Source organism: Mixophyes fleayi, chromosome 11, assembly GCF_038048845.1.
Source record: "Mixophyes fleayi isolate aMixFle1 chromosome 11, aMixFle1.hap1, whole genome shotgun sequence".
Classification (NCBI taxonomy): Eukaryota; Metazoa; Chordata; class Amphibia; order Anura; family Limnodynastidae; genus Mixophyes; species Mixophyes fleayi.
In genome coordinates this window covers 6,117,394-6,261,572 of record NC_134412.1, presented here as the reverse complement: position 1 = coordinate 6,261,572, position 144,179 = coordinate 6,117,394, and the positions used below count along the sequence as shown (strand labels likewise).

At 39.1% G+C, this 144,179-nt stretch overlaps 1 protein-coding gene across 1 annotated transcript; it reads left to right on the top strand.

Annotated features, from left to right (window-relative positions):
* The first annotated feature begins 42,605 nt into the window (after positions 1–42,605).
* On the top strand, positions 42,606–97,163 carry LOC142107441 (IgGFc-binding protein-like). Its single transcript, XM_075190875.1, has 29 exons — positions 42,606–42,939; positions 43,696–43,912; positions 44,353–44,873; positions 49,945–50,285; positions 53,150–53,242; positions 54,618–55,191; positions 57,544–58,139; positions 60,958–61,528; positions 61,618–62,207; positions 64,710–65,277; positions 65,798–65,997; positions 67,040–67,181; positions 69,176–69,507; positions 71,331–71,423; positions 72,877–73,450; positions 75,790–76,385; positions 77,154–77,724; positions 77,814–78,409; positions 81,366–81,702; positions 82,452–82,651; positions 86,071–86,463; positions 86,573–87,143; positions 87,286–87,884; positions 89,328–89,889; positions 90,560–91,155; positions 91,608–92,178; positions 93,041–93,240; positions 95,662–96,030; positions 96,873–97,163. Exons 1-29 carry the CDS (start codon positions 42,606–42,608, stop codon positions 97,161–97,163), a joined length of 12,198 nt encoding a protein of 4,065 aa, XP_075046976.1.
* Positions 97,164–144,179: the final 47,016 nt, after the last annotated feature.

The following is a 144,179-nucleotide window of genomic DNA, read 5'->3' as shown; positions in this document are numbered from 1 at the left end:
GCTTTCCCAAGACACCCAGTGGTGATGCAGATGAGTCTGCACAACATTTTGACATGTGGTGTGGTCTCTTCTGTAAAATGAACTACAAATTCCATGAGGAAGGCCATTACCGGAAATTACATCAAAGTACACAGACTTCTGTGATTGTGGATTCCAGCGGGGATGAATTAGTATTGTTTGAGGATGATGTATACATTGATGAGGGTGAATATGATGACAGTGTAGATTGCAGGTGCTGAGATGTAGCTTAGGGAAAGGAGCTAGCTGATGCTGGTACGTTTGGTAATATTTTGGGTAGAATGGCATGTTGGCAATTTTATGTTTTTATATAGTAAACTTTCACCTTTATTGGAGAGGTGTTTTTTCTTTAAAAAGGTACAAGCTTTGTATTTACATTTTTGTTTCCCTGACTTAAAACCACTATGCACTTGAAGTATCATCATGACTGAGACTGGAGAGTAACAAGAACAATGCCTCCCCTCCTGTTTCTGTATGAGCCTTGGCACAGTATAATGTCACTGGAGACTTTTAAGAACACTGACAGCCCTAATATTTCTATTTCAGCAATAACAATTAGCAATGGAGATCTCCTCTTTGTGTGTTACCTATAGAGCACAGTACAATGTGACTGCAGATTTAAAAGACCAAGACTACCAGCCCTATTATTTTGTATTTCAGCAATGACAATTAGCAATGGAGCTCTCCTGAATGCCACTGGAGATTTTGAAGAACACTGCTGCCCCTCCTCTTTCTTTTCTACCTTTGACACTGCCCAACTGCACTAGAGACTGCCAAGAACTGTGCTACCTCTTCTGTGTCCCTCTGTGAAATGGCGCTGGATCGCCATGGAGGGCAGTACTTATAGAATGCAAAACTCGTGTGATTCAACAAAGTTACAATGACGTTTTGCCTCGCTTTCAATTCTGAGGGCACGCGAAAGTAACGAGGAGTCTCGGCTCGGCACTCGGGTCTGCCAAGTTCTGGTGTGTTCGATTCTCAACTCTACTATTGTTAGGGCCCATACACCTGAGCATAATTTCCTTCCGCTTGTGATCCAATGCCTCAAGCATTCCAGATAATAGTGTAAAAGTTGCGATTGCACAATAATTTTTCTTCCTTATTTAAACTCCAAAATATATAAGGATGTAAAAATAAAATCAAAGGTGGAGTTATCCCCAGTGAAGAATTTTCCTATGATAATATTGACGGTTTGCTAGCTATAAATAATTTTTACTATTGTTATTCATAGTTGCCTTCTCTCCCGGAATATCCTGGGGATCCCGAATTTCTAGAAGCTTTCCTGAGAGCAGTGCATCCTACCCACTTCCCCCCCAAATGGCGGCGTTGAGCAGCAGGTGCTGGGCTTCATTACACAATTTACGCGGTCACACCTCCGGACTCTGCAGCAGATCTCCCATCCGGAATCTCTTGGAGTGAAGTACAAAACCGTTAGCAAGTATGTTATTTTTGTTATTAATATTTATGTTCCTTATTTATAAAATGCCAACATATGACGCAGCCTTGTACATTGAGGGGATCATCACACAAACTACATACATATACTGACGTAAAACAAAAGGTAAAATACCTATAATGAGTAAAATTGATACATAAGGTATCGGAACAACAATTGTATTTGCTGTGTGACATTTTGGAGGGGAGGGGGTGTGAGCAGAAGGACCAATAAGAAGCTGCAATTCCAGATTGTGCAACTTCTCATTGGTTCTCTCACTCACACACCTGTTCTGCAGCAAAACAAACATGTTCACACATGTTCACACTAAGTGGAATTGCAGCCTTAACAAGTACTCTGCTTTTACAATTTATATTGTCTGTGTGTTTCTCCACCTATATAGTTTGTGGGACAAGTACAGATACAAAGTGGGTACTGTATTGCCTGGGGGTCAGGAGTATTCGAACACCTATATGACTAATAAAATACAGACAGTGGCTATTGCATTTATTACAGTACGGAATGAAGTAGAGGGTGTGGAGGAATTTGAAAATATGGGCGATTTTCACATTGGAAACAAGCCCTTCACAAATTGTTTGGATTCCGATACATTGGGAAAGAATATTGGGTTAACTAAGGACGATGTCACTTGCACAATATAGCTACGTATCCCACCACAGCGCAGCCCACTTGTATACTGCACACCTTTATCATGTCAATAATCTCGCTCTGCAGACTAAAGACTAATTTTTTGCACTATCTCCATGCTTTATAAACAATGATCTCACTCCTGCCCATAGCTTGAGAAAACTTCCGCTCTTCCGCCAATGCTGCCATCTTGCTCCACCAACCTCAACTCACTTGCACAGACCGAGGCAATCGCAGCTGATTTCGCATTATGTGAATGATCCTATTGGCTTGCACAGAAGTGAAGACTAGTCGGTTGCCTGGGCATTAACACCCATTAGCTCGTGACACGGGTAACCAATAGCACCCACAGACAGTTTCCCATAAAATAAAACCCTGGAAGATTGAGTGCCGCCAGTGGGAATAGCGTTTGGGATATTTTATTGAAATAACATGTTATAGTGACAAACATCTTTAGCTAGTACACGATAATGGAAAGAAGCTGAAAACATTTAAGTGAGTCATCGAAGGTTATCTTGGAGGCTATCTGACCAAAGGGTATATCGTCTAGTTTTTCTCGTCTGACAAGCTTTGTCATTAGATGTATGCACCCAGCAGGTATGAGAATAAGAGCGCTTTAGGCAAAGCTATGATCTTACACACATTCTGTCTAACTGGAATAGTTACATCTATATAACATAATGTATGCCATTAGCCAAACACATACTCTTTAATTAAAATTTTAGAAAGAACGAGAAAAAGTTGGATGTACTTTTTATATTTTTGCGTAAAATGCACACCTCTACTGCGCAGGCGTCCAAAAAATGCATATCCCCAAAACAACTGATGAAAGAAACAGTGCTAAAAATGATTAAGGATCTGTGTAAAATATAAAAAAAAAATCTATTTATAATAAATAATTGATAAATCTAATAAAAATAATAAACATTGGAATATACATAAAATATGTAAATATGGATTCTAATAGATGGCAGATGTCATACTACACGCAATATAATAAAAAACAATACAAACAAAATGTACTCTATATACACACATATAAATGTAATTTGTTTTAATGAATCTGTATACTCACATCAAACTCAATATATAGCATCTGCAAAATGCAGGAAATACAGTCATCATTAATGTTGTAAATATCAGATCGAAATCTACATTGATAGAACCATATAAAACTGAAAAAAACAGTCCCAATGTGAAAGAGATGTATAGAAGTGTACATGAATAGTTAGAGAGAGAGAAAGTTGGTTGCTGATATGCACTAAAAACTCCACTATTTATTAGTGATGGGGATAAATGTAGGGCTAGAGTATTAAAACTTAACTTTTATTGTTTATAATGGTAAAGAATTGTTTAAGATAAAAACAGCAAAATATGTATCAGAATTAAAAATGGAAAATAGATTATCAAATAAAAACTGGTCACTTCTGAAAAAGTCTCAAAATCATTGATTATTGGGGCAATAAATAGATCAGTCTTAAAGTATAATACCCTCAAGTCAATGTGTAGGCTGTCCTGACTTAACTCGATCTCCCTATATACGATAATTTTATAATCCTACTGAGAGAAAAATGTTCTCACAAATGCTTCTGATAACTCTACTATCAAGGTAATTGCATATCCATGAGGAATTCAATTTGTTGTGAGCGTATTATAGGAAGTGCTGACGATCAAATAAAGCTGTGAGCACTGTAACTTATGTATCAGATTGTATCAATGAGAAATTATGTAATAGCGGGGAATTGTATGCCTACGGCAGCTTAAGAATAGTATGCCCTAGGGCAGGTATTAGATAGCAATTCCGAGGTTATTGTTATTGAGACTGATTCAAAACGGATCTGACATTTTTGGTTTGTAGCACCTAGACCTAACGTGGGGTTTAGCTGATATACAGCACATTGACACAATGTATTTTTTTTTTATACATGTTAATAATAAAGTGCATTGTATCGATGTACTTCATCATTAACTCATCAAATTGCGCAGATATTTTCAGATTACAATGAAGTAGCATAATCGGAATTAGAAATCTGATCATATAATTTTTCTCCCCTGTCAGTGTACGGTGATTGGTCAGTTTGGTTAAAGCAATCAAATTAATTAGCTTACTGTTTGTGAGAATGCTTCAGTTAGGTATAAGGAGTATATCACATCTGCACCCATTTGCTTTTATTTAACACAAGTGAACAAGTCAGCAGTGATCCTCTTCCATTCCTCTTTCCCATATAAAGCTCTATGTACTTACCAAAAACTCAGTTGCCCCCAGATCTTGTGCATGTATCCAAAGAGTTTTTGTTAAGGAAGGCTGATAATCATAGTATTGTCTGGAAGAGGTTTTCCTAAGTAATAGGTACCATATATAATATGGGATACACCGAGCACAGGCTTATTTTTCTCTGTTTTGTCTCAAAATATTGCCTTGTGTTGTCATAGCAGCTGTCCATCAAAGAAGAAGAATTGTTGTAAAGAAAAATTATGTAATCAACAGTTATCAATCTTTTCACAATTCATTAGGGATAGAGGATATTCAGAAAATAATATAGACGAAGCATGAGAAAGATTAGAGCCACCTAGGCCCCAAGAAGATAGTGAGGATTTTCATAGGGTCAAATTTTAGATGCATTTTTACAGTATAAAGAATATTGTTAAACATATTAAATAATGCAATGCTACCTACACTATGTCTCACCAATCCTGTGTTTCTTCACCTCACCCTTACCTCTTCCTTGTGACCCCTCAACTTTCTCTTATCTATTATCTGACCACTCTGCCCATCTGCCCCTATCGTCACACAAGGTAACTGCCTCTAGCTCTCCCCACTTCATGCCCTGCTTCTCTCACTATGTCTGTCTATCTAAACCTATCACTGCTCCTATATTTTCCTCTCACTGTGAGGAAACATCTCAGGGGAAAATAACATTGAAAATATATTTTCAGAACCTACTTTTAGGACCACTTGGGTATTTTGCGTGTTTGCCTCTTTGCTGAACTGTGGTCCAACTTATAATTATACAGGGAGTTTCAATATAATAACCCTAAACCAAAATACTTTATAAAAACTCAAATCTTGTCACACCACCACCTGCCCGCTGGCTCAATTCCACATTGTCTCCTTCTCAAGTCTCTTGCTTTCCATCTCCCCCCCCTTCTACATCATTTCTTCTGCATGATTGTTGTATTGAACAGAGCATCCAGTTCAGTCTATTTGCCTGCACCCTAGTCTCATTGGTGAGATAAACTTTTCTAAATGCCTTCCAACCGTAGCCTGTTCTTCTGTTTAATCATTTAAACACATGAACCGGATCTAAGATAAAAAGACACACAAAATAGTATTATTTTCTGAGGCAATCATCATAGTTTGCAGGGAGAAACTCCATATTAGTATTTCTGCTTAAAATATAAAGACATTGTACCCCACTAGTGGGGTGTGATAAAAAAGCTAAGATACTCCTTAGACACTTCTTACAAACTTCAACAATGTAACTGTCCTTCTACTTGTGCAAGGCTCACTTAAAATGTGTGTGTTCTTCCACAGCTTCTGCTCCAACTGTGTTGGTTTCAACATCTGTATCTGAGTTTGGAAACAAAAATAATAGATACAGGTCATTGCTAAACAATCTTTGTGGCTTATGCTTAGGACACAAATGCTACCAAAAAAAGCTCTAAAAATTTGCACGTAAATACAGCGCCGATATCCTGAGTGTTAAGCTACATCGTGCTCTTCACAGTAGCATATACACAAAGGTTACATCAAGCCTACATCAGATACTCTTACACCCAATCACCAAAACAAAAAACATATTTTAAAATCAGTTTTTTCCTGGAAAAAAAATTCACTCACTATCGAGTTTTAGATTTTAAAAATCTCAAAATTACAGCAGTTCTAATCTTTCTTCTTGAAAGTAGCAAAAATTTATATAGAATCCGCAATTAGAAAAAAACAATCCTTTCTCCCGGTGAAAGCCGCCATTTTCACCAGTGTTAAGGCTTAGAAAGCAATAGGCCTTTAGGTGTGTTTCCACCAATTTCCTCATAATGAACTTGGATTTTGGCTGGTATCAAGATCATTTACCATTGACAAAAATATAACTTGATAGCATGAAATAATCTACAGGTCCATCTAGTCTGCGTGTGTGTTTGTTTCAGAAAGTTATTCTTGATTTTTTTTTGTGTGTTTTATTTTAGATGTAAATCTAAACAGTCATATGTTTACCTTATACATTCTTGAATTATTTTTCTGTATGGGTCCTCACCAGAACTGCTGGTGTCAATTCCATGGAACCTTATGAAAATATGTATTATAAAAATATACAGATGTATGTTTTTATTACTCACACACATAAACAAATCCTGTTACTAAGAAAGTCTTTGTGCTAATCTCAATGTAACAGCTGATTTGCAGTTATTTGACCGGTGATTGCTTAGTAAGATACCTTACTGCTACATACTCGGAAAGTTTTCTTAGAAAATGAAAACGCCTGCTATAAAAATAGCCAATCCCTCTCACATAGCCTAATGCTCTGTAAAATGGACCTGGTGAATATATATATATATATATATATATATATATATATATATATATATTATTTTTTTTATTTTTTTTTCCTGTTGAAGTGTTAATGGACGTTAATTGGATTTCATCAGAGTCGAATTAAGGGTGGGGGCCCAACATTTTATTTGGATTGTTTAGTACTTTGTGGTTTTCCTGAGACTAGAGAAATGTTCTTTGCTTTTGTTTGTTTTTTATGCATCTAGAAAGCTCACTTGCTAAACAAGAACAGTCATTTTGGGCTCTCAATCCTCATTGGAGACCCGAGACATGATTTACCAATCCTAGAACAGACATGCCAGCAGAGTGCAGTATCCAGACTAGAGCAAACTGACAGCAGCAGATGTCCTGTTACATAATCAGATAACCATCTGATCCCAATTATTTGGTAATTGGGAGTAGGCAGGAAGATCATCGTTGACATCGAGATATTTTCTTGTATTAAAAAATCCAGAACTCGTTCCTGGCTTGATGAGCGACTTAGCTCCCAATCTGCTCATATGTTGGCCAGCTTTATTGTACATATTACAAGTCTTTGTTGGCTTGCTCCAATACTGTCACTTGAAACATGAGTGACACTTCAAATTGTCTCTGGTTCTCGCTCTACCCATTCTAGGCCCCTCTACTTTCAGAAAGTAGAGGGGACTAGATTTAGAGTATACCATAATTTGGCGACCCAAAGATAGGCTAAAAATATAAATAAAAATGCAGCCTTAAGAGTGTATTTTTATCTTAATATATGCAGCTGCATCAAGATATGCTCTTGCTATTGTTGAAGGAAAGAAATAGGATTTATATATTATGACTGCTAACACACATTTGTGACACACTCTTATAAGAAATACACTCTGCAACTGCTCCTGGATTCAATGAGTTGAAATCTGCACTGGTAGTACACCCCACCACAATATAACCTTACCCCCTCACAAAATGATTGGCATTCAGTGATCAATACTCTCTACTCCATGGTCTTGTGTCTTCCAGTCTGAGCAGCTATCAGCATTGGCTAATAGTTGTTTGCATTCCTGGCCTACACTGAACTGTGATTGGCTGTCAGAATTCTGGACCAAGCGGGAACATCGCTATCAGCACCGCTGATTAAACACTACCATATCTCACACGTAACTTTATGAGGTAGTGCCTTACAATTATACCTTAAAAGAGGCAGCTTTGTTTACTAATGATTTTTTATTACGTAATGTGTTCTGTGTTTGGTGACTTCCTCATAATGACTGACCCCTGCTTGTATTCTGTGTCAGGGACCAGTTTTATGGTTATTGAACGATTTTACAGCAAGATGAGATGATAGCGGGACAGAGAAAGGATGACAAGAGCCAGAAAATTAGAAGTGATTAATGAATATAAGAAGAAAGAAGAGTTCAACTAACAAAACTAGAATAAGGCTGGGTACACACTTTAGGTTTTTCACCCGATTATCACATGACAAACGACTATTCAGCCGATATATCTCAGTGTGTACCCTGCAAGGATAAGCGATTATTGTTCCAAAGCACATCGTATTGTTTAATTTGATTTTATAAAGGGGCTAAAAATCGACTAATGAAGGAACGCTGCTGTTCCGATTCTGCAGTGTGTAAGCACTCAGCACCGGCAGTGTCCATAGATCTCTATTGTGTGTGTGCAGAGTCACCATTTTTTCAGCCGATGGTTATGACAGATGAAGAGCACAGATCTGACGGTAAATCTTGTAAAACGTGTATAGTGTGTACACAGGAATCGGCTGCTGATCGGGACTGTCAGTCGTTGGTAAAATAGTTAACGATATCACATTGGGAGAAATTTTCTGTAATGTGTACCCAGCCCTAGAAATTAAGAATGGGGGAGAAGGCGCAAAATGTATGAGGCAATAGAGAGGGAAGAAGACTAATAGCATAAATCTAACAGAAAGATAAGGAAGAGGAAAACTGAGATTCAGCTGCAGAGGGAAGATAGTGACACAGCTGTATATAAAGATGAGAGATAGACAGGACAGAAGAGCAAAGTAAATAAAGCCACTTTCTGCTTCACTGCTGTCTGCTACCACTGCTCTTACACATTGCTTGTTGAACGCACTGTTTTGGCAAGTATTGTTCTTTTATTTAATTAACTGTAAAAGGAATGGTCTGTGGAGATGGACTTATAATGCCACCTACTGTTTAATGTCAAAAATTCTGGCACCAAAAGTTAGTGATCTTATTCATCATCCCATCACAGTTTTAGTGATGTAAGGAGCGACTTTAACACAGGTATGAGAGAACACCCCTCATCCCCTTTCTGCCTGCTTTCAAGGATTAGGGATTTTTTTCTCTAGTTTCTGTGGCACAAGTGGCTAACGCTCCGGATTGCAATAAATGACTGGTGATGATTCATACACACTTGACATTTATTTAATGGCCCGATAACTACAGTAACTTAGTAGCTAATGAGTCAATAAAAGGGGATCTTATCTTTAGCAAAGATAAAGTGGCTTGAAAGACCGTAACCATGAAATACAACTTGCATGTCATAGGACAATTGCACAATTTCTGTGCATTAGATTAGCATAACAATAACAATTGTATGGCACTCAATAATGACATACAATTATGGCACAATGCAAGAATTAGCAATAGCATTCATGATAATGATAATCAGGTTGAACATGTCACCACGTGATGGGTAGCAGTACTATGTTAAATGTCTCTCTTAGCATACGGGCAGTATGGTGGCTCAGTGGTTAGCACTTCTGCCTCACAGCACTGGGGTCATGAGTTCAATTCCTGACCATGGCCTTATCTGTGTGGAGTTTGTTTGCATGGTTTTCCTCCCACACTCCAACAACATACTGATAGGTTAGTTGGCTGCTATTAAATTAAACCTAGTTTGTGTATGCTAGGGAATTTAGACTGTAAGCTCCACTTGGGCAGGGACTGATGTGAGTTGTCTGTACAGCGCTATGGAATTAGTGGTGCTATATAATTAGCTGATGTTGATATAGCCACTCGAACGTGGTGTTTGGAGTTAATTTGGGTATTTTTGACATTTAGATCTCTAGGCACACACCCTGACTTGTGTCCTAATAGTACTGGTAAGGATATGGAAAAGAGCCAGGATCAGAGGAATTAAGCTTTATTTATGAATTCATGCACTGAGTTGAGAAGGTAGAAGCATATATTACTGTCAGCTCTTGTGATACAAAGATAATGACATACCACTAAGTCTGCATATCAATAAAATGACTAGATATTCATTTAATTAGAAGATGCACATCTCTCAATACATTACCTAGAATGATAAAAGGGTTTTTTTTCTGACACAGGTGATAGGGTATCAATATCCAGGGGATGCTTGCATGAGAGTGGATGTCCTATTTACAATCCAATATAAAGAGTTTAAGTATAAATCACATCAATTCTTCGATGTAGGTTTTAATACAGACATTGTAAGACAGAATACCTGACAAGACAAAGTGAAATGTTTATGTTAGTACTTTCCACAAAGCACGCCCCCCCCCCCTTTGTTTTTAATATAACATTGTTTGGAGCAAAATGTATAAATGTATGTGTTAAATTAATGGCAAAAGGGTAAGAATTTCATTAGAGAAAGAGGCTGTATGCCATACGCTGGATATTATAAAGTTAAAATGTCAAAGAATTATGAGCCGCAAAGCATGGCACTGAAATCTTACATTAGCATCAGGGGCGGGCTGGACCGGGGGGCAGCGGGCACCCGGGGGGCAGCAGGCACCCAGGCCACTCAGTCTAGCGGCTGTTCGGGCCGACTGCCTCCCCCCGTCCCCCACCGTGGATGCAAAAAATGTCTTTATATTCACATGACACGCTATGCGGCCGCCTGTGCGCCCCCTGGGCTGATACCTCCCAGCCCGCGCCTGTTTAGCATGTTGTTACAGCTGTCCTATGAAAATGTAAATATACTAAATATATCAGATGTAATTACCATTGTCTCACTTGCTTTCCTAACTTCTCCATCTTTATACAAACCACTTTAAAGACACCATTTAAGGATCATTAAACATCAACGTTGAACTCTTCAGATATGGACCATGAAGGTAAGATGCATTTTTAAGTGTTTCAATGACATTGCACTGTAGCGGTGGTATATAGTAAAGTGTCACCTCCCTACTCCATTACAGGTAGCTGATACCTCTCCAAAATCTATAAGACAAGGACCTAATGACATCACAAAAACCCAATTGCTGTTTCTGCAGGTAATGGTGAGTCTATGACATCACTGGCCCGGCCCCTGTGCATGAATTAACCAATCCATACTTTGCATTTCCCCACAGCGTGTCTGCAAATCTGTCAGTCACTCTGTGTCTGCTGTGAGGCTCCTAGCATTCAACCTACTGCAGAGAAGTGAAAGAGGATAATGGACTTATTTAGCCAAGCATAAAAATTCCAGTCATTTCATGTGTATTATTCACCTTACTGATACACAACCTTTCATATGTAAATAACAAAGAGTAGTTTTACTTAATCTAACACTGAGTCAATATGTGAAGCCTAAGAACAAAAAAGATAAGGAGCAAACAAGATAGACTAAAGTGATACATGAGTTTAAAAGCCGCACACGAACAAACGCTCCCAGACATACATTAAAAGAAACTCACACACCTCTACTGTACACAGACAGAACAAATACTTCTGAAGAATTATTATATCACGTTTAATAATCATTGTATAAACCTCCCAATCCCAGTTACTGTTGCTGTGCATGCTTTATAAAGTCGGGCACACACTGATACTTGTTCAGGAATGACTTCTAAAGAAACTATTGTCAAGTGTACTTCTCTTTTTTTGGCATCCACCTAATGTTTCAAATAACCTTAAATGCACATTGGTCAAAGCAGATGTGCAACCTGGGTCCATTTTCATGTAGACTTCCTGGACCTAACTCAAACTTCATACTGCAGATTCACTTACTCCATGCACAAAACCTCTTGACAGTCATCGTCAAAATCTCTTAACCTCTACTGAAATAAACACACCTACAACTTCTAGTTTGGCTAAAATAGGTCACACCCATAGTTTCCATTTGGAAATGAAACTGAATTTTAGATATGATCTTCGTTATAGCAGGAGGTAATGAGTTTTTCCAGTATTGGGCTATAGCTGATCTATGAATGTGTCCCAACACATAGCAAACAATCCCTGTGATGCTGAGAGGGTTATAGGTGCAATAAAGCAACTTAAGGGGAAGGAGTTACAAAAATGTTAAGGACATTTTTAAATCAGGTTGAAAACTTTGTGTCATAATGGTTGGATCAAGGAACAGCTCAAAAGAAAATGTGCATAATATTCTCCGTCTGATTGCAATAGTGTCAACAGAATTTAGATGGCAAACGTTTTATATAGCCTATCGGGGGTAAGATATAGCCTGTTTAAGATTTTAACCTGCATCTCCGACTAGTTAAGGCATTTAAACATTTCGATGGGAGGCAACATAAATCTCTTCCCATTGTTTGCTTGTAAATGTCCTATTTAAATCTGTCTCCCATCAAAGTTGAGGGGGAGATTTAGAAGGAGAATTAGATTGTAACAAATACTGGTTCCAAAAGGAGATAGGCCCTTTCCCACTACCCTTAGTGAGTTTGGAAAGGACCGGGTCTGGTAGTGGACAGATGGAGCCATAAGATTTAATAGTACAGGTAATCCAACGCGCAATTTAAATATTTAAATACTTAAATAGATCTGTATCCAGGAGATTATATTTCTGTTGTTAATAATGGAAAGGAATAATAGAGTTTGTACTTAATAGGTTAATAATGATATGATGAACATTTCCTACGCCAGGAGCTGGTAGTGATGTTTGGAATCAATTTTGCAAAAGCCTTTGTGGATTAGTTAAGAGTTTGCAAGATTTTAATTTCTTTGAACCCTGTTGCACTTGCTCACCCTAGATACACCCACTTTGGTGCCACTTACTGAAAACTCTAAATTCCATATGATTTTATGATGAGCATTAACATGTTAATGCTATTTAACAAATAGTCACAACAGCTAATATAAACCGGTTTAATGGTGCGTGTGCGTGTGTGTGTGTGTGATTTACTTTACAAACCAACAGATGTCACTGTGTAACAGAGACTGGTGATAAATATATTTGTCGTGGGGTTGTGTTCTTATTATTCAGTTAACAATTAGACTGGGCAGGAAGGCAAGATCTAATATTGTACTTACAATATACCAAGAAGATAGAGAGGGTTAAGAGTAGAGATGCTCACTGACCCCCATGTTTTGGTTTTGGATCTGGATTACCGTCGTGTTTTGGTTTTGGTTTTGCCAAACCGCCCTTGCGTGTTTTGGTTTTGTTTTGCAATTTGTTAAAAAAAATAAAAAAATTTGGCCTAAAATAACATAATTTAGGTATTATTTTGTACCTACATTATTATTAACCTCACTAACACTAATTTCCATTCATTTCCATTCAATTTTGACCACCTCCTAGGTCACAATATGATTTTCTTACACTTTCAAAGAAAAATTGCTGCAGTTCTTGCCAGTGATAAGAAAAAGGCCATTGTCATGCCTGGGCATAGGACCAAAAATCCAACTCTTAAGTGTGGAATTATTTTTACACAAATCCTGACAACAGTTGTCTAGCCATTTATAGCATTTTTAAAGCCACACTCAGTAGAGTCAGGGACCTTAACCATCTGGGTCTCTCATCCATGTTACGTTATTTTTCAGCGAGTTCTTGGAAAGCTGTTGGGAAACTCAGAAACCTAGGTTAAAAAAAATAACAACAAGCATCTACTTCCCTTCTCTCATCTACATCCCAGCAGCTGCAATCTACCCCCCCCCCCCCGCCAGCACCTTCATCATCAATATCCCCAGAACCAATAATTTACAGTTAAACAATCCTTTGCAAGAGGAAGCAAGTATGAAACCTGTCACCCAGTCGCAAAGCGGATCACAGATGCCCTGGGTACTATGCTGGTATTAGATCTGCGTCCAATGTCCACTATTAATACAGTTGGTTTAAGACATTTAATTGAGGTGTTTTGTCCCTGTTAGCAAATGTCATCACTTTACCATTTTACTAGAAAAGCTATTACCCACCTGTACCTGAAGGTTCCTAAAAATTTAATTATTGGGCTAAAAAATGGCATTCTACCCACTGTACACTTAACCACAGATATGTGGGCAAGCGGAACTGGGCAAAATAAAGATTATATGACTGTGCCAGCACACTGGGTTGGTCATTCGCCTTCACCAGCAGCGGCATGTACCCAAGTACTTCACATTTTTCAGAAGGAGGCTACTCTGTATCAGCAGCTTCACTAAGAGGCATACAGCTGACAATCTGTTACAAAAACTAAGGAATGTCATTGAAACATGGCTAATCCTGCTTGGACTCTCCTGAGGATATGTAATTTCTGATTACGACCCCAATGTTGTTCAAGCATTACAGCGGGGTTGAATTTCATCACATTTCCTGTTTTGCACACACAATCAACTTGATGTTACAGAACTTTTAAAAAATGACATGCAGGAAATTCTGTTTGTGTCCGGAAAAATTTAGGGTCAATTTCTGCTTTCTGCAACAGCATGTAGGAGAATGCAGCAGCTGCAAGAAGACTAGCATTTGAGGGGAATCTACTTTAGTCCAGCGAAGTAGTCACCTGTGAAGTAAGTGCAGACACGGTTAGCTTGAGTCAAGTGATTGCCTTAATAATACATTTTGACAAGGAGCTACAGAAATTTAAGGTGTGAAATAAAACAAAGTAAATGTGCGAACTATATTTTATTTGTCGATTAAATACTTAATTTTCTTTGCAAGGATCACAGACTTATCAACATCTTGTTTGGACGTGGCCTGGACGAGCATGGAGTAGCAAGCACAGTTGCAAGCTCTCCATCCCAGATATCCTGTTGATCTCCATTATAGTGGAATAAAGAAACTTTTGGACCCAAAACTGTGCATCCAAATAGTTGCTGTACATAGTGTACCTGTTTTGATAGTGCTCTTGTCCTGCAGAGAGAGAGGAGTGCGGAGGTGAGTGCCGAGGGAGGCTGTATCGACGGAGAGTTGAATGAATAGCTGGTGCTCTCGGTTCCTGTCTGGCTGTGCGGAGGTGATCCTTTAGTGGCTGTTGTTTTCCCCAATGGTCTCCTGCGGGGTATAGTCTCCATTTTACCGCCAATCTGCTCCGATGCCATTTTACCCAGGACTGGGAGAGAAAGTGCTGAGCCTCTGGGTAAAGGAATACTGCAGGCAGTTTGTGGCAGTTTGTGGCAGTTGATGACTGCTGGGACATAGCGCCTCTGCAATACCACCTACTGGCCTGTGTACAGGTGAACATAGCCTGTGATAGCCATCTGATACAGGTACATTTAAATCCTTGTACAAGTGAGGAGTAACTGAATTGGGCTCTAGACTTATTTGATTATCATTATCAGTGTTGTTGGAGGAGATATACCTTTCTCTGTGAAGATAACTGGCTGCACTGCACTGCTAGCAATACAATCTGAGCTGTACACCTATATGTAATTAAAGCTATACAGGCTACAGGGTTGCATACAAGCTTATAGGATAAATATCATCCCATCTTTCCTGTGAAATTATGGGCAAACATAACCAGTCCACCGCAGCGGGAAAATTGGACCGCTTTGCTCGCTCCTCCACTGCGGCCTTTGGTTCAGGAGATGCATCACATCCCGTTACCCCCCCTTTGTCGGCTCCACTGGCGGACCCTGAAGTTACATTACAGCAGGTCCTGCAGGCAATTGGGGCATCTGAAAAGCATGTTACGGATAAAATAGGAGAGGTGCAGGTGGACCTCTCTCTTCTCCGGCAAGACGTGCAAAAAATCAGGGAGAGAGTGGGTGAAGTGGAGACCCGTGTGTCTACATTGGAGGACACTTCTGCACTAGTTGCGGGCCGGTTGGAGAGTCTGGAGTTGCAAGCCTCCCTGTTTAAACAAAAGCTTACGGATATGGAGGGGCGTTTGCGTCGCAGCAACATTCGGTTGGTTGGATTGCCCGAGAAGGCAAAAGGTGTCTCCCCAGAATCCTTCCTGGAAAAGTGGTTAATCCAACTGTTTGGTACAGATTCATTTACAGCCCAATTCGCGGTGGAGCGGGCCCACCGTATTCCAACTCAAGCAGCCCCTCCTGGAGCCCCCCCACGCACCATCATAGCCAAATTGTTGCACTATCGTGACCGAGATACCATTCTACGCTTGGCTAGGCAGAAAGGTTCAGTGGAATACAATGGTCAGCGAGTAGCAATGTATCCTGACTTCGCTCTGGATGTACAAAAGAAAAAGGCTCAATTCATTCCGGTGAAGAGAAGATTGAGAGATTTACAGATCCCGTATGCCATGATCTTCCCTGCCCGGTTGAGGGTGGTTTTGGAGGGCCGTACATCCTTTTTTGATACTCCCCGAGAGGCTGCAATTTGGTTGGACGCCTAGCTGCTGCTGGACGCTGATGCTGGATGAGTACTTTTCTATGTCTCTCCTCATAGTCCTTTGGACATTGCTGATTTGTCATTGATATTATGCATGGTATTTGCTATACATAATGTAATTTCTCTTCTGTGGTACAAAAAAAAAAAAATGTATTTCGCTCTGGGGTCTGTGATTTTCAAGCTAATGTTGAAAGGTCCACTGTAAAAAAAAATAAAAAATGTAATGGGCTGGAGAGCCCATGGCTTTAAGGCCATTCTTTTCCTCTCTTGTCTCAATTCGCCCCTTTTCCTTCCTTCCTTTTCCTTCATCTATCTTCTGGTATTTTGCGGGTTGGGGGGTGACCTCTTTTGGTAGTGTGCTGGCCTGCTGAATATCTTAAGGTAACTTTAGTTAGGGTTTAAGGTATACTTAAGTTGGGTGGAGTATACAGGGTGGGGTTGTGGGTTTAGTATTAAAGTTATTTAAGTTGTGGGTAGTTTTAATGTTATTGCAAATATATAGACAAGGATTATATGTGCTTATAAGTATATCAATGTATGCTCTGCAGGGGTGTAGGATGCCGGGTAGTGGGATAAGAGGGACTACTATTATATGTATTCTGATAAGGAGCTGAAAATTCTCTCCTGAAATGTGCGGGGCCTAAATAATGCTGTGAAACGTTCTCTTGTACTAAGACAAATTAGAAAAAATGATCCTGATATTGTTTGTCTATTGGAGACTCACTTACATAGTGATAGAATACTCGCCCTTAAAAAAGCATGGGTAGGTAGGGCATACCACTCTACGTACACGACTAATTCTCGAGGGGTCTCTATATTGGTACATAAACGTTTCTGCTTCTCCTTGGAAAAAATTCAAGTGGATGCAGGGGGAAGGTTTGTACTGATGAAGGCTGTCATTAATTGGGTTCTGGTGATTCTGTTAGCTGTATATATACCCCCACCGTATAATGGTGAGATGTTAAGGAAATGTGGAGAATTAATGGCATTGTTCCCAGAGGTTCCAGCCATTTGTATAGGGGATTTTAATAATGTGATAAATGGAGCGGTGGACAGATGGAGAGAGAAAAATGTTGTAGTTGGCAACTCTAAGTCGGCTTTTTCTGCTCTGGTTGAGGAAATGGGGTTAGTAGATGTATGGCGTTTGAGGCACTCAGAAGATGTCCAATTCTCCTGCTTTTTGGGCAGCACAGTGGCCTAGTGGTTAGCACTTCTGCCTCACAGCACTCGGGTCATGAGTTCGATTCCCGACCATGGCCTTATCTGTGAGGAGTTTGTATGTTCTCCCTGTGTTTGCGTGGGTTTCCTCCGGGTGCTCCGGTTTCCTCCCACACTCAAAAAACATACTGGTAGGTTAATTGGCTGCTATCAAAATTGACCCGTGTCTCTCCCTCTTTGTCTGTCTGTGTCTGTGTGTGTGTCTATATTAGGGAATTTAGACTGTAAGCCCCAATGGGGCAGGGACTAATGTAAATGAGTTCTCTGTTCAGCGCTGCGGAATTAGTGGCGCTATATAAATAAATAATGATGATGATTTTCTACATCACATAATGCATTTTCAAGAATTGATCTGGCTCTGCTGTCACACTCTCTGGTACCGCTGGTAAGGAACGTGGAATATAGGGCTAGGGGAATTTCTGACCACTCGCCCCTCTGCCTATCTATTGATTTTGCAATTTTGCAATTGATAGAGGCCAGTCCTTTTGGAAATTAAATCCCCTCTGGCTCTCCTTGATGGGTACAGGAGCGACATTGGTGACACAGTTGGAAGGCTTCTTTGTAGATAATCTGGTGACAGCAAGGCCACCTATAGTTTGGGACGCTTTTAAGGCTTTCCTAAGCGGGACATTAATTGCTGGCATAGCTGAAATTAAAAAGTCGTCCAGACAAAAAGAACAGATATTAGAGAAAAAGTGTAAATCTTTAGAAGCACAATACATTGCGGACAAAACTGAGGTTGCAAGGGGAACATGGCAGTTGGCCAAGAGAGAGTGGGTAGAGTATGTATTTGAGAAATCCAAACGTAAATTTCTGTTTTCTAAGCATGTACGATATGCAGAGGGCAATAGAAATGGTAGCTTCCTGGCTTATCTGACAAGGGCGGAGAGGGCGGATGCGGCAGTACCGGTTATCTGTGATGACAGTATGGTGAAGAGGTATCTGATGCCTGATATTGTTGAGGTATTTCATAAATATTATATTAATACATTTAAGTCACAGGTCAGATATGACATGGATACGTTACAGCGGTATTTGAATGGTATCTCCCTTCCTGTCCTCTCCGATGATAGTAGGGAGTTTTTGGACTCACCCTTTACTCTTGAAGAGATTGATATAGCTATTATGTCATTACCTAATGGTAAAGCCCGTGGAGTAGATGGAATCCCAATTGAATTATATAAAAAACACCGGCCTTTTTTTGTGTCTAGTTTGTTGGATACATTCAGCGAGCTGGGTGAGACTGGCGCTCTTTCCCATTCAATGGCAGAGGCAATAGTGGTGGTGCTGCCTAAGTCAGGGAAAGATTTGTTGTACCCTGAGTCCTACCGCCCGATTTCACTTTTGTCAAATGATGTTAAGATTCTGGCAAAATTACTGGCTTTGAGGTTAAGTAGAGTGGTGCTGGAATTAATTCATCCGGATCAGATGGGATTTATGCCGGGCAAGTCCACGTCTATCAATCTTAGAAGGCTGTATACTCTCCTGCAGGTGCGGTCACCCTCTTCTGAGAGTGAAGTTGTGGTGTCCTTGGACGCAGCCAAGGCGTTTGACTCGGTGGAGTGGCCATACCTGTGGGAGGTACTGTACCGGTTTGGACTGGGCCCGGAATTTATAAAATGGGTTAATCTTTTGTATTCACATCCAGTGGCGCGGGTGTGTGTCAATGGGCATCTTTCTCAACAATTTCAATTAGAGCGGGGTACTAGACAGGGATGCCCGTTGTCGCCGGCCCTGTTTGCATTAGCAATAGAGCCGCTGGCCTGTAAGATCCGGCATGATAGAGAAATTGTGGGACTTAGATCAGAGCACAGAGAGGATAAGGTGGCATTATATGCAGATGATATGCTGCTGTTCCTTTCAGATCACGACACTTCCCTAAAACATTTGCTGCGGGTGGTTAATGGATTTGGGTTTTTTTCCGATCTAAAAATTAATTGGTATAAATCTAGCGTGTTCCCTCTGGAATGGGAGTGTCCCGTGACAATGCTAGAAGGCTTGCAGTTAAAATGGTCATCGAAATTCAAATACTTGGGAATATGGATCTCTAATACCCTCGCTGAATATGTAGAACTTAATTTGCGGCCCCAGATCAAATACATTAAAGAAAAAACTCATGTATGGAAGAAGCTCCCACTTTCTGTCTCCGGTAGGATAAATTTAATTAAGATGATAGTGCAGCCAAAGTTTTTGTATATACTCCAGCAGTCACCTGTATATATTCCACCCTCCATTTTCCGATGCATTGATAGCTATTTGATTTCATTGGTTTGGGGAGGGGGAAGGGCTAAGGTCAAGCTCAGCTCATGGTATAGATCCAGATCTTCTGGTGGATTTGCACTTCCTAACTTGAAACTATATTATTTTGCCTCTCAGTTGGTCCACCTTAGGGCATAGGTTTCGGACCCCGATTACCATGAGCTACATTGGGTGTTGGTACACCAATTTAATTCTAATCACACTCCCTTACAGTCACTGCTGGTGGGGCGGCTTGGTATGCGGGCTCCTCCGCTCCTGATTCAGGCAGTTAAGATTTGGACAATCTGTAATAAAATAATGAAACAAACTGACATTGATCCATGTACTCCTATCTGGGGGGCAAAGAAATTTGAGAAGTTGACTACAGTGAAGAGGGCCAGGGAGTGGTCTCGGTTGGGTGTGGTGTCGGTAGGTCAACTTTATGACACAAATGTATTTAAATCCTTCGAACAGTTGGTTGGGGAATTCTCTGTACCCAGAACAATGTTTTATTCTTACCTTCAATTACGACACGCTCTAGACACACAATTTAAAGGGGAGACATTGGTGTTTGGGGTGGATCCACTGAGGAAACAATTACAGGCCTTGGGTTATAGAGGTCTGATCTCTCGAATGTATTCATGTCTTCTGTATGAATCCACTGCAGATGATTTGGATGGTTTGAGGAATCAGTGGGAAATAGATATTGGCCCTTTATCAGACAAGGAGTGTGGAATGGTTACAGACAGTACTAAAGGTTATACTTCATCATTAAAATTTCAACAAATGCAGGTGTTTATCTTACACAGGGCCTACTTTACCCCTATTAGATAGGCAAAATTTCGCCCAGATGTTACCCCTAACTGTCCGAAATGCAATTCGATCAATGCTAACTTTTGGCACCTTCTATGGGAGTGTTCATGTATACGAATCTTCTGGCAAAGGATCAGGAGATGTATTCAGGTTACTGGAATTTAAGTGTCTCTTAGTTCACCGGTCACTTGTCTCTTTGGGCTCCGATTGAAGGGGAAAGTTAATAAACTGACAAAAATGTACATTTCACAGTTATTGATGTTGGCTAAGGTCTGTATAGCGAGGCTGTGGTTGGCCCCGACGAGTCCCACGGTTAAAAATTGGAAGACACTGGTTAATACTACCATAAGGCACAAGAGATTTGTTTATACTAGAAGACAGGCTCTGAAGAAATTTGAGAATATATGGTACAGATGGTTAGAGTCTCCATTCTATCCTGTGTCATCTAGTACAGATGCTCTATTTACTTAAATGTATGGCTCCCGCAGTTCTTATAATAAGTATCTGAGTCCATGTAATAAACCCTGCATGTGTAACATACTTATGTATAAGCATTTCCGATGTATGATCCTGAATGAATATAGCACATTTATTATTATTGTGCTTTATTGTAATCTTGTAAATTCCGTCATTTAATTCTGATATGTATGCGATTGTTTTTCTTTTCTTTTTGTTGTTTGGTATGTTTATATCTTAAAAAATTTCAATAAAAATGCTGGATTTAAAAAAAAAAAAAATGTGCTAACTATATTTTAATTGTAGATTAAATACTTAATTTGCTTCGCAAGGATCCAAGAGCTATCAACATCTTGTTTGGACATCTTCCCCTTCAGTTTCTCTGGCATCTGCTTGTTGAAAAAAAAATTTGCTTTCTCAAGACACCCAGTGGTGATGCAGATGAGTCTGCACAACATTTTGATATTTGCTCTGCTGTAAAAGATTTGGCCAAAAATCGTGACAGCTCTGCCCTAAAATAAACTACTAATTCCATTTGGAAGGCCATTATCGGCAATTACATCATAGTACACAGACTTGTATGATGAATTAGTATTGTTTGAGGAAGATTAGCACTGAACCCTGCCACCTCTCCTGTTTCTTAATAAGCTATGGTACAATAAAATGTTACTGCAGATTTAGACCAAGACTGTCAGCCCTATTATTTCTATTTCAGCAATTATAATTAGCAATGGAGCAATGGAGCTCTTCTCTTTGGGTGTTACCTATATAACGCAGTAGAATTTGCCTGCAAATTCAACAGACAAGCCTACTTGTCTTCCTCTTCATCAATGACTCTTAGCAATTGAGCACTCGTCTTTGGGTCTATATTACACCCAAACCTTATTAGTGTAAATTAGGAAAAATACAGTTTAATCCCTGCTAGGTCCTAAACCATCCTTTGCATGTTAATAGTAGGATTGGTTGGAGTTATGGGCAAGGTCACACATTTTTTTGTCAAATCCTTCAAACCAGCCCAGATGTCAAACTGTTGTGGTCTGCCACCTGCGTCATCCCTGCTTGTGTTTGGAAAGTGCAAATTGGTGCCAGAACCTCACGTGCCAGAACTGCTGCCACTGGTGCCACACTGCTGCCACTGGTGCAGGACTTACACAATCAACCGCATCCTCATCAGCGCCCTCGTCGACTACCCAAATCTCCCCCTCATTCTCTTCTAATTCCAAAGTGTCATCCTCACTTGGTGTATCACCAGCTATACTCGGGCTGTTCAGGCACACATCAGCAGAACTGCTGAAAGGGCCCTTCTTTATGGGTACATTATCAGAATGCTCACGATTAGACATACCACTGGTGGATGGACTCTCCACAGGGATTGCTATCATTTCTGATTCTGAGCATACATTATCCTCTAATGCCTTACTGTTTTCTTGCAGCTCGGCTTTGACGCGTAACAGTAGTTGTGCACCACTTTTAGACTCCAAATTACTTGGTCTTGCTTGGTCACGAGTGACCGTAAAGAAGAAGGCTCAGTAACATTTTTTGATCTGCCACTAATAGAAAAAGGCGAATGCCTCATTCTTTGTTTGCCACTGCGTGTGTAGAATGGCATGTTGGCAATGTTTTTATTATCGGCAGTTAGCTTTTCCTCAGTTACACTTCTTTTTCGCTTCAACACGGTAAATTTGTTTTTGTTGTGTGTTTTTTTCCCTGATTTAAAAAGACTATATACTTTTACATAGGCTTTACCAGATGACGTACTGGGAACACTACCATCAGGACTGGTGCCAGAACCTGCTTTCTGATTCTGCTCATATGTGGACCACTTTGAATCCATTTTAATGAGCCCAAACCGCTTGTAGTGCAAAATATTGTATAAATACTGCTGCTAAATATGACTTTTGGCAGCCAGAAAAATTAGTGTTTCACACTGCGGAATATGGGACACACCAAAGCACTTGTAGTGCAAATTTTTTTTATAAATACTGCTGCTAAATATGACTTTTGGCAGCCAGAAAAAAATAGTGTTTCACACTGGGGAATATGGGACACCCCAAAGCACTTGTAGTGCAAAAAATTGTATAGATACTGCTGATAAATATCACTTTTGACAGCCAGAAAAATTATTGCTTCATAATGGGGAATATGGGACACCCCAAAGCACTTCTAGTGCAAAATATTGTATAAATACTGCTGCTAAATATGACTTTTGTCAGCCAGAAAAAATATTGTTTCACACTGGGGAATATGGGACACCCCAAAGCACTTGTAGTGCAAAATATTGTATAGATAGATAGATACTGCTGCTAAATATGACTTTTGGCAGCCAGAAACATTATTGTTTCACACTGGGGAATATGGGACACCCTAAAGCACTTGTAGTGCAAAATATTGAAAAAAAAAATGCCTCCTCTATCCTCCTCTCTTCCTGCTCTAACAATTGCTAATAGAATTGGTAATAATAATAGAATTGAATAGAATAGAATTGAAGTAATAATAAAGAATAAGGTGTACAATTATTGCTCTGTCCCTGCTCTAATACAGCCTGTGACCTAACCCTGCTCTCTCCCTAAACATGTCTAAAAAGTATTGCAGTAACGTATCTAAAGGAAATGTGCCCTCCATTATACATATTAAGGGAATAGGGAAGTTGTGGTACAGTAAGTTAGCGCCTGATAAGATGTGAAAAGATTCATTTGGATTAATGCCTATATCTGGGGGGTGAGGGGAAGATATTGATAGTTCCTGATATGTGGAGTGATATTATTGGTTTAAAGTTTTATATGATGCTCTATCTACGTATTAGTTTGTGGTTTTAAGGCATAAAATGCTTGCAGAAGTAATATGAAATTACCATTATTCTATTTTGAATTGAATGGTCTGCATTGCGCATACATAAATAAAGAACATATTCTGAAGAGACTTCGTTTTTTTGGATTAATTCTATAAAAATCCATATCACCGCCCTCCACCTTTTAACATTTTACCAAGAAAACCACTAAGAGTTGGGGAAAAAAATATTATAACTACAAGTCATTGTAATGTATTGTACTGTAGTTGTAAGCCATTCATATGAGCTGTAAAATTAATATAACCAGGATGTGCTGTACTTGAGTAGATCATTCCAATCTTTATTTTTTTTTATAAATATTGCTAAAAAAAGTTAACTGATCTGTACTAATTACTGTACACTATGTAATCTATCAATCTAATATATATGAAACAGAAGGTAATTGCTGTGTAATTGTTGTCTTATTCTCTGTATGGTTTAGTGTTATTTGAATAAAAACATTCTAAAATTATACAACTTTGTCAATGGCACAACTGCAGTAGCAGGGGAATGGAACGGCTATAAGCCCTGTGGCTGTAGGGGTGCACCTTCTGCCAACAGATTGACAGATTGCAAATGTGTCTGTGTAGGGTGTTCTTGTTTTGATTACCAAGTTTCAAAATGCCTCTAGTGTCCAGTGCTGCGGACTATAGGTGTTTAAAAGATGTATGGTTCTGTGTGCAAATTTATTGCGCGGGTGCCAGCATCATATTTCCCCCTCTCCCCGAAAAGTGTGGTGCCATCAACTGCGAAGATGCTAGCAAAGACTGGCACAGTGCCAGAGTCTTTGCTATCTTCTGGGTAGGTGCTGATTCCATATTTTTATTGCTTCCTTGGGATGCAGTCAGGCACTGACTGGTCTGACTCCCCTTATCGCCCCTGAAGAGCTCAAGAAACACGGTGCCTGCCCAGAAAATGGCGCCTCTGTCATTCTTTTGGGTGAAGGGTGGATAGTCCACTTGTCTCATTGGTCCACTGGTGCACTGGACACCCCTCAATCATTGCAAATATGCAATTGCAGCAGACAATATCTCACCTTCTCCAGTGGCAGCTTCTGCTAGTGATCAGGCCTTGGCTGTAGTCATAGTTGCAGATGTATGCTGTACGTGTATAGTGAAAGTTCTATTATTGCTATCCACTTGTTACAGCAAGTGTTGAGTTACACAGGAAGTGTTTTGTTCCACAAGCATGTTCTTTTCAGCATGACTGCCGCTAGTAAGGACACGTCTACACCTCTCCAGCGTTCTGTGGTGACCACTTTACAATAGCCACCAAAAGGAAGCCTGTGATTAGTTAACCCCCTCACAGCTGGAGCTTTTGATAACCCCGTGCTGAGCCACTTTTGGCACTTTTTTTGGTCTGGGTACAATGCAACAAAGAGAATAAGTCAGATCGACAGCAGCCATCTGGCTGCTGCATGTGAAGGCTCACCTGGCCACTGGTGGCCCACGGGACGCTTTTGTCGGCCACTGCTCTAAATGAAAGTAAAACCAGTAGACAATTTAGTCTCGCATGGGAAAAGAATGGATCCCTGGATTAATCATCCCATATTGCCACTAGCTATAGCTACAGATTCCACTTCTTGTAAGAAAGGAATTTAAGATATGTTTAAATTATGTTGGTGAATTTGCCATCACAACCTCAATGGAAAAAAATTCTACAGCTTAACTACCCTTACAGCAGAGAACTCCTTCCGATGCTGATGGTTAAACCTTCCTTCTATTTTCAACTGATTGCCCACTCCCTCTGTATGGTACCTAGTAAAAAAAAAGTTCCATGCCCACTTCCTGCCCATATGTCACATGTCTACCTTACTTAGCCCTGTATCCAGAATCCTGCTCACTAACCCCACACTTACATATTTCTTTAGCCAACTTTATGCTCATATACCTGTATCCTGTGATACCAAGAAAACTGCTGGGTACTGGCAACCTTTCGCACAGGACTGTCTTTGCATGATACAGGAGAGACTCTCGGACCCAGGGAAATATCAGTCTGTTAGGCTGCTGGAAAGTTCTGTGTTGCGTGTCCAACAGGAAAGATAATACTGTGGATACTGTGATTCAGCACGGAAGCAGGGTAACGAGAGAGGGCTGAGGAACCTTGTGAAAAGATAAAATAGAGGAAAACAGATCGAAAAAGACAGCTAACAAATTGGAGTGACAGCAGCAGTGACCAGGAAAATTGATAGAGTGACAAAGGAGCAGTAGTGAACAAAGATGGTGAGAGACAGTGTAAAATAAATCTGAGACAGACATTAAAAATGTGAGAAAGATTTCATTATAAAAAGAGATTGATAAAGCGATAGAAATAGATAACAGAAGAGGATGAGACAGTGAATGAATCCACAGTGAGATATTTACCGTTTGCAAGTGACAATTAAACACAGCAAATAGTTTCACATATTTATCAGAATGTCTATTACTAATTCCTCCCAATTAAGAAGAATAATAAGAAGAAATGTAGTGAACATTTTGCTGACAATTATGTTTAACCACTATGTGATGCGTGTCCAGTGACAGATACCCTTAGCTCACAGTCACACAGAACCCCCATTTTAACTGTAACCTACTGTCACCTCAGAGACATTCTCCATCTTGTGGTTGGCATCCATATTGCGCAGCTAAGTTTATTTCCACAAAGTCAACTAATTGTTCACATAGAAAGGAAAAGAGCAATTGTTTTATCAGATAAGCTGTGTGCAGAACTGTAAAAATGTGTTTAAATCCACTGATAATTTCCATAACTGTTGACAAAACACTGCAAGACAGTGAATATTGAGTTATATTAAGAGTAAAATATATGTGTAGCATTGCTTAGAACTAGAAAATTGTAATTATATGGTATTTCTTGCTAATCATTATTTGGCCAAAAACATTTTATTAATATATTGTTCCTAAAAATAAATTTGATATTACTTAGTTTGTTTTTTTACGGTGTCCTACTTGTATTCGGGACCCGAGTGTTCTGTCCCACTGCTGTGTCATGATTTAAAGAACATTTGGAGACCAGGTACAAACCGCACTGCACTCTAACATCTACTTTTAGGATTGATACATTTGGCCTCCAGGAACAGGATCAACCATGGAATTGCAGGAAGGCAACAGATGAACACATGGTGGTGCGTCAGGAACCCCAGAATGTCACTACAAGTTCAGGCCACAGAGAAGGGTCCAGGCAAGGGCCTTCATCCATGACAATTATGTCACCAATAACAATGCCATACTATTTCAGAGCACCATGGTTACCAACCTCAGGTGGCGCACATGCTGGCTACCAGCATGTTCCAAAAATTCAACTTCAAGTTACAATCCATGCTTAGATTATATCCGCTCAGCAAAGATCAGAAAGTGGAGATACTCATCGAGAAGTTTAAATGGAAGTTAGATCCCAGCCCGCCAGACAACTGGAGACAGACAAAGGCATACTTGAAAAACTAGTCAGCATCTTCGCCTTACAAACTGCGTCAGAATTAAAAAGTTTGTTTTACGCAAGGAACCAGCAGCCCCACAAAGTCAATGAGACAGCTCATCACAATCATTACAGTCACTGTGAAATTTGGCACTGCAGGCTGCAGTAGGTGGCATGTTGGAACATTTGTTATAGCACAGTCTGTTCTACACTGCCTGACCTATTCTTTAATGTCAAACAGCTTTGTTGTATCCAAAAAATCAGGTGCAGTAAAGGATATCCGTCTTGAAAGCATTGTCTTTGTCCTCAAGCTATGAAGCTGGAGATAAATAAATCACTTTTAGTGTGGTTTGCATTAGTGTTTCCAAAATTAGGTCCCTAGTTAAACTTTTTAAATGAATATAGACAAATTACCCTTAAGTATTTGTATTCCCCTTTACATGGTTTGGTATGAAGCTCTTTAAGCACAGTCATCTTTCTCATGTTTTTTGTTCTGAATTTATTTATATTTAAATTTTATATATTTTTTAAAATCTATTTTTGCTATTGAAACAGAAACATAGGTTGTTAGCACTGCCGGCTCACAGTGTTGGGGCCATGGGTTTTAGATTCAACCAGGGCACCATCTGTGTGGTATCCATATTCTCTGTATAATATGGGGGTGCTATACAAAAAAATTATAACATTAGTAACATAGAATTTGACAGAAGAATAGAACCATCTAATTTGTGCTTGTGTGTTGCTGTCCACTTTATTAGTTACACCTTTCTAATACTGGGTCGGATCCCCGGTGCCACAAGAACAGTAGCAGAAGTCCTCATGGCATGGATTCAACAATGTGCTGGAAACACTCCTTAGAGAATCTGGTCCAGGATAGCATCAGACAGTTGCTGCAGATTTGTCATCTGAACATTCATGGATCAAATCTCCCGTTCCACCGCATTCCAAAGGTGCTCAACTGGATTGAGATCTGGTGAAGTGGAGGCCATTGGAGTACACTGAATTCATTTTCATGTTTGCTGAACCAGCTTGAGGGGAAGTGTGGTTTTGTGACATGGCAAGACATTCTGTTGGTAGCCATTAGATGAGTAGACTGTGGCCATAAAGGACTGAACATGGCCAGCAACAATACTCAGGTAGGTGATGCTCAGTTGGTGTTAAAGGGCCTTGTGTGACAAAAAAAAAATGTAAACACTGTTACACCACCACAACTAGCCTGCACCAATGGCAATATAGGATGGAACAGAATCATGTTTAGACCAAATTCTGACTCTACCATGTTCATGTTGCGACAAATTGTGATTCTTTAGACTGGGCAACATTTTTCCAAGTGTCAACTGTCCAGTTTTGGTGAGCTTGTGCATACTATAGCCTCAGCTGCCTGTTCTTAGATGACAGGAGTAGAACTTGGTGAGGATTTCTGCTACTTTAGCCCATCCACTTCAACGTTTGACATGCTGTGCATTCAGATACGCTCTTCTGCATACCACTGCTGTAATGAATGGTTATTTGAGTTACTGTCTCCATTCCCGTCAGCTTGAATCAGTCTGTCCATTCTCCTCTGATGTCCCTCGTTTACAAGGTGTTTTCACCCACAGAAGGGAAACTCACTGGATTTGTTTTTGTTTTGTCCACCATTCACTGTAAAACCAAGAGACTGTTGTACAGTTTTCACTCTGATTAGCCACTGTAAATTGTGAACTTGTAAGTTACCGATCGATTGACTGTTTTAGTTGATACTGCCTTGGCATCTTTGGATAGGCACCTGAATGTGAACGAGACCACAGACAATTATTAATGCAAAAAAAAAATTAACACTGCAAATCCATGGTCACATTTGTAATATCTCTTGATCAGCCATCTCCTACCACTTTTTGGGAGGGCTATTGCTTTTAATCATGCTGTCACAGAATATACTGTACAAAGAATGAACTTTATTAAATTTTAGAATGAACAGCAATCTTTGAGTACCTCACTAGCTGCCTCTGCTTCAGACCTGACTAATTGGTACTTTGAATGTCTCAGTCAACAGTAGTATATCATTGGCAGATGTATCCCTGTCTAATGTATGTACTGTTTTCCTTACTGTACAGCGATTCAGAGCACTGTGGCGCCTTACAAATCTAAGATAATAATGGGTACTGTCCGGCATATCTGTCTCTGTTCGGGTCCGACTCAGTCTGCAATTACGTGTACATGCTCTTGTACTCAAGCCACTTCTCCGCCCTTTGCGAAGCTACAACTAAAGAAACGGAACTATGAAATCTCCATATAGAGTTAGGTATACGCTTTATTATGAGCATGCATAGTTCAAATTTGCAGAGTCTACATTAATCAAATGGAAGTGCACCCAACTCAGTTTGAGCCCCGCAATGTCTACAGTGAAACTTGTCTACGATGTGACTGACCACAAGATGTATTTTTACCAGGAACACATTCATCTATTATCAACTATGTAGCAAAAAAAGACAAGGGGCCTGATTCATTAAGTATCTTAAATGAAGAGGTATCTTATTTCAGTCTCCTGGACAAAACCATGTTACAATGCAAGGGGTGCAAACTAGTTTTCTGTTTTGCACATAAGTTAAATACCGACTGTTTTTTCACGTAGCACACAGATACTTGATAGCTAATTTGTACACTGAAATTTAAAGTTGATATTTGAGTGCTACATGCAAAAACAGTCAGTATTTAACTTATGTGCAAAACAGAAAACTAGTTTGCACCCCTTGCATTGTAACATGGGTTTGTCCAGGAGACTGAAATAAGATACCTCTTCATTTAAGATCCTTAATGAATCATGCCCAAGGTTCTTCTAAATCGTAGCTATCAAATAAAAAAATATTTTTCTGCCTGTATTTTTCATGAACAGATCAGTGGCCCTTTGCAGAGTCCTCTCTTCTTCTAGTTTCTCTGTTGTAGATGTTCTGTAAAGCGCTGTGAAGCCTTCTGCGTACGTTGGCACAAATAGTCAAAGAGAAAAAAAAGTGATATAAACATGTATAAATTCAACAGATTAAGCCTCAAACTATATTGGCAAAAGGGCTCCAGCTACAATAAAACATTAGCACAACTGAAGATTGTCCCAAAATTTGACAACATTTTCACTCTGCAAGTAAATGTTGGTGTGTCTACATTTGCTCATCTATAGCTCCATAAGAGTATAGTTAATAGATCATCCTCACACATTGATACAACACTACCAATTTGGAGTAACATAAGCAACACAATGCTTGAGCTTGGTTAAGTGCACAGCTAAGTATCTGTAAATATACAGTAACAGGTGACCGTATTCTGACACTGAGAACCATTGTTCCGCTCTTTGTGATAGCCAAATGCAGCAAACCGAACCCAGAACTTTTCAAGTTAGTGAAATGCTTGACAGAACATAAATAAGGATCAAATATGTTGACCGTTTGCTTTTTGTTTAACTATCAATTGCAAATGAATGATGTTTCTGTTTCATTACAAAGTAAATACTGAGCTATGAAATTTGTTTTATTTCAAATCAAGTGAACACCAGCAGATTTAACACAATGGGCCAATTGTACAATCCTAAATTGGCATTAATAACCCCACTTTTTAATGCAACCATGTTAACTCCATATTAGTAACATTTACAAACGCATTATTATAACCATTATGTAAGCATTTACGTGCAAATAATCAGTCGGAAGCATCATAAAGCTCTACAACATGCATATGCGCCTGGTTCGCCTCAGGTGTAACAAGTGTGTTTTCTTATGCACCTCGATTACAAGGAGAATGCATAATGATAGCATTGAGATAGCATAACCCTGATGTGAGCAGACCCTACAAAAAGTGACCTGATTTTCGAACCAGGTAAGGTCATCTGCATCATACTTGCCTACTCCCAAATCTTACAAAGGCATCCTAAACTCACGGCAGAATAGTCTACCATCCCGGATCCTGCTTCACTTTCTTCTTCAGTGGGTCTGGCCTTTATAATGTGCTTTCGATGCAAATTGTGTCATTATGGCCCTCTGTCCCCTGCAGTACAATTATGCAAATGAAATTTCCATTAAATTGTTTGCCCCATATCTAATACTGAATTCCCCATATCTCATTATTAGCCTGTGCAATAATCTAATATTTCCTATCAACTCCACATTGCATTAAAAGCCATCAGCTGCTACAATACATAAATAGCCCTCATATTACATAAATAGTTTTCAGCTGCCCCCTCATTACATTATTCCCCTCACTAAATAACATTAATAACCCCCCATATTACATTACTACATAACCTTAACAGCCCACAAAATACACTCCCTTCCACATTACTTTAATAAATTAGGGAGGAGGAACAGACCACCCCATATCACCATTGACTGACTGTGCCTAAGAATCCTGACAGACAAGGAGCCAAGTCAAAAGAAGGGAGTTGATCCCCATTGACAGCAGTAAGAAATTTAAGGGTGTCTGGTCCCTTGGAAGGGGACAGTCATCAGTAAGGATCAAAATATCAGGGCCAGAACCCTATAGCCTGTGCTGGCCACATCAGAACATACAAACTCAGCAAAGCTGAAGACATGGTTGAAGCCAAACTCTGAAACACCTCAGCTTTCTAAGCTCAGAGATACCAGGAAGAGCCCCAGTGCTTTTCAGTGCAGGCTGGTAGCCTTTTGGTTGCTAGTATGCACTTTTTCACTGCTCCTTTATAGAGGATTCACCCTGCGAAGAGGATTGGATTGCCCAATTCTTCAGTGGGTGTTATGCATGAAGCAGTTCTGACAGTTAATCTCTAAAATTTGGTTATAGTAAAGTTCTTCTTAGTATGCTGTTGCTATATGAATAAATAGTAATACATAAATTATAATAGAAATACCTGGGGGTTATATATACATGTACATGAGATGCTTAAATGCTCTTTTTTACAACTACAAGAGACCATTTCATTGGATCCCAATACTTCAGTGGATGCAACCGACGTATAGGGAGGGGGGGTTGACTTCAAATAATCCTTCGGTTATTGACAAGTCGTCTTCTGTATATAATCAGCACGGCCTGATGTTAAAATGTGCTGAATATACAAATGTTTGTATGCAAAACACTGGACTTGGTCCATTTGAAATGAATACATAAATGACAAACAAATTATAAGCTCAATTGCTACTAACATTCATTGGAGTTTATTCATTAAAGTAGTTTGATATCAAGGAAAAGGTGGGGAACGGGGAAAATTGTTAGATACACTTTTTTTGGTAATGAATAAAATAAGTTAATTTCAGATTTATGTTCCCCTTCTTAAATGTCATGTATTGTATTACCACACCTCTTTGCTGTTGTGACTGGTTCACTGTGTGTGCTTTGTTACACCTTCCTTTTTTTTTTCCTGTGCTAGATTTGGCTTCGGAGTAACCCGCAAGAGTATATAATGCTCATACTTCCCTTTCTTTTATAGGCATATCACGGGAAGCCTACAGGTAAATCTCTGAGTTTGTACATAGTAGACAAATGTTACCTGGTATGTATTATTGACGATTTTATACTGCTCTCATTGTCAATATAATGACATTTCAGGAAAATAATAATGACTTTTGTACAATTACAGGTACTTTGTTTTTACAAAATTTCAAATGTTTTCAATATCAGGATTAGATGTATGGATAAAAAATATATAGACACATCTTTAAACAGATATGTACATAAAAAAATAATTAATAGTTACCGATTGAGAAATGTATCTTGTTATGTATATAGTATGTTTATATTTTGCTTAATTTATAAATATTCCTTTACAGTATATGTCCCACTTTTAAAAACTATGTAAATTTACTGACAGGAAATACAATTGACAACAGACTGTTCTAAGGATGGCTCACAAGAGAGTACAAAAAAATTGTGTTCGGTTCCAAATCTCCAATGAAGACTTTGTTTTGAATTTAATAATTGTTTTCTTTTTTTCAGTCTAAGTATGTCGATGAAAGAAATATTGTTGCTATGTACATTGTGGTCATTCGTAGGTGGTGAGTACAATTTTTCTTTAACTGTGTGGATAGATTATGTGAGTATACATATGGGGCATGCCTATTGTTACAAAATAGTATTTGAACAAACACCTCTAAAGCTGCAGCGTAGAAGCCGTTTCACCACACTAACAATGTCCAGCCATTAATAGTACTAGTGAGGTATGGTTAAGTTAGAGGTGGACGGATTGTTTATCGAAATGAGCGCCATCTGTAAATTATATGTATGAGGATATTCATTTCCAGTCAAATCCAATCTGTTTCATATATGTATTAATGTATGTATGCTTGGATGTATACTGTATATATGAAGGAATAATAGGAAAAATAATTTGTAGAAGGAAAGAATAAAAAACTAATAAGATCAACTTCATCAAAGGGGGGCAAGTCAGGTCATATAGAAGACTAAGACCAATGATACATTTGTTTATAGCCAATAATAAACAATATTATGGCAAATTCTCGAATCCCAGTTAAAACTTATCTAACACCCCTAAGTTCTGGATTAATTAAGAATGACATAGTTGAGATAATATTGTGAGGTCTGATATAAATAAATCTGATCTGAAGAAACTGAACTTTGGGGAAGGAAATGAGAAGATACTAGAAAAATATGTATAGTATAGGATAACGAATGCATTGTTTAGGGAAAACCTATAGGAGTTCCCTTTATTTATCAAAACCCATATGCATTTCCGTACATAAATACAGATTATACAGATAGAGGGTTTAGAGGAGGGAGGGTTACACCAAAAGAACAATAACCTAAATTATAAGGCCCTATTCAATTACCATCTAAACAGCATGTGAGATTGCTCTGCTAAATAAAGAATTAAACTTTGCCCCCTCCTCTGACTCCAATCTGTTCATTATCTTGGTCATACTGAATTACTACATTAGGAATTTATGCAGGTAAAAAAATGAACCATCAAACAACTAAAATTATTTAAAAAAAAAAAAAAAATGTAGTTTGTCTCATTATTTTGGGTGATCAACATTCAGATTGTCTAAACATATTATATGGGCTTTGGATAGAAAAGAATTGACCATGAGAAAAATACATCTACATCCACAGAAGGGTGAAGTGTTAGAAGTTTAAATTACAACATCTGCCCTGTAAAATATAAAAGAATGCAAATAGAAAGATTTTTAATCATTTAAAATCCCAGAACAAAAAACCTTGAAGGAATTAGCAGATAATTTTAAAAAGATAAAAACTGCAGACAAGGGTGGAGATAAAGTGCTACATAATGTTGATGGTTACATCCAAGAGACAGTCGGAAATTAAAGTTATAAATTAAGCTCATCACCAACCTTCAATTACCAGTCGAAGCAAAAAACTCTACAGCTTTTTCGGAGAAGGTAATTTAGGATCAAATATGACACTTTTTAATTGTTTGAATCCCATCAGTCTAGTTTAACAGTAATAAAAAAAAAAATCAGAAGTCACTTATTAATCCTTCTTGTCAAACTATTCTTTATGTTTAATCACTTATAATTTATCATTTTATGTAGATCATAATTTACAAATTCACTCTGCCTGAGATCACACATAATAGAAACTATTGATATGATCAATAAGAGCACGAAGAGAAGGGGGATACTACTACCTTACATATGATTTGCAGATTTTGTGCACAAATTTTCTGCACGATAAAGGTATTAGTGCAATTTCTAGATCTCTTGAGTGATTGTGGGATCTCCAAAAATCACAGATTAATGGTACTTCAATGGGTACAGGTTTTTCCCCCAAGGTTTGTCAAGCTTTACAGGGGTTTTATGTGGAAGAGTATATATGGTCAGGCCCCTTGTCGGGCAAAACTAAAAATACCCTATTGCATTTACAAAGTAGATACAATTCATCAAAGCGTGTGAGAAATGTTGAGACCTTGTATCAATAGACTGAAAGGAAATGAGTTCTACCACACTGATTATAGGGAATACCCTCATTCATATATTTTCCTTCGATTCCTCTAATTACCTAAGGGGTGCAGCCAGAAACTTGAAAAAAAGAAAGCTAGAAGTTTATTTTCAGAACAGGTGCACTTAATATGTTAAGATCAAACTTGTTATATGTACATCAGAATTAAATAAAATTATATAACTTATTAAATTCTATTAAAATAATAAATAAATAAATAAATTAGTGAAATATATAAGTGCTTGTGATTAAACAAACACTATTTCTAAACTCCTAAATAGCCATGGTTGGATGTATACAAGATGGAGCTAGAAACTATTGTACATTGGAAAATAAAATTAACTTTCCATAAAAAAATTATTAGATATAATGTTGGAAATAGGAAGATAACATAATAGGAAGATAACATAGCTTAAATTCTCCACCATATCCTGTAATATACTTTTAGAGGATATAACAGACTATCATACATCTCCCCACTGTACATGAGTCTTGCCAATACCAATAATAAAGTCTATCTTCTATATAGGTAGGTATGAGGTAATGCCTTTGTTAATTTAAATAATTCCATTGTATATTTCAACTTATCTACTTCATTGAGGCTGATAATGAGTATGCAACTATTTTATACCCAACAACTCACATTTTTAAAAAACAAATCCAGTCAAAGGGGTGTATCTGTCACAGAAATTTACCCTTGGTATGCCAGAACTACATACAAATTCCTGTACTATCTTCCTAACAGTAACAGTTACACTTGCTATGGCGTAATCTTCAATACACCCAGAAATTTGATCAACACATGCCAATACATATTCTAACATCCTACACTTATGAAGTTGGATGAAATCAATCTGAAGAACCTGCAATGGGACTTCAGTTGGTGGCAGGTGATTAGATATTGCCTTTATGGCCTTCCCTGCATTACTCTGTAAATAGATAATATATGGAGCACAATAACTTTGGAGTTTGTATGTCCTCCCAGTATTTGCATGGGTTTCTTCTAAGTGCTCAAACTTCTCCCCATACTCCAAAAACATACTAGTCGGTTAATTGACTGCTATCAAATTGACATTAGTCTCTCTTGGTAGGTGTGTGTATGTTAGGGAATTTAGACTGTAAGCTCCAATGGGTCAGAGACTGATGTGTGTGAGTTCTCTGTACAGCGCTACGGTATTAGTGGCGTTATATAAATAAATGATGATATTAAAGGCATCTTCTCTTTATTGTGGTGACTCAATGAGGAAATCCCATCTGTGACCCTACAATTCGAAGCAAACTTATTGGATATTTTAAAGATTTGTGCACCCACTACAGATACACATCCTGACAGGCATATCAGCGGCTGTCATGACCACTACACAGGTGGCAAGTACATGAACATGCCTTTATTGTACTTGGTCTATGTAAAATGCCACTTTCATCCCTTGTTCCACCTTTCTAAGTGTAGAGAGTAGTAAGTGTAAAATGTATTTGAGTCTACATAAGGACTTAACACTTACACATTTTTCGTGTACATCAGTAATAAGGAAATTAGTATTTTATGGAAATAAAATGGAGTTCTGTCCAAAACTACAGGAGACTTTATGTGCACAATTTACACATATAAGTATCTCTAAACAAATACTGAAAGATGATTGATATAAAATAGTTACTTCCTAACACGAGCCGCGGTGGTACTTACTGCCGCCGCGACTCGCTTCCTTGTCACTCCTGCGTCCTGGCCGTCACCTTGACAAACAGGCCGCGTCCCGGCAGTGAGAAGAAGCCGGGTGCGTGCGCAGAGCCCCCCTTTGCTAGCCTGCGGGCTAAGTGGCAATTAGTATAAGCAGCTGCTGGGTGGTGATTGTGTCAGAGCTAGGCTCTGATTGGCCACATGTAGTATTTAAGGCAGGGAGGGCTTAGCCTACCTGCCGGTTATAGCGTCTGTGTAGTGCACTAGTGCTGACCTGCTCTGTGCTAGCGAGATAATGCAGAACGGTAACTCAGACATCGGAGGGAGTAACTTTGTCTGTAGGACTATTATAAGCAGAAGTTTCTGGCGCGGACGAGTCAATCTATAGGAGGGGAAGTATTTGGGGGCATTAATAGTGTAACCAGGGGGCCTAGATTTGGTAAAACCTGTCCTCTTTATCTTGTAGGTGGAAGGTGATTTTTTTCCATGCTAGCAATGAACTAGACATAGGACTTTAGAGAAGAGACGCGGGGAGGCGCTGCGCTTTTCGAGTATTTGGCTATTAGGCACCTAGCGGCCGCTAGAACATGCGAGGCCAATTTTGCAGAGGGTACGTCAGCGTCTTGTATAGGGTAGTAAAGGAGGAAGGACCAAGGATCCTTCTGGATGGGGAATTGAAGAAGGGAGGAAAGGAGGGCAGCTACTTTATCCCAGAAGGAGGAGATGACAGGGCAAGACCACCAGATATGAAAGAGGGTACCTCTATGACCTTATTCCCGCCAACAGGCAGGGGAGGCATTTGGGTACATTTTAGCTAGTCTATCAGGCATAAGATACCATCTGTAGAGAATCCTGTATGCATTCTCTTTAATTAAGGTCAAGATGGAACTAGAGGCTACATTTGATCTGATGGTCTCCCAGCAGTCCTCCTCTGGGGGGAAACCCAAATCCCTCTCCCAGTCCCTCTCGTGGCTACTCCCAGAGATCAACAATTTGTCTAGAAGTAGATTATAGATTGAAGAAATCATGCCTCTCTGAAGAGGTGAGGAGAGACAGAGGGTCTCAAAGGAGGAGGTCAGTGGAGGTGCGTTGCCCGACCAGAGGGAGAGGACAAAATGCCTGATTTGTAAGTATTGATAGAATGGCGGGTTTAGTCCGGGATATTTGGAGCGAAGAGCGTCAAAAGGCATTAATCCTCCTTGGTCCAAAAGATCGCCGGCAAATCGGACACCCGCGGCAATCCATGTTAGAGAGAAGGACCGAAGTCCGCCGGGGGGAAAGGCCGGGTTGTACCATAAGGGCATGATATTCAAAGAAGTTGGGGGGACAGATAAATGGCTTTTGCAAATCTCCCAGTTCTGGGTGGCAAAAAGCAAGGTAGGGAATCGCTTGATCCGTGCAAGCCTAGATTGTTTAGGTAGGCCCCAAATACTAGAAACGTCTGGTAGAGAGAGGTAGACTGCTTCTATATCCGCCCAGGCATGGGAGGTCGGAGGGGCAAAGGAGGTGACAACAGAGCTGAGATGGGCCGCCCAGTAATAGACCTTCAGATCCGGAAATCCCCTACCTCCGCAATTTGTAGGTTTCTTGAGCTGAGCTAGTCGGACCATGGGAGTCCTGCCCCACCAGACAAATTTAGCTAAGTGTCGTTGCATGGTAGTCAATTCAGAGATAGCAACCCGTACAGGGAGTGTCTGGAATAGATAAAGAAGTGGAGGGAGAACAGACATTTTAATGGCAATGATCCTGCCCAGCCACGAGATAATTAGGGGCATCCAAGAGAGGATATCAGATATAAGTTTGAGGAAGAGAGCCGGGTTATTCTCCTGGTAGAGTGACTCATAGGTGTTGGTAATGTAGATCCCCAGGTACTTTAACTTTTTCTTTTGCCACCGAAAGTGGAATTGGGAGGTGATATCGTGACAATCACGGGGAGGGAGGTTAAGTAGCAGTGCTTCAGATATAGTAATGGTAATTTTGTAACCGGGGAGATCTCCGTAATAGGACATGATAGAGAATAGGTTGGGCATGGATATCCTCGGCTGCAGAAGGGACAAAAGGACGTCGTCTGCAAAAAGAGAAATCTTACTCTCCAGGTCCCCCGTGTGCACACCCCTCACATCCGGGGATGCTCGAATAGTGGCCGCCAGGGGTTCAATAACAAAGGCAAAAATGAGAGGGGAAAGGGGGCATCCCTGGCGTGTACCATTGCTGATCATTATGGAGTCCGAAGGTGAGCCATTGACCACAACCTTTGCAGAGGGAGAAGAATATAAGGCTTGCACTTCAGCCAGGAAATCTCCAGTCAGGCCAAAATGCTTCAACGTATGGGTCATGAACTGCCAGGAGATCCTGTCGAAGGCCTTTTCGGCATCTAGCGCCAAGATAATCGAGGGTTTTTTTCCTAGCATTAAATATATGGATAAGGTCAACGGCTCTCCTCTTGTTATCCCTAGCTTGCCTGCCGGGGATAAAACCAACCTGATCATAATGGATTAGAGAGGGGAGTACAGAGTTAAGTTGGTTGCCGAGAATTTTGGCATAGAGTTTAACATCGTTATTAAGCAGGGATATCAGGCGGTAGCTAGCACAATTATGGACATCCTTTCCCTCTTTATAAATCAGAGAAATCTTTGCTTCCAAGGACTCTTTAGGCCAAGGGGCTCCTTTAAGGATGGAATTAAAAAGGGTGCACAAACGGGGGACTAGCTGAACTGCAAACCTCTTATAGTAAGCTCCCGAGAACTCATCAGGCCCCGGTGCCTTGCCGGCTTTCTGCGCCTTAACAAACCTGTTCAACCTCGTCTGAGGTTATGCACTCACTAAGACGGGTAGCCGCCTGTCAGGATAATTTAGGAAGATGGGCATTTGACAAAAATTCCTCTATACATTCTTTTTGCTTCTGGCGGGCAGCATCATTAGAAGGTTGTGGGAGATTGTATAGTTTTAGATAGTATTTTTGGAAGGCGGAGTAATTCATATACCAGCACCCCGGAAGAGTCTCTAATGGCCAGGAGGTTACGAGCTGAGATTTTGGTACGGAGTTGGGTGGCCAAAATTTTGTCGGCCTTGTCTCCCTTTTCATAAAAACGTTGATTTAACCATTTCAACTTATTGGCTACTTAATGCGATAGCAAAAAGTTAAGTTCACCCCGTATTTTAATAATCTGTTGGAGAATTAAGGGATCTGTGTTGGCCTTATGCTGCGCTTCTAATTGTTGTAGGGAGTTAGTGAGATGAATCGTTTTAGCGAGCCTCTCTTTCCTGGCACTGGAAGCCATGGTTAGAAGATGAGCTCTAATAACAGCCTTATGGGCATTCCATAGGGTTGTGGGTAAGATGTCTGGGGAATCGTTAGTTTCGAAATATTCGGATAGTAGGGATTTGAGATGAGTCACCGTATTACTATCATGAAGCAGAGATTCGTTAATCCTCCACGTAAAGGAGGAGGGGCGCAGTGCTAGTGAGGAAAGGTCCGAGGAAATCGGGGCATGGTCCGACCATGTAATTGGGTGAATGTGGGAATTAAGGAGTTTAAGGGTGAGGTCATGACTGAGCAGGATCATGTCGATTCTGGAGTATGTATTATGTACAGGGGAATAGTAAGAATAGTCCTGGGCAAGGGGGTCAGAAATGAGCCACAAATCGTACAGGTTATGCAGCTTTAAAAAATCCTGTAAGGCCTTAGAGTTCAACCTGTCTCTCCTGTCGGAAAGGGCATTTGGGGAAGTAGATCTATCTAAGGAAGGAGTGAGGAACGCATTAAAGTCCCCTGCGACTATCCGTTCCCCTCTACGGACCCGAGATAGCAAAGTGCCTAGTCGCTTAAAGAATTTATGTTGGTCTTTGTTAGGGGCGTAAATATTGACCGAGGTGCAGGGCAGATTAGGATGAGAAATCTACCCTCCTTATCGCTATGTGTATCCTATAAGTCAAAATGAAGGTGACGCACAAATAGAATAGCCACCCCGCGTCTCTTCTGAGTATAGTTGCATGCATGAAAAGTAATAGGAAAGTGTTTGGACCTGAGATAAGGGTGTAAATGTTTAACAAAGAGGGTCTCCTGAAGGAAAACTAGATCCCCCTTAAGAGCCTGCAGGGATGTATAAAGTTTGCCTAGTTTTTGGGGGGAGTTAAGTCCCTTTACATTGAAGGATGTAAGGCGGAGAGTCATAAGAAAGTTAGGGTCGGAGGTATAAATGAGAGAGACAGGAGCTGAATAGCATGGAGCTTACATTCTGAGGAGATAGGACAACATGACGACCCGGGGGAAAAAGGTGTGGAAGGGATGTTGAGGAACAGAGGAGGACAGGTCGGGTGTGGTGCAGAACACCCGCCTACAGAGCTGGTAGGGAGAGGGGAGCGATACTCTTGGTATCTGGGGACTAGCTGAGAGCAGAAGGCTCTAAGGGGGACGTGACTAGCTGACATAAGTCAGGTGACACGACAGAGGGATGCTGACAGGGGGGGGAGGAGGCGTAGCATGTCTCCAGTGGGCTCATGGGGGAGGGGGTACATGTCCGGAACAGTTCAGTGAAAGATGAAAACAGCAGGCAAGTACAACGGTGCAACTGCAAAACATACCATTGGGGTCCAATTCTCAAGTATAACAATCAGAGAAGAGAAAGAGAGAAAGGCACTCGGTCTTGAGCAAAAGAGAAAACAATAGCATACACTAAAATGCAATGTAGAAATAAAAACAAAAATTGAACGACAATATAAATAGAAGTAAACAGGCCTGCATGCTGATGAAGAAAGAACGGGAAGGCCAGAAGAGGCGGAAAACTTGGAAGGCCTCAGTCTCGATGAACAGCCTATAATAAGGAAAATAGAGAGAAAAAAAAGACACAACCAAACCATAACATCTAAACAGTGCAAACTTTGGTTAGCCAACATCAGGACAGAGCAGGCCTGCTGTATGGTGGGCTCCAGGAGTATATAGGGACGCGCTCTAGAATTGCCTTCACAGGTGAGAAAAACAGAGAGTCACGGCATTAAGAGTCAGGCCTGTGTGAGGCGGACGGACTTCCGGACGCGAACCATTCACTTCTAGGAGCTCTTTGAGGTTGAGGGGTAGCTGAGGCGGACTCTGAGCCAGATGATTGCGAGGCACCAGGGGTAGGCCCTGGGGCAATGCCCAGGCGCTGGAGAAGGACCTGAGATTCGGGGAGGGATCTTGCAGAGACTTGACGTTCTTCATGCCAGAGGAAGAGACGGAAGGGGAAGCCCCATCTGTACCGCATATTACGGGCTCTCAGGATCTGCGTCACTGGGGCTAACTCCCTGCGTCTGGCTAGAGTAACCGGCGAGAGGTCCTAAAAGATCTGCAGAGTATGGCCTTCATACGTGAGAGTGGGCAGCTTTCTGGTGCCTCGTAGGATCATCTCCTTCGTTGTGAAAAAATGCAGGCGCAGGATAACATCTCTAGGTTGGTTTTGGTCGGGCATCCTGGGTTTTAGTGCCCTATGAGCTCTGTCCAGCAGCAGATGTTCCTCCAGGACCTCAGGAGCAAGCTGAGAGAAAAGCTTCTTAAGGTATAGGTCAAGATGCGGAGCTCGACCGACTCAGGTATGCCCTTGATACGTAGATTGTTCCATCTGGCCCGGTTGTCCATGTCCTCCTGATGTTCCTGGACTGAGGCCAGGTCATTACGGATATGCCGGATGTCTTCCTCCATTCCAGTCTGGGAGGTCACAACCGTCTCCAATCTCTTTTCCACCTCATCAGTACGATTCCCAATAGAGGTCACTTCTGCTCGCAGTGAATGAAGAGCAGATTGTACTTCCGAGTGTACAGACGACTTGAGCTCCTTCATTTCTTTAATTAGGGTCATGAAGTCCCGCCTAGTGATAGGAGCCTTGTCGTCTTCTTCATCAGAGTCAGACTCAGTGGAGGTATGTGGAGAGTCCGTTCTCTCAGGGCGGGAGGCCGGAGTCTTCTGCTTGCAAAATACTGAGGAAGGCCTTTAGAGTGGGGTTTCTTGCAATTAGGCATGGTGAAAGAGGAGATAATTAGAGGAGATAAGGCTTGCCAGGCAGCAGATCCGTGGTGCCGTGTGAGAGTAAAATGCAATGAGCGAGCCCACATGGATGAGGAGACTTACAGACACATTGAACAGTACATTAACATAGAGGAAGCTCCTCCCCCTGACAGCATATGGTGGATTTTTAGGTCATTTGGAGCCTGCAGGAACAAAGGGGTTGCGGCTCCTTGTAGATGGTGTGAAGTGCGTCACAAATTAAATCGAAGAAACAATATAGTGAGAGTGCAGTTGTCACTAAAGAAGAGTAGAATTTTGCACAGAGATAAAGTTAGTGACTATGTTGGTAAAGGCTGCAATACTTAGGATTGGACACTTGGGGGCAGTGTTTTGTTAGTTATGTGAGGCTGTAAACACTCCAGCACACAGATTCTTCACTATACTGGGGCCGTATAGCAGTGAACTGTCTTGGGCAGCTATCAAGTGTGGTGAGGAATAAAAGAAAAGATTCAGCTTCTCACCAGCGCAGCAGACCAGAAGAAACGACCACACCGCCCAGGGATGGCCTGACAGGGACCCTCCAGGTAAGTAGCACTCTGGGTGCCTCTGGGCTGGGGTTGCAGAGTTTTCCCCCTTGGTGGATCTTCCTGTCGGAGGGCGCAGGAGCGGGTGGGGGTAGAGGAGTATCTCTCTCAGCAGAGCCTAGGTAAACGTAGGAGTGGGGTTCAGGGTATCGCCGCCGGAGCCCGGTGGTGTGCTCTGTCATTTGGTAGCTCTATATGCGGGACTCTCCCGCCGACGGGACCAGAGGTGCAGGCACTCTTTCCACGCACCGTCCCCATGCACCTGGCAATCTGATCCCCAGTCTGCTGCCCTGTGTAGGCCGCGGGTCTTCCCAGTGGTCCAGACGACTTTTGCGGGGCCTGAATCAATGCCGCTGGGCTTGACGAGTCAGGAGAAACTGGATTAGGCACTTTTATTAGTGGGGGGAGCCCTGTAATTAGCCAGCTAAACCCCCGAATTGGCGGATCTGTGGTGAGTCGCGTCTGCCTAGTATGACCGCCAGGTCATGCCCCCGTCGATGCGTTCTTTAACGCTTTAGGCCTACTATATGATGATCCTGATAGATTGGCTTTGGCCGAGGCTCATCTCTGGGCTCTAAAACAGGGCAGGCGCCCTGCTAAAGAATTCTGTGCCGAATTCAGGCGTTGGTCCACCGACAGTGAATGGAATAATCCTGCGTTACGCAGCCAACTCCGCTTAGGTCTCTCAGAGCAGATCAAGGATGCATTAGTTCAGTATCCTTCGCCAACATCGTTGTAAGATCTCATGCAACTCGCCATTAAAATCCATAAGCGAATCAGGCAGAGGAAGGCGGAGAGAGTGATGCCGTCTGGTTTACTGCCAGTATTTACCTCAGCACCATTGGATCCAGAAGAACCGATGCAATTAGGATCGTATCGTCTCTCAGCAGAGGAAAAGGCCAGAGGGCGGACTCATGGCTTGTGTCTCTACTGTGGTACCAAGGGACATTTCTCTTGTTCCTGCCCCGCCAAGTTGGGAAAAGATTTGGCCTAGGAGATAAAGAGGGGGTTCACCTAGGTCTTTAGATCATCTCCTCTAAAAATGCCTTTTAGATTCCCGCCCACATCACCTGTGGGGCTCATTCTGTTAACATTTCAGCTTTTGTTGATAGCGGTGCCGCCGGGAACTTTCTTGATATGGAATTCACTAAGTCTTCTGGAATTCCTCTCTGCAGTATCAATCCAGTTATCACTGTATGTGGTCTAGATGGAGAATTTCTTTCAGGTGGCAAGGTCCTGTATGAAACCCCACCATTACATCTAACTGTGGGAACTCTCCATTCAGAATTTCTGACCTTCTACATGATTAACTGTCCATCTGTACCAGTGATCTTAGGACATCCCTGGCTGCAACTACATAATCCGGTAATTGATTGGACACAAGGGGAGATTACCCAGTGGAGGTCTCCTTGTTCACAGACTTGTTTGAAGTTGACTCTTCGGATCTTACAGCCTGTTTCACTGCTACTAACTCCGCAATACCAAGAATTCTGGGACGTCTTCTCTAAGAAAGCATTTGACACCTTACCTCCTCATAGGGAATACGATTGTGCCATCAAATTAATTCCGGGCGCTAAATTACCTAAAGGGAGGCTATATTCCCTCTCCAGTCCTGAAACCCGAGCCATGCAGGATTATGTCAAAGAAAACCTTCAGAAAGGCTTCATTAGACCTTTAAAATCCCAAGTGGGAGCTGGTTGCTTCTTTGTTTCCTAGAAAGATGGTGGACTCCGTCCCTGCATAGACTTGAGGGGCCTTAACAAGATCACTGTCAAAAATACGTACCCTCTTCCTCTCATCTCGGTCCTGTTTGACCAACTCAGAGGTGCTACCATCTTCACCAAAATTGACCTTTGTGGGGCATACAATCTCATCCGCATCAGAGAAGGAGATGAGTGGAAAACGGCCTTCAATACTCAGTCCGGCCACTATGAGTATTTAGTTATGCCATTCGGTCTTTGTAACACACCAGCAGTCTTCCAGGATCTTATTAATGATGTTCTTCGGGAGTTCCTTGATCAGTTTGTGGTGGTATACTTGGATGACATTCTGATATACTCGCAGTCCGTGTCGCAACATTGACTCCATGTTCAACAAGTACTCCGTAAATTACGGGATCATCACTTATTTGCCAAGCTGGAGAAATGCAAGTTTGAAGTCCAAAGTGTATCGTTCCTTGAGTATATCATATCTTCATCTGGTTTTTCCTATGGACCCCAAGAAAGTACAAGCTATCCTTGACTGGGTGCAACCTGTTAATCTAAAGGCCGTACAAAGGTTCCTGGGCTTCGCTAATTATTACCGAAGATTTATTCGAAGTTTCTCTGATTTGGTAGCCCCCATTGTTGCCCTCACTAGATAAGGGGCAGATCCGGGCAACTGGTGTCCAGAAGCTATCAGTTCCTTTAAGGCTTTGAAACAGGCATTCATCTCCGCTCCGGTTTTAAGGCATCCTAATCTTTACTTGCCTTTTGTTATAGAAGTTGATGCCTCTGACGTTGGTGCTGGCGCTGTACTCTCTCAAAAGGATCTTGTTAACCAGAGATTGTTTCCTTGCGCATTCTTCTCTTGGAAATTCGCTTCCGCAGAGGCCAACTATGATGTTGGTAATCGAGAACTTTTGGCCATCAAATGGGCTTTTGAAGAATGGTGTCATTGGCTAGAAGGAGCGATCCATGTTATCTCGATCATTACTGACCATAAGAACCTTCAATATATCGAATCAGCGAAACAACTGAACCCAAGGCAAGCCCGTTGGTCATTGTTTTTGACGCGCTTCCGTTTTACTATCAGTTATAGACCAGGTTCTAAGAACACTAAGGCTGATGCCTTGTCTAGAAGTTTTTCCTCCCATCATGCACCAGCTCCCAAACCACTGCCGATTCTACCATCTACAATCATTCATGCCGGTTTAGCCCAGGATCTGACTTCAACTCTTCACAGATTTCAGAAATTGCCCCCCCACTGGAACACCTGCGAACCGCTTATTCGTTCCGGTTCACCTTCAAAAGGCTGTCCTCCCTGAGGCACATGATCATAAAACTGCAGGACACCCAGGTATCTCTAAAACTACTGAGAACCTTTCACGTTCAGTTTGGTGGCCAACTATGTACTCTGATGTCCAAGATTATGTTATGTCCTGTGAAGTCTGTGCCAGGAACAAGACTCCTAGAAATTGTACTTACGGTCAGCTTACGCCCTTGTCTGTCCCTTCTAGACCGTGGACACACTTGTCAATGGATTTCATCGTGGAGCTTCCTGTCTCAGCAGGCTACAATACTATTTGGGTAGTGGTTGAGCGCTTCAGTAAAATGGCCCATTTCATACCGCTAACCAGACTTCCTAGTGCTTAGACTTTGGCCTCACTTTTTGTTCAACACATTTTCCGACTCCATGGTTTACCGGTAGATATTATTTCTGACCGTGGTTCTTAGTTTGTGGCTCAATTCTGGAGATCCTTTTGTTCTCTCGGAACAAATATCAGCCTCTCCTCAGCATACCATCTACAATCCAATGGACAAACGGAGAGGGTCAATCAGTCCCTGGAACAATTTTTACGTTTATATACTTCTGAGTTTCACAACAACTGGTCAGCATTACTACCCTGGGCGGAATTCGCATACAACAATTCCTGCCATTCTTCTACTTGTATGTCACCATTTTATTGTAATCTCGGTTTCCATCCCAGATCTAACTCCTTGGCTATTCTTAATTCTTCTGGGCTCCCAGGCATACATTCTACAGCTACTGCACTGAAGAGCATCTGGAAAAAAAGTCCATGCTGCCTTAAAATGAGCCTCATTTCGATCAAAAAATTTTGCGGACCAACACCGTAGGAGCTGTTCTTTCAAAGTTGGGCAGAAGGTGTGACTCTCTACCCGGCATATCAGGCTCAGGCAACCATGTAAAAAAAACTGGGTCCTAGGTTAATTGGTCCTTTTACCATTATCAAGCAAATGAACCCAGTGGCATTTAGGTTGAAGCTCCTACGCTCCTTGAAGATTTCAAATACGTTCCAAATACGTTCCACTGCTCCTTACTCAAACCTGTAATTTTTTCTAGTAACTTCAGACGTGTCCACCCTCAGAGGCCTCATTCGGTGAATATGGAAGGATATCGAGAATTTGTGGTACACAAAATACTGGATTCCAAGAAAGTCCAGGGGCAAATTCACTTTTTAGTCCAATGGAAGGGCCGCGGTTTGGAAGAACGTGTCTGGATTCCAAGAAACCACCTTCATGCGGACAAACTCATTAAAAAATTCTTCAGGCTATTTCCCAGAAAGCCAGGGTGTCGGGGTTTCCTAACCCCTCCTCAAGGGGGGGTACTGTCCGCGACTCACTTCCTGGTCTCTCCTGCATCCCAGCCGTCACCTTGACGACCGGGACATCACTTCCGGGCAGTCATTTGACACCGCCGCGTCCCGGCAGTGAGAAGAAGCTGGGCGCATGCGCAGAGCCCCCCTTTGCTAGCCTGTGGGCTAAGTGGCAATTAGTATAAGCAGCTGCTGGGCGATGATTGTGTCAGAGCTAGGCTCTGATTAGCCTCCCTGCCGGTTATAGCGTTTCTGTTGGATTGGTGTTGTGACCTTTTGCCTGCTTACTGGATTTTGCCTTCTTGCCTGTGACCCTGATCTTTTGGCCTGTAACCCCGATTCTGCTGACCTGCTCGTGACCCTGACCCTTTGGTGTGTTTCTGACTATTCTTTTCTGCAAGTGACTCCCGACCTCGGCTTGTTCTCTGGATACGCTGTCTGCCATAACTCTCTATTCCTGGGTTCTCCGCAGCCAGTGCCCATCTCACAACCCTCCGTTTGTCTGCAGCCAAATCTGTCCCCACAACTAGGGGCAACAGTGAACACCAGACTTTTGGAGCAGACTCCGGGTTTTGTGGTACTGGCTGCAAGGGGTTCCTAACACTTGCACAATGTATTTCAGCTAAAAATATTTAAGGTATCCATTTGATCAGTGGGAGTCACTGTTTCTAATGCACATCAGATATCTAGATAGCAGCAGCCCTATTGAAGGACACTGCAAGATGGATACGAGTAAAATCACGACAAAATTACATGTGAATTTAGTTTTTGAAAATACAATCTTCAAGTTCTGCTGTTGCTTTGCCCTTCCACAGAATGACACTCCGTACAATATTTGTGAATTTTCATTTCTCAAATTCATAGTCCATATAGTTCATAAATGTAACTGACAATGATGACCTTGTCATTCTGCTTTGTGGTGTGGTTGCTGTCGGACTGGGATCAGTCAAAGTCAACGCAAGGGGACAAAAGGTGCAAAATTTCAGTCAAATGTGGAATGAGACTCTTTTTAGAACAGTTTTGAAAATTTTGTTCATCTCTACTCATTGGCTTAAAAGAGAAAGCGATGCATTTCTAGACTGTACTATATTCATTTTATGTTCAATAAAATAAACGGAAGCATTTAAGTAAATTGTTTGAAACTCACAAACATCTTCTATCAGTTTAGATGGTGATGGTTCAATAATGTGTTGCTGAACAGTTGATATAATGAAGTACATTTTTTGGTTTACAAACTGTACCACTGATAAAATATTTTATTATAATAAGCAATCTGCCTGTAATCCTTTTGGGGGGAAAAAGGACATAACTCATATTCATAATTAAGACTCGCTCTTTGCGGTGCCCTGATGCAAAGGAAACACCGGGCAACCTGCCAGCTACTAATCAATACATTATAGTTATTAAGTTCTTTGAAGTTATACCACACATGGGGGTAAATGTATCATACCCCGGTTTTTGCAACTCGCGGGAGATCGGCGTCTTCCCTTTACAAGGCAGCGCCGCTTTAAATTTAAGCTGCGAAGACGCCGATCTCCCGCGAATTGCAAAAACCGGGGTATCATACATTTACCCCATGGAGTGCAACCACTACTAACCAGTACGGTACAGTTCTGCCATGCTCTGATTAAAGCCAAGTTACTTGGTATTAATTAGTAGCTACATGGCCAAAAACTTTGTCATGTTTTTTTTGTCATGAATATGAATGGGACTATTAAATTGGTAAGAAAGAAGCAGTATGTAGACACAGAACAAACCGCAGTATACACACAAGCATATGTGCAATGTAAGGTCAAATCAGAAAACATAAAAAAAAACAGTATATTCATTAATAAAAATATGGATATGCAAAAAGTTTTAATTTTTGTATTAACATTAAATACATAAATATTTTAATGTGTACAGTACATACAATGCGTGTTATAGTCTATATTACTTGCATAGGTATCTACATCTAAGTAGAGCGCGCAAGCAGGTAAACATCTCATTAGAATACTTGGCCTATATTAAACTGCCCCTTACCTCCCCTGTTCCACCTTAAAATGAACCAATATGTCACTGCCGATTGTTCCACCTGCACTGGAGTCAATAATTTCTAATATGAGGAGTGTTGTTGCTGAGATTAGTGAGATTAGTGAGAAATGCAGAATATAAAATATTGTACTTCTAATATTGTCATTAAGAATATTGCCTTATCACATTGGTTAGAATTTTAACTCCAGAGGGCAAATGTATCCAGCTGAGAGTTTCCGGCAGGTTTGAAAAGTGGAGATGTTGCCTATAGCAACCAGATTCTAGTTATTTATTTAGTGCATTTTTACAAAATGACAGCTAGAATATGATTGGTTGCTATAGGCAACTCCACTTTTCATACCCACCCGAAACTCGCAGCTTGATACATTTACCCACAGGAATTATATGTTCGCTAACTATCTTAATGTTTCTTCCTCAGCTAATTCCATGTTACCTTGTGACTCTGTAAAATGTCGAGCTAGAGAAACATGTCAGATGTCAAGAGGAAAGCCCAAATGTCACCCCCTGTTTAATGCCTATTGCTATGTAACTGGTGACCCCCATTATCGGACTTTCGATGGGAAATACTACGACTTCCAAGGCACCTGTACTTATACCATAGCCAAGAGTTGTGGTAAAGACAGCAGCCTCCCAAAATTCAATATTCAGGCCAAGAATGAGAATCGTGGGAACACTCAAGTTTCCTATGTCAGTTTTGTGACCATCCAGGTGCATGATTTTGTAATATCTCTGGTGAGATATGAATATGGCTTTGTACGGGTAAGTTTTTGCTATTGCAGACACCAATTTATATACAGTTACAATTATTTGCCATATAGAAAAACCTGTCACTGTATGACACCATTTTGTAGCATTGTAGCTTTCTTTCTCAATAGAGTGAACTGTTGGCAGGCACAAACACATAAATGCCATACAAGAGACTAAAAGAAAAATACAGCATAGCTTAGTCTAATAATACATAGATAGATTTAAATGTAAATCCTAGTTTGTATAGACCTTGCAGATGACCATTACAATTTTGCAGATATTGATAGCCATTAGTATAGTTGTTGTAAGGTTTATATCTAATTTTCCATTCACATAACCAAAAAAAATTAATGCATAACTTATGTTCTAGCTACTTAAAGCTCTTTGTTTGCAGTCACGTAATGTTCACAGATCAGCAGACCGTGCTGAATGAGGTGGAGGTAAAAATTTTCACTTGCAACTTCCTCTCTGCTCTCATGAGACACAAGTACACACATGGCAAAGTAACACCCTCCCTCAACACCTATTAGCATAGCATGTGCTCTAGTAGAGCTGTGTCCCAGGGTAAGAAGAGGTATGGTTGGTGAAAAAGAAGCCTAGATGGGACAAACAGTGCAATTGCATGACAGCTTGCATAAGTCTATGTATAACGTTGTTGCAGACTGCTGGCAAGCTAAAACAGGAAGAAATGAACAAACCAAATTGCAGCTGTGAATTGTGAACCACACAACAAAAATGTATGTCGCGGATAAATTAAATTAATCAATGTATTGCATTAGTACACCAACACTAATTAAAACACCATAAAGCATATATTCATATAAACAATGTGATGCCTATTATTTATACACAATTAGTTGCCTAATATTGTAATGTAAATACTACTAAAAAAGGAAAGATATAAATGTTTCCAGATTAGGGTATGTATGTCCTTATAAGTTCATCATTAGATAATACTTAGCATTCCTCCTTAGACAGGACTATATCCCACAAACCTAATTCTGATCCATGGAGTAGAAATGTTTATAGACAAAAATGTATTTGCAAAGAGCCATTCTCAGTGCCATCAAATAAAAAATGATTATGAGTGAGTATGAAGTTAATGGACTCAATAAGAAACTTCCGGGGTTAACTTCCCTTTACAATGCAGCGCCGCTTGAAATTTAATCACGGAAGAGGCTGAACACGCGGGTGTTGAAGCACCCGCAGATTGATACATTTACCCCCTGGTGTCTTTCAAGACCCCACACCCAGTAGACAAAAGTCCTTCTAATCACATCCACACCTTTGTCATGAGGGATGTTCATGTAAAGGGCCTTGACATCTAATGTCAAAAAGGCAAATTCTTCTTGCCAAACAATATCTTTAAGAAGGATCAATAAATGCATCGCGTACCAGATGTGTGATCTCAGCGAGACTACCAGAGGTTGTAGAAAATAATCAAAGTAACTGGACAAATTAGAAGTGTTTTGCTCCCTAGATAATGGTCCTCCCTAGGGGTGTTGAAAAGTGCTTATGGATTTTGGGTAAATGATAGTAGATAGGAGTGACAGGGTGTTAAACTTACAAAAACTTGGGAGGAGGGGCCATGAAGCTGCTACAGGATCACTATAATGAGTCTGAATTTACTTACTAAGTGATATCTGTGTTTGCAGTTGAATCATCCAACTGGATAAACGGTAAACCCACTGATGTGATTTAATATCACATGTTTTCAAAAGACCAATACATCGAATGAGAATCATGGTGCAAGTGGCTTTTTATATTGCTTATCGGCTGAGGATGGCTCTTTACAAATATATTTATGTCTATAAACATTTCTACTCCATTAGTCTGGATCACAATTAGGTTTGTGGGCTATAGTCCTGACTAAGGAGGAATGCTATGTATTATGTAATGATGAACTTTTAAGGACATACATACCCTAATCTGGCTATATCTTACCTTTTTTTAGCAATATTTACATTACAATATTAGGCATCCAATTTTGTATAAATAATAGGCATCAAATTGTTTATCTGAGTATATGTTTTATGGTGTTTTCATTAGTGTTGGTGTACTAATAAAATAAATTGATTGATTTAATTTATCTGTTACTTACATGTTTGTTTTCTGGTTCACAATTCACAGCTTCAACATGGTTTGTACATTTTTTTTATCTCTTGGGGGATTGCAGACTACCGCAGCTGATTGTGTTCTGAACCATAGTCTGTTAAGCGCCAGGAGATAGTGTGTGTTTTTAGTTTATTTATTAAACAGGAAGAAGGCTATTATTCCTGTAAAGGAATACAATAGGGCAAGACAATTAACAAGAGGTCACACAGTAAACTTTATCTAAAAATTAATTGTGCTCATAGTATAAATATATTAAGGTTTTACTTTGCTTCTGATACATTCCCTTTAAAGTTTAGTTGAACATTACATTATAAACCTTTTATTTTTTTAATTGACTAATAAAACCAACATGAGGAAAAAATGGTATGTAGTGATATACTAAGCTATTTTTTCTAATAAGTTTTGTTTTACTCTGGGTATAAAAAAAATATACAAAGATACAAAGACAAACCATTGAAATATAACTAAATAAGGTTGGTCACAAACAACAAGCAAAGCACGTTACTTCATAGTTGTGTACAGTGAGTAAAGACCCAAAATTAGGGAAAACAGAGGTAGAGGATGGACTTACCAAAAAGGACGGTTAAGGGAGGGGACATGAGGGGACGGAGCAGTTAGGGAAGGAAACCAGTACATCACAATTTGCAATTAGCAGGTCGAAGAGGATAATGCTAAAAAATGATTAGAGTTGGATGTAATTTATGTCAAAATCAGACATAAATTGTGTCCAAAAAAAAGCTTGTTTTGTAAATTGTGCCAAGCTCCAAGCAAGGGATGAAGATGTGAGAGAGATAGTTTCTATAAGAGAGAAGAGAATGGACCTCATCCCCAGAGACAGGAGGAAAGGACACATGGTGAGTTGGGGGGGAGTATGGGCCTTATAAGAGGGGAAAAGTGCCAACTTCTAAGGTGAAGTGGGTGGTAAAATCTTTGATGATAACAGATGAGGAGAGATTGAAGGGACAAAGGATTGAGATGAAGGTAGAAAAAACTCAACAGGAACTGAAGGATTGTGTAGAAATAAAAAAAACGACAGAAGTTAGTTTAGAAAGGCAGACAGAGGGCAGAGCTTTAGGATAGAAAGATGAGGATGAATGTAGAAAGTCAGTGTGAGAACAAGATTTCCTAGAGTGATGCTCAGCAATGCCAGCAATATTTTGCATTTAACGTGTCTATTTGTAGTGCCATGCTGGGGTTAGAGAAGCTAAGAGCAGTGTCTGGAGTGGCAGAGTTTAAGGCAGTAGTTAGAGTGCTGTTGTAGAGGGAGACTGCCTGATTGGTGAAAGCAATGAAGTTAAACGGGAGAGTAGTTTGTCAAGTGTAGAAGGAAAGATGGCAGGATCAGATCATGAAGATTACTGGTGAGCGTAGATTTAGATGATAGGAAAGGGGCAGGAGGTGATAAATAGAGAGGTCCTCGAACGCAAAGAAGGATATTAAGGGTCAAGAGAAATTACCTAAAAAGTGTAGCAGGCAACAAGCAGGAAACCCACTAACCTCCAGATTTGGCAGTGTGGTAGAATGAGAGATCCCCATAAGAGAGAGCAGCAGGAGTGGTTGTATCAGGAGAGGAAAGCCAGTTTTCATTGAAAGCAAGGAATTTAAAGGGAGTTGGAAAAGAAAAGATAGTGAAGGGAGGCCAGTTTATTGCAGACCAGGTTGGTACTCCAGACACAGGAGACAGGGGAAAGGGAAGTGGGGAGATGTGCAGGTGGTTGGCAGGACTGCTGGACAGGAAGGTAGGGGTGAGGTTTGGTATTGATGGGGAAATAGCTGGAGCAGAGATTGAGGATATGACAGGGCCAGCATTCAGAGAGATTTCCCCAACAAATAGGAGTATCAGGATGTGGGAGGAAGATATGTTGGAGAGGAGTTATTAAAGGTTTGAGCAGGAGAGAGAGGAAGGAGGGTACAAGACAGGGAACATGACTAACTGAAGAGAGTGTTAGATGGCATATGAAGAACTGAGGGGGGGAGGAAGAGGTCAGTGTGGAATGGATCAGGCAATGTTTCATGTGGTAGAGGGGAGGAGATGTTTTTATCTCGTTACACACCAGGACACACTAGCTTGCAAAAGGATCTCACAAAAGCAGAGAGCACGTGTGCAACTTAAAGTGGACCAGTGTATATACCTGTACTCACTAACATGCCTCAGCATTCATTGCATTCTTTGAAAGTTGTTTTATGCTATAATATGTTCTCATTATTTAACAATATTACTCCTTCCAGCTAAATAATCAACGTCAACGCCTCCCAGTGACACTTAACAATGGTCGGGTTAAGCTCTACCAGGCTGGCATTTTCCTCAGAATTGTGACTGACTTCACCTTATTGGTCTTCTATGACTGGCACTCCTCTCTCTATATATATATTTCCAGCAGCTACTATGAAAATGTATGTGGAATGTGTGGTTACTACAATGAGAATCCTACAGATGACTTTGCTACACCAGATGGCCCTCAGGCAAATAATTTGGCTGATTTTGGCAAAAGTTGGAGAGTGGAGAATGGAGACAAGCTGTGTTGGCACAATTGCAATGGGGAGTGTAAAGTTTGCCCTGAGAATCTTCGGAAAATGTATGCACGTAACACATGGTGTGGAAGAATATCTCAATCAAACAATGGTCCATTCCGTCAGTGCCATTCCAAAATTGACCCGCAAATCTATGTAGACAACTGTGTGTATGATGTATGTCTAAATGGAGGGTCCAAACAAGTGCTGTGCCAAAACCTAGCTACTTATGCCTTATTTTGCCAGGAAAACAATATCCAGATTGAAGAATGGAGACAGCTGACCGGATGTCGTAAGTTTAAGTCTTATCTCTCTCGTGTCTCTGATGTGATATATAAACAGCTTGCTGTGAGCATTATTACTATTTGATTATATCTTGTTCAGTAAGAATGCCAATTATTTAACTTTCCAGATGTTGATAAAACTATTTGCATATTATCTTGTTTGATGTGCTGGCCTATGACTAGGAAGGATGCAAGAGATTTTGTCATGACTTTCCCTGATTGTGCCTGAAACAAGATTCTTAGAGGGAAACTCATTGAATCTCTTATACATAGCGGCACAGTAATATACAGCAGCCGTGGCGCTATCAAAGAAGCGTCTTTGACAGCCCAGCGGCTGCTTTATAGTACAGTGCTGCCAAAACTGAGCTGCTCTCGCTGTTTTATTTTTTTTGGGTGGGGGGGGAAATATCCTACGTGCGCCCCTGTACCACTTCCTATTTCAGATAAGCCATGGTCATCCATCTCAATGAATTTTATTGGGAACATAAGCCATTCTAATGGTTTTACTACCAACCAGGTGTAGTGGACTGTTTTAGTAAGATGACCCATTTTACTGCTCTTCCTTGCATGCGATCCTCAAACAACCTTGCCTCATTGTTCGCCCATAATATTTTGAGGCCAACAGAGGATCTCAAATTATTGTACAATTTGAGGTCATTCTGTTCTACACTTGGCAAAAGTTTTTCTTCAGCATACCTGCCTAAAAACTACAGGCGGATAGAAAGGATCAACCACTTACTGATACAATATCTCAGATGTTATGTCTTTCACCTTCAGAAAAATTAGGCACTTTAATTGAACTGAGGCACTCCCCTGGGCAGAATTTGCCTGTATAAAACACTATTCATGCATCATTTGGTGATTCTCTGTTCTTCTGTGTATGCAGTCAGCATCCTAGGGCCTGTTATATTGCTGATACCCAGGTCACAGAAGGTGTTGTATTCGAGGTAACCATTGTATGACTGAAAAGCATCTGGAAAACAGCTGCTTTCTCTTGTGTTGCCAGACAATCATTTTTTTTATTTTTTACAAAAACCATAGAGGGTGTAAAGACCCCCAAAAGGTGTAAATTTGTACCTAGACAAACCAAGTTGCGATGCTTTATCCAAATGCAATCTCCCCTCCTCCCCCTGCAGTTTAACATTGTTTTGCTAGCATTGCGCCTCTTCTTTCACTTGACCAACTTTTTTCAAATCCCAAAATGCCGGTCTGTAAATGAATCCTCCCATCAGGTAGACAGTAAAGATTAGAAAGCAGAAGCTCAAGTGGAAGTAGCAGGGTAGCGCTGATGAGGTACAGTGGCCTCCATATAAATAAAACTTTAAAAAATAAACTTTACTCATTTAAATAAATTTAAGTTTAAAATACAACTTTTTATACTTTATTTACTATATATATATATTTTAAATAACTTGCACTTGGAAGGCTACTTTTTAATCATAAAAAAAAATAACAAAGGGACCATGCAACCCCCCAAATAATAAAATATAATTTAATATTATTATTATTATTATTATTATTAATTATACTATATAATATTAATCGAGAACATTGGCCAATTTAAATAAAAAAAACCAGCACCATGTATTTTCTTTTTCCCTTTTTTACCACTTCAAAGAAATAGAATACAAAAAAACCAAAAGTATACTGATATTATTGTCAGAAAAATGTAAAGTACATATTTTCAAAACAAATAAGCCAGTGTCTGCCATTTATAGGTATGAATAGTTATGTAACAGTAAGATGAATAATATATTTCAAAGCATTGCACCGTCAGCTTTTTGACCAGCACCTTCATCATATCTCAGTCGGACCCTAAGCTGTGGGAGGGGCTTCGGTGGTCTGCAGTGGAGTGGGGAGTTAATACTTTATAACGGTGGAATGTTAGGTTAACAGACAACATGTTACATTCATGGTCCATATCTGACAATTTCAATGTAGTGGTTTAGTGCGCCTTCAAATCTCCACATATGAGGCCTCTACTCATACATGTGAAAAGTTAGAATTTGGTATTTAATACTAACATCAGTTCTAGATTTTCTAAAGTTCTCAAATGGGAGTTCTAATAATGATCTCTCTCAAAACAGGTTATACAGTGCCGTGTAGAGTAAAACAAATAGTATGTTTTCATTTATCAATTCAAGTAAGGGGCACATGATATAAAATCATAGTAATATAACAGCATGCAGTCGTTATCTAATTGAAGCAATATCAATATAGTACATTTCATCCACCTCTATGACATATACAATCATTTTTGAGATCATATATAAAACTTTCTTCATATCATAAACTCCATGGAAAAAAATGTAAGGACAAGCTCTTTTATTTTTTAACTTTTTTTTTTGTCCCGTTCTCAGGTTTGCTGTGCCCTGCCAACAGTCAGTACAAGCTATGTGGTGACTGTCCTCTGACGTGTAACAATGCAGCCGTACCCTCATCTTGTTCTTCATCGTGTATGGAAACCTGTCAGTGTAACAGTGGGTTTGTGCTTGACGGAGGAAAATGTATACCAAAGGAAAATTGTGGATGCATCTTTGAGGGGAAACTTTATGCCTTAAATGAAAAGTTTTATGGAGACACTAAGTGTGAGAAGCTGTGCACGTGCAACGCCGCCACCAAGACTGTGGACTGCAAAAGTTATCAGTGCAAGCTTAGCGAAATATGTTCAGTGATCGGCGGCATCCAGGACTGTTACCCAATATCCTATGGTACATGCACAGCTTCAGGTGATCCCCATTATACCACCTATGACAATGTTAAATATAACTTCCAGGGGACATGCACCTACCTGTTTTCAGGAGTCTGCAAGAATGCCAGAGATCTGGTGGACTTCCAGATCTATGTTGAGAATGAAAATAGAGGCAACAAATTGGTTTCTTACACCTCTGGATTCAAAATAGATGTGTATGGTATCAGCATAAATATCAGGCGCCAGAAACCGGGCAAGATTAAGGTTAGTTCTTCAACGTTGTCATAGTTTAAAAATTCTATAAATAAAACACTAGATCAAAGTAAAGATTATTAAAACAGCAATCCCACAGCAAAGATTTACATATTTTGTTATTCACTTAGAAAGTTAAATATATTTTATACATGAGTCTGTCCCCATACAAATCATCATTTCCTTTTCAAAATCTCCTCTGGTGCAAAATATGGCTGCCAGTTTAATTCTTTGCATACCATGTAGAGGGAGAAGAATATACTGTACACAGAGCAGGTAGAGCTCAGAGAGGTTTTCCAAAGCTTCACTACTCATGTGCTCTGTGACTGAGGTTGCCATGGTAGTCCATGACACTCTGCATAATTTTAAATCCTTAACTGGGGCTTGAAGAAACAAACCAAGGAAAATGGTAAAAATAATTTACAGCCTGTTATTGTGATGTTGAATAACACATAACACTTTATATCAGAGGTAACATTCAATGTTGTATTTCCAAAGACCAACAGTTTACAAACCACCTGTTCTCTGAAATGTAAAAAAAATGTCTCCTAAAAAGTGACTGGAGAATTGTACCATTAACGTATAATTACTTAGTGAGCTTCTCAGCAGGAATATACACCATTAAGCCACAATATTAAAACCACTGACAAAGAAAATGAATGATATTCCCTTTGTGTCGCCAAAAAATAGCTGTGATCTGTCGAGGCATAGACTCCACAAGACCTCTGAAGATGTCCTGTGGTATGTGGCACCAAGACTTTAGCAGCAGATCCCAAAAGTCCTGTAAATTGTAAGCTGGGACCTATATGCCTTGAACTTATTTTTCCAGCACATCCCACAGATGCTCAATCAGATTGAGATCTGGGGAATTTAGTCCAAATTAACACCTTGAACTCTTTGTCATGTTCCATAAACCATTCCTGAACAATTTTTGCAGTGTGGCAGGGTGCATTATCCTGCTGAAAGAGGTCACTGCCATCAGGGAATACCTTTTCCATGAAGGGTAAACTTGGTCTACATCAATGTTTAGGTAGGTGGTACGTGAATGCCAGGACCCAAGGATTCCCAGCAGAACATTGCCCAGAGTATCACACTGCCTCTGCCGCTTGCCTTCTTCCCATAGTGCATCTTGGTGCCATGACTTCCCCAGGTAAACGATGCACACACACCCGGCCATCCACATAATGTAAAAGAAAATGTGATTCATAAGACCAGACCACCTTCTTCCATTGATCCATGGTCTAGTTCTGGTGCTCACGTGCCCACTATAGGCACTTTCAGTGATGGGGTGTCAACATGGGCACTTTGACCGGTCTGCAGCTACACAGCCTCATACATAGCAAACTGCGATGCACTGTGTGTTCTGACACCTTTCTATCATAGCCAGCATTAATCTTTCAGCAATTTCTACTACAGTAGCTCTTCTGTGGGATTGGACCAGTCAGGCTAGCCTTCGCTCCCCACGCGTATCAATGAGCTTTGGGTGCCCAGGAACAAGTCTGGTGTGAGTCTCTCCCCTGGGACACTTGCTTATCCTTTTGCATGTAAGTCATGCCTCCCAACTGTCCTGATTTAGGTGGAAGATTGCTGATTAGAGGGAATTGTCACACTGTCCCATGTATAAGGACTTTTATTTAGATTCTGGGACATGTTGGAGATATGTTCCACTAAATAATGCCCTTTCATTGCCATGCATACCAGGTATATGCAGCATTAAAGGGGTCATTTTAGGGGATGGGGAAGGAGGTTTGGTTTGACCTGGTGTTTCTGGGGTGATGTGGCACAACTCCAATATGATGCGGCCATACCTCCATGTTAAGGGACAACACAGTATGTCCCAAATAAAAGTGAATAAATGTTGGGAGGTTTGAATAAGTGACACTTAGTAATTACTATTTTATGAGACCAGCAAGTGCTACAGGATTGGAATCTGCAATTAATATTCAAATAGTTGTCAACAGATAGAGGATACTGAAAGTGGCACCTGGTTAGATATGGGACATAGTGGACCAATCAGGTTCCACTTGTAGTTCGTAATTTTAAGGAATGCTACCCAGTTCCACATCCCAAGTCCATTCAGGTGCTGCCTGCTTTTTTTCAAGGGCTGATTTATGATCATGATAGAGGAGGGCAAATGCTTATCAGTAGGCAAGTGGGGTTCTCCATCAACATTTTTCTTAGTAAATAAAACATTAGAGGTAAGCTGTTTAAATGCTGTGCAATTGGTGTAAACACCTACAATTCTACTTGGCTGCATAGGAGGTTTACGGAACAAGCTGTCTGTATTCCTGGAGTAACAACCAGGCAGAGGGGGGGAGTTGCTTTTTTACTGCACTTCGCAACTGACCTCCAATTAGTTTGCTAAATTGGCCATAGCATCAGTCATTCTGTGTTTTTATTTTCACTGCGGCACCCCCACACTGAGTGGCAGCCCGTGATATGGAGAGGTTGCAGCCGTTAGCTTTTTTTGGTATTGGGCCAGGGAATGCGACACTGTGCTAAAATGTCACACCTCAGCGCCCCACTCCAAGAAAATTAGATACTACAATGCCCCATACAAGGTAAGAAGTGAAAGTGACGGGAGCAGTGACAAGGGGAGGAATGGTTACCATCAGGGTACATACACTGACCATTCACGGAGCCCATTACAAAATAACATTGTGATGATAATATGAAAGTGCTTTTATTTAATGAAAAAAAATCGCAATTTAAGTTAAAATTATGGCAGTAGATTGTTTTTTGTAGCAGTGATTGATAACCATTTCATTCATGAAAAACACATCTGAAAAAATCCTGTTTATAATGATTTTTTTTACCATTCTTCTTCCAGTTTAATGGCATTTTTACGAACCTGCCTTTCTATCCTGACAATGATAAGATCTCTATCAACAGACAGGGCTCTAATGTCATACTTCATACAATATTTGGTTTAAGAATAACCTTCAACTGGGATAGTCGAATTTCAGTCACAGTCCCACAAGCATATGCAGGAGCTCTGTGTGGTCTTTGTGGCACTTTTGATGGTAATAAGAAAAATGAATTTGTAATGAAGGATGGCAGTGTTGCTGGAAGTCCAGCAATCTTCGGGAAAAGCTGGAAAGTAAAAGACACACCTGGATGTTCGGATGATGATAATAACACAAGCTGCCCTAAACTGGCAGAGAAGGAACATTTCTACAGAGCTAGTAAAAAGGGATGTGGCATGCTAGTTGACAAAGATGGACCTTTCCATGATTGTCATCAGAAGATAGATCCCGAAGGAAGCTTTCAGGACTGTGTGTTTGACGCTTGCTTCTACAATGACAGAGAGGATATTGTGTGTAAGATCATAGCCAGCTATGTCAGCTCTTGTCAAGCAGCTGGTAAAGTTGTTTACAAATGGAGAACTGACACATTCTGCAGTAAGTATAATATCTTCATATCTTACATCTTGTATCATTTGAAATTATTTTACACTATAGTGCATTAAAGTTCTTTTTCCATTTTGCAGGCCCTAAATGTGATAACAACAGCCACTATGAGTTGTGTGTAACTGGATGTCCTCCAACATGCTTCAGTCTTTCTCCTCCTGCGGGTTGTAACACTTTATGTTCTGAGGGTTGTTTCTGTAATGATGGATTTATTCGTAGTGGAGAAGGTTGTGTACCTGTTAATCAGTGTGGCTGCACTTATGGGGGTGTATATTACAAGTCAGGTGAAAAATTCTTCCCCGATGAGCTGTGCAAACAACAATGTGAATGTACTGAGTCTGGGCAGGTTGAGTGCAAGTCTTTCACCTGCGAAGTCAATACAGAGTGTAAAGTCCTGGAAGGGGTCAGAAAATGTTACCCAATGGGTTCTGCAACTTGCTCTGCAGTGGGTGCTTCCTACTACATGTCATTCGATGGTCAGTCCTTCCAATTTCAAGGAACCTGCACCTACACGCTCACCAAGACGATCACAACTAATTCTAAGTTGGAAGAGTTTGTCATCAATGTAACAAAAGGCCTTTCTGAATTGGTTGCTCTTATCAATCTGGTTTCTATTGAAGTTTATGGATATATCTTAATTCTTCAATATAACGTGAATGATAGAATTAAGGTATGTCTGACATGGAATAATGATTAAGCCCACCTTGTATGTTTACAATAATTATATAACAGTTTACACCTACAATTGTCAATGTTACATCTTCTCCCAAAGTTCACGTTTGTTATTTCACTTTAATGTTCACCTTATTTAATTTAAATTTTAATATAACCGTAAAATTATTAGGATTCTATTTTTGTCTATTAACCTTAGCTAAACCATTCCATAATTTACTTTAAAGATAAGGACAATATTGGATCTACCTTTCTGTATGACTTTTTCTAAAAATTGATCCTAAAACAACCCTGTCCATGTTGCATTGTGTGGCAATAAGGACACATTACAGTACACGGATAGTTATTCTTTAGGTCAGACCTGGACACCCTATCTCTCTACAGTTGTTGTGAAACTACAAGCCCCAGCATCCTTTGCCAGCTGATAGACAGCCACTATCTGTTAGGGTATTCAGTGACTTGTAGTCTCACAACACCTTAAGAGCAACAGATTTTCCAGGGCTACCTTAGGTCTTCCTTTACTCATACTCAGCTTGAAAACTCTGCTATGGTGAATGTAGCATAAATACAGGAAATATTGATGCTGATTAAGTGAGAGTGTTAGGATATTTGTCTTAATCAGCAACTCACTCTATTAAACCCTTAATACCATCAGTTTTTTGCAAATTAACAGTAAGGTATAAATCGTTTTTACACCAGCATTCCACTTTTTCGGCACAATATTTCTTGTTCTGATCTACAGAGCCTTGAAAAGAACTCTGTGTGTTCCAAGTCACCAGTAGCAAATGGCACACAAGCTTTATGTCACAGCCCCTCTATAGGAATTACCTCTGTCACTTCAGTCTCAGGCCTTGTGTGGTAGGCACCTCATTTCCAACATAATATTGACTACTTAAATAATCTTGTTTTGGAGAAAAAGTCAATTTTGTCAATTAAGATCTTATTAAAGGTGAATGCAAAGGGGTGATTTCCTGAGTCACTTGTGGTCAAAACCCTGTTCCACCACAACTTGAAGGACAAGAGACAATTCATTATGGAAACTCAAAAAAAAAGGGGGCAAAAGAATGTATGTATCAGTAAATACAACCCATCTACAACTTCCAGAAACAGAAGTTAAGATATATATATATATATATATATATATATATATATATATATATATATATATAGATAGATATATATATATATATATATATATATATATAGATAGATATATATAATCTCACGCTCTCCTTGACCAACTCCAATCTAGATTTTACTCCCTCTATTTCACCAAAAGTGCCCTCCCTATGTGCACTAACGACCTTATCTTCAATAAATATAAGGGACACTTCTACCATCTTTTCCTTCTCAACGTCTCTGCTGCCTTCGATATGGTTGACCACTCCCTTCTTTTGGAAACTCTCCAATCTATAGGCCTCTGTGACACTGTCCTCACCTGGTTTTTCTCTTTCCTCACCAACTACTCCTTTTCAGTCTCTGCATCTGGCTCCACCTCCCCCCTATTACTGTCAGAGTACCCTAAAGATCAATTCTTGGCCCCTTGCTCTTCTCTCTCTACACCTCCTGCCTTGGTGACCTCATTAACTCATTTATCCTCCAGTTCCACCTGTATGCTGATAATACCCAAATCTACCTTTCTTCGCCTAGCCTCTCCCATTCCTTCATGTCTCGTGTTTCCTACTGTCTCTCGGCCATCTTATTTTGGTGCTTTCTTAAACACAGTGTTTTTTTTACCTCCAGGGCTCCCTCACCTCCCCCCTCTCTATTTTTGTAGATAGCACAACCCTCTTTTTTGTTCCTGAAGTCCACTGCCTATAAGTCATCCTCGACTGCTCCCTCTCCTTCAAACCTCACATTCACTCTTCATTATGCAATCCCTTGTAATCTCTCACCTTGATTACTGTTCTCTCTGGCATTCCCCCGCATTGTCCCTCTCATGTCTATCTGTAATGCAGCTGACTGACTTTTTTCTCCCATCGCTCTATCTCTGCTGTCCCTCTCTGCCAGTGGCTACATTGGCTCATTGTGGCTAAATTTTAACTCCTTACCATCACCTACAAAGCTCTCAACCACCCACCACATCTTCAACCTAATCTCTATCCACACTCCTTGATGCCCCTTCTAGTCTGCCAATGACCATCACCTCACTACCATACTGATTACCTCTTCCAAATTCCACCTCCAAGACTTCACCTGGGCTGCAACTCACCTGTGCAATGACCTCCCATGCCCTATCAGGTTAGCCTCTACTTTCCTAAACTTCAAGCATGCCCTTCCAACTCCTTCACTCCCCAACTTGGTACCACCTTACCAGCCTTCTAAGTAAAATATTATAATAATAATAATAATAATAATAATAATAATAATAATAATATTAGATATACAGTTTATTTTATTTTCTGCATTCAATCTATCAATATGAATTTGTTATATCAATGTTTTTCATTTTATTAATTATAATTGCATATCCACATTGTCTTTCCATTTCAACACCTAGGTCAAGGGCTCTTTCTACAACCTCCCATTAACATTGGAAGGTGGCAAGATCAGAGCTTATCAGCAAGGCAGCAGAGTCATTGTCAGCACAGACTTTGGTCTCAAAGTCAGCTATGATCTTACTTCTAATGTGGTAGTCACAGTACCAGGGAAATACAAGGGACAGTTGGGTGGACTGTGTGGCAATTACAATGGTATAATAACAGATGATTTCAAGCTACGCAACAACAACTTAGCTCCAGATGCCCGCACCTTTGGCGCAGATTGGAAAATTCCTGATGAAGTTTGTAACGATGGATGTGGAAGCGCCAATGATCCATGCCCAGACTGTGATAATAATCAAAAAAATCGTTACATGTCTAATTCTTATTGTGGATTCTTAAAAAATTCCAATTCATTAAGTTCTTGTCAGAAACAAATCAATCCTGACACTTACAGTAGCTGTATATCTGACCTGTGTACCGGTCATGGGGATCTAAGGATCCTATGTCAATATATTCAAAGCTATGTTGCCGAATGCCAAGCAGCTGGGATCACCATTCAACCATGGAGAACTGAAGCATTCTGTCGTAAGTAAGACACAACAATATATTATATACGGTATATAGTTTATTGAATCAATGCCATCAGTGTACAGAGTACTTTACAAGATTAAAAGTAACAGATAAGGGAAGAACAAAATAAGGCAAAGGATTACTCCCACCTTTTAATCTTTAAAAATGTATTTAAATGAATGTACGTGTATCGAAATCATCATATATAATAAACAAATTGGGTAAAACAGACAAAGAGGTGAGAAGGCCCTACTCACAAGCTTACAATCTATTGGGGTCTAAAATTGGGTAATCTGAACATTTCTCAAACAACAGTAAATCATTAATATTCCCTACATGTAACTCTCTTTTGAGCCAGATCTAAGTGTAGATTTTCATCTCACGTCATCAGTCGTGGTCACATGTGGAACTCACAAAAAGCACCAGGGTGAACACGCCCTAAGTAACCACCTTGAGGGGAAAGTATAGAATGTAGGTTAATCATTTGAATTATATTCCGTTCATTTTTTTTGTCGTTTATCATTCTCCAAACTAGCTTTCCTCTGTCCACCCAAAAGTCACTACTCGATTTGCGCTGACGTCTGCTCTACATCCTGTGCCAGTATCAATGACCCAGTTAAATGTCCTGCCAACTGTTCAGAGGGCTGTGCGTGTGATGATGGCTACCTTTTTGATGGAACGAACTGTGTTTCAATAGACAAGTGTGGTTGCTTTGATCGTGGCAGATACTACAAGGTGGGTGTACATGATTGTTTTTATGCCTTTACATACATTCCTGTATTTTGCCACAAATATCTATAATTTTCTATTTCAATAAAAGAGCAATTCTTTGCTATAAGCCAGAGCTACCAATCAGATAACATCTTTTTAGCAGTCTTGTGTAGTCAGACTAAAGTAATATACAGAACATATATTCTAAATGAACAATTTTATATAATATGCCCTATTTTTTAAAGTCACACGTGGTTTTTCAACATAACAAATCTCAAAAAAACTTCCCTAACTTCCCTCCCTTCCCAAAAGTAGTAGGGTCCCTCCCCACTCCACTACCATCCAATGGGAGGAACTGGGAAGAGTGAAAGCGTTCCTATAATAGCACACAACTGGGTGCACCGGTACGCCGATCTTAGCGGCAGAAACATTGACACGTGATAAAAGAGTGGAGATGGCCCAATTTTAAGTACATTTCTTGCTTTGCAGAGCGCCACATGTAATAGTGACAGCCTAGTAGACCCATCCCCCTCATGACCAATTTTAGAAAAAAATGACTGAGCAGTATTTTAGGACTTCTGGGTAATGAGACTTCTTATGAAAGTGGAAATTAACTGTGCAAGACATTTTGTGGTGTAAATTCAGGGTATGTAAATGTGCTCGTGTCAGGGTGGTAAGTATCGCACCAAAACATCAGCCAGGAGATGTTATATATGATATATATTTTGAATTTTGTATTAATTTTATCCAGTTTTGTATCTGGAGTTTTGGTATCCCCCCCACATGCCATATTGCAGACAGAGCAGATTGTTCCATTTTCAGGGTCCAGATTAGTTCCCTGTAACCTACCTCCATCGTCATGCCATACCTGTGCTGCATTCCCTATCAGGGATAAGGCAACACTAAAAGAACACCTGGAACTCACAATCATGGACACAATTTATCAATGAAATGCTGCCCCCAGTGACAGCATTGAAGCTCCATTTGGTTTGCTCAAACTGTATTTTACTCTTCAGTAGTATTCAGTAGCTGTATTCCATTTCAAGTTTTGTTTTTTATTTTACAGCTACAGGAAACTATTCTATCCAATGACTGCACAAATGTCTGTACCTGTAATCCAAAGGGTGTCGTGACTTGTAAAGAAACCAGCTGTGCCAAAGATGAAACATGCCAACTAGTAAATGGTGTTATTACCTGTGTCCGCAAAGGTACAAATTACCATTATATTTCTTCTGTTTGTGCTATGGTGCTGTAGATCATTGTTAATCCACTGTCTGTACTGTTAAGAAAAGAATGACTTAGTTCCCGGCTCTAGAGCTCATTTTCCAACATTAGGTGTAAAATTTGTATTAAACTATATTTCAAATCAATTGGGGTATTTTTAAAAGCTACATAAATATATAAATAATTGATTACACATTTGGGTGTACTTGGAATCAATGTACATTCTTAAGGGTGTACGTGATATAAGGTGGTATGCAGTAGAGGGTAATTGGTAAACTTTAATATAAGGGTCGATGATGTAGTTCTCCATGCAGCGGGCCCCATTATCTCCATTGGCCCCGATGCAACGCACCTGTTGCACCAATGGTAGTTCCGCCACTGCTTCAGAACCAGAAAAAGTATCAAATTCAGAGTCAAACATATTTGTGGTTTTCATCTATAAGATATATAAATAATAGACCTCATTTAGAATTGAGTACAAGTTTGAAGCACAAATGTAGGTGTAAAATGTGGACTGAATTCCCTAGGAGAATTGGACCTGCAAACAAAAAAAATGCACCCCCCCTGGAAAAAAACAGCCCTTTGGTGATAGCACTGGTTCTCATCCAAACACCCCTGGCCACTAGATGTTATGGTGATATGTGTAAAATGTTTGAAATGTATTATTTTAGCAATGCTAGTGCCATCACACCCTAGCAGCCAATTCAATTTCGGTTTGGGTATGCTTATGCTTGTAGAATTACAAATGCCAACATACTAATGGTTGCCCCCAGATATTTGTACTTAAAGGACCATAAGCACCAGCTTGACTTGACATACAGGGCCCGTTCCTTTAATAGAAATAAACACTCACCATTCTCTTGCTGTCCTCTTTATTGCACTCCAAAATCTTTTGAGATCTTCTTTCCATCTACATTCTTCATTCTTCTTTCTTCCTTCTTCTTGTCTTCTCCGATGAGCCAATGAAAAAACCTTCATACACAATGCAGTACTTGCTTCACTAAGAGCCGCAATATGTGGGACAGGCTCAGATTGGCTGCAGCATAAAAAAGCTGCTTTAATTGGTTACCTGTATATAGACCCATAGAGGGTATGAATGAATATATGAGTTAAATATAGGAACAGCTGTTATGGCTAAAAACAATTGGATGGCACTGGATAAATACAAATAGACAACATTTATTGAAACAATAAAACATATAGAGCCTGATTCATTAAGGAAAGTAAGGGAAAAAAGAAGTAACTTTCTCATGTACAGACCATGTTACAATGCAAGGGGTTCAAATTAGTTTATTGTTTTGTACATAAGTTAAATAATGTCTGTTCTTTCATGTAGCATACAAATAATTGATAGCCTTATATTTACACTGTAATATAAAAGTGATTTAGGACATGCCCTACACCACATTTTAAATTTACCTCCCCCTCCAATGAAACATGGTTTTGCAAAGTTACTCTTTGTTTTTGCTTTACTCTCTTTAATGTATCAGGCCCATAATGTCTAAAAACCTCTAAAAGTGATGGACTAGTGATGGAAATACTCTCCATCTAATCCACGGTAATAATGTGCAGTCATATCGCATCCCAAATAGACAATCTCCAAATCTCAATATAGTCACTCTTTAGACAGGGACTTGCAATTCAAAGTCCAGTTTAATTCGATATAGCTGTAATATAATACAGTGATACAGGTATGCGATCCAGGTAACGGAGTGATTAGCTGATATAGAACAACCAGCACTTTGAATCCTCCATGTGATACATGGAAAACCTGGTATGGCAATCCCGTTCTCATACTACCGATGCAGAACTAAATCTAAACCCCAGCATTGTGGATTTTCCTGCACACCTCTTTGGGGCGCGAGGAAACATCTGTGATGTTACCTTTACTTTAATTCTAGAAGCGGCACATTGCTTAAAATTGTATCAGCCCCCTAGGATTATATGTTTGCTAACTATCTTTATGTGTCTTCCTCAGTTATCCCTTGTGACTCCATAAAATGCCGAGCTAGAGAAAGATGCCAAATATCAAATAAAAATCCTATATGTGTCCCAATATCTGAAGTCTATTGCTATGCAGTTGGTGACTCCCATTATCAGACTTTTGATGGGACAACCTATGACTACCAAGGCACCTGTACTTATACCATTGCCAAGACTTGTGGTAAAGATGGCAGCCTCACAAAATTCAATATTGAGGCCAAGAATGAGAATCGTATGAACACTCAAGTTTCCTATGTCAGTTTTGTGAACATCCAGGTGTATGATTTTGTAATATCTCTAGTGAGGTATGAATATGGCTTTGTACGGGTAAGTTTTTGCTATTGGGGACACCAATGTATATACAGTTACAATTATTTGCCATATAGAAAAGCCTGTCACTGTATGACACCATCTTGTAGCATTGTAGACTTCTTCCTCAGTAGAGTGAACTGTTGGCAGGCACAAATACAGCATAGCTAAGGCTAATAATACATAGATAGATTTAAATGTAAATCCTAGTTTGTATAGACCTTGTAGATAACCATTACAATTACTCAGACATTGATAGCCATTAGTATAATTGTTGTAAGATTTATATCAAGCTTTCCATTCACATAACCAAAATAAATGAATGCATAACTTATGTTCTAGCTACTTAAAGCTCTTTGTTTGCAGTCACATAATGTCCATGCAATGTTCACAGATCAGCAGACAGTGCTGAAAGAGGTGGAGGTAAAAGTTTTCACTTGCAACTCACTCTCTGCTCTCATGAGATACAAGTACACACATGGCACAGTAACACCCTTCCTCAGCACCTAGTAGCATAACATGTGCTCTAGTAGAGCTGTGTCGCAGGGTAAGAGGAGGTATGGTTGGTGAAAAAGAAGCCTAGATGGGACAAACAGTGCAATTGTTCACAGTACATAAGTGTTAAAGATGTGCCTCAGAGGGTAGTTCTCTTGCGTGACAGTTTGCATAATTAAGTGCATAATGTTGTTGCAGACTGCTAGCAACCTAAAACAGGAAGAATGAACAAACCAAGTTGCACCTGTGAATTGTAAACCACAAAATAAAAATGTATGTCGTCGATAAATTATATATATATTTTTGTCTATAAACATTTCTACTCCATTAATCTGGATCAGAATTAGGTTTGTGAGATATAGTCCTGACTAAGGAGGAATGCTATGTATTATCTAATGATGAACTTATAAGGACATACATACCCTAATCTGGAAACATCTATACCTTTTTTAATAATATTTACATTACAATAATAGGCATCCAATTGTGTATAAATAATAGGCATCAAATTGTTTATATGAGTATATGTTGTATGGTGTTTTCATTAGTGATGGTGTACTAATTAAATAAATTGATTGATTTAATTTATCTGTGGCTTACATGTTTGTTTTGTGGTTCACAATTCACAGCTTCAACATGGTTTGTACATTCTTTTTTATCTCTTGGGGGATTGCAGACTCCCGCAGCTGATTGTGTTCTGAACCATAGTCTGTTAAGCGCCAGTCTGTTATTTATTAAACAGGAAGAAGGCTATTATTCCTGTAAAGGAATACAATAGGGCAAGACAATTAACAAGAGGTCACACAGTAAACTTTATCTAAAAATTAATTGTGCACATAGTATAAATATATTAAGGTTTTGATACATTCCCTTTAAAGTTTAGTTGAACATTGCATTATAAACCTTTATTTTTTTAATTGACTAATAAAACCAACATGAGGAAAAAATGGTATGGCGAGATATACTAAGCTATTTTTTCTAATAAGTTTTGTTTTACTCTGGGTATAAAAAAATATACAGAGATACAAAGACAAACCATTGAAATACAACTAAATAAGGTTGGTCACAAATAAAGAGCAAAGCACGTCACTTCATAGTTGTGTACAGTGAGTAAAGTCCCATTATTAGGGAAAACAGAGATAGAGGATGGACTTACCAAAAAGGAAGGTTAAGGGAGGGGAAATGAGGGGACGGAGCAGTTAGGGAAGGAAACCAGTACATCCCAATTTGCATTTAGCAGGTCGAAGAGGATAATGTTAAAAAATGATTAGAGTTGGATGTAATTTATGTCATAATCAGACATAGATTGTGTCCAAAAAAAAGCTTGTTTTGTAAATTGTGCCAAGCTCCAAGCAAGGGATGAAGATGTGAGAGGGATAGTTTCTATAAGAGAGAAGAGAATGGATCTCATCCCCAGAGACAGGAGGAAAGGACACATGGTGAGTTGGGGGGGGGGGGGTATGGGCCTTATAAGAGGGGAAAAGTGCCAACTTCTAAGGTGAAGTGGGTGGTAAAATCTTTGACGATAACAGATGAGGAGAGATTGAAGGGGCAAAGGATTGTGATGAAGGTAGAAAAAACTCAACAGGAAATGAAGGATTATGTAATAATAAAAAAATGACAGTAGGATCGTTTAGAAAGACAGAGGGCAGAGCTTAAGGATAGAAAGATGAGGATGAATGTAGAAAGTCAGTGTGACAATGAGATTTCCTAGAGTGATGCTCAGCAATGCCAGAGCAATTTTGCATGTAACGTGTCTTTATTGTAGTGCCATGCTGGGGTTAGAGAAGCTAAGAGCGGTGTCTGGAGTGGCAGAGTTTAAGGCAATAGTTAGAAAGCTGTAGTAGAGGGAGACTGCCTGATTGGTGGAAGCAATGCAGTTAAACGGGAGAGTAGTTTGTCAAGTGTAGAAGGAAAGATGGCAGGATCAGATCATGAAGATTACTTGTGAGCGTAGAATTAGATGATAAGAAAGTGGCAGGAGGTGATAAATAGAGTGATCCTCGAATGCGAAGAAGGAAATTAAGGATCAAGGGGAATGACCTAAAAAGTGTAGAAGGCAACAAGCAGGAAACCCACTAACCTCCAGATTTGGCAGTGTGGTAGAATGAGAGATCCCCATAAGAGAGAGCAGCAGGAGTGGTGGTTGTGTCAGAAGAGGAAAGCCAATTTTCATTGATAGCAAGGAATTTAAAGGGAGTTGGAGAAGAAGAGATTGTGAATGGAGACCAGTTTATTGCAGTCCAGGTTGGTACTCCAGACACAGGAGACAGGGGAAAGGGAAGAGGGGAGATGTGGAGGTGGTTGGCAGGACTGCTGGACAGGAAGGTAGGGGCCAGGTTTGCTATTGATGGGGAAATAGCTGGAGCAGAGATTGAGGATATGACAGGGCCAGCATTCAGAGAGATTTTCTCAACAAATAGGAGTATCAGGATGTGGGAGGAAGATATGTTGGAGAGGAGTTATTGAAAGTGTGAGCAGGAGAGAGAGGAAGGAGGGTACAAGACAGGGAACATGACATGGGGATTGAGATATGGAGGGTGGGATATTATTGTGAGACATGTGGCACCTGAGGGAAGGGATTTTCTTTTAATAACTAAAGCAGGTGTTAGATGGCATATGAAGAACTGAGGGAGGGGGGAAGAGGTCAGTGTGGAACGGATCAGGCAATGATTCATGTGGTAGAGGGGAGGAGACGTTTTCATCTCTCCACACACCAAGGCACACTAGCTTGCAAAAGGATCTCACAAGAACACAGAGCACGTGTGCAACTTAAAGTGGACCAGTGTATATACCTGTACTCACTAACTTGCCTCAGCATTCATTGCATTCTTTGAAAGTTGTTTTATGCTATAATATGTTTTCATTATTTAACCATATTACTCCTTGCAGCTAAATAATCAACGTCAACGCCTCCCATTGACACTTAACAATGGTCGGGTTAATATCTACCAGGCTGGCATTTTCCTCACAATTGTGACTGACTTCACCTTATTGGTCTTCTATGACTGGAACTCCGCTCTCTATATATATATTTCCAGCAGTTACTTTGAAAATGTTTGTGGAATGTGTGGTTACTACAATGAGAATCCTGCAGATGACTTAGCTACACCAGCTGGTCCTCAGGCAAATAATTTGGCTGATTTTGGCAAAAGTTGGAGAGTGGAGGATGGAGACAAGCTGTGTTGGCACAATTGCAATGGGGAGTGTAAGGTTTGCCCTGAGAATCTTCGGAAATTGTATGCAAGCAACACATGGTGTGGAAGAATATCTGAATCAAACAATGGTCCATTCCGTCAGTGCCATTCCAAAATCGACCCGAAAATCTATGTAAACTACTGTGCGTATGATGTATGTCTAAATGGAGGGTCCAAACAAGTGCTGTGCCGTAGACTAGAAAATTATGCCTTATTTTGCCAGAGACACAATATCCAGATTGAAAAATGGAGACAGCTGACCGGATGTCGTAAGTTTAAGTCTTATCTCTCTCGTGTCTATGATGTGATATATAAACAGCTTGCTGTGAGCATTATTACTAATTGATTATATCTTGTTCAGTAAGAATGCCAATTATTTAACTTTCCAGATGTTGATAATACTATTTGCATATTATCTTTTTTGATGTGTTGGCATATGATTAAGAAGGATGCAAGAGATTTTGTCATGACTTTCCCTGATTGTGCCCCAAACAAAAGTCTTAGTCATTGAATCTCTTATACCACAGAAGTGCACGCAGGAGGGGTTTCTGGGTCTCCAGAAACACCTCCTCTCTGCTAAAGATGTGCCTCTACATAGCGGCACAGTAATATACAGCAGCCGTGGCGCTATCAAAGAAGCTTCTTTGAGAGCCCTGCGGCTGCTGTATAGTACAGTGCTGCCAAAACTGAGCTGCTCTTGCTGTTTTATTTTTTTTTGGGGGGGGGAATATCCTACGTGCACCCCTGTACCACTTCCTATTCCAGATAAGCCATGGTCATCCATCTCAATGATTTTTATTGGGAACATAACACATTCTAATGGTTTTACTACCAACCAGGGGTAGTGGACTGTTTTAGTAAGATGACCCATTTTACTGCTCTTCCTGGCATGCGATCCTCAAACAACCTTGCCTCATTGCTCGCCCATAATATTTTGAGGCCAACAGAGGATCTGAAATTATTGTACAATTTTGGAGGTCATTCTGTTCTACACTTGACATAAGTTTTTCTTCACCATATCACCCTAAAAACTACAGGTGGATAGAAAGGATCAACCACTTACTGAGGCACTCCCCAGGGCAGAATTTGCCTATATAAAACACATACATCATTTGGTACTTCTCTGTTCTTCTGTGTATGCAGTCAGCATCCTAGGGCCTGTTTTTTTTTGCTGCTACCCAGGTCACAGAATGTGTTGTATTCAAGGTAACTATTGTACATATGAAAAGCATCTGGAAAACAGCTGCTTTCTCTTGTGTGCCAGAAAATCATTTTTTTTCATTTTTTACAAAAACCATAGAGAATATAAAGACCCCCAAAAGGTGTAAATTTGTACCTAGACAAACCAAGTTGCAATGCTTTATCCAAATGCAATCTCCCCTCCTCCCCTGCAGTTTAACATGGTTTTGCTAGCATTGCGCCTCTTCTTTCACTTGACCAACTTTTTTCAAATCCCAAAATGCTGGTCAGTAAATGAATCATCCCATCAGGTAGACAGTAAAGATTAGAAAGCAGAAGCTCAAGTGGAAGTAGCAGTGTAGCGCTGGTGAGGTACAGTGGCCTCCATATAAATAAAAAAAAATAAAATAAACTTTACTCACTTAAATAAATTAAATTTTTTAAAATACAACTTTTATATACTTTATTTACTATCTTTATTTTTAATAACTTGCACTTGGAAGGCTACTTTTTAATCCTAAAAAAATAAAAAATAATAAAGGGACTATGCAACCCCCCAAATAGTATAATATTATTATTATTATTATTATTATTATTATTAATTATACATTAATCGAGAACATTGGCCAATTTAAATTAAAAAAACAGCACCATGATTAATCTTTTTCTCTTTTTTTTCCACTTCAAAGAAACAGAATAGAAAACAAACAAAATGATAGTGATATTATTGTCAGAAAAATGTAAAGTACATATTTTCAAAACAAATAAGCCAGTGTCTGCCATTTATAGGTATAAATAGTTATGTAACAGTCAGATGAATAATATATTTTAAAGCATTGCACCGTCAGCTTTTTGACCAGCACCTTCATCATATCTCAGTCGGACCCTAAATTGTGGGAGGGGCTTCGGTGGTCTGCAGTGGAGTGGGGAGTTAATACTTTATAACGGTGGAATGTTAGGTTAACAGACAACATGTTACATTCATGGTCCATATCTGACAATTTTAATGTAGGGGTTTAGTGCGCTTTCAAATCTCCACATATGAGGCCTCTATTCATACATGTGAAAAGTTAGAATTTGGTATTTTATATTTACATCAGTTCTAGTTTTTTAAAAGTTCCCAAATGAGAGTTCTAATAATGATCTCTCTGAAAACAGGTTATACTGTGCCGTGTAGAGTAAAACAAATAGTATGTTTTCATTTATCAATTCAAGTAAAGGGCACATGATATAAAATCATAATAATATGACAGCATGCAGTTGTTATCTAATTGAAGCAATATCAATATAGTAAATTTCATCCACCTCTGACATATAAAATAACTTTTTGAGATCACATATAAAACTTTCTTCATATCATAAACTTCATGGGAAAAAATTTAAGGACAAGCTCTTTTATTTTTTTACTTTTTTTTTGTCCCGTTTTCAGCTTTGCAGTGCCCTGCCAACAGTCAGTACAAGCTATGTGGTGACTGTCCTCTGACGTGTAACAATGCAGCCGTACCCTCATCTTGTTCTTCATTGTGTGTGGAAACCTGTCAGTGTAACAGTGGGTTTGTGCTTGATGGAGGAAAATGTATACCAAAGGAAAATTGTGGATGCATCTTTGAGGGGAAACTTTATGCCCTAAATGAAAAGTTTTATAGAGACACTAAGTGTGAGAAGCTGTGCACGTGCAACGCCGCCACCAAGACTGTGGACTGTAAAAGTTATCAGTGCAAGCCTAGCGAAATGTGTTCAGAGATCGGCGGCATCCAGGACTGTTACCCCAAATCCTATGGTACATGCACAACTTCAGGTTATCCCCATTATACCACCTATGACAATGTTAAATATGACTTCCAGGGGACATGCACCTACCTGTTTTCAGGAGTCTGCAAGAATGCCGGAGATCTGGTGGACTTCCAGATCTATGTTGAGAATGAAAATAGAGGCAACAAACTGGTTGCTTACACCTCTGGATTCAGTATAGATGTATATGGTCTCAGCATAAGAATCAGACGCCAGAATCCGGGCAAGATTGAGGTTAGTTCTACAACGTTGTCATGAAATATTCTATAAATAAAACACAAGATCAAAATAAAGCAGCAATCCACATAGGTTTACTTTGTCCCTTTATTTAACGTTAAGTACCTTTTATACAAGCATCTGTCTCCAAGAGAGTCTGATGGATCCTAATATGTGACTTCATGTATCCGTATTTTATAAATCACCTGTGTTCAGAAATGTGAAAAAGTTTCCTAATAATAACAACAAATTGTAGAACTGTAATAGATTGATAGGTTAGGAAATAATTCGATTTATTTACATGTACATGTTATAATATAACACTGGTCCTTTTAATTTTTTTGAGATGTGATACAAATTATGTCTCTGAAGCTTTTTCACCCATCTTTTATTCCATAACTAATGTGAGGATACCGGGTTTTTAGAAGCAAAGTTCACTAGGTTGCCCGGCCCCCCCTTAGGTTCAGAAATCACACAGGCAAAGGGGAGAATGAAAGATCCAATGCTGTCTTTACCTTTCTTGCATTAAAACAACAGAGTATAAAACCAAACACTTTAAACAATAGGTCAGCAGATCACCCTTCCTAACATGATATAGTGGTCCCTGTTTTGACACATAAATAAAAGATTGAGACCTCATGATATGAAATAAGCTTTTTTTATTTAATGACGTTTGACTAACGCAAACATGATGGCAGTAGCTTATTAATATCATACTTTTGAAAAATACATTTAGAAAAACATGCTTTAATGGGAAATAAAAACTTGTTACCATTCTCTTTCCAGGTGAGAGGGGTTTTGACGAACCTGCCTTTCTATCCTGACAATGGTAAGATGTCTATCGACAGACAGGGCTCTAATGTCATACTTCAGACAATATTTGGTTTAAGAATATCTTTCAACTGGAATAGTCAAATTTCAGTCACAGTCCCACAGGCATATGCAGGAGCTCTGTGTGGTCTTTGTGGCACGTTTGATGGTAATAAGAAAAATGAATTTGTAATGAAGGATGGCAGTGTTGCTAGAAGTCCAACAATCTTCGGGAAAAGCTGGAAAGTAAAAGATACACCTGGATGTTCAGATGATGATAATACCACAAGCTGCCCTAAACTGGAAGAGAAGCTTAATTTCTACAGAGATAGTAAAAAGGGATGTGGCATGCTAGTCGACAAACGTGGACCTTTCCGTGATTGTCATCAGAAAATAGATCCCAAAGGAATCTTTCAAGACTGTGTGTCTGACGCTTGCTTCTACAATGACACAGAGGATATCGTGTGTAAGATCATAGCCAGCTATGTCAGCTCTTGTCAAGCAGCTGGTAAAGTTGTTAACAAATGGAGAACTGACACATTCTGCAGTAAGTGTAATATCTTTATATCTTACATCTTGTATCATTTGAAATTATATTACACTACAGTGCATTAAAGTTCTTTTTCCATTTGGCAGGTCCTAAATGTGATGGTAACAGCCACTATGAGTTGTGTGCAACTGGATGTTCTCCAACATGCTTCAGTCTTTCTCCTCCTGCGGGTTGTAACACTTTATGTTCTGAGGGTTGTTTCTGTGATGATGGATTTATTCGTAGTGGAGGTGGTTGTATACCTGTTAATCAGTGTGGCTGCACTTATGGGGGTGTATATTACAAGTCAGGTGAAAAATTCTTCTCCGATGAGCTGTGCAAACAACAATGTGAATGTACTGAGTCTGGGCAGGTTGAGTGCAAGTCTTTCACCTGCGGAGTCAATACAGAGTGTAAAGTCCTGGAAGGGGTCAGAAAATGTTACCCAATGGGTTCTGCAACTTGCTCTGCAGTAGGTGCTTCCTACTACATGTCATTCGATGGTCAGTCCTTCCAATTCCAAGGAAACTGCACCTACACGCTCACCAAGACGATCACAACTAATTCTAATTTGGAAAAGTTTGTCATCAATGTAAAAAAAGATAAAGGCCTTTCACAATTGGTTGCTCTTATCAGTCTGGTTTCTATTGAAGTTTATGGATATATCTTAATTCTTCAATATAACGTGAATGGTAAAATCAAGGTATGTCTGACATGGGACTAATGATTAAGCCCACCTTGTATGTTTACATAGTTTTATAACACTTTTCACCTACAATTTTTTGTCAATTTTAAGTCATCTCCCAATGTTTTCAGTTTGCATATTTGTTTTTCCATTTTAATACTCACATTATTGTTTTTATTTTTAATATAACTGTAAATTTATTATCATTCTATTTTGTCAATTAACCTTGACTAAACCATTTCATAATTTACTTAAAAGATAAGGACAATATTGGCTCTCCCTTTCTGTATGACTGTTTCTAACAATTGATCCCAAAACAATCCTGTCTATGCTCCATTGTGTGGCAATAAGGACACATTACAGTACAGGGATAGTTATTCCTTAAGTCAGACCTGGACACCCTATCTCTCTACAGGTGTTGTGAAACTACAAGCCCCAGCATCCTTTGCCAGCTGATAGCCAGCCAATATCTGTTAGGGTATGTGGTGACTTGTAGTTTCACAACACATTGAGAGCCACAGATTGTCAAGGGCTACCCTAGGACTTCCTTTACTCATACTCAGTTTGAAAACTCTGCTATGGTGAATGGTAAATAGATACAGGAAAAATTCATGCTGATTAAGTAAGAGTGTTAGGATATTTGTCTTAATCAGCAACTCACTTTATTAGACCCTTAAGTTTACCAGAAGCTAATAGCACACAATATTTATGTCATCATCATCTACATCATCTATTTATTTATATAGCGCCACTAGTTCCGCAGCGCTGTACAGAGAACTCACTGAAATCAATCCCTGCCCCATTAGAGCTTACAGTCTAAATCCCCTAACACACACACACAGACACACAGACCGAGAGAGACCAAGGGCAATTTAATAGCAGCCAATTAACCATCAGTATGTTTTGGAGTGTGGGAGGAAATTAGAGCACACGGAAGAAACCCACGCAAACACGGGAAGAACATACAAACTCCACACAGATAAGGCCATGGTCGGGAATCAAACTCATGACCCCAGTGCTGTGAGGCAGAAATGCTAACCACTGAGCCACAGCCCTTCTACAGGCCTTACTTCTGTCACTCCAGTCTCAGGCCCTGTGTGGTAGGCACTTCATTTTACAACATAATATTGACTTAATTACAAAGTCTTGCTTGATAGAAAAATCAATGTTGTCAATTAAGATCTTATTAAAGGGGAATGCAAAGGGGTAATATCCTTTTTCAATTGTGGTCACAACCTTGTTGCAGCTCAACTTGAAGGGCAATATATATATATATATATATATATATATATATATATATATATTAATCTCACTATCTCCTTAACCCCTGGATTTCACTTCCTTTACCCAATTGAAACTACCCTCACTAAGGTCACTAAGTTTTCGCTAAATCTGAGGGACACTTTAGCCTTTTTATCCTTTTCAACCCCTCTGCTGTCTTTGATACCATTGCCTACTCACTCCAATTTACAAGCTCTTAGCCCAATGCTACCCACTTCATGCTGGCTGGCCACCCACGGGTGCCTTCCTATGCCAGGGAAGTCTACCCAGTACCTTCTAGGATTCGTATGGTCACTCAGGCAAATGCAGTTATAAAAATACAATAGTATATTTATTGTCATACAAACAACACTAGAATATTATATATAAACAGTAAATAAATGCCAGACAGGTTTACCACATTATCTGTCCTTTACCCCAATAGCTTAAGGAGATATAGTCATCTGGCTGTCAAGACTTCACAACCCATGGATCTCTCTCAGCTGCATATATAGACTCTAGTTGAAGAACGACAACTCAAAAGCTAGATCTTGCAGTCTTCATGAATGAAATCCCAGAATGAACACCCTTCCCCCTTGGAGTGACTCCTTATATCTCGGGTCCAATTTCCACATTATTTCCCCTCCCTCTGCAAACCCCTGGGTCTATTCTCCTTAACCATTGGTCAGTGATTCTCCTTAACCATTGGTCAGTACTGGACTAGGGGGGGTTGGAGAGGGGAGTGAAGATGAATTGTCCTTTCACAAAAGCTCCCCTGTTAGATGGCCTGTCTGGACTAGCCTGGTGAGAACAATGGACACTAATTAGTTTTCCACTCCAGCATTTTACAACCTTATCCCTACCCATAATCCCACTGGCTTCACTTTAAAGACAATGAATAGCAACCTTACTGCAAGTCATCAATACACAATATACATATGTACACTGAACTACAATGTCCCCTTAGCCACATGTTATTGGACAATGCAGTTTTAGTCTGGTGAGCTATAATCCACATTATGTGAGAAATGAGAAACCTAATGCTCACAGGGTTATCACACTCATTTCGTCACACTCACATTCACTCCTCATTATTTAATCCCCTGTAATCTCTCACCTTGATTACTGTAACCTCCTTCTCCCTGGCATTACCCACTCCCGCATTGTCCCTCTCATGTCTATCTGTAGTGTAGCTACACGCCTTATTTTTCTCTCCCGTCGCTTTATCTCTGCCGTCCATCTCTGCCATTCGCTACATTGGTTCATTGTGGTTTACATAAATAAATTTAAACTCCTTATCCTCACCCACAAAGCTCTCAACCAACCCACATCTTCAAACTCATCTCTACTCACATTCCTTGAAGCTCCTTCTGCTCTGCCAATGACCATCACCTCTCTACCATACTGATTACCTCTTCCCACTCCCACCTTCACCTGGGCTGCTACCCACCTGTGGAATGACCTCCCATGCCCTATCAGGTTAGCCTCTACTCTCCTAAACTTCAAGCATGCCCTTCCAACTCCTTCACTCCCCAACTTGGTACCACCTTACCAGCCTTCTAAGTAAAATATTATAATAATAATTATAATATTAGATATACCGTTTATTTTATTTTATGCATTCAATCTATCAATATGAATTTGTTATATCAATGTTTTTAATTTTATTAATTATAATTTCATGTGCACATTCTCTTTCCATTTCAACATCTAGGTCAATGGCCCCTTCTACAACCTCCCATTAACATTGGAAGGTGACAAGATCAGAGCTTATCAGCAAGGAAGCAGAGTCATTGTCAGCACAGACTTTGGTCTTCAAGTCAGCTATGATCTTACCTTTAATGTGATAGTCACAGTACCAGGGAATTACAAGGGACAGTTGGGTGGACTGTGTGGCAATTTCAATGGTATAAAAACAGATGAGTTCAAGCTACACAACAACAACTTAGCTCCAGATGCCCTCACCTTTGGCGCAGATTGGAAAATTCCTGGTGAAGTTTGTAACGATGGATGTGGAAGCGCCAATGATCCATGCAAAGAATGTGATGATAGTAAAAAAAATTATTTCATGACTAATTCTTATTGTGGATTCTTAAAAAATTCCAATTCATTAAGTTTTTGTCAGAAACAAATCAATCCTGACACTTACAGTAGCTGTATATCTGACCTGTGTACCAGTCTTGGGGATCTAAGGTTCCTATGCAAATATATTCAAAGTTATGTTGCCGAATGCCAAGCAGCTGGGATCACCATTCAACCATGGAGAACTGAAGCATTCTGTCGTAAGTAAGACAGACACAACAATATATTATATATATAGTTTATCGATTCAATGCCATCAGTGTACAGAGTACTTTACAAGATTACAAGTAACAGATAAGGGAAGAACAAAATAAGGCAAAGGATTACTCCCACCTTTTAATCTTTAAAAATGTATTTAAATGAATGTACGTGTGTCAAAATCATCATACAAAATAGACAAACTGAGTAATACAGACAAAGAGGTAGAAGGCCCTGCTCACAAGCTTACAATCTATTGGGGTCTAAAATTGGGTAATCTGAACATTTCTCAAACAACAGTAAATCATTAATATTCCCTACATGTAACTCTCTTTTGAGCCAGATCTAAGTGTAGATTTTCATCTCACATCATCAGTCATGGTCACTTGTGGAACTCACAAAAAGCATCAGGGTGAACACGCCCTAAATATCCACCTTGAGGGAAAAGTATAGAATATAGGTTAATCATTTGAATTATATTCCGTTCATTTTTTTTGTCGTTTATCATTCTCCAAACTAGCTTTCCGCTGTCCACCCAATAGTCACTACTCGATTTGCGCTGACGTCTGCTCTACATCCTGTGCCAGTATCAATGACCCAGTCAAATGTCCTGCCAACTGTTCCGAGGGCTGTGAATGTGATGACGGCTACCTTTTTGATGGAACGAACTGTGTTTCAATAGACAAGTGTGGTTGCTTTGAAGATGGCAGATACTATAAAGTGGGTGTACCTGATATTTTTGTTTCCTTTACATAAAGCGCCACAGCTTCCAAATAATCCTGTCTTTTGCCACAAATATGCATCATTTTCAGTTCTGTGCTATAACCTAGAATGACCAATCACATAACATCTTTTTAGCAGTCTAGTGTAGCCAGACAAATGAAAGCAAATATTTTACAGGTTAACTTGATAAACAAAATATATATTCTACATGAACAATTTTATATAATTTGCCCTATTTTTAAAAGTCACATCTGGTTTTTCAATATAAGAAATTCCCAAAGGCTGCCCTAACTACCCTCCCTTCTGAAAAATAATTGAATCCCTCCCCTTCCCACCACCATCCAATGGGAGGAGCTGGGGGCGTTCCAACAATGGCACAAAATAGGCACATCGGTGCACCTAGCTTAGCAGACCAGAATTATTGACGTGATAAAGGGGTGGAGATGGCCCATTTTTAAGCATACTTCTTGCTGTGTGGAGTGTAATGACCGTCTAGTAGTCCTATCGCTGTCATGACCAATTTCAATCAAAAATGACTGAGCAGGATCTTATGGGAAAAATCTTATTTATTTATTCAATGAAAGGGCGGTTGAATTGCTAGTAGGTTGGGCCCCCCTGGTGACTTATCTACACCTAGGGACACTTCTAGGTGAAGAGACTTCTCATGAGAGTGGACATTAGTGACAGCATTGAAGCTCCATTTGGTTTGCACAAACTGTATTTCACTCTTCAGTAGCATTCAGTAGCTGCGTTCCATTTTAAGTATTGTTTTTTATTTTACAGCCACAGGAAACTATTTTATCCAAGGACTGCACAAAAGTATGCACCTGTAATTCAAAGGGTGTCTTGACTTGCAAAAAAAACAGATGTGTCGCAGATGAAACATGCCAACTCATATATGATGTTCTCACTTGTGCCAATAAAGGTACAAATTACCATCATAATTATTTTGTCTGTGCTATAGTGTTGTAGATCATTATTAACCAACTTTTTATACTGTTTGGAAAAGAGTGAAAAAGTCAAAATATAAACGTGGAGTTGGTTTGATGACTGTCTAAGACTTATGTGCTAACTTTGCGTTTAGGTGCAACATTTGTACTGAACCATCAATCAATCAATCAGCAAATAGACTGTATCTGTCTAAAATGGGATTTCTCAACCTGTAGTACATGTACCCCAGGGATGCATCTGATAGATTCAAGGGTATTTCAGTCAGTTATTCAAACTAACAGTTTAATATATAAACAACAAATAAAACATATTTGAAATCAATTGGGGTATTTTAAAAAACTACTTAAATATTTAAATTAATGGACTTCAGAACCAGAGAATGTAACAAATTCTGAATCAAACAAATTTGTTGTTTTCATCTCTTAGACATCTCTCCATTCCATTAACGGCTTGGGTATGCATGTAAAACTGCAAATGCCAGCATACTCATGGCTGTCTAAAGATACTGGTGCTTGGAGAGCTACAAGCACCAGCATGCCTTGGCATACAGGGCCCGTTGGAACTTGTAGTTCCACATAATAAAGTACAAAAAAATTGCCACACAATCACTGTGCAGAATTCATTTAATTGAAATAAACACTCACCATACCCTTGTATTTGTAAAGGGAGATTCTCCCAAAAACCTCAAAACTGCATTCATATAAACCAATCCTACAGCGCTCAGTGCCAGGTTATAAATATCATGACATTTAAACATGTATAAAATAAATTGGACAATTAAAAATAAGTAAATAAGTAATAAAAATAAGTTAATAGATAATAAAAGAATAAACAGATATACAATGTATAGGAAGGCTATGTGCGATCGTGTGCACAAAATTAGCACAAAATTAGCATATGTCCAAACGATATGTACATCTCTTATATGCACTAGTCCACATCAGCACATAATGACTTAATAAATGGTATGCGTTTTGATTTAAATGTACATACTTGAGGCCCACTTGTGTTCCTTTTTGAAAAGTGGGGAGTTTGATATCTGTGCGGATGTAAATCACCTCGGGCATTGCAAGAACACATGCTAATTATCATCATCTTTAACCAGAGGTCAATCACACTCAAGACTGCTACCGAGCATAACTGGAGACGCGGCCCACTTAAAATAGCCTGCATCTCTGTTGGCTGTGCCACACACACATGTGCACTCATTTACTGCACTTCAGTCATCTGCATGCAGAGGGAGTCGCAATTTAAACTTAGCAAAAACTTAAAGTAAAGTAAAGCAAATCAGAACTGTATGACTAAGTGTTTTACTTATGCAACTCTAAATGAGGTGCGATATATTATTTTTTTATCTTTGTTTTTCATCAGTGACATCAGTAGGTCAACCTCTATAACCAGGGTAGATGTGGTCTTCAACTTTTACAGTTCCTAGAAGTAAATCTGTTCACCAATACTCATTAGCTTGCAGACGCTGATCAATACAACTAGAACAGGCAACAAATGAACATGCAGGAGAGGTCAGATAGCACGGTGGCTCAGTGGTTAGCACTTCTGCCTCACAGCAATGAGGTTATGAGTTTGATTCTTGACCATTGCTTTATCTGTGTGGCGTTTGTATGTTCTCCCCGTGTGAGCTTGGGTTTCCTTGGGGTGCTCCGGTTTCCTCCCACAATCCAAAAACATATTGGTAGGTAAATTGGCTGCTGACAAATTGACCTTAAGCTCTCTCTCTGTCTGTGTGTGTTGGGGAATTTAGACTGTAAGCTCTAATAGGGCAGGGACTGATGTGAATGAGTTCTCTGTACAGCGCTGCGGAATTAGTGGTGCTATATAAATAAATAGATGATGATGAGGATGAGATAGGTCAAGTCATACACAAAGCACGAAGAGTAGAAAATCATCAGTTGGAAATCGAAGACAAAACAGACACAAAGGTCACAGTGAAGGTCATTAAGAGTCAATCACAACAATAGCACCCAGATTAGAAAAGAAGAACTTATATCGGGCACTATCGAGATCCCGAGCTTGGATATGCCATATGTCACTTTAAGAAGCAATGTGGTGTTTCTGCCCAGATGTCCATGGCCATTTAAAACTCAGTAGGGCTTATAAGAAAGATGGAACCGGTCATGAGCACTGCTAATAAAGCACTGTGCATGTAAGAATTTTAACTGATATAGTTTAAAACCTCTACTGTCAGTTTCCTTTCCAAACTCCAGTGTTTTACTACTTCATCATGAGTTAATTAACTTCACATTGTAAAAACAAAACTGAAAATGCCAATACTATAGTGGTTGAAATACAGTATGATTGCAGTGATTTTCTCGGGTCAAAGATATGAATGTGGGTTAGCGCTGTTGTCAATCCTGATTGCAGTGAATTACATCGATAACTACCCTTTGCAAATGAGTTCATAGAATGATAACATTTCTTAGTAAAATATGTATATGTCTCTTTCCTAGATAATTTATAGTACCACGAAAGTTACAGATGTCTTTGCTATTAAGTTACGTTATTATCTTACAGACCCTTGCAAATCCGTTCACTGCAAGACACAAGAAACTTGCAAAATAAAAGATGGAAATCCGGTTTGTGTGCCAAATTTCTATGGTATCTGTTGGTCATGGGGAGGTGCACATTATGTCACCTTTGATCAGTACAGTTATGACTTCCAGGGCACATGTACGTATATCCTAGCTAGTTACACCGGAGATGATGAACGCTTGGTGCCATTTAAAGTAGAAGAGAAAAATGACAACGGAGGAAACACGACTGTGTCATATGTCAGAGCTGTCAGAATCTACGTATATGGCTACAAGATGTCCATTGTAAAGGATGAGTATGGCAAAATTAGGGTATGTATTGCTAAAAAAAAAATGGTTAATTTTAAAGCTATCAAAAATAACAAAAAACTGTACAATTATCTTATTCTTAATTAATTCCACAAGCTCTCTTCTCTTGTAGGTGAATGATATTATCACCAGTCTACCGGTAACACTGTTATCTGGAAAGATCTCAGCAAGTATCAGTGGCGTCTTTGCCGTAATTCGCACAGATTTTGGCCTTCAAGTGTCCTATGAGTACAATTTGTATGCTACAGTCACTCTCCCTAGCAGCTATTATGGTCTAACCGGAGGACTTTGTGGCAACTTTAACCAAAATGACAAAGATGAAAAGATCACCGTAGACAATAGACCAGTCAATTCCATTATAGACTGGGCAGTTAGTTGGAAAGTCAAAGATGGCGATACTTTATGCTCTGACTCCAATGTTATCAGTTTTCCAAAATGTGATAACAGACAAAAAAGCCAATACAAAGATGACAAACAATGTGGTCTCATCAGCAAAATCAATGGGCCTTTCAGAGAGTGTTATTCACAAGTTGATTCGGAAACCTTCTTGGGGAACTGCTTGTACGATGTCTGTATTAATGATGGAGCTAAGCAATTCCTATGTCAAGCACTTAGTGCTTATGCTAGTATTTGCAGAAAGCGAGGAATTAAAATCTATGACTGGAGGACACCTTCTGGATGTAGTAAGTAAACAAAAAAAATCCAAAATATTAACATACTTATTGATGGGTCTTTCTGTTCAGTTGACTTCAAAATTGTGAATGCCAAATGTATGAAATAAAATGAATGTTATTAAATGTCTGTATATATTTTTTTCTTTTATAGAATTACCATGTCCCGAAAACAGTCATTATGAGTTCTGTGGAAATCCTTGTCCAGTTGCTTGTACTAATCCTACTGCCCCATCTCAATGCTCCGACAACTGCGTGGAGACCTGCCAATGCAATGACAAATTTTTTCTTAGTGGTGATAAATGTGTGCCTGTAGAAAGTTGTGGTTGTCTTTTCACTGGTGTCTACTACAAACCTGATGAGACGTTTTGGTATGATTCCAAATGCACCCTGCTCTGCAAGTGTGACTCAAGCCTTCGCATCGTGGTTTGCAAAGAAAACAGATGCAAGGCTAAGGAGAAGTGTGCAATAGTCAACGGAATACGGGGGTGCCATTCCCACCGTGACTCCACCTGCTCTAGTACTGGAGGTCCTCACTACACCACTTTTGATGGCAAGAGATTTAACTTCATGGGGACATGCATATATAAGATGGTTGGTGTGACTTCAGAAGACCATTCATTGACGACATTTACTGTGAAAGTTCAGAACAACCACCGTGGGAACAAAGCTGTGTCTTATACCAAAGTGGTCATTGTAGAAGTCTATAACTTGGTTCTGACCCTGAGCAGGGATTATCCACGACGTATCCTGGTACAACCAACATTTCTATTTTTGTCTAATTTCAGGTTAACACTAATGTTACAAAAGCTTTTATGTGTGTTATTCTTACAGGAGATCTCTCTTCTGAATATGTCAGGTCCAAAATGAAATATCACTAGTAAATAAAGTGCAAGATTATCCATATAACCTCAACCCTCAGTGGAATGGATTTCCATGGGTACAGTGGAAGAATGTTGTTCCTCACATGTATTACTGTGTAGTCTGCAGGAACAGTTTCTTTTTCATTAAGGACTGTGTAGGACATTTGAATCTTTAGATTTCAAAAGATTATAAAACGTTTAGCTTAATTCGGAACTAGAGTCACGTTACCCATCGTTACCTCTATAGATATCTTCCCAGATATAAATGAACAATGGACGTGTTTATAGAAAAATAATGTTTTACAGCATAATATTTGCGCTTCAGACCAGGGCTAGTATAACAGAACTGCTCTGTAGAGGCTGTATACACGTTGTTAAGTCAGTAATATCACAGAAAGAATAACTGGCAAACTATGGTTTGCATTTTATACTTTTTGTCCTGTATGAGTTACGATTAGAACAGAACATTAAGATGTATGCTGTAACTTCAGTTGTATATAGTGCTGTAATATGTGTGTGGGGGGAGCAATTGTGCAAACCCACATTTTACCTTTATGCTTTAACTATGAAAATTTCACTCCTAAGATAACATGTATCTGAAGAAATAACAGGGCATGTCAATAAGCCTTTCCATAAACAGCCTTACATTTCCTTAGTTTTGTTCATTTGATGGTCTCTGCAAGTCCTTGACTCTTCCCTTACTTGTTACGGCACTGTGTGCTTTAGATAATGCAAAAATTGCAAAGGTGGTTGTTATAAGCAATAAACTATACTTCTTATACTGGTGTTTTAAACTATTTACCTTTGATATTTATCCAAAAAAATGAGTTGCTGTGTACTCTTGACTAGAGTCTGAGCACATTTTTGTATTCAATCTTCCTCTCTTGCACATCATGGGTGTCCTCAGTTTTAAAGTCGTCAGGTTTAGAACAACCTGTAGCGAATCAGATCATCAGGAAGCTCACAGCGGTACTGATTATTTGAGTCGGCGGATCTAGAGGGAGGCAGTGACCTATCCCCATGTGTGATTATATTAGCCAGGACAGGGCTGCATGTGACAGAGACAGTGGCATGACAGGAAATGGGTAACGGAGTCAAAGTACAAAACAGACTGAGAGTTAGTTGTTGGAAGGAGCAGGGTCTCCCAACAGCACAGAGTTGTGATGTGAGGCTTCCGTTCAAAATAAATGGGGAAAACTAAATAACTTGTTTTAAACAAATGAATACATATTTTACTGTAAATTAATAAATATTTGTACTGAGAAATAACCATACAGTATGTTTGCAGGTTTACATAAAATTAATCTGTCTACTTTCTGTTCAAATTTTACAGATCAATGGAATTGTCAGTTCTCTACCATTCTTCTACCAGGGTAATAAAGTTGTGGCATATATCAGTGGAAATATTGGTGTTATAAAAACAATATTTGGTGTCACTGTTACTTTTGATTGGAAAAGTAACATGGCAGTGACTGTGCCTAGTTCTTATTCCAATGGTGTCACTGGTTTATGTGGCAATAACAACAAAAATCCGAATGATGACTTAATGGTAAATGGCAAATTGACAAGTGCAGATCAGTTTGGTGACAGCTGGAAAGTGGCGGATTTGCCTGGCTGTTCAGAAAAGTGTACCAAGAACTGTATGGACTGTTTGCCAGCTCAAATGCAAAACTATGTTGGTGAGAATTATTGTGGGCAACTCAAGAACCGCAATGGGCCATTCAGTCAGTGTCTCTTGGTTGTTAATCCAGATCCTTTTTTTGAAGATTGCACTTCTGATGCATGTTTTAATCAAGGTCATCCATCATCATTCTGTAGCTCCATCAGTAACTATGTTTATGCTTGCCAGGCTGTTGGAGTTAAACTTCAAGAATGGAGATCCAACAACTTCTGTCGTAAGTGCAATGCACTTATTATTTCTGTGTTCATTTTCTATAAGTACATTTGTTCTCTGTTTTCAAGCTCTTCACTGTAATATCCCCTTTTTTTGCTCCCATGCGGCTTATGACGCTGTACTGCCTAGTTCTTATCTCATTCTTCTCTTCACAAAGGACTATAGAATGAAGTCAATATATAAACAGCAAAGTAATAAATTATCACTGGGTCATGTCAACCAAAACATTTCCTTTTTCAATCTGGCAATAACTTACGTGTGTATAAAGATTTATATGTGTGAAGCAGACCCTGAATTCATCTCCTGTTGTGTAAATAACTAATAGGTCAGGCTCCAGAATTAGTTTCAGTAAGAAACCAAAAATATGTAGTAAGTAGAACAGATGGATGGTGGACGGGTGCCTTTGTGATTGGGGCATGGAATTTTTGGTTCAGATTAGGGGCAAAAGATTCCAAACTTTCAAATTGAGACTACTGGGAGATGCATTACTGCAGCAGAATGTGGACCAGATCACACCTGGATGCAGATTTCTATGTAGATGCGATCAAAGCCATGTCATATGTTTGTTGAATGATGTGAAATGAATGTATATTCACAACTAGTATCTTGCATCTAATATCACATTAATGAACTATCCTGACTGATTGTTCTAAATTACTTTGTCTCACTAGCTCCCTCATGCCCTCCAAACAGTCACTATGCGCTATGTGAAAACGCCTGTCACGTCACCTGTCGAGATCTCTCCTCACCAGCGGGCTGCAACTCCCCTTGTAAGGAAGGCTGTTATTGTGACTCTGGGTTTATCCTAAGTGGGGACAAATGTGTTCCCATTGCCCAGTGTGGGTGTGTCCATCTTGACCGATATTACCAGAAGGGCGAAATCTTCTTCCCAAATGCTCCATGCTTCCAGAAGTGTCAGTGTGGAGATGACGGTAATGTCAACTGCAAAAATGAGCCCTGCAATCCTACTGAGGAGTGCAAAGTGAGCAACGGTGTCCTTGGATGTTTTGCACGTGAATATGCTAAGTGTGTGGCTACCAGAGATCCACACTTTATTACATTTGATGGCCGTAGCTATGACTTCCAGGGCACGTGCACATACATATTCGCAAAAACAGTGGTAAATGATCCGGGGCTAGTATCGTTTTCTGTCATGGTGGCGAAGAACCGATACAAAAATCTGAAAGTGTCTCTGACCAGGCTGGTTGTGGTATCTGTATACAACTACTTAGTGACCCTTGAACAAGGAATGATGTGGAGAGTGAAGGTTAGTCTCAAGCATTGTTTTTTTAAAAAAATAGGTTTCTAGTATAAAGTAGATTTCAATAGCAGTTAATAGTGGTTTCCACCTTCCGATATGTTTAACTAATTGGCTTAAACATTGGAGCTTTGACTAAATAAATTACCTTCCTGGCTTCTTCCTGTGTTTTCAGCATTGCATTTACTGTACATCATTAGGCAAAGTTGTCTCATTGCTCTAGAATGCAACACAGCTCTGTTTTGTATTGTATGCAAGAGAAAACAGCTTTATTTTGTATCCCAGGGCAATGCAAAAAACAAACTCTGAATAATCATATAAACTCATAGCTACAAAGCACAAAGGAGAAACAGAAAAATAAAAAATGTAATTGCTAAATGTGGAACACCCCTTTGAGAATACATTGAAATTCCCCATACATACTGTATGTACTATTTATCATCAATGCTTCAAATTGACAGGTCAATGGAGAAGTCAATAATCTCCCGTTAACTCTTCTAAATGGAAGAATTTCAGTAAATCAAGAGGGCAGTAACATAATGCTACAGACTGACTTTGGTCTTACAGTTTTGTATGACACTATTTATCATGTGATCCTCAAAGTTCCCGGCTCCTATACTGGCAAAATCGGCGGTCTTTGTGGCAACTTTAATAAAAATCCCAATGATGACTTCCAGCTTCCTGACACCACAGTTGTTAGTGATGCAGATCAGTTTGGGGCTGCCTGGAAAGTGGATGTTGCTGGTGTAGATTGCAGCGATGGTTGTAAGAAAAACTGCCCTGATTTTAAAGACGTTGACCCGAGCCCATACAAGAATAAAAGTAATTGTGGTATGATGACCGATACTGATGGACCATTTAAGGAATGCCACTCCATGGTCAAACCTTTAAATTATTTTGACTTCTGCACATATGATGCTGCTGTGCTAAAAGGGGAGGACAACATTTTGTGCAAGAGTTTGCAGGCTTACACTGCTGCATGTCATAATGCGGGAATCAATGTCAAGCAATGGAGAAAGTCTACTTTTTGTCGTAAGTCTAACATAAGCATTATTTAAGGAACATAGTAAACATGTAAAGTTGCAACTAATAGAAACACAGAGGTGGACTTCATCAAAGCATTAGTTTAGTCCAGGTTTGCTGTTCCAAAAGACTTTGCTTGACAAATGCTTGTTGGGCAAACAAGACTTTGAAGTTCCATAGCAGATGGTGACAGTATCTGATTTACACATTTAAACAAGTCTTCCAAGTACTCTAGATCTGTCGGTTCCATACTGACGCCATTGTAGGGTGTGTTGGTTAAAGCTGTAACAACATAACATTTTGTATGTTAGTACTAGACATGAATTGCACTCGCGTGATTGTTATTTTAATAGGTTTCTTTACCTTACACCTTTCTGTTGCGTAAATATCTTTCCTTCGCACTGTTGATTTTGCGGAGGTTTCTCTTTGGACTGTGCTGATTGCATTTTGCTTCAGATTCCTAATTATAATGGCTACATTTGCCAGCCAAGTTCTTTAATGATCTACGACTGCGAAAGGAGTGAGGGATCCACAGAATGACTAAAAGAGTTGTCTAACCTTGTACCAGATTTTCCAACTTTAAATCAGAATGTTTTTGATTTCTCCTAAAATTAGTTTTCAATTAGCAAAATTAAAGCAAATATGAGGTTGTTGTTTTATTATTGAGAATGATTGGATAGTCCTTAGAGAGATAATAATATTACATTATACCAAGTGGCTGTTTTTTCCTGTTGTATCTGTGTCACAGTGATAACAAGCAGTATTCTTGCATGTTTAGTTCGACTACAAAACATCATGTCCTGGGCTTATTTCAGTCGGGTTCCTTTCTGTACATCATTAATGAAATATTTGTACTAATTTTCCCTTTTAGCTATGACCTGCCCAGAAAACAGCCACTATGAGCTTTGCACCAGAACCTGCGACAACACCTGCTATACGTTATCAGCTGAAGCAAGATGTTCCGAAAGATGCTTTGAAGGATGTGAATGTGACATTGGTTTCCTGTTTGATGAAGGCGCTTGTGTCAAGATGAATAAGTGTGGCTGTGTCTTTGAAGGAAGATATCTGGGAGTAAGGATCTTTTTCTATTATCTACACCACCCTAACCCCACCTCCACTTTCTCAACAATATAATACTATCTGCTGCCTTACAGATATAACATTTAAATATGAACATATAAAATGATCTTGTTTCGAAAGCAAGCCCTACAATGTGCAGAACTTTGTTGCCACAGATTTCAAAGTTCTACGCCATCCAGTGAAAATGCTCACCGGGAAGATGGTCAAAGGACACTTAGTTATTGCAACTTTTTCAAAGTACTTACCAACACACATAGCAGTTGAGGTCACTCTCCCGAGACCCCCTTTCTCTGTACTGTGGGGATCGGGCTTCCACAATGTAGAACCTGATCTGCTCCATAGGTATAGTTGCCAGAATTTTCTTAGTTTTCAAGGACACTCTGCTGTTAAGTCAGTAAATATAATCACAGCCCACATGATAATGCCTTAGAATGCTACAATTCCCATCATGCCATGTTTAGCTAATTTTATTATAACACATTTTATTACATTTTACTATTTCAGAAATGTAAATTTATAAAGGACAGAAAATCAGAATATGTGGCAATTATTGCATCTAAGGAAATTTTACTGCATAGTTTGTCAATATTGAAAAAAATAGGGACATTTCAATGGACGAAAAAGTCTTGAGACAAAACTCTAAAACACAGGACTAGAGATGAGCAACAAAATTGTTCTGGGGAACATTTTGAAATCAAGCCTAAGGATCTCTCCCAGGTGGTTGAAGGTGGGCACTAAGCTCTCCAAATTAATTAGTGAGGTGTAAGGAGAACAGTTATGGTTGGAGGTCATCGAGCGGGGGAACTCACAGATTGTAAGGGGCTCTACTTTCTAAACATGGAGCTCCAAATAAGCACATCAGGCTAGTATGGCTGATAGTACATGGCCCTCGAGATTCTCCAGTTCTGACTCTGAGATTGTCATGTGCAAACCTTTCTCTTCCTTTACCATCTTTAACTCAATTCTCTGTCCACCCTCACCATATACCTCCATCTTATAACTTCTCCAACTTGCTTCAAAGGTAAAATCAACTCATTCCAGCAAGAACCTTCTCCTCTGTTTCCATACAAACCTTCAGCTCTTTCTCTCTCATTACTGTGGGTGAAGTCTTCACGTTTCTCTTCTCTCTCATTCTGTTCTTTTGACCCCATTTGCTCCCAACTCTTTGGTTCCTCCCCAAAAGTTTGTCTGCACCTATGTCAACCTATACCTCTCGTGACCCTCTCTCTCGTTCTCCAACTATCTCCACATATCTCCCTTCCTCTTTGATTCCAAATGACTTCTGCTGCTTGTTTACAACTGCCTATCTCACATTCTCTCCTCTCACTCACTTCTTGAGAATCTGCAGCCCTCTACACGCCATCAAGACTGTCCTCGCTTATGTGACTAGCAAAGTACTCACAGATCACAAGTCAATGGGTCACTGCTCCCTCCTCATACCACTTCACCTATCTGCCAATGTGACATCATTGACCACCTCACATCAGTAAAATTCAATAGAATAGAATATTGGAACCGGTTCTAATAATTCAGGCAACTCTAGTTGCATCCCAAATAAAATGGGTTATTTAGTCAAGGCTCATGTTAACGCTTTAAATGATTCTTGTCTTCATGTCATATTACCCCAAAATATTTCTTACAGTATTCATTGTCTTGAACAAGACATATTAAGAATATTCTAAGACAAATGTGAGATCTTTTTTTGGTAAACAGGGAGAGCTCTCCAAAAATTCTCCTTCCTTATGCTTTAATATCATTTAAATAACCTTGTTGCACAAATTATTATGGGCACAAGAATAAGTGCCTTCATTCCCTGTCCAACTCCACTATCTCCTTCCATCAAAATGTGCAAAATATTGCACCCTTTCAGTTCTGCCTTCAAGCCCCGCTTCCATGCTTTACCCTATAACAAAAAAATAGGAGCATTATGTCAACCCCCATGTGTCAACTGTTTGTCCACCCCTTTCCCTTTAGATTGTAATCTTTAGTGAGCAGGGTCCTCTTCCCTCCTGTTCTCATTACCTATAACTTTTGCTCTCCGACTACACTGCGCACCTCCTACCTGGGCTCTCTGTCCATTGACTCCACTCCTCCATTGTCTTTGAACCTCTGTCAGTGGCTTTATACCTGTTAGTTGCATCCATGTTAATGGGCAAAGAGTTCATCATGCGCTAAATATACCCCTTGTACTCCAGTAGTTGTAGTGTTATTTTTTTACTGTATTGTATGGTTATACCATGTACTGTCTTGTTGTTTACCCTCTGTACGGCACTGTGCCATAAATAAAGGTTATTATTATTATTAATAATAATAATAATAATAATAATTATGTCACAAAACAGCAGTTACACTGTACTTTTGTAAATTACTTTCACATTGTCTGTACAATATCCCTAATGTTTCCTCTTTCAGGAAGGGGAGTCCTATGTCAATGTTGACTGTAGCCAGAAATGCAAGTGCCAATTTGGAGGAGTGGTCTGCATGTCAGTTTCATGTAAGAGTAATGAGGTATGCATATTGCATTATGGAGTGCGGAATTGCTACAAGAAAGAAGCAGGTTGTCTGTTAGACTCAAAGTTTGAAACTTTCGATGGTATATCAGGAGCACCTGTTCCATCGGGTCCTTTCGTGTTGGCCACACTGTGTAATGACGAGGATAAAGCCTGGTTCAGGGTACTGGCAGATGTTCAAAGTTGTGGAACAAATACCCAGTCTGTCAACAGGCTCCATATCTTCATAGTAAATGCAACTGTGACAATATCCAAGGAAGCTAGTGTCTGGGTAAGTTACTAAAATGTTCCTTTGCTGAAAGATTGAGGTTTACTATAAGATATGTTGTCACAAAGTGACATTATCTGATTTAAAAGTTAAACAGTTCTCCTTTTTATTTATTTTATTTTTATTTTTTATATACCTCCTTTATCTAATGGCAGTTACTCATTAAATGGTTTAATCCACTAAATTGATATTTTTCATATCCCCCTTTCTATACTACTCTATGCTGACAACACAGAATAGCCCTAATTAAAATTGAGATCTAACCCAAAAGTTGGTTGCTTAGCAGATTGCTGGATGTAAGATGTTATGCTTTAAGTTCCAATTTGCAGTAATACTTTCTAGAAAAGGACAGCTAGAATCTGATTGGTTGCTGTAGGCAACATCTCCACCTGTTGGAAACTCGCAGCTTGATACATTTACCCCCTGGACTTTCAGTTTCACTCTATATGCATAAGCCAAAAATGCAGCCAAACGAAGGAATCTGCCGAGGTGACGTGATAAGATAGTCGGGGGAATTGAGTATTCAGGGCAGCTGAATTTTTGTATCGCTGATAAACACTGATACTTATTGCCAGGATCGAGGGCACATTCATAATATATAATCACTTTTGTGAGCTTGAGCAATTTTTTGAAGAAATCAGCTCAACAGGGTAACTCATTTACTCATCCAAAACAGTTTATTTTGCAGAACTTATGTGTAGCTCTCCTTCTACTACAGTAGATAATCTTGCTTTTTAGATGATAGCATTCATTTACTAGTATATGGTATTAAATATAATGCACATTTTAAGCATACATAGAAACAGCTGAAATGTAATAATAATTTTATCATCAATTTATGTTAGGTGAACGGACGCTTAACATCACTCCCAGTTACGTTGTCTGACATGTTATCAGCCAGTGATCACAACGGAAATATTATTGTGCAGATTGGCCAATATATGAGAGCAGAGCTCAGTCACGACGGGTTATTGAAATTAAGTGTCAGTGAGATGATACCGAGCGATCTATGTGGAGCCTGCGGAAATTTTAATGGCCTAGGGGAAGATGATCTTCTGATGCCCAATGGAAAGCAAGCCAGCGACATCACACAGCTTATCACATCCTGGAAAGGAATTGACTTGTCTAGCTGGTGAGTTATAAAATATTTACCACCGTTTATAATGCTATTGTGATATCATTATAGTAAGTGTTTCACTAGTACAAGATAGATACAGGTCTCACCCACTTTTGTCAGATGAATCATTTTGAAAAGAAAATTAAATGGAACTAGAAGATATAACTGTTTATCTTAGTTTATCTTTTCTTTCCATTTTTTTATTCAGAGGTTTTTTCAGCTATTTATTATTCTGGGGCTCGTGAGCAGTTCTTTTCTCAATCGCTTTCAGCAGCGCTTAGTGACAGTCTGGCGTTTTCCTTATTAATTAGTGGGTGCCTAGCAGCTGACTATCAGCTGGTTTCGGACCAGGGAATCCTACTGTCTGATTAAAACAAAGCATGGCGAACACAATATGTTTTCTGCCTAGTGCTCTGAATGTCAACGTGAAGAAATTCAATGAAATGTGGGTAAATGGCGGGGTAACTATTACTCTCTTAGGGTAGCCAAATACCCTGCTATCTAACTAGTGATGCGAGTGAAAGGATGAACAAGATTCCCAATATCCCTGCTTACTAACTAGCTAAATCACAGCCAATGGAGTGAACTTGGCAGTAGTATTATTATTATTATTATTACCATTTATTTATATAGCGCCACTAATTCCACAGTGCTGTACAGAGAACTCACTCACATCAGTCCCTGCCCCATTGGGGCTTACAGTCTAAATTCCCTAACACACAGACAGACAGACATGGACTAGGGTCAATTTGTTAGCAGACAATTAACCTTCCTGTATGTTTTGGGAGTGTGGGAGGAAACCGGAGCACCTGGAGGATACCTACACAAACACGGGGAGAACATACAAACTCCTCACAGATAAGGCCATGGTCAGGATTTGAACTCATGAACCCAGTGCTGTAAGGCAAAAGTGCTAACCCCTAAGCAATCGTGCTGCCCACTGGGATAATATTCCCTGTTGTCTGCAACAGTGAAGAGACATGAGAGGTGTAGGATAAGTGGAAGGCCCCCTATAATTTTCTCACTTACGCGGTGAAGCGAAAGATGTATCCCAAGTGGGCTCTCGCTTCTGGCTCCAACTCCCGGAATGCCACTCACTCTTAGGACTGACTGATGGGGATTTTGAGCAGTAATAATGTGTCCCTAAGGAGAGTTCAGGGAGGACAGAAGCCGTCTATTGAGCAGAAGGGCAAAAGCTCTCTTGATCTTTATTTTTAGTATGACAGTTGAACTACTATCATATGCTAATTCTAGAAATATATAATGGAAAGTTAATAAAATAAACAAAAAGCAGTGTCAATAATTTATATTACAAAATATTGATGTTATTTTATTTGTTTATTTTCAGTGGTAATTTGAAAACCAAAGTTTAAACGTGAATGCACTTTGTCTACCTATATCCATGAATCAACTTTACGTATGGATACTATCAAAATACTTTCAAGTTTTCTTCAATCAAATAAATATTTTCTCCTTTTCCATACCACCTAACAAGATACACAATCAAACAAGATACATTGACAAACCATTAAATTTTAGAAGTCATTCAGTGATCAGACATTATTAAGTTTTTGAAATTATCAGCAAATTTTAAATGTTTAAATATGTAATGATTAAAATTATTTGTGGATTATAATGTTTTGTTGGGTCATTTGGACATTATTTGCTAATTACTTTAGCACAACATTTTTTCCACGTGCTATCAAATTTAAATAAGTTGACTTATACAAATTCTTAACAATGACAAGATGAAGTCTCCAGAATAAACTCCATTGTTTTTGAAAGAAGGTCATCCTTTTTAATTTGGGCAATGTTTATTTCATATCCCAGTATCTATCTGCCCATTTGCTGAAGGTAATTCCTATGTGGTTATTGCAGTAAGACAACTTAGTGTAACACTTTTATAATATGTGCTAGCCTAAATGGAAGGCAAATTATAAAAATAACCCTTTTCCATTACTTTTGTTTATGGGAAGGTCAGATATGGGCCCATACAGGTTAATTTCCAGAGTTATATAAGTTCTCTATACAAGATGACCAGTAGAGATGGCTTATTTTGTTAAGAATCCACCTTAACGATTTTTTATTGATTATACTCCAGTCATGTAGCATTGGTGAAATGTCATTAATAATAATAAACTAATCTTGTTCCAATATGTTTTCATGGCATGTTATTGTATCTAAGAGTGTAATGTCTCTTATTACTGTTGGCACTATTTCAGCAAATCCTTTGTTCTTGACACACTCTGTCGAAGTATAAATGATTAAAAAAAATATAAGTGTTTGAAACGCAAAAGTTATCTTTATTCTTACAAATTGCATATGCAATGACTTGTATTCAAAATCTGAAGACAAGTAAGTTTCTCCATTGAAGACCACAGGTAACCCCACCCTTCTTACATACGTCACTAATCACTTCACATACTAAAAAATATACCTCATAAGGACAAAGTTGGTTATATATATTCTTTACAAACTCATCATTGTACATAGAATTCTAGGTCTAAGCAGGTCAAAAGGCATATGTGACCTCTTACACTCTTCTCTTTATATGGCATGACAACTGGTAACTATTTTAACATCCTATTAATAGTGGTTCATTGTGAGTTATAACATACAAAGAAGAATTTAACCCATTGCACAGAATACAGAAAGAAATCATTTGACTATACAGATTTTACACACATCAACATTGTTTTATCCAACAATATATTTGTACCATAATTTATTCCATTACATTCCCCTCTTTGTGAAAACTATTCACACACTACAACCTTTAACTTAAAAAAACAAATCAACTACAAAAAAATCTAAAAGAGAGAGATCAATATCTTTTATAAAACTAACTATAAAAGAGAAATGTTTATTTAAGTTGTGGTACAAATTTTCTATTCTCCTTAACATTCTTTAATACAATAGAGACATTCCTTTGTGAATCCTAGACTACATTTATTTGTAAAGCATTTGTCCCAACCTTGCACAACTTTCTTGGAACACATTTTAAAAGAACATAAATTAATGCACATATTATTAAAAAAAATAATAGCATATTTTCCTAATGTCCAAAATAGTCCTTTCCGCCACCCTGATATTCCTGAGAATATACCTGTAAACCACGTAGAAGGATTCCACAATGAATTCTCCCACCAGTCATCATCTTCTGTATCAATGTTATTATGACTTATTCTGAATTAATTTTTTAATTTTGAAATATGTAACATATATTTATCTATTTCTTCCTCTGGGTCTGACGTAGTATTCGAAATGTACGTACACTAATGCACATCATAAACAGTTTCTAAAGTGTGACATTATTCACTACTTTGTGCAGTTAAATAATCTAATATTAATCTATGTTGGATTAATTCAGGTTTATATTCTTGAAGCTCTTTGGAAACATATCTAAAAGTGTCATCATAAATTTCTGTAATGTTATCCAACAAATCAGCTAATTGTTCAATTGCTTTAATATTATTTAAATATCCCACATGTCCATGAGTGTAATAATGTTCTGTTTTAAAAAGATGTTTATATTTAGTACTTACAGTTTTTACAGATCCCCTCGTTCTGTGTTTTAAGTTCTGAGTAATCATGTCAACCAGATATTGATGTTCCATGATAATTGTACTAGGAATTAATTCTCCAATATAACATATACCTTCAGAATTTGGAGGTATCCATTTATATGCTTGCCTTCCACATATGAAATACAAATTCTCAGGAAGGGTATATGGTATATCAGATATTAAATTATGAGCCGCCTCATAGCCCAATTCACAATTGGTCCAATTAACAGAATGTATCGTCCACCTAATTATATTCCCACTCAATGTTATATTAATCAATTCTTCAATTATTGTTAAAGGATTAAACTGTACAATCCTCAAACATTCCTTCATTGTTCCTATATATATTTTCGGTACTTTATAATTCACTCCTTTCTGTTGAACCGTAGGTTTTGCAGTTTTATTATAACATGTTATATTTTCATGTATCACATTATAATACTTTATCAATTTTATATGTGGTGGCATAGTAGTACTATACTCTCCTTTCATTTTATTACCACATTTTTTTTCACCTAATTTTACTTTCATTTATAGGAAATGGTATAAGACCAACATTATGATGTCTACGAGGTACTTGTGTACAAACCCAACACTCACTAGTATTAAGTTTCTTTCCTATTAACAAATGAAATACATCTTTTGGATGTCGATCACTAAAATAATTTGGATCATCTAAGCACCATTGTACGCATAGTTTTTCCATGTGATGCTCACAATATTTACAAATACATGCTTGTGTTGGAGATAAATCTTTACAATGGTCCTGTGATGTATCTCATTTACCTCTCCTTTCCAAAACCGTTATATTATTGTTCTGTTGTCCATTTACAGAGCTGTAAACATATAGATCAAGAAAAATACCAATTGCAAACATAATGTTAAAACAAATAGCAATGTCCATAATTTCAAATTTGGTTGTGGACCAATTAACTCTGAATACCAGTTTCTTTCCGTCTCTTGTCTTTTCCTCTTCACAAGATTTTCATCCCCTGACTTCGTCAAGAGGAGAGCATCTTGCCTTTGTAAGGGCTGAGACATTATTATGGTCTCAGAAATATCCCCTACTTGTAGAATAAAGGTGATAATTATCTTCTCACTTGTTCAGGATCGACTGCTTTTTTACAATGGGAAGCGTGTGTCCAAGTGCTTTTTTCTTTGACCTTTATCGCTGTTGGTGTCGTAAATATCACGAGATATGGACCTTCCCACCGATCAGTCAACGATCCGGATCTTAAGAAACTTCTTATTATCACCCAATCTCCCGAAATCAAACTATGACAGTCTCCGTCAATCGGAATCGGTTGTGTGCCTATCACAGCAGCTTGAATCTGTCTCAACTGTTTATTAAAGGATAGAATGTAGTTAACAGTCACATCATTAACTTGACTTTGACTAATATGGCAATTCAGAGTTAAATTAGGAATTTTTCCAAACAGAATCTCATACGGTGATAAATTGAGAGGACCTCAAGGGGTTAATCTGATAGCATGTAAAACTATTGGCAATGCATCAAGCCATAGCATCCCCATTTCCTTGAATACTTTAACACTGTTTATTTTTAATAATTCCATTGTATCTTTCAACTTTCCCACTACTTTGTGGGGGGTACGGTACATGAAGCTGTTGTTCTATACCTAGCAATTCACACATTTGCTTAAAAACAGATCCAATAAAAGGAGGACCTCGATCAGAAGAAATTACCTGTGATATGCCATATCTACATACAAATTCTTGTACAATGTTTTTTAGCTGTAACATTAGCGGTGGCTTTTGCAACTGCGTAACTTTTAACCCAACCAGAAAATTGATCAACACATACTAATACATATTCTAACATCCTACACTTAGGAAGTTGGATAAAATCAATTTGAATTATTTAAAATGGGCCGTCAGTTGGTGGCAGGTTATTAGGTATTGTTTTTACTGCCTTTCCTGCATTGCTTTGGAGACAAATAATGCATGAAATACAGTACCTGGCAGCTATGGCTGCAAATCTATGTGCATACCAATACATATGGACTATATTCTTCATAGCAGTCTTACCTGCATGGGTTAATCCATGACTCATTTGTGCCAATGCTGGCAAGAGTGCTCAGGGAGCTACAGGCTTACCTCCCTTTCCACGCCACAGTCCATCTTTACCAATTTGACATCCTGCAGCCATTTCCCATCGGGCCTTTTCTTGTGAAACATAACCTTTTTGCATCTCAATCAGTTCAATTTGATCAGGTATTTCAACATTTAGAATTTCAGTATTTTCAACAATCTGTGCAATGTCTTTTTCTGCTGCTTTCTTAGAGGCTAAGTTAGCTCTATGATTTCCTTTTGTTACCTCATCATGTCCTGTCATATGCACTTGGCATTTAATAACTGCTACCTGTTTGGGTAACTGAATAGCATTCAATAATTCATTCACAATTTCATGATGAGCGACTGGTGTACCATTAGCTGTGATGAAACTTCTTTGTCACCATATTTCAGCATAATCATGAACAACACCGAACCCATATTTACTATCAGTGTAAATATTTACTGTTTTATCCTCTGCCAATTGACAAACTTTAATGCTTTTAATTCAGCGTCTGAGCAAAATGTTTAAAATTCTGACGTTCACTTTTGTGTGTATTCTCCTCATCTGATTCACTTAATGCCAAATCATTATCTGGTGTATTCAAATATACCTTCCCCTCCTTTTTAATCTTATCAGATTCAATATCAGAAGCAATAGGCAACAGTAGCAGAATATTTAAAACGTTACATCTGACGAGTGTAATATTTGGAGCCATTAGAAGAATCAATTCCCATTTTGTTAGTCTGGCATTTGTAACATATTTAGTCATATGACAATTTAAAAGCGCTACTACAACATGTGGCACTTGAACAGTAAGTGGATTTCCCAAAACTATATCAGCACATTTGTCTACCAACATAGCTGTGGCTGCAAATGATTTTAAACAATTTGGAAGACCTATAGCCATGAGATCAAGTTGCTTACTGTAGTATGCAACAGGTCCGGGGATATTCACATGGGGCTGTGTCAAAACACCAACTGCATGACCTGAATATTCATGACAAAACAAAGTAAACAACAACTCATAATTTGGTACATTTGGTTTCAATTTAACAGAGATTGGACTAATCTTCATTTTCCCAGTCTCATTTAAATCTGTAGTCCACAACTGATTAGGTACATTTTCTAGCTTGTCATCTCCCCATTTATTTAGCCCTGGTTGTTAGCACCATACAAGCTGAATTTCATAGGTGTCGTGATAAGGCATATTAGCATCTATATCAAGAGCTATCTGCACTTCATGTCTATTTCTCTCAGGTATGTCTAAAAACACTCCATCCGGAGTACAATATATTGAACATCCTAACTTACATAACAAGTTTCTACCTAATAAATTAGAAAGAGCATTTGCTGCCAATAAAAAGAATGTTTATCTGTGATAGGACCTAAAGTGACTTTAACTGGTTCTGTTTCTTTTAAAGAAATTACATGACCAGCAACTCCTATAGCATTTACAATTCTGTCAGTAATTGGTAATGAAATTTCATTTTTTAATACTGATCTTGCAGCTCCCGTATCAATCAGAAATTCATGCTTATTACCATTAACTGTCATATTTATAATGGGGTCCTTTACATTGGTTTTTACTACTGGACAGATGTGCACAAGAGCTGCTGGAGACCGTCAATCAATATTATCCTGAGAAGTTATTTGGTCTGGTCTTACCCGATTGTCTCTTTGTTTTCTTGGCTTTCTGCAATACTTTGCAAAATTCCCTCTCGTCTGGCAGTTATAACATAACACTTGTGATCTGTACTTCTGTCAGGATATACATTAACCCTTGTTTTAGGTTGACTCGTAGTTCGAGCTGCTTGCATTTGCAAATTCATCAATTTTGTTTTTGCTTGCACTTTTTTAATTACCATATTATCCTCATGATGTGCAGCAATTGCAGCTAAAGCATCAATATCTTTTATAGCCCAGAGAGGGTCATGAATTTGCACACTGACTTTTAAATTATTCTTCAATCCTTCCACAAAAGCACTAGTCAAAATACTTTTAAAGTCTGCTTTTGCAAACAAATCTGAAACACCCGAATAATTTACAACTTCCCTTCTGAATCTAGCATTATATTCTCTCACCCTTTCAATTGTACCCTGTTTAATCAAAAAAACTTTAGACCAATCTAAAAATTTGGCCATAGCAAAATTCCACTGTACATAAATTTCAACTTGTACTATTGCTAAGGGTTTGAAAAGTAACCTCATTCCACTTACACTGGGTGTTTAAGGTAGTGAGCTCATCTGAGGTTAACAAAGCATGAAACAATTGCAATATATCTGAAAATGTGGAGCTCTGCAATTTGATCATGACCTCCGCAGGCTTAATTCTATAATCTTTACATTCTGTAACAATTGAATTCAATTCAGTGCATGTCCAAGGGACATGAGCTATCCACTGAGCTTCCTGATCTGTAGTAATAGTTCTTAAAGGAAGCATGCGGACCTCAGAGGATTTTCCACGTCTTGGAATACTGGAAATGTTATCTGCAGATATATTTGCATAATATTTACCCATAAGGGGTTTTTTAACCTCAGTAACCAGACCTCCTACTGCTCCCCTGACTTCTTCCTCACTATCCTCATCTAATTTTTGATGCTCATCAGACCTTACAACAATTTCATCATCCCTTTTTGTTTGATCCACAATTTTATCTCCCTGTGGTATATCTATTTGATGATCCACATGGAGAGGCACTTGTGGATACAACCTTCTTTGTGCTCCCATTACAATAGGTAACAAGTCAGATATTGGGTCATATTGCTCTCCTGGTGCACTAGGAGTTTTAACTGGCATATATTGATCAATATATTGGGCCGTATCGTAGGTTCATTTAACCAGAACTGTAAAGCTTGCATTTCTTTACTTTTAGAAACACCCTTTTTCCTATTTCTCCCAAAATGTTTAAATCAAAATTTCCCTTTTCTGTAAATTCAGGACACCTTGTTAACCATTTATGTACATAATGAACAGACCTTTTTTCCATACTTATGGAACATAACAGCCACTGGAGAACCAACGGAAATTCCAACCTATCATTAGGCTTTTCCTGTGTGGTTGCATATGCTCCCATGGCGCAGCTTATTGTTTTTATACTCCAGTCAATCTGCGCTATGGTAATAGGGCTACAACCACTATTAATATGCAACTCCCTGTTTACCGACTCCAACCGTTATTAGGGATACCACACTTTATCTCGTCAGATAAATATTGGTCTTATCGTGCACACATGTTACACACACTCCTATCTAAGGCCTTATAGTATATTTTTGTGTTTCACTGTAAGTGACTTGGGACTATTCTTTGCCTCCTTCAAACATTAATCATGAGTAATATTTGAATTCGGCAACTGACCAGGATTCTGGCCTCGTAAAGAAAGCCCAATCACACTCACATACATTCAATTATTCATTCCATGGTTAACAAGGTATAAAAGTCTCTGAGTAATGAACAGAAGAGAGAAATTCTAATTGGTACCAAATCTATGCTTATACATCTATACAAACATATAAAGCATATTGACAAACAATTAAAGATACGTTTGCAATTTCACACTTACAGAGATAACTATAAATACCTTTTCAGCAAACCCAGAGAGTGGGAGACAAAAATATATAATCATAAGATTAAAATATATTACCTTTGTGGCCACAGTAGAGTATATAATTTATTCCGTTACAACTCTCCCAGTTCCTAATTTCCCTACAAAATCTGTCAGCTCCTATGTTTCAGGGCCTGTGTTTTATGGCTGCAAAAGTATATTGATAATTCGTTAACATTTCAGCAACATACTAAAAAACTAGATAGCCCTACACCTTAATTAGTACATGACTTCCAGGTCACGTCACATATTTTGGATGACACGTTTGAAATTAATTTATTTTGATCTGAAATTAAGAGTTCAGCACTAGACATGAAATGGGTTGCATTTAGTCTTTATGTCAATAATAGCAATGGTGAAAAATCAAATGTGGGACCTCATGTTTTATATGTTTACACTATCTACATAAAGAACATTCATTCATCAAGGAAATTATTAATATTGTACAATAATCAATAGCCATGAGCCAGTGTAGCACACTAGCCACCAAGATTAGATAATCTCAAAGCGATTATTTTACATTATTTTAACATATATTTTGCATATCTCTGTAAGTTACAGAAATTGATTTTTATTTTATGCTACAAATTCTATGATCACCTCTAAAATAGACCAGCCAGACCAGTGTCAGTATTTACACTACTGATTATATTAATAGCATAACAATTTATGGTTATTTCTAAAATTCTAATTTGTCCAAGTTTACAGTCGAAATTCTGAGAAATCTTTTTTAAAAAAAATGTTTATAATGATTATTAATTTTTTTGATCTTGATTTTTCTTTTGCAATTATTTGCCATCACAGATGGATACAAGCAGTTGAGTGTAATATAATTACTGAACAAACATATAATTGTTTTTTCGGAAAGGAATACATGTATTTTGGTTGCAAAATCACTTTATTTAAATCTTGACACTTGGACGGAGATGCACAAAAATCACTGATTAACAATTTATTCATCGCTAGTAATCAGCAGTTCTCACTTATACTTCATGAGTCACATTAAGTCACATAATCACTTATATGATTCATTTACAGACAAACTGATTACACAACTTTAAATATCACGGTATACTGTATTTCTTTATTTCACATAATATATGGAATTTTGATTATGTATTAAGATTATATATAAATTGATACATTTTTAGTATGGTCACACAAATGTATTTTTCAAATTAATCCAGTTGAATAAAAGATTTAAAGACAATATTTATTGGTTCAATTTTATAATTTTCACGCCATTCTCACGGACACAGAGTTTATCGCTAACCAATCACCCTCTCTTATTTAAACTCTTAGGGCTAGATTTACTAAGCTGCGGGTTTGAAAAAGTGGGGGTGTTGCCTATAGCAACCAATCAGATTCTAGCTTTCATTTATTTAGTACCTTCTACAAACTGACAGCTAGAAGCTGATTGGTTGCTATAGGCAACATCCTCACTTTTTCAAACCCGCAGCTTAGTAAATCTAGCCCTTAATCTCATGAGCCTGTAAATAAAGAGATTTAAGACTTAATATGGAAGCTTGATAAACACTATGGCCCTGATTATTTAAGGAAAGTAAGGTAAAAAAAAATTCTCCTAGACAAAACCATGTTACAATGCAAGGGGTGCAAATTAGTTTATTATTTTGCACATAAGTTAAATACTGGCTGCTTTTTCATGTAACACACTACACTGAAATTTAAAGTTGATCTAGGACATGCCCAATGTTAACTATAAATCTATCCCCACATTTTAAATCCCCCCCACCCCTCTGATGCAACATGGTTTTGCCAAAGTGCAAAGTTACTCTTTTTATTTTGCTTTACTTTCTTTAATGAATCTTCCCCAATGTATGTACTATTATCAGAAATAAATTGCATACCATCTGTATTAAAACTGTTTAGCAAAAATTGCATTACTATACATGTCAGATGTGTGACTATACTGATATCATTCTACAATCTTTCTACAAATTAAGGATTCAAAAATACTTGTACAAGTGAGTGATTATATATCTGTAGAAGACTAACTTTCCCTAACATACATACACAGACAGACAGACTAAGGTCAATTTTGATAGCAGCCAATTAACCTACCAGTATGTTTTTGGAGTGTGAGAGGAAACCCATGCAAACAAGGGGAGAACATTCAAACTCCACACAGATAAGGCCATGGTCGGGGATCGAACTCATGACCCCAGTACTGTGAGGCAGAAGTGCTAACCACTAGGCCACTGTGCTGTGTATATATAAATATATACTACTACTAAAGTTGTACTACCTATATACAGTAGGAGATGGCGTGTGCCGTAAAGGAACAGATAAGCCTGGATGAAATAAGACTGTGACAGCCCTGAGAGTGGAGACCTCCTTTTTAAAATAATGAATGCAGAAATGGTTAAAGAATATCACTAAAAAATTATTGAAAAATGATCAAACATGTCTATATACTTATAATATGAACATGGAACGGGATATTTAATGGTGTCATCTTTATTATATGGCAAGTTCCCCTCTTAGAGAGGGATGGTGATCAGGGCATACATATTATTATTTTTCTCAATATATGCTCATTAGGTTCTGAATACATACCATCTATGATTACACTTTTCAGTTCAACTTTCATAAAACACCATAGGATGTGTTACACTGGAATTATCTTTACCGATTGTGGATCTGTATGCGATCCTGGTAGCTGTTGTTTCATAAATCTTCAAAAATCACCGGACTCTTCAAAAATTCCCAGAGGATTCTGGGTAAAGGGTCTCTCTAAAGACCAGTACATAACGAAAGTGACCGTTTCATCTTTTCAGAGAAATAGCACTAATATTGTCCACTCTTGCGTCAAAATACATATATCAATAAATGTGTAACAATCCAATGAATTTTAATACAGCAATGTCCTGTATGTTCTCACAGACCAAGCCGGAGCAGTATGTGTGGATAGCAGCTGCTATTTCCATTGCTGTCTAAAATTAATCTTGTAGGACAACAGTTTGTTCAATGACCCTCTCTTCATTGTCAATTCTTTTTTTTTTCCTGAACAGGCAGAATTTATGCCTTGTCTGCAAATTCTTTAATATCTTGAGAAACAACTCTTTCTGAACCTATACATTAGCCCCATTATTCACACTAATGTAATTCCAAAATGAACGCCCTCTGGTTTGTCAAATTTGGTCAATATAGACATTGATTGCTGATTCCAGCTGTGCTCTACAATTGGAGTACTGAATGAGAAGTTTATTAAGCTGCTGTGACCAATGCTTGGTGTGGGGTATTTTTTGTAATAAAACTACTGGGATTGATCATAAAAAGATTCCTGAACTTTTTTGACACCTTGACACAAGTGATGATGTCTATGGTCCAAGAGTAAGCAATCAATTCTGAAGCAAACTCTGTGTGAGTGTGATACGATGGTGTGATCACCTTTAGTACGGTGTTGGAGTCTCTACGTGAGCACCAACTGGTGCTCATGTTAGGTGAAATTTACCTTCCCCTGGTGTCTTCTAGCACATTTGGACATATCCAATCACTAAGGTACCATTTTTCAGTGAGAAAACCTGTTTCAACATTTTCCCAAAGAAAGCTGGCTGCCCTTAAACAGGCACATAAATATTTTCAAAGCTAAAGACTTATTAAATTTACATTTATTTAGGAGACCTCTTTCCTCGTGAAACTGGTAACTTGGTATATATGTGAGAAGTGGTAGTCTGGTGAAGAGTTTTGATACCCCCAAGGCATTCACTATACTATTATTGTTAAAAATAAGGGTGAGAAAAAATTTGATGGGACCATTTTTTAACTCGGTAGCCATAAGTTATCTATCCACCATTGGGTTGGGAACTCAACTAAATTCTGCGGTACAGTCTTAGACAGTGTCACTCTAGGTCTGAAGACTGGGCAGTGGGGAATGGAGATGTAAGAAGAGATGGGCTAATGGGGGGCAAGACAGGAAGGAGAGAGGAGGGCAGATGGTGGAAAATAACAAGAAACAAGAGAACCAATAGACCAACATAGTAAGAACAATTAATTTATAATACCGCTCCGTGTGTTCATAGGGACTAAAGCTGTCCCATAATCAGCAATATATAGTAGCGATGAAGGGGTATCAGGGATCGGTGACAACAATAATCAATATGAACAAAGAAACATATGTAATGCAGGATAAATAAATAAGAAGTACACCTTAGACTAATAAGGGATTCACAGCACCAACTCTTCCAACATTAACCAACACATCTAAGAACCATTAATCCGGGAGGTGCGTACCACTAAACCGGAAAATAAGATAGCAGGTGCATTCCAGGGAACAGCTGCAGAGCAACAGAGAACAACTTATCATTGAAAAAAGAGCAATAAAGTTTTCAAAACCAACTGCTTGCAGTCTTACCCACAAACACCCTCCAATACTCATAGCCACATTTTTTTTAATAAACAACGCTCATTAGAGCTTTATACAGTGTGCAAAAGAGCCATTACCCAAGCTATAAACACCACAAGCTATATACAGTGTACGTACAAATTAGCTATGAACCCAACAATCATATAAATTATAGCTATAGTCAATTTTTGTGCAAAAGAAACATCAAATAATTCTAGCTATGAATATTTAGCGCTATACACTTGCAGCTGTAAACATTATAAGCTATTTACAGTGTACAAAAGAGCTCTAAATCCAGTAGCTATCTACATCACAGACTACAGACTTCATTTTTGCGAAAGAACTACAAACATTGGGAGCTTTAACTCGTAATTATAAACATTATGAGCTACACTTAGTGTGCAGAAGAGCTAAAGGTTAACAAATAAAAGAGCTATACCCTTACAGAGAAAAAGGGAAAGGATAAAAAGATGTCTTTGACTCCAAGGATAATATATACATTTATCTTTATCACTCCAGAAGGTAAGCCCCTCTCTCCTCCATCCCTTTCTTCCATCTTCAGAATCCAACAAAGAATTTCTACCCAAACTAACAACACTCCTCCTAGAACCCTGCATATAGCATTGATCAGGACCAAAAACACCTTCACTAACATCTAAAGAAGCTCAAAGAAAGAACCATGAGTGAGGAACCACCCAGGAGACCAGCATTCTTTGTCCACATACAGAAAAACCCAAGACCAATACACCACCCAGGTAAACCTACCCATTGTTTTTAGTCCAGAAAGTCATACCTAACAAACAACACCTATGCCACCACTACATCTGCACCACGGAAACCATCAACGAATCCTAAGTTGCAGGATCTGAACCCCAGTACCTTCCATCAGGCAGCAACCACAAAGCCATCCATTCAAAAGTGCAGATGATCCAGAAACCTTCTCTCCTAATAAATTAAAAGAACACTATACCAATCAATGTGACCTAAGAATTCCCACTAGGAGCCACTGTAAAGCCATAGAAAGAAGTCTTGCTCTCGCCATGGTATTTGATCTGTAGAAGAGATAAAGAGGAAAAACAAACCACATAGAAAGGAGAAAAGAATTTGTCAAATTGTTGGAAGGCAGCATAGATTTGAAAATTTTTGGAGAAGATTTGGCACATAAGTGCCTCTTGCTGCCGACTTTCAAGTGCCCTCTGTACTGTGGGTGCTCTGTCAACTTTTTGTATTTCTTTTGCCATATCACCATTCAGGAGGGAGACATAAGTGGAAGCAAATGAAGGTGGTGATCCTCCCATTTCGATGTGTGTTTTGAAGACCAAGGACTGGCAAAAAAAATCCAAATCAACTGGGTCACATAGGGAGATTGATTAACCATTGTGTAAGACTTGCTGATTAAATGACAAACCCCGCCTATACTTGATGCTATTTTTGCACAGGTTATCTGTTAAAGGCTTCAACAGTCATGTAGTGTGTGCCAAGATGAATCTTGTTGGATGGAAAAGTCAATGCCATCGAGACATCTCATTTTTTTTTAGGATTTCCCCTTTCTGGGTGAAATAGTATAATCTGCAGATTACATCTCTTGGTCTATTGTTGGAGATCCTCTTGAGCTCTGTCAAAAGTTATGAGCTTCTTGTTCTAATATTTAATTGAAGATCTTAATATGTCCACTAGCCCCTGTGGGAAACTGTCCTCCAGTATTCTTCTTAAACGTAGGCTATTTCTGCAGCCCCTATTATCTAAGTCATCCGCTCTGTTTTGCAGAAGTCTTTCTTCTGCCTCCGGTTGGGCCAACAAGTCAAGAAGAAAAAATAGTCCTCAGCTTATAGCTTATAAAACACAACATCTGAACTTGTGTGAAGTTTAGAACGGACTCTGTATTCTCTTAATCAGCCACAGGAGGGCAGCAACACGGAAATTGATGAGTCTGATGTTTCAACCTGTTGACTGATTACTAAGCCTTGGTATTAGTGTGTCACTTTTTTACAGCTACTTGTGCATGAGCAGATTAGTGATTGATATTAACACTGTTATTTCTGTTGTTGCTATAATTGCATTATAAACCGAGTCAGTCATACCGGTACTGGATCACATTGTTTGTAGACCAAGTAAAGACTAGCTTAACCAAGTCCTTCGGAGGTGATATCCGATATGGCTGCCAAGTCATTCCCTCGCAATGGGTAAATATTATACATGGCATAATAAAATTAAGATCACTGAAGATTATCTCATAATTTGGCAAAAGCCACCTTTCACTCCGCAACTAAATGTTATATTTACCTTTGCACATCTACAGTCATGGCCATAAGTTTTGAGAATGATACCAATATTATTTTTCACAAAGTCTGCTACCTCATTTTTGATGATGGCAATTTGCATATACTCCAGAATGTTATGAAGAGGGATTAGATGAATTGAAATTAATTTCAAAGTCCCTCTTTGCCATGACAATGAACTTTATCCCCCAAAACAACATTTCTACTGCATCTCAGCCCTGCCACAAAAGGACCAACTGACACCAGCTCAGTGATTCTCTTATTAACACAGGTGAGAGTGTAGATGGACAAGGCTGGAGATCACTTTGTCATTCTGATTGAGTTAGAATAACAGACTGGAAGGTTTAAAAGGAGGGTGGTGCTTGAAATCATTGTTCTTCATCTGTTTACCATAGTTATTTGCGAGGAAACACATGCAGTCATCATTGCTTTGCACAAATAGGGCTTCAAAGGAAAGGATGCTGCTAGTAAGATTGCACCTAAATAAACCATTTATCTGATCATCAAGAACTTCAAGGAGAGAGGTTCAATGGTTGTGAAGAAGGCTTCAGGGTGCCCAAGAATGTCCAGCAAGCACCAGGACATCTCCTAAAGATGATTTAGCTGCGGGATCGGGGCATTACAAGTGCAGAGCTTGCTCAGGAATGGCAGCAGGCAGGTGTGAGTGCATCTGCACGCACAGTGAAGTGAAGACTTTTGAGGATGGTCTGGTGTCAAGAAGGCCAGCAAAGAAGCCACTTCTCTCCAGGAAAAACATCAGGGACATACTAATATTCTGCAAAAGGTACAGGGATTGGACTGCTGAGGACTGGGGTAAAGTAATTTTCTGTGATGAATCCCCTTTCTGATTGTTTGGGGCACCTGGAAAAACGCTTGTCCAGAGAAGGAAAGGTGAGTGCTACCATCAGTCCTGTGTCATGCCAACAGTAAAGCATCCTCAGACCAGTCATGTGTGGGGTTCCTTCTCAGCCAAGGGAGTGAGTAAAGAATGGTACCAAAACATCCTCCAAGAGCATCTTCTCACAACCACTCAAGAACAGTTTACAAGCATGATGGAGCACCCTGTCATAAGGCAAAAGTGATAACTAAGTGGCTCGGGGATCAAAACATCTAAATTTTGGGTCCATGGCCAGGAAACTCCCCAGACCATAATCCCATTGAGAACTTGTGGTCAATCCTCAAGAGGTGGGTGGACAAACAAAAGCCCACAAATTCTGACAAACTCCAAGCATTGATCAGGAAAGAATGTTCGTCCATCAGCAGTATGTGGCCCAGAAGTTGATTGACAGCATGCTAGGGCGAATTGCAGAGGTCTTCAAAAAGAAGGGTCAACACTGCAGATAATGACTCTTTGCATAAACTTGATATAATTGTCAGTAAAAGCCTTTAACACTTATGAAATTATTGTAATTTTACTTCAGTATACCATAGCAACATCTGACAAAAGGGTCTAAAAACACTGAAGAAGCAAACTGTGTAAAAAAACAATACTTGTGTCATTCTCAAAACTTTTGGCCATGACTGTAGTTAATAGATCATCCTCAAACATTGATATAACACTACCAATTTAATGTAACATAAGCAAGACAAGGCTTGAGCTTGGTTTAGTGCACAGCTAAGTATCTGCAAATATACAATAACAGGTGACCGTATTCTGACACTGAGAACCATTGTTCCGTTCTTTGTGATAGCCAAATGCAGCTAACTGATCCCAGAACTTTTCAAGTTAGTGAAATGTTTATCACCACATAAATAAGGATCAAATATGTCAACCGTGTTTCTTTCAATGCAAAGTAAATACTGAGCTATATCATTTGTATTATTACAAATCGCGTAAACACATCGGTAGATTTAACACAAATTAGATTTAAAAAAATGATGTTACTAACCCCATTTTTTAATGCAGCCATGTCAACTCCATGTTAATGACATTTCTATAGTCATTTGTAGAACCTTTGTTTAAAGGTATTTTTAAATAGTGCTCTGAGCACTGTTGAAATTAAAAAAAAAAAATGAATTTCCTCTTTGCTCCTTATATCACTATGTGCATAACATAATAATGTGCAAATGGCGTAAATCAACTTGACTGTCCATATAGTGGAACTCGTATAGAGTCATTATTATTATTGTTCATGTATATAGCACCACCAAATTTTGCAGTGTTGAACATAGAATCTTTGTCATTCACATGAATCAGTTCCTTCCTCACTGGAGCTTACAGTCTGAGTTCCTAACAACACTTACATTCACATTTGTTTTTGAATTTTGTCAGATATATTATATTATACTTTACAGCTAAATTTAAACTGTAAAAAATAGGCGGCTGATAATAAATACAATACAAAGTAGGGGTGTGCACCGGCCACTTTCCGTGTTTTGGGTTCTGATTAGCTTCAGGTTTTGGGTTCTGATTGGTTTTGCCAAAACACCCCACTTGAGATTTTGGTTCTGATTTAGGGTTTTGGGTTCTGATTTTTTTTTTAAAAAGCATAAAAAGTGCTAAAATCCATATTTTTTGTTTTTTTTCACTCCTACACTATTATTAACCTCAATAACATTCATTTCCACTCATTTCCATTCTATTCTGAACACCTCACAATATTGTGTTTAGGCCAAAAGGTTGCACCGAGGTAGCTGGATGTCTAAGCTAAGCGACACAAGTGGGCGGCACAAACACGTGGCCCATCTAGGAGTGGCACTGCAGTGGCAGACAGGATGGCAGTTTCAAAAGCTAGGCCCCAAAGAGCACATAATGCAGGAACAGTGAACGTAGTTAAATATTGCAGTACTAATTTTTCTGGACTGCAGGAACAGTGAACGTATTTAAATATTGCAGTACTAATTTTTCTGGACAGCAGGAACAGTGAGCGTAGTTAAATATTGCAGTACTAATTTTTTTATACTGCAGGAACAGTGAACGTAGTTATATATTGCAGTAGTATTTTTTTTATACTGCAGGAACAGTGAATGTAGTTAGATATTGCAGTAGAAATTCCTTTTTACTGCAGGAACAGTGAGCGTAGTTAGATATTGCAGTAGTATTTTTTTTATACTGCAGGAACAGTGAACGTAGTTAGATATTGCAGTACTAATTTTTTTATACTTTTTTTATAATTTTTTTATATTTTTTTTTATAATTTTTTTATAATTTTTTTTATACCAATGGACTTAGCAGGACAGAGCACAGGACAAAGCACCACTGGACTCAGCAGGACAGAGCACAGGACAAAGCACCACTGGAATCAGCAGGACATAGCACTGGACAAAGCACCACTGGACTCAGCAGGACAGAGCACAGGACAAAGCACCACTGGACTCAGCAGGATAGAGCACAGGACAAAGCACCACTGGACTCAGCAAGACAGAGCACAGGACACAGCACCACTAACAAAACCCAACCTCCCGCTTCCCTGATCAATGCTCGAGTGGAGATGGCGGCGGCAAGCGGGGAATTTATAGAATCGGAGTATCGCGAGATCCGACGGCGGTATTTGGACTCATAGCCTCGTTTTCAGTTTTTCTCAGCGGCGGAAATAACCGAACAGTGCTCGGATCGCCCTCGGATCCGCACTGTTAGGGTGGGCTCGGATTGCGATAATCTGAGTCGGCTCATCCTTAATACAAAGAAAGTTTTCTTAGGGTAAGAACTTGCTCCCTACTCTACACCGGTGCTCCCCCCTCCACCCCATGCCTGTCTTATATCCCAAATGTTTAAACATTGTCTGTTCTTCCTTCTGTATGTTTATTTCATGTGTTCATCTGCTGATTATTTTGATTTATTTTTACCTATTTTCTATTTTAAATGTTATTTCATTTTAGGCAATTTTATATATTGTATTTTAATTTAATTACCTTTTTTTAATACATTTACAAACACCCATCAGTTCAAACAGTATAAATCTGCATGCTTAACCCTCAAAGACTATACAGGAGACTGAACAATTCTGCATGTCTAACCCTCAACTAGTAACAGTGGAGATTGCACTAAAACATACAGCCATTACATATGTGCTTTTCAATCTTCACATTGTGTACTTTAAGGCCTACCCGCTGCCTATATTATATTAGTCCATTGCAACCAGTTTGCGCTTCTTGCTCCCCTTTTTGATCATAAATATAAATTATTTTCTGCATTTTCAAGGTTTAAAATAGTCTTATTTTTCCTCACTGCAACTGTACCCTAAAGATGTCCGCAGATCCCCATGTTTTGGTTCTATAACCATCTTCTTGTTTTGGTTTTAGTTCTATAAGCATCTTCTTGTCTTGGTTTTGGTTCTATAACCATCTTCTTGTTTTGGTTTTGGTTCTATAACCATCTTCGTGTCTTGGTTTTAGTTCTATAACCATCTTCTTGTTTTGGTTTTGGTTCTATAATCATCTTCGTGTCTTGGTTTTAGTTCTATAACCATCTTCGTGTCTTGGTTTTAGTTCTATAACCATCTTCGTTTCTTGGTTTTAGTTCTATAACCATCTTCTTGTTTTGGTTTTGGTTCTATAATCATCTTCGTGTTTTGGTTTTGGTTCTATAACCATCTTCGTGTTTTGGTTTTGGTTCTATAATCATCTTCGTGTTTTGGTTCTAGAACCATCTTCATGATTTGGTTTAGGCCAAATATCTTCATGTGTTTTGGTTTTGGAACTTTATATAATAAAAAATTTTGACAGATAGGTAAAACCATGTGATTTTCATCTGTTTTTGTTCCTATATTACTATTTCATCATCATCATCATCATCATCATTATCAATTTATATAGAGCCACTAATTCCGCAGCACTGTACAAAGAACTGCCTCATTTCAGTCCCTGCCCCATTGGAGCTTACAGTCTAAATTCCCTAACACACACACACACACACACAGACACACACACAGATTCACACACAGACACTAGTGTTAATTTGATAGCAGCCAGTTAACCTACCAGTATGTTTTTGGAGTGTGGGAGTAAACCAGAGCACCTGGAGGAAACCCACGCAAAAACACAGGTAGAACATATAAACTCCACACCGATAAGCCCAAGGTCGGGTATCATACTCATGACCCTAGAGCTGTGCAGTGCTAACCACTAATCCACTGTGCTGACCATATTTAAAGCATTAATATTCATTTACAGTCTATTCTCTAATGATTTCTTCACAACTGCCAATCCACAACTGGGAAAATCGCAAATAAAGTCCTCTTCCTGGGTGTGATGCATGTGTTTGACATTTAAATGATCGACAATAAAATTGCCAACACCATAATATAGACAGGGTTGGAAAGTCGACAATAATGACATCACCAGAATTATCTGGTCAACAATTGATATATAGACAGTATTTTTATATCGACAATTCGAATGTGAATTAGTGAAGTCACCGAAACAGAGAGTAGCTTGTGTGTGTTTGACTTTGAGTAGCACCCCCCTTTCCCAACAAATGGTGTCACAAAGGCTACAGATGCCTTGAAAAATGTCTGGCCTTGGATACAAATATATCCACATACAAGAGGTGGATTGTTTGGTCTTGTGCCCAGACATGACAATACAGTTATCATGGGCATGGGATGGTACCACTGGTGACTGACTAACTTGTACATATATATCATTCTTCTAATTATCTTGTTCAAGTAGAATACCTTGTAACATTTTCAGATCCATAATTATCCCCCTTATCCTGTTACAGATTAGCAAGTTTCAAAGTAGCATCCTCATTTTCTATGTCTAAATCATCATCCTTACTACTCATCCTCACATTTCCAAATAGTTGAGAAATTTTGTAAGGAATCTGTCCTATAATTCTAGTATCAGAATCTGAAACATCAGACTCAAATATAGCACTCATGGACACTCTGCTAAAGATTCTGCGATCGCCCAATTTGTTCTTCAGCCTCAGTGTTCTTTTCATGCACTGATGTGGCTGTTTGGGAGGTAACACTCGGAGTGACAAAATGGTACATGGGCACTATACTTTTCAATGGGTATTCTAGTATGTTTAACAGGACCACTGCTGCCAAAAAGTGGGCATGGTCATGGTCTGAGCCTATTCTTTCCTCTGCATGTGATGTTTTGCCTTGATTTCAGTTGGTTTCAGTTCTGAATTTGGCTCAAGGAACCGTGTCATGACTCTGTGCCACTCGGTACCCCAATTTCGGATCTGTCGGATTTTTCTGAATCCGAAACGATCTCTAATATTTATACCTACAATAAAAAAATTTATAGTTCAATTCCAATTACTATATGTATAAGATATATTAACATGTTACATTCTAGTTTGGTAAATTAAATTGAGCAGAGATGTGTCTCTCCTTAAATATATTGGACAGAACAAAACAGAATATCCACTTATTATGGGAATATAGTGTAGATAAGACTGTGTTGAATGAAAGGTAAAATAAAGAGAAAGAGAACAACACGCAAAATAATTTTAATTCATTTGAAAGGAACCACCTTTTATTGCAATAAACGTAGATCTACATATTATTATCATACACTGATTTATTTCTGGGGGTTATGGTTATGCCTGCTCACACATGTAGGTCATGTCAAATCTCATCTGGCACGTGGTCTTGGGTGGGCAGCTGTAGGGCTTACAGGTTACGACTTTCCCTAGATGGCAAGCGATCGGAGTTGTAATTCTGGCACAGGTGTTGGTGCAGGTATCAGTACAGACTTTATAGTGACTGTTAGGCGGACAGTGCAAACCTGGGAGAAAAGATTCCCATTAACAGAGGCAATGCCAAATTTATTGCACATCACTTCACAAGGTAAAATAATTTTATAGTATTCAAGACGAGGGGTGAATTCTCTTTTCTTAGTATTGTTTGTCAATAAGAAGCTCAACACCAACATAGCTCAGGAAAAGAACCTGGAAGAAATGTTCTTTTTGCATTCCTATAGTGCATTTAAATTGCCATGCAAATGCAAGCTGAGCAAAGGCATGCTCTATTACAGTTTTGAGCAACAGACGGCTTCAACATTATCACCCTACTTACGGAAAAAGGTGTTGCTCCTCCACTTGATCCCGGCAACGCCCACGTGCTTGCAAATAGTCGCGTAATTCTGTAGACTGTTGCACAAGACTTTTGCGTTACCTCGTGCTAGGCAAAGTTCAAGCAAACAATTGTTAAAATACTCCTGGGGGTCTACACGGTTGTGACAAGCGCTAAAAAACCCATCATTCGCCATTAACAGACCGCAAGAGTTTTTCCCTGTATAGAAGTTTTTTTGAGCACATGTTGGGCAAACTCCACTCTGGCATTGGCTCCGGCACACCGATCCCAAACTGTTATTCTTCCAGGATTCCCCAAACGCAATTACATTGGTCGCCTGAGATCCGTCGGGAAACTGGTATTTATCCGTAGTATTACCATTGTAATTACCACAGAGGCCACAAACCATTCCTTGATAGTCATTGGAGAGCTCTATGATGACCTGAGAGCCCAAGTCATTAGTCACTTCAAGTCCACAATCGGTGCTCAACACTATGCTTGAACCACTCTGGCTAACCCAGACGCCTTGGTCTCTCAGATTAATTGGCAGGTTAAATGGGTCATCATTCACATAAAAGACAGAATAAGGTTACTTTAGGAGTTTGTTTCACTTGTGAAACTGTAAAATGTTAATAATCATTGCCTTCTCTTGCAGAGGTCAAGGGAAGACCGATGTCCAATTGTTACAGCAAGTGTTGAGTTACACAGGAAGTGTTTTGTTCCACAAGCATGTTCTTTTCAGCATGACTGTCGCTAGTAAGGACACTTCTACAGCTCTCCAGAGTTCTGTGGTGACCACTTTACAATAGCCACCAAAAGGAAGCCTGTGATTAGTTAACCCCCTCACCGCTGGAGCTTTTGATAACCCTGTGCTGAGCCAATTTTGGCACTTTTTTTGGTCTGGGTACAATGCAACAAAGAGAGTAAGTCAAATCAACAGCAGCCATCTGGCTGCTGCATGTGAAGGCTCATCTAGCCACTGGTGGCCCACGGGACGCTTTTGTCGGCCACTGCTCTAAATGAAAGTAAAACCAGTAGACAATTTAGTCTCGCATGGGAAAAGAATGGATCCCTGGATTAATCATTACATATTGCCACTAGTTATAGCTACAGATTCCACTTCTTGTAAGAAAGGAATTTAAGACATGTTTAAATTATGTTGGTGAATTTGCCATCACAACCTCAATGGAAAGAAATTCTACAGCTTAACTACCCTTACAGCAGAGAACTCCTTCCGATGCTGATGGTTAAACCTTCCTTCTATTTTTAACTGATTGCCCACTCCCTCTGTATGGTACCTAGTAAAAAAAAGTTCCATGCCCACTTCCTGCCCATATGTCGCATGTCTACCTTACTTAGCCCTGTATCCAGAATCCTGCTCACTAACCCCACATTTACATATTTATTTAACCAACTTTATGCTCATATACCTGTATCCTGTGATACCAAGAAAACTGCTGAGTACTGGCAACCTTTCGCACAGGACTGTCTTCGCATGATACAGGAGAGACTCTCGGACCCAGGGAAATATCATTCTGTTAGGCTGCTGGAAAGTTCTGTGTTGCGTGTCCAACAGGAAAGATAATACTGTGGATACTGTGATTCAGTACGGAAGCAGGGTAACGAGAGAGGGCTGAGGAACCTTGTGAAAAGATAAAATAGAGGAAAACAGATAGAAAAAGACAGCTAACAAATTGGAGTGACAGCAGCAGTGACCAGGAAAATTGATAGAGTGACAGAGGAGCAGTCGTGAACAAAGATGGTGAGAGACAGTGAAAAATAAATCTGAGACAGACATTAAAAATGTGAGAAAGATTTCATTATAAAAAGAGATTGATAAAGCAATAGAAATAGATAACAGAAGAGGATGAGACAGTGAATGAATCCACAGTGAGATATTTACCTGTTTGCAAGTGACAATTAAACACAGCAAATAGTTTCACATATTTATCAGAATGTCTATTACTAATTCATCCCAATTTATAAGAAGAAATGTAGTGAACATTTTGCTGACAGTTATGTTTAATCACTATGTGATGTGTGTCCAGTGATAGGTACTCTTAGCTCACAGTCACACAGAACCCCCATATCAATTGTAACTTACTGTCACCTCAGAGACATTCTCCATCTTGTGGTTGGCATACATATCGCCTAGCTAAGTGTATTTCCACAAAGTCAGCTGATTGTTCACATAGAAAGGAAAAGAGTAATTGTTTTATCAGATAAGCTGTGTGCAGAACTGTAAAAATGTGTTTAAATCCACTGATAATTTCCATAACTGTTGACAAAACACTGCAAGACAGTGAATATTGAGTTATATTAAGAGTAAAATATAAGTGTAGCATTGCTTAGAACTAGAAAATTGTAATTATATGGTATTTCTTGCTAACCATTATTTGTCCAAACACATTTTATTAATATATTGCTCCTGAATAATAAATTTAACATTACTTAATTATTTTTTTTACGGTGTCCTACTTGTATTCGGGACCCGAGACTCTGTCTCATTGCTGTGTCGTGATTTAAAAAACATTTGGAGACCAGGTACAATCCGAACTGCACTCTAACATCTACTTATAAAACAGTGATACATTTGCCATCCAGAAACAGGTTCGACCATGGAATTGCAGGAAGGCAACACCGCTGCAGATGTACAAATGGTGGTGCATCAGGAACCCCAGAATGTCACGACAAGTTCAGGCCACAGAGAAGGGTCCAGGCAAGGGCCTTCATCCACGACAATTATGTCACCAATAACAATGCCATACTATTTCAGAGCACCATGGTTACCAATCTCTCAGGTGATGCACATATGCCGGGTACTAGCACGTTCCAAGAATTTAAATTCAAGTTACAATCCATGTTTAGATTATATCCGCTCAGCGAAGCTCAGAAAGTGGAGATACTCATCGAGAAGTTAAATGGAAGTTAGATCCCAGCCCGACAGACAACTAGAGACAGACAAAGGCTTACTTGAAAAACTAGTCAGCATCTTCGCCTTACAAACTGCGTCAGAATTAAAAAGTTTGTTTTACGCAAGGAACCAGCAGCCCCACAAAGTCAATGAGACAGCTCATCACAATCATTACAGTCACTGTGAAATTTGGCACTGCAGGCTGCAGTAGGTGGCATGTTGGAACATTTGTTAATAGCACAGTCTGTTCTACACTGCCTGACCTATTCTTTAATGTCAAACAGCTTTGTTGTATCCAAAAAATCAGGTGCAGTAAAGGATATCCGTCTTGAAAGCATTGTCTTTGTCCTCAAGTTATGAAGCTGGAGATAAATAAATCACTTTTAGTGTGGTTTGCATTAGTGTTTCCAAAATTAGGTCACTAGTTAAACTTTTTAAATGAATATAGACAAATACCCCTTAAGTATTTGTATTCCCCTTTACATGGTTTGGTATGAAGCTCTTTAAGCACAGTCATCTTTCTCATGTTTTTTGTTCTGAATTTATTTATATTTAAATTTTTTATATATTTTTTAAAATCTATTTTTGCTATTGAAACAGAAACATAGGTTGTTAGCACTGCTGGCTCACAGTGTTGGGGCCATGGGTTTAGATTCAACCAGGGCACCATCTGTGTGGTATCCATATTCCCTAGAAAGAGCTGTATAATATGGTGGGGCTATACAAATAAATGATAACATTAACATACAATTTGACAGAAGAATAGAACCATCTAATTTGTGCTTGTGTGTTGCTGTCCACTTTATTAGGTACACCTATCAAATACTGGGTCGGACCCCCAGTGCCACAAGAACAGCAACAAAATTTCTCATGGCATGGATTCAACAATGTGCTGGAAACACTCCTTAGAGAATCTGGTCCATCTTGACATGATAGCATCAGGCAGTTGCTGCAGATTTGTCAGCTGCACATTCATGGATCAAATCTTCCGTTCCACCGCATTCCAAAGGTGCTCAACTGCATTGAGGTCTAGTGAACACCGCACCACAAAGGTGCTCAACTGGATTGAGGTCTGGTGAAGTGGAGGCCATTGGAGTACACTGAATTCATTTTCATGTTTGTGGAACCAGCTTGAGAGAAAGTGTGGCTTTGTGACATGGCAAGTCATCCTGTTGGTAGTAGCCATTAGATGAGTAGACTGTGGCCATAAAGGACTGAACATGGCCAGCAACAATACTCATATAGGTGATGCTTAGTTGATGCTAAGGGGTCTTATGTGCCGAAAAAAATTTTTTAAACACTTACACCACCAATACTAGTCTGCACCAATGACAATATAGGATGGAACAGAATCATGTTTAGACCAAATTCTGACTCTACCATGTTCATGTTGTGACAAATTGTGATTCTTCAGACCAGGCAACATTTTTCCCAGTGTCAACTGTCCAGTTTTGGTGAGCTTGTGCATACTATAGCCTCAGCTTCCTGTTCTTGGATGACAGAAGTTGAGCTTGGTGTGGATTTCTGCTACTTTAGCCCATCCACTTCAAAGTTTTACATGCTGTGCATTCAGCTCTTCTGCATACCACTGCTGTAACAAATGGATATTTGAGTTACTGTCTCCATTCCCATCAGCTTGAATCAGTCTGTCCATTCTCCTCTGATGTCTCTCATTTACAAGGTGATTTCACCCACAGGAGTGTGACTCACTGGATTTTTTGATTTGTCCACCGTGCTCTGTAAAACCTAGAGACTGCTGTACAGTTTTCACTCTGATTAGCCACTGTAAACTGTGAACTTGTAAGTTACCGATCGATTGACTGTTTTAGTTGATACTGCCTTGGCAATTTTGAATAGGCACCCGAATGAAACCACAGACAATTATTAATGCAAAAAAAATATTAACACTGCAAAACCATGGTCACATTTGTAATATCTCTTGATGAGCCATCTCCTACCAAAGAATGCAACTTATTACATTTTAGAATGAACAACAATCTTTGAGTACCTCTCTCACTGCCTCTGCTTCAGACCTGACTAATTGGTAATTTGAATGTCTCAGTCAACAGTAGTATATCATTTGCAGATGTATCCCTGTCTAATGTATGTACTGTTTTCCCTACTGTACAGCGATGCAGAGCACTGTGGCTCCTTACAAATCTAAGATAATAATGGATACTGTCCGTCATATCTGTGTCTCTGTTCGGGTCCGACTCAGTCTACAATTACGTATACATGCTCTTATTGTACTCTGCATTTGCAAGCCACTACCCTGCCCTTTTCGAAGCTAAAGAAACAGAACTATGAAATCTCCATATGAAGTTCGGCATAGGCTTTATTATGAGCACGCAAAGTCCAAATTTGCAGATTTTACACTAATCAAGTGGAAGTGCACCCAAATCAGTTTGAGCCCCGCAATGTCTACAGTGAAACTTGTCTGCTATGTGACCGACCACAAGATGTATTTTACCAGGAACACATTCATTTATTGTCAACTACGTAGCAAATAAACACAAGGTTCTTTAAATAATAACTATCAAATTAAAAAAATATTTTTCTGCCAGTATTTTTCAAACAGATCAGTGGCCCTTTGCAGAGTCCTCTTATTCTAGGTTCTCCGTTGTATATGTTCTGTAAAGCACTCTGAAGCCTTCTGCGTACAATGGCACAAATAGCCAGAGAGAAAAAAGTGATGTAAACATGTAGAAATTCAACAAATGAAGCCTCAAACTATATTGGCAAAAGGGCTCCAGCTACAATAAAACATTAGCACAACTGAAGATTGTCTCAAAATTTGACAACATTTTCACTCTGCAAGTAAATGTTGGTGTGTCTACATTTGCTCATCTATAGCTCCATAAGAGTATAGTTAATAGATCATCCTCACACATTGATACAACACTACCAATTTGGAGTAACATAAGCAACACAATGCTTGAGCTTGGTTAAGTGCACAGCTAAGTATCTGTAAATATACAATAACAGGTGACCGTATTCTGACACCGAGAACCATTGTTCCGCTCTTTGTGATAGCCAAACGCAGCTAACCGGACCCAGAACTATTCAAGTTAGTGAAATGTACGAAAGGACATAAAAAGGATCAAATATGTCAACCATTTGTTTTTTGTTTAACTATCAATTGCAAATTAATGATGATTCTGTTTCATTGCAAAGTAAATACTGAGTTATGAAATTTGTTTTATTGCAAAACGAGTGAACACCAGCAGATTTAACACAATGGGTCAATTATACAAACCTAAATTGGCATTAATAACCCCACTTTTTAATGCAACCATGTTAACTCCATATTAATAACACTTATAAACGCATTATTATAACCATTATGTAAGCATTTATGCGCAAATGATCAGTCGGAAGCATCATAAGCTCTACAACATGCATATGCGCCTGGTTCGCCTCCGGTGTAACAAGTGTGTTCTCTTATGCACCTTGATAGCAAGAAGAATGCATAATGATAGCATTGAGATAGCATAGCCCTGATGTGAGCAGACCCTACAAAGTGACCCAATTTTTGAGCCAGGTAAGGTCATCTGCTTCATACTCTCGAATCTTGCAAAGGCATCCTAAACTCACGGCAGAATATTCTACCCTCCTGGATCCTACTTCACTTTCTTCAGTGGGTGTGGCCTTTATAATGTGCTTTCGATGCAAATTGCGTCATTATGACTCAGTGTCCCCTGCAGTACAATGATGCAAGTTAAATTTGCATAAATTATTTGCCCCATATTTAATACTAAGTCCCCCATATCTCATTATTAGACTCAATAATCTAATATTTCCCATGAACTCCACATTTCATTAAAAGCCATCAGTTGCTACATTACATAAATAGCCCTCATATTACATAAATAGTTTTCACCTGTCCCCTCATTACATTATTCACCTCACTACATAACATTAATAGCCCCCCATATTACATTACTGCATAACCTTAACAGCCTACACATTACACTCCCTTCCACATTACATTAATAAATCAGGGAGGAGGAACAGACCACCCCATATCTCAGACTTACTGTGCCTAAGAATGCTAACCTAGGCTGAGAGACAAGGAGCCAAGTCTAAAGAAGGGAGTTGATCCCCGTTGACAGCAGTAGGAAATTTAAGGGTGGCTGGTCCCTTGGAAGGGGACAGTCATCAGTAAGGATCAAAATATCCGGGCCAGAACCCTATAGCCTGGGCTGGCCACAACAGAACAAACAAACTCCACAAAGCTGAAGCCATGGTTGAAGTCAAACTCTGAAACACCTCAGCTTCCTAAGCTCAGAGATACCAGGAAGAGCCCCAGTGCTTTTCAGTGCAGGCTGGTAGCCTTTTGGTTGCTAGTATGCACTTTTTCACTGCTCTTTTATAGAGGATCCACCTTGTGAACAGGATTGGATTGCCCAATTCTTCAGTGGGTGTTATGTATGAAGCAAATTTTTTGTGAATCTCAAACTATTCACAAAATAATTTTTCTGGCAGTTAATCTTTAAAATTTGGCTATTGTAAAGTGCTTTTAAGCATGCTGTCGCTATATGAATAGTAATACATAAATTATAATATAAATACCTGGGGGTTATATACTTGTGCCCGAGATGCTTAAATGTTCTGAAAATGCAACTTCTTTTTTACAACTACAAGAGACCATTTCATTGGACCCCAATACTTCAGTGGATGTAACCAAAGTATGGGGGGGAAGACTTCAAATAATCCTTCGGTTATTGACGAGTCTCCTGTATATAATCAGCATGACCTGATTTTAAAATGTGCTGAATATACAAATGTTTATATGCAAAACACTGGACTTGATCCATTTCACACAAATAAATAAATGATGCAACAAATTGTAAGCTAAATTGCTACTAACATTCATTGGAGTTTATTCATTAAAGTAGTTTGACATCAAGGAAAAGGTGGGGAACAGGGAATATTGTTAGATACAATTTTTTTGGTAATGAATAAAATAAGTTCATTTCAGATTTATGTTCCCCTTCTTAAATGTCATGTATTATATTACCACACCCCTGTGCTATTGTGACTGGTTCACTGTGTGTGCTTTGTTACACCTTCCTTTTAGTGTGCTAGATTTGACTTCAGAGTAACCTGTAAGAGTATATAATGCTCATACTTCCCTTTCTTTTATAGGCATATCACGGGCAGCCTACAGGTAAATTATCTCTGACTTTGCACATAGTCAACAAATGTTACCTGGTCTTTATTGTTAAAGATTTTATACTGCTCTCATATTGTCAATATAATGACATTTCTAGAAAATAATAATGACTTTTGTACAATTACAGGTACTTTGTTTTTACAAAATTTAAAATGTTTTCAATATCAGGATTAGATGTATGGATAAAAAAAATATATACACACATCTTTAAACAGATATGTACATAAAAAATTAATTAATAGTTACCAATTGAGAAATGTATCTTGATATGTATATATTTTGCTTCATTTATAAATATTACTTTACAGTATATGTTCCACTTTTAAAAACTATGTAAATTTACTGTCAGAAAATACAATTGACAGCAGACTGTTGTAAGGATGACTCACAAGAGTACAGAAATTGTGTTTGGTTCTAAAATTCCAATGAAGACTTTGTTTTGAATTTTATAATTGTTTTTTTTTCAGTCCAAGTATGTGGATGAAAGAAATATTGTTGCTATGTACATTGTGGTCATTCGTAGGTGGTGAGTACAATTTTTCTTTAATTGTGTGGACACATTATGTAAGTATACATATGGGGCATGCCAATTTTTACAAAATAGTATTTGAACAAACACCTCTAAAGCTGCAGCGTAGAAGCCGTTTCACCACACTAACAATGTCCAGCCATTAATAGTACTAGTGAGGTATGGTTAAGTTAGAGGTGGACGGATTGTTTATCGAAATGAGCGCCATCTGTAAATTATATGTTTGAGGATATTCATTTCCAGTCAAATCCAATCTGTTTCATATATGTATTAATGTATGTATGCTTGGATGTATACTGTATATATGAAGGAATAATAGAAAAAAGAATTGGTAGAAAGAAAGAATAAAAAACTAATAAGATCAACTTCATCAAAGGGGGGCAAGTCAGGTCATATAGCAGAAGATTAAGACCAATGATACATTTGTATCTAGTCAATGATAAACAATCAAACTTATCTAACACCCCTTCTGGATTAATTAAGAATGACATAGATGAGATAATTTTGTGAGGTCTAATATAAATAAATCTGATCTGAAGAAACTGAACTTTGGGGAAGAAAATGTGAAGATACTACAAAAATATGTATACTACTGGATAACGAATGCATTGTTTAGGGAAAACCTATAGGAGTTCCCTTTATTTATCAAAACCCATATGCATTTCAGTACATAAATACAGATTATACAGATAGAGGGTTTAGAGGAGGGAGGGTTACACCAAAAGAACAATTACCTAAATTCTAAGGCCCTATTCATTTACCATCTAAACAGCATGTGAGATTGCTCTGTTAAATAAAGAATTAAACTTTGGCCCCTCCTCTGACCCCAATCTGTTCAATATATTTGTCATACTGAATTACTACATGAGGAATTTATGTAGGTAAAAAAATTAGCCATGAAACATCTAAAAAAAATAATAATAATTATTTGTAGTTAGTCTCATCATTTTGGGTGATCAACATTCAGATTGTCTAAATATATTATATGGACTTTTTATAGAAAATATCTGACCATGAGAAAAATACATCTATATCCACAGAAGGGTGGAGTGTTAGAAGTTTAAATTACAACATCTGCCCTGTAAAATATAAAAGAATGCAAATAGAAAGATTTTTAATAATTTTAAATCCCAGAACAAAAACCTTGAAGGAATTAGTAGATAATGTTATAATGATAAAAACTGCAGACAAGGGTGGAGATAAAGTGCTACATAATGTTGATGGTTACATCCAAGAGACAGTCGGAAATTAAAGTTATAAATTAAGCTCATCACCAACCTTCAATTACCAGTTGAAGTAAAAAAACTACAGCTTTTTCAGAGAGGGTAATTTAGGATTAAATATGACTTTTTAATTGTTTGTATCTCATCACTTCAGTTTAATAGTAATAAAAAATAAATCACAAGTCACTTATTAATCCTTCTTATCAACTTATTCTTTATGTTCAATCACTTATAATTTATCATTTTATGTAATTCATAATTTAGAAATTCACTCTGCCTGAGATCACACATAAGAGAAACTATTGATATGATCAATAAGAACATTAAGAGGAGGGGGATACTACTTCCTTACATATGATTTGCAGATTTTGTGCACAAATTTTCTGCACAATAAAGGTATTAGTGCAATTTCTAGATCTCTTGAGTTATTGTGGGATCTCCAAAAATCACAGATTAATGGTACTTCAATGGGTACAGGTTTTTCCCCCAAGGTTTGTCAAGCTTTATATGGATTTTATGTGGAAGAGTATATATGGGCAGGCCCATTGTCGGGCAAAACTCAAAATTCCCTATTGCATTTACAAAGTAGATACAATTCATCAAAGCGTGTGAGAAATGTTGAGACTTTGTATCATTAGACTGAAAGGAAATGAGTTCTACCACACTGATTATAGGGAATACCCTCATTCATATATTTTCCTTAGATTCCTCTATTAAATTACTTGAGGGGTGCAGCCAGAAACTTGAATTTACATACATCAAAAAGGAAAGCTAGAAGATTATTTTCAGAACAGGTGCACTGAGATTCCCTTAATATGTTAAGATCAAACTTGTTATTTGAACATCAGAATTAAATAAAATATAACTTTAAATTCTATTAAAATATTAAATAAAATTAGTGAAATATATAAGTGCTCGTGATTAAACAAAATTTGTGAGAAAATAAAATCATTGGATGCACTATTTCAAAACTCCTAAATAGCATGGTTGGATGTATACCAGATGGAGCTAGTACATGGGATAATAAATTATCCTTCCATAAATAAATCCTTAGATATAATTTCGGAAATAGGAAGGTAACAGCTTAAATTCTCCACCAATTCCTGTAATATACTTTTAGAGGATATAACAGACTATCGTACTGTCGAAGTCAGCAAATTGGATAAAGTCATTTCAATTAAAATCGAGCAAACTTGGTTGTCTTTGTCTGAAAAGATGCATATGGCACGCTACGGCGTGGAAGGGTGTACGCAGCCACAACACGTGGCAACAACAGTATTTACGCTTTTACATACATTCGCACCAACACACACATTTGTAAAATAGTACACATTAATGGTAGTTGCAACACATAGTTATTTATGTCGAAATATAGTAGTGTTTATGTGTAATATTATAAGTTATATGCATATCAGTAAAACATATGGTACAGGTTGAAGGAATCATGTCATGTGTGTCATATTAATTCCCTTTACATTTGCAACTGTCCGGTTCACTCTGCGAAGGGATCGCAGAGTGCATACGCAAGTTATTAATGTTAGGGAATTATGGACTATTATGACTATGAATCTTTACGGGAAGGAAGATCGGAGCATTTCCCCTGGAGAGATGACCCCCCCACCTTTGGATTCTTTAGGTTGAACTAGCCAGTGATCGACAACCCCCTGGGCCTTCCTGAAACCTGGACCAATAGAAGCAAGCTATACCATCTGCATTGTTTACTGTATCTCTGTGTGCATATAAGAAGCAGCTCCTCATCTAGTGTTCAGTCACCTTGACCACAGACTTCAGACCTGAATGACTGTACACTGGATCCAGAGCGCCTGCGATAAGTAACGGCTGTACTTATTATTATTTCGCTTGAATATATTCTGCTACTTTTTGAGAATAAATCTTTGTGCGTTGGAAACACAAATCGTGATTCGACAATCGTTATTGGATAGCGACAAAATGCTCATAACAATTTGGGGGCTCGTGAGTTTCGAGGTTTCGTTGCCGGACGATACGCATCACCAACGGATTTCGGTTCCCCAACAAAGGGTGGAGACGCGTCATATACGGGTAAGAACGCAATGTGTTCAAAACCTGAATTTTACTCTGTGTTGTGAAACCGAATGTCCGTTTTGCATAATCTGAAGGTGCGCTAACTAGAATCTAGGGACAAAAGAGAAAACTGTTTCTTTTTCTGTCATATTGCGTTTTGATATATTGTATTGCATAGCGTATGTGTACTTCCTGCTTAGCATATGTGAACTTCCGGTAGATTTGCCACGTGGTTAAACAATCGTTTTGATAGTTATTATATGTGCATAGTATAATTACTTGTGAAAGCCTCTGAGACATTATTACTATTGTTGGGAACTTTTGATTTTCTGCGCAGAAAAGGTGTATAGTGTGTGATTTTGTGACGTAGATACACTGTTTTTTGTTGAGGTGCTCAGTTGCTGTCTGATGAGGCAGATTGCCCAACTGAAGGACGGTATACGGGGCAGGTATACCGTGAGCGAAAACAAAGGAAGTTTTCGCGCGTGCTCCCAAGAGCCATCGCAACGTTTATTCATAGTTAGTATTTGTAAGCGTTGCGATTGGACCGCATGGCAAGGAAAGCCGTGATTGTAACTTGGGAAGGCAGCGGGGAGAAATTACATTGGAAAGGTTGGTTGATTGTATCGACTTTGTGCTACCAGTTGTAATAAACTCAACAGATTTTTGTGGTTTAGCCAGGGTATCGAGGAGCTGATAGCCCTTGGGTCACACAGTGATATTTTCTGTGTTAGGGGTCCTCGTTTGGTACGAGAGGAAGCGAGTGGACGCGGCTTGAGCAAATACGTCCACGGCCAGTAAGAGATCTCTAGCGGTAGAGTGTTTGTAGCAAAGGGTTGAAAGTGTTTGTGGAAGTGTGGTCTGCATAGACTGGTACTGTTCAACATGGGTGCTAAGCATACGCTAGAGATGGCTAGTGTACTGCCTATGGAAGGGCCTATTGGTTCAACACGGTTTCTTATGTGCAAGAAATATGGTGCATATGCAACTGCGTATTGTGACACATGGGTCAAGATGACCAAAGAGTGTGTTAGGCCTTTCCCAACAATAGGGAGTTTTAATGCAGAGGTACTAAATAACGTAAAAGATAAATTGTGGTTGATTAAGTCAACAAAAGTGAGAAATAAACATAATGACTGCTTAAAATTGTGGCAAATGGAAGGCAACACATGGCAGAGCAGCGAGTGCACAGCGGAAGTAGGCGTGGCAAAAAGCGCGCGCACAACGGAAGTAGCCATTGAGAAGCGTGGGGAACTCAGCGCAAGCGCGCCCACGCCACCCTATGTGGCGGGGGGAGTAAGTACAGCCGTTATTAACAATGAAAAAAAGGAAATTGCTAAGTTATATCCTGTTTTAAGTCAGTTTAAAGCAAGTGTTTCTGAAGAAGAGGATGTACCCACGGTAATTTCAGCCATTGCCCATGCTGTTAATATGTTAGAGGTTCAGCGTAAGTATGGAAAGGGGGCAATGGCTGAGATAGGTGAGAGTAGTGTGACCACTAGGAGAGACAATATTCAAAGTACTGAAGTAGCTAACCCTGAAGATGGTGAACCAGTTGGTATGTATCCAGTCCGCACAATATCAGTTCCCAATGGGAAGGCGGATAAGAATGGTATAGTTCCTTTAAGAAATGTAACAATGCATTGTCCTTGGACTAGATCAGAATTACGTTCCATTATGACTGAATTCCCAGATCCTAGAAAAGAGTTGGCAAAGTGTCAGAAATTTGTTAAAGACTTAGGAAATGCACACGAACCAACCAATCAGGATTGGTGTGTAGGGTTGAGGGCATGTCTTCCTCCCAATACTAATGTACAAAAATGTATTAAAGATTGTTCGTTGGAGGAAGATGATACCTTGACAGATGAGGTGAATCAAGAGAATATAGAACATATTATCCAACATTTAGCCATCTATTTTCCAGTAGTAGCGAATTGGAGTAAAATTTTCACCATCAAACAGAAAGATAGTGAAACAGCATCAGATTACTTCGTTAGAGCTATAGCAGCGATAACACGGTTCACTGGGATATCAAACATAGGTGAGGATCCACATCACAGGGAAGTAGCTGTAGGAGTACTAATGGATGGTCTTAGGGAAAATTTAAAAACCAGAGTACAAACCACATTACCTAATTGGAGAGGCATCACAGTAGATTCTCTTAGGGAGTCTGCTGTGGAGCATGACAAAAACCTTTTTAGAAAAAAGGAAGAGAAAAGTGATAGGTTAATGACGGTGAATATACAGGCTCTAGAGGGGATGCATACACGACCACCAGCATACAACCCACATAATAAGAAACATAGCTTGATCAGATGTTTCAACTGTAATAAAGAAGGACATGTTAGGAGGGATTGTAAAAAGGACAGATACAACCCTAGAGGTGGGACACATAGATATCCTCCAAGTAAGAATTCACATAGACTAGAAGACTCACATCTACCCGCACATATTATAGCAGCAAATGCTGTGCGGGAAAGCGATAGTCAGCGCTAGGGGTCAGGTCATACCTGTAGTCTACAGCCAGTCAGGTTAACAGAGAGTCTGAGAGAAGAACCAACAATGATAGTTGACATAGCTGGTAGGAAACAAACTTTTCTTGTAGATACAGGGGCGGCCAGATCTGTGATAAACTCTCCTTTCAATCTACAGGTGACCAGTAAGACTATTCCAGCTATGGGGGTAACGGGAAAAGTGTTACATTATCCTCTAACTAAACCCGCTGAAGTTACTATTGGGCCTCTGCATACTAAGCATTCGTTTCTTTTAGCTGCAGCGGCTCCTACTAACTTGCTAGGGAGAGACTTGTTATGTAAAATGGGATGTGTCATTTACTTCAGATGGTGTGTTCTTAGATATACCAGAAAAGGTCGCGCATGAGGTACAGGATATATTGGACACCCCTCAAAGGTTAATATTGCACTCTACCGTTGTAGAACAAAGTCTATCTCAAGTAAAGGGGATGTTGCTGAAAATACCGGGTTCACTATGGACCAGAGATGGACAGGACACTGGATTGATGGCAAACGTAGCCCCTGTCATGGTAAATCTAAAAAGTGGTAGGATAGCTCCAAAAATCCCACAGTATCCATTAAAACTGGAGGTGGAATTAAGGGTATATCCTGTTATTGAAAGGCTGTTGCAACAAGGGATTTTAATTTGTACATCGAGCACAGCAAATAGTCCCATTTTCCCTGGAAAGAAGAGTGGGGGGAGGGGGCTATAGATTAGTCCAGGACTTAAGGGGAATTAATAAAGTTGTTGAGAGCCAATTCCCCGTAGTGCCGAATCCAGCTGTCATCCTCATGCAGATTCCACCGTCTGCTAGTCATTTTACTGTCATTGATCTATGTTCTGCTTTCTTCTCGGTCCCTCTTCACCCTGACTGCCAATACCTATTTGCATTCTCCTACCGGGGAGTGCAATGCACATGGACCAGACTGCCCCAGGGGTTCATTGACAGCCCCAGTATTTTGTCTCAAGCCTTGCATGACTGTTTGCAATCCTTTCAACCCTGCAATGGGTCTGTTCTAATTCATTATGTGGACGATTTGTTGCTGTGCTCTGATTCTTTTATGTCATGTTTACATGATACTAAATTGTTGTTGCTCCATCTCTCACAAACAGGACACAAGGTGGCAAAGGACAAGTTACAGCCATGTCAGACTAAGGTCAAATACATACTGCACTGTCTCACCCAGGGGCTAAGACATCTGACGACTGACAGAATTGAGGCCATACAACACATGACTCTGCCGCAGAGCCAGAAGCAAATTCGTACCTTCTTGGGGATGTGTGGATACTGTAGATCCTGGATCCCAGGTTTTTCTATTCTGGCATTACCATTGCAGTAGCTAGTCTCTTCCTCGAAACCAGAACGTGTCGTACACACAGAAGAGTCAGAGAAAGCGTTCTTTAATCTTAAAGATAGTCTGACTAGAGCATCTGCATTGGGAATACCTGATTATGAAAAGCCTTTTGAGCTATACTGTACGGAAGCTGATGGTTGTGCAGCAGGTGTCCTCACACAGAAACATGGTGACGCTAGCAGACCGGTAGCATACTTCAGTGCACAATTGGACACTGTGGCAAGATCACTCCCAACATGTCTCAGAAGTGTAGCAGCAACTGCTCTTCTGGTAAGTAAGAGCGAGGACGTAGTATTAGGTATTAGGACATAATTCAACTATCTATACATCCCATGCTGCAGCTCTGTTAAATTCAGCTCAAACCAGACATGTTTCTTCAGCTAGATTCACAAAGTGGGAACTAGCTCTGATGGCACCCTCAAACATCACCATCAAATGATGTAGCACCTTAAATCCAGCTACATACCTTCTATATGTGTCTCTAGTGACACAAAGGGTGGGAGGTGAGGAGACCCTGGTTGATGATGAGTTAGGCAAGAGTACTGATACGCATGATTGTATGGAACACCTGAACCAGACCTTTACTGCAAGGCCCGACATACATGACACCCCCTTAGAAAATGTAAATTTTACGTTGTATTCAGACGGGAGTTGTCATAGACAGACAGAGACGGAAGAACTATGTAATGGTTACGCTGTTGTAGACGATCAGGATGTGGTAGAAGCTGAACCCCTTGGCCCACCTCACTCAGCCCAAGTGGCGGAACTAGTAGCATTTAGGAGAGCGTGTGAGTTGGCAGAAGGTAAATCAGCTAATATATATACTGACTCTAGGTACGCCTTCAGGGTAGTGCATGATTTTGGGGCCCTTTGGCATCTTAGAAACTTTACGACAGCAGCAGGTACGCCAGTGGCACACTCACAACACATAAAAGGACTTTTGACAGCGATACAGTTACCCAAGACGGTAGCCGTCATAAAGTGCAAAGCCCATAACTCTGAAGAAGACCCGTTGTCATTGGGCAATAATAGGGCGGACGAAGCTGCTAAATGGGCAGCAGGGCAACCTATGACTGTATAGACCGAGACTATGATGGTTTTTCAGACATTAGACATGCAGAAATTAATTGAAATGCAAGATTTGTGTTCCCTGCAGGAAAAGACGGTCTGGAAGGTGAAGGGATGTGGTCAAGAGTCCTCAGGACTCTGGAGGGATGGACAAGGTAAGCCTGTAGCTCCCCGAACATACTTTCCAAGCCTGAATGAAGCAGCACACGGTCTGACTCACCTGGGTAAAGAAGGTATGTGCAAACTGGTGAGAGCATACTGGTGTGCTCCTGGATTTTCCTTTTCAGGCTGGTAAGAAAGCAATGTCATGTCTTACTTGTTTGAGGAAAAATGTCGGGAAAACTATTCCAATTGAGCCATTCCACATCCCTCCTACAGATGGACCTTTTCAGGTAATACAAATTGACTATATCCAATTACCACCATGCAGGAATCTAAAGTATGTTTTAGTATGTATTGATGTGTTTTCCGGTTGGGTAGAAGCATATCCGGCAGCCACTAATACTGCTGTGTTCACTGCAAAGAAAATTGTACAAGAGTTTGTGTGTAGGTTCGGTATCCCTAGAATCATTGAAAGTGATAGGGGTACCCACTTTACTGGTGATATCTTCCAAAATATGTGTAATCTCATGGGAATCAGTAGCAGACTTCATACCCCTTACCGACCACAAGCCAGTGGTAAGGTGGAAAGAGTAAATGGTACTTTAAAGAACAAGCTTGGTAAGATAATGGCTGAAACTGGGTTGGCGTGGCCTGAAGCTTTGCCACTAGTCCTCCATAGCATTCGAACCACTCCTAGACCTTCTCTTAATCTGTCCCCCTTTGAAATACTGTTCGGCCGACAACCTTATTTGATTGTGAGTCCACAAGACGACTTGAAGTGTAATAATGAAGTGACTGTACAATATCTTATAAAAATGAGCCGACAGCTAAAGCAACAAGAACAAAAACTAAAAATGCTGTCACCTAGTATGCCAGAAACAAACTGTCATGATGTTGAACCTGGGGACTATGTTATGATCCGCAATTTCTTACGTTCAGGTTATTTAACAGACCATTGGGAAGGCCCGTACCAAGTGCTGCTGACCAGTACTACATCACTGAAGGTTGCAGAGTGAGACACTTGGGTCCATTCCACCCACTGCAGGAGAGTAAGTAACCCGGAGAAAGTGTGAGATAAAACTGAGACCGGCGACATAGATCTGTCACTCGTAAATCTGTTCCGGGAGACCTAAAGCCTGCAGTCAAGACACCTGAACCAGAGACGTTGCATCAGAACTATCTCTCCAGTGATGGAGTGGCGGTTTTTGTTTTTCTTTTGTTCCAGGATTTTCCTTGTTTTTACTTTTTCTAGGACATTCTATTTTTGTGAAGGAGGATAGAGGACAGAGGAAGGTTCTGGCCATGATACGGATGAGATGGAGATCGAGGAAAAATTACTAGAGTACTCAGAGCAGCCCATTATCAAGCTTGGTCCAGGGGTTATGAAAAGGTCTGCTAGCTCAGGAACTCGGAGACAGTGTGAGGGGCTATTGTCTGATGAGTATTGTATCTGCAAGTTCTGTGACTCCCTAGTTGAAGAAAGATGCATCCAGTGATGCCAGTCCACCGGTAATCTGAATGTGGGTGGGCATCCTCTGGAGGATTATCACTCCTTGGTGGGTAAGGTTGTAAACCAAACCGAGTGCTGGGTGTGCTCTCACGTGCCGCAGGGGCAACCTAACATAGGACTAGTGCCATTCCCTTTAAACATCTCCGATATACTCGAATTGAGGGGTGGGAGGCCCATAGAAGGGAGGTACAATAACACTAGGTCCCCTAGTCTGACGCTTCGACAATACTCCGTAGACAGATCTTTGCTGTGCCTAAATATCTCTCATGCAAAGCGTCTGGAGAATTGGGAAGCTGACCTATCAGATCAGACAATGGCTCGCCACGCTCATTTTGGAGGGAGACGTACAAGGTCACCAATAGGCAGGAATGTTGATGAAACTCACAAATTAGGGCGTATAACCAAACATAAGAAGGTATCCATTGGAAAAGTCTCTATAGGTAATTGTAAGAATGTCATCCATGCTGACACGTGTCTTGAGCAAATGGAGAAACTAGGCATGGGTAGTTTTATCAAAACCCTGTGTGATATAATTAATGGGCATTCTGTTCCTTATGTTCTCCCTGATGATGTGTACTTTGTGTGTGGGAGGAAAGCTTATTCCTGGATGACTCCGAGTTCCAAGGGCTTGTGTTTCTTAGCTAAACTGGTTCCTGAAATCATGACTATTACTCATGAAGAAATGGTTGGTATTCACAAGACTACATCACCACCATACATACACACACAGTATGAACACCGTGGCAAGAGAAATATGATTCCTGGTGAGGAACCCATAGCTACAAAATTGATTAGTGAAACCGCTGGTTTTCAAGTTATGGTTGCTCTAGATCTCACCAGGACCGCTCGGGGAACATTAAACTTTAAATATATACAAGACCTAGCTAAATTGATAGACAATATCACTGAGATGTATGATGACACTTTCAGCTATACTGGAAGGGAGCTACAAGCGTACAAGAAGGAGTTGGTGCAACATAGACTGGTACTAAATTATCTCACCTCTATTACTGGTGGGTACTGTGTGACGTTGGCCACCCAGTTTGGTGTCAAATGTTGCACGTACATCACCAATAATACGGATGACCCTAAGGAGGTTATAGACCGGAAGATGGATGAAATTCTGCAACTGAAATGGGAATTTCGAAGGAACCATAATTCTTCGTTATATGAGATCGGGGAAAAGGTGGCAGGATGGTTCTTGTGGTTGAATCCTGTGAAATGGTTCTCTGGTCTGGGGGAATGGGTACAGGAAATGGATGCTAGTGTAGGTAAGCTCCTTCTCCTTATACTGGGTGTCATCTTAGAAATTGGTTTATGTGTCAAATGTGTTCCTACTGTGTTGAAGTGTGGAAAACAGTCTTCAAGGAGAAACACTGAGAACGAGACTGAAAGGGTGGTGCAGGATATCGAGATCATGGTCTGCGAAGAAGTGTTGTATAACCCTGAACTTGAAACGGTGATTAGGTGATAGTTTATTACACTATCAAAGGGTGGAACTGTCGAAGACAGCAAATTGGATAAAGTCATTTCAATTAAAATCGAGCAAACTTGGTTGTCTTTGTCTGAAAAGATGTGTATGGCACGCTACGGCGTGGAAGGGCGTACGCAGCCGCAACAAGTGGCAACAACAGTATTTACGCTTTTACATACATTCGCACCAACACACACATTTGTAAAATAGTACACATTAATGGTAGTTGCAACACATAGTTATTTATGTTGAAATATAGTAGTGTTTATGTGTAATATTATAAGTTATATGCATATCAGTAAAACATATGGTACAGGTTGAAGGAATCATGTCATGTGTGGTATCATATTAATCCCCTTTACATTTGCATCTGTCCGGTTCACTCTGCGAAGGGATCGCAGATTGCATACGCAAGTTATTAATGTTAGGGAATTATGGACTATTAAGACTATGAATCTTGACGGGAAGATCAGAGCATATCCCCTGGAGAGATGACCCCCCACCTTTGGATTCTTTAGGTTGAACTAGCCAATGATCGACAACCCCCTGGGCCTTCCTGAAACCTGGACCAATAGAAGCAAGCTATACCATCTGCATTGTTTACTGTATCTCTGTGTGCATATAAGCAGCAGCTCCTCATCCAGTGTTCAGTCACCTTGACCACAGACTTCAGACCTGAATGACTGTTCACTGGATCCAAAGCGCCTGCAATAAGTAACGGCTGTACTTATTATTATTTCGCTTGCTTGAATATATTCTGATACTTTTTGAGAATAAATCTTTGTGCATTGGAAACACAAATCGAGATTCGACAATTGTTATTGGATAGCGACAAAACGCTCATAACAGTTCATCTCCCTACTGTACATGAGTCTTGCCAATACCAATAATAAAGTCTATCTTCTATTTAGGTAGGTATGAGGTAATGCCTTTGTTAATTTAGATAATTCCATTCTATCTTTCAACTTTTCTACTTCATTGAGGGTGACAATGAGTATGCAACTGTTTTATACCCAACTCACATTTAAAAAAAACAAGTCCAGTCAAAGGGGTATCTGTCACAGAAAGTTACCTGTGGTATGCCAGATCTACATACAAACTCCTGTACTATCTTCCTAACAGTAACAGTTACACTTGCTATGGCGTAACCTTCAATACACCCGGAAATTTGATCAACACATGCCAATACATATTCTAACATCCTACACTTATGAAGTTGGATGAAATCAATCTGAAGCACCTGCAATGGGACTTCTGTTGGTGGCAGGTGATTAGGTATTGCCTTTATGGCCTTCCCTGCATTACTCTGTAAACAGATAATATATGGAGCACAGTAACTTTGAAATTTGTATGTTCTCCCTGGGTTTGCATGGGTTTCCTCTGAGTGCTCCAATTTCTCCCCACACTCCAAAAACATACTAGTTGGTTAATTGACTGCTATCGAATTGACATTAGTCTCTCTTGGTAGGTTTTATTTATTGTGGTGACTCAATGAGGAAATCCCATCTGTGACCCTACGATTCAAAGAGCAACTATTGGAAATTTTAAAGATTTGTGCACTCGCTAGAGATACATATCCTGACAGACATATCAGCGGCTGTCATGACCACTACACAGGTGGCAATTACATGAACATGCCTTTATTGTACTTGGTCTATGTTAGAATGCTCCTTTCATCCCTTGTTCCACCTTTCTAAGTGTAGAGAGTAGTAAGTGTAAAATGTATTTGAGTCTACATAGAGACTTACAATTACTCATTTTTCACGTACATCAGTAATAAGGAAATTTGTATTTTACGGAAATCATCATCATCATCATCATCATCATTTATTTATAAATAAATAAAATGGAGTTCTGTCCAAATCTAAAGGAGACCTTATGTGCACAAATTACACATGTATCTCTAAACATAAACTGAAAGGTTATTGATATAAAATAGTTACTAGCAAAAAGGATTACAGCTAAAAATATTTAAGGTATCCATTTGATCATTGAGAGTCACCGTTTCTAATGCACATCAAATGTCTAGCTAGCAGCAGCCTTTTGAAGGACACTGCATGATAGATACGAGTAAAATTACGACAAAGTTACATGTGAATTTAGTTTTCGAAAATACAATCTTCAAGTTCTGCTGTTGCTTTGCCCTTCAACAGAATTTCACTCTGTACAATATATGTGAATTTGCATTTCTCTAAAATTCATTGTCCATATAGTCCATAAATGTAACTGACAATGATGGCCTTGTCATTCTGCTTTGTGGTGTGGTTGCGGTCAAACTGGGATCAGTCAAGGTCAACGTAAGGGGACAAAAGGTGCAAAATTTCAGTGGCATGAGGAGACTATTTTCAGAACAGTTTTTAAAAATTTTGTTCAGTTCTACTCATTGGCTTAAAAGACAAAGCAATACATTTCTAAACTGTTCTATATTAATTTTATGCTTAATAAAATAAACGGAAGCATCTAAGTAAATTGTTTGAAACTCAGAAACACCTCTATCAGTTTAGATGGTGATGGTTCAATAATGTAAATAAAATAACAAATCACTATCAGCACTTAATGCTCAAAAATGCTGCCGAAGATCTTGAAAAAAAAAAGGGTACAAAAAGCCTATTAAGTATACAATGTCAATAAAAACAAAATTACAGATATTCAGCGCTCAATTGTACCCAAGGGTCAATAGAACATACAGAATTCATAAAATATATGACATAAAAAAAATATATATTAATATTGTCCAAGTTGTATATCAAAAATCAATTCATCATATGAAGTTCTTTCAATGCTGGATACATAACAGATTTTCACATGTGATTATGGGATGAACACAGTCTCTATATGTGACTCACACCTCCCCGTCACCTCCCCGTCACCTACCAGAGGATATTCGGTCATAAGCATATATATCACTGTTTCCTACCTCGCCCGCTCATGGGTCATCCAATAGATCTTTAATCCTTCTGTTTCCTACCTTATTATGTCTTTTAGATGTTCAAGACCAAAGAAACAATTATATCTAGCGTGATATAGTTTAAAAAAGGATTTTATTGTGTCCCATAAAAAATGTGACAGAAAAACTTATAATTGTTCCAGCAATAATATCTCGATGAAGTGTATGTCAAAATACTCCTACCATATAGCCAAAGTAGAAGCGCATGTCGTGGATCCAACAGCTGTATCAGTATTCGATCTCACTCCATGTCCATCGGCATAATATTGGAGGTGTATTAAAACATCAAAAGCTTAAAAAAAACTTTTAAAATCTATTTGCAAATCAGTCTGGGCTCCGACGCGTTTCAACCATCATAACAGTCTTTCTCAAGGAGGTCAGGTTCAATAATGTGTTGCTGAACAGTTGATATAATGAAGGACATTTCCTGGTGCACAAGAAGCTGTAACACTGATAAAATATTTTATTATAATAAGCAATCTGCCTGTAATCCTTTTGGGAATAAAAACATAACCCATATTCATAATTAAGACTCGCTCTTTGCAGTGCCCTGATGTAAAGGAAACACCAGGCAACCTGCCAGCTACTAATCAATATATTATAGCAATTCCGTTCTTTGAAGTTATACCACACATGGAGTGCCACCACAACTAACCAGTATGGAACAGTTTTCCCATGCTCTGATCAAAGCTAAGTTACTCGGTATTAATTAGTAGCTACATGGTCAAAGTTTTTGTCATGAATATGGATGCGACTAATAAATTGGTAAGAAAGAAGCAGCACGTAGAGAGAACAAACTGCAGTATACACACAAACATATGTGCAATGTAAGGTCACATTAGAAAGCATAAAAAAAGTTTCTATTTGTAAAAGAAAAATAACTCTTAACACTATATTTATTAATAAAAATATGGATATGCAAAAAGTTTTAATTTTGTAATTAACATTAAATACATAAATATTTTAATGTGTACAGTACATACAATGCGTGTTATAGTCTATATTACTTACATAGATATGTATCTGCATCTACATCTAAGTAGAGTGCACAAGTAGGTAACCATGTCTTTAGAATACTTGGCTTATATTAAACTGCCCCTTACCTCCCCTGTTCCACCTCCAAAGGAGCCAATATGTCACACTGCTGATTGTGACACCTGCACTGGAGTCAATAATTAAATATTATTTTTTTTTTACTAAACAAGCATCTTCTAATATGAGGGGTGTTGTTGCTGAGATTATTGAGAAATGCAGAATATAAAATATTGTACTTCTAATATTGTCATTAAGAATGTTGCCTTATCACATTGGTTAGAATTTTAATCT

Excerpts from the sequence above, each read along its gene's own strand:
- LOC142107441 (XM_075190875.1), top strand. The coding sequence starts at position 42,606 with ATGGTGAAAGAGGAGATAATTAGAGGAGATAAGGCTTGCCAGGCAGCA. Across the intron at positions 50,286-53,149 it reads ATGAATATGGCTTTGTACGG|CTCCAAGCAAGGGATGAAGA; the intron begins GTAAGTTTTTGC and ends AATTGTGCCAAG. Across the intron at positions 77,725-77,813 it reads GAGAACTGACACATTCTGCA|GTCCTAAATGTGATGGTAAC; the intron begins GTAAGTGTAATA and ends TCCATTTGGCAG.